The sequence below is a fragment of the Onychostruthus taczanowskii genome, unplaced genomic scaffold (assembly GCF_017590055.1).
Source record: "Onychostruthus taczanowskii isolate IOZ18803 unplaced genomic scaffold, ASM1759005v1 scaffold5, whole genome shotgun sequence".
Lineage (NCBI taxonomy): Eukaryota > Metazoa > Chordata > Aves > Passeriformes > Passeridae > Onychostruthus > Onychostruthus taczanowskii.
The window spans coordinates 14,314,710-14,457,926 of NW_024502568.1; the positions used below are offsets into that span (position 1 = coordinate 14,314,710).

Consider the following 143,217-nt stretch of genomic DNA (forward strand, 5'->3'; position numbering starts at 1 on the left):
CATGTATAACACTTCAGCACTTGGCAACTTCAGCTGTTCTTTGGGTGTCATTTGGTGCTTGGCCTCCACAGTATTCACAGTCATGCAAAAATAAAAGTAATGCAAAAATATAAAGTTATTTATGCAAAAATTGAATATATATATATTCAATTGAATATATATATAATATATATATGCACATATATATAGTTACTTTTGCTGTTTTACTGTCTAATCTATGGGTACATCTTGTGGAAGAAGCTAAATTCAGTAGACATCAGTAACATTACAAAGATGAGGATGTTTTTTGTTTCTATAATATTCAAATAGAAAAAAAACCCCTAGGGAAATTAAAGCAACTTCCAAGAAAGCTAATTGCAAAATTAATTAAAATTGGTTAAATGATATTGGAACAAAAAACCTTTTAATTTTTTTTTCCTAAAAGACAAATTCCAGTGGTCCTAAAATTTTACTTTTTACCCTTTCTAAAGGCAGAATTTTTCTTTTTGTAATGTGAGCTATTTTGCTCTTTAGAAAAACCCCAATCAAAATTAAAAGTAAAAAAAGGGAGGTAAGTTATTCCAAAGGGTAATAAAACCATTAACTTCTTCAGACTGAGGAAAAGAGTGTAGAATCTGTTTTGAATGAGATGCAAATTGGATTACAGTGGCCATGAAGAACAGCCTGCTGTTTACTTTGGAAAAAATATGAATTAAATGTCGCTCTGGTATAATATAAACTATATTTTAACTGAGGAAGGCAGCCCAACAACACAGTAAGGAATCTTTTTATGTGCACCAGTTTGGTAGTTGGCAAAGTGCAATTTGCAATTCCGGAATAAAACAATTGTAGGCAGTCAAAACATTCTCATTTATTTTTGAAAATGGTCCCATTGATTTGCTCTTAAGAGCCAGTGCACCAGAGGGAAATCAATGCCGTGTCCATAAGCCATAGAGTGTATTGCAGATATTAACCACATACACATTGCTTTGAAGGAAGAAGGTTGTTCTCTTCCCAGTGCTCACTGAAATAGAAATATTCCCATGGCAAGTAAGACATTTTCATGGTGAAGGAGGAAATACCAGAGTTCCTCTTCCTTTAGAGATAACTACAGCTGCCACAAAAAGCTTCTTCAGTGAAAAGAAAGCTAAAAATAAATTCAGGCAAAAATTCTTATGCAGAACTGCTTTCCCTGGCTTTTGAGAGTTTTCATTTTCTTGCCAAAAATCTAATGTTCATGCCAGTAGTTTTGTATTTTTCTGTTGTAAAACACAACACAAAACCATTTTTCAGTAGTGCATTCACAGGCACTTCAGAAAATGTTCTAGTGCCAAACAAACCTCTTTTATCCACTATGTTGCCTGCCAGGAGACCCTCCTGTGTTACTCTTGTTCTGAGGAGGTTCCTTCTCAAAGCAGACTCTTCAGTCTTGCTTTAATGCATAGCAGGCCCTCTCTAAAAAGCACACAAAAGCTTTCTCAAAAACATATTTCAGAAGAGGAAAGGAACCTCACCAAGAGAACCTCCCTAATCTCCAAAGGAACACAGAAGCACATGGAAGTGGGTAGGGAATGCCAGGAAGGAATATTGAGGTGTTGCCTTGGACACAAAATAATGAAAACAGAAAGGACAAAGCACAGCTGGGTTAAAAACTAGCAAGGAATACGAAGGGTACCAAGAAAGGCTTCTGTAGTTACTTTGGCATCATCAAAAAAGATGAACCAAGATTTTTCTAATGTTTCTCTGGAAGCTGCCAGGAGCATTGAGGCCAAACAACCAAAAAAAATTTGTTTCACGACTTTTTAATGACCAACATTTAGAAATAAAGTTCCTCCCACTGTCTACAGTGCCATTTCTAAATCTGGTACCCTTCCCCTCAGGAAGAGTGATGTATTTGTCCAGTCTATCCAGCCAATTGTACTTCCAAGTGTGGAGTGTTACTAAATCACATCCTTTTCCGTTAACCAACATTTAAACTTGAACTCAAGCTGCTGGCAATCAGGTAATACCAAGAGTGCATGACTAATTGTCAGCCTACGCATTTCCTTACCATCAGCTAGTGACAATGAATTGCAAAAATGCAAAATTAATCTTTCAGGTTTTTTCCCTTATGCTAACTAAAGCTGAAAGGCTCATAAAACCAGCACCCAGCTGTGAATCTATGGATTCACACTGAATGCAAACAGAAAACTACCCACAGGGGGGGAAAAAAAACCTCAGATCAAAGCATGAAAAAGGGCAAAACAAAAGTCTGTCCTTGAAATCCCTGCAAGCATTTTAATGGTGACCCCATGCATTGTGCTACAACACTGAACTACTTGGGAAACGCAAGCAGAATAGAGATGATATTGCAAGAGAGAAATATTTAGTGAATGATAGTGCAGGCTAAAGACACGGGAGCAAAAATAATGTTTTGACCCTCTGAGAAGCTCAGTTCCTAGTCCCAAAGCAGAAAAGTTCTGAAGTACATGCTTGTCTTAAAAGATGTTAATGTTCAATTAAAGCTATTTAAATTATACATCTAAAGTCATGCCTGCACTTAAATTCTTTTTTAGACTGGCTGCTCAGTACCTCCCAAAATCAAGCTCTTCCCTGGCTCTTGAATGTTCACATTTAATAATGAGATTTCTCATTTCTTAATGTCCTTTAGTCACTTAGTGTTTTGCAGCATCACTAATATACATCAATGGAGAAAAATAGTATGAGAGAAAGCAATCTTTTCAAAGAGTGGTTTGAAAGTAGTGTTTTCCTCCTACTGTAGGTGGCTGAACAATAATTGGTAAATGTTTTAATTTGCGAATTGAAGCAGCCAGCAGCCCTTCACTGGGATGCCATGTGCCCACCAGAGCTGCTCCATCACTCCCCTGGCTGCATGCAGGACAGGATGCTTTCTGTCTGTGTGCAGCTCTTCCTCACTTTCACAGCGAGTGAGACTTAAACTTCTGTATTCAAACAAAAGCTCTACAATCTTGTGGACAAGCCCTCAGTAAGTCTGGGAAGGGTCTGTAGCAGCGACAAGCTTGCAGGTACATCTTCCTGTGTTGCCTGCAGAAGATACAGAGGGAATGGTCTGCCCTTTCATCAGGAGGCGCTGCCTTTAGAATAAATATTTAAAATAACGATGAGCCCTGCGCTGTGGTCCTGAGATTTCCCTTCACCACGAGTTAAACCGTGTATCACCTTCTGAGGGCTGAGGGCAGCGGAACTGAGGGGAGCGGGGATGAGAAGGGAGCGGGGATGAGGAGAGAATGAAGGGAAAGGCGCTGAGGAGAGCGGGGATGAAGCGAGCAGGGATGAGGGGAGTGGGGATGAGGAGAGCTGATCTGAGGGGAGGCGGGCTGAGGGGAGCTGATCTAAGGGGAGCGGGCTGAGGGGAGCTGATCTAAAGGAAGCCGGGGCTGAGGGCAGCTGATCTAAGGGGAGCCGAGCTGAGAAGGGGCTGAGGGGAAGGGGCTGAGGGCAATGGACCGAACGACCCCCGGGACCGTCGGGCAGGGTCGGCAGCCCCGCCCTTTGCAAGCCCCGCCCCTGCTCTGCCCCTTTAAGCGCGCGCGGGGCGGGGCCGGGCGCTGTCACGTGCGGCGGCGGGAGCGGAACCCGAGCTCGCGCCCGCTCCGCCCGCTCGCGCTCCGGCTCCGGGGCAGCGCCCGCGGGGCTGCTCGGGAGCGCGCGCCTCCGCGCCGGCCATTCCCCCTTCCGCCCCGGGGCCGCGCGCGGCGGCGGCGGGAGCGTCCCTTCCTCCCTCGCCGCCCTCCGTCCCTCTGTGCCCGGCGGCTCCCGGCGTGCCAGCATGGAGCTGTTCCAAGCCAAGGACCACTACATCCTGCAGAGCGGGGAGCGGGCGCTGTGGTGCAGCCGGAGGGACGGCAGCCTGCAGCTGCGAGCCGGTGAGACCCCCGCGGCCGCGCCCGCCGCCTGCGCGGGGAAGGGCGGGCTGGGACCCACCCGAGCGCCGGGGGCGGGCGGAGGTTGGCGCGGTGACCCCGGCGGTCCCGCGGCGGTTCGGTAGCGCTGCCCCGCGGGTCGCAGGAGCAGCCCCGGTTCCCCCGGGCCGGGCAGGTCACGCGTGTCCCGGTGTCCCGGCTGGCGCCTCTCCGTGCGGTTGTTTCCCCTCAGGTGAAGCAGCGCTGCCCCCGCCCGCGGCTCCGCGGCCGGTGTGAGCCGGAGAGGTGCCGCTGACGGAAGGCAGCCGGTCATCCCCGGGAGCATCCCCGGGAGCACCGCTGGGGCGAGGGGCCGTGCGGGGCTGGTGTCAGCCTTACATAAGGGATGCTCCCGGGGCACGGGCGCCGCGTCTTTGGGCGGATGGGTCCCGTGGTGGCCTCGTCCAGGAGGAGCTGAACAGGTGGCTGCAGTGGATAGGGACTGGGTATCTGTAAGGTGCATTCCATTCCTTTGAGGTTCTGTGATTCTGTGGCTTCTAAAGTGCTTCTAAATTTTTCAGGGATTACAGGCTGCGTAAGTGACAATTTCACAGGGCTCCACTGTGTATTGATATGAGACTGAAGGGAAGGCAGCGCGAACAAAAACTGAGCTGGAGTTGTGTAAAAGGGGATTTTGAAACAATGGTAATTATCCTGTCCTACCTAGGTGGTTACTCAGTAAAGGTGTCTATAAAATAAAATGCCGCCCCTGGGAGTTACCTTGCTTTGTGTAATGTGTGCTCTCTGCCATGGCAGGAGGTTGGGACAAGATGGTTTTTAAGGTCCCTTCCAAGCCAAACCATTCCATGAGTTTTCATTGTTTTCTGTGATTCTAATATGTAGGTTTGATGTCAAGGACCATGCTGACCCTGCTTGTATGAGAAAGAAACTCTCATAAGCAGTGTGTTTCACCAAACATGTGGCAGGCTGCATAGGTGTTACTTACAGCTTTCTAAAACTGGGATCTGTGTTATGCCAAAAAAGGTGCCTAAATGTGTATATGACCAGGCTGGCTATCCGAGTACAGTAGACTTTATGAGCTTCTGTGAAAGGCTGGACAAACTTTAAACATAAACATTAAATACCGTTGTTATCTGTGTTTTTTCAAAGAACTGTTTTTCATACTGCACTTTCTTGTGTTATGTTTTCATCCTTGAGCTGTCTTCTCAGCGCAGTTTGTTTGCATCTCTTAGATAAAACTGCAAACTATGTCAAGTTAGCATGACTGATTGTTGTCCATCAACTTCACTAATCCAGCAATACCTTGATTTGCAAGCGACCTTACAAAATAACTGGTGTTAAGCTAGCAGACAGTACTGCTAGTCAGTGAAATGTGTGCTTTCACAGGGGAGCAAACCCCTCAGGTTTAGGTTTGTGATGGTTACAGCCATCTGCATGGGCTGAAAGCTCTTCCTTGGCCCACAGTAATTAAAACAACTAATGATCTGTAGTTCTGGAGATTAGCATTTGATAACTTTAACTTTTAAAAGCATCAGTGCCTTGCTTTCACGCAGCTATTGCTGTGTTTTATTTTTTTCTTGGTGTCCTTTAGCCTCCTGGAGGCTTTGCCAGTGCCCAGCAGTTTGTCTGCCTGCTGTTCCAGCAGCATTTTGTCCTTTGCCTGCCTCTGCATTTCCAGGCAGTTTCCATGTGATCCCTATTGTGTGTGACCTGCAGATTCATGAAAGGTAATGTGATATTGAAGTCCCCTGGCCTGCTTGAAACTCTCAGTTGTTAGCAGTGCTTTCCCATTTCCATGTGTTTGCAGCTTTGTTTCTCCGGCCCTCTCTGTGGATCATCTTCTTGACAGTGGACTCCAGGTCTGTGAAATGAAATACCTTAGCAGGCTGAAAGTAAGCCCAAGAAAGAAACAGTTCTCTCACAGGAAGTGTTTCTCGGATCAATAGCTCTTTCTTGGATTAAGACAAAACTGCATATCCTCAAGTTTGCAATTTTATTACATTTGACCATTTATTATTGAGGCCAATTTCATGCCCGGAAATGAGTAAATGGATTTCTGTGTGATGAGTCACTGCCGTGTTAAAAAAAAAACAACAAAGTCATAACTTGTGTTCATTGACATGTTTAATAATCTGTCAAAAGGCTGTGATCTAGCTCTGTGTCTCTGCTTGGTTTCAGAGGTCTGGGTTTTAAAAATTCTGTCTCACAGAGGTTGCTCTGAATTAGTCTTTGCACATTCATGGGTTGAAATTGATAATACTAGTAAACCTTGCAAATCATTACTTGAGAGGGTAGGTCTGAATCTAAAAAGCTGATGCTAAGATTTAAAGTACTCTCCTTCCTCAACTTCAGAAATTTGCCAATATTGAGAGCTGTATTTCTGACCTCTTTGAATCATGAAGATAACAGCTTGAATAAAAAAAAAAGGCAAATAATCTTGGTAAATATTTGCCATAAGCAAAGTCTGAGGTTGGCTCTCGTTTGAAGGATGTCAGCCTGTGTTTACAAGATGTTTCTGGTTTTTTTTTTATTCTCTAAAGTGAAAGCACTAATGAGTCACCTGCAGGAAATTCATGAATCACTTTGGCATCATAGACTTTTTTTTTTTTTAATAATTTGGCTGTTGAGAGTGTGCATTTTTCAGTGTAGTGAAAAAGCATGTGCTGTTCAGCCATGCCTTAAATGCCTTGCATCAGGTCTTGGTCAGGGTTTCACTTTTGGGTTACTCTGTTTATGCTCTGTGTGGCTGGTTTTAACTGGTAATTCTACACTGATTAGAAATATTTTTTTTGATGATGTTTGTATAAATTGTGTTTATATTTGCATATGTATGCATATATATGTGTGTGTAAAGGCTGAAAAGTGTTGAAGACACAGAATTCTTCTCACCGTTTTTTAACAGCACTAGAAGGAATGAGACTGTTATGGTGCAAAACTTCTATTATCATTGTGCTGGCCTTCATAATACTCCAGGAAGTAATGTCAAATTAGATTGGGAATAGTTGTTACTAAAACTATTTATTCTAATTGTGCTGATTCCCATTGCTCTGGAGAAGAAAACTTACCAAATATTTTGAGGGATACTTAGATTGCAATTAATCTAACCCAGCTTTTGGGGATGTCATTCTCAAAGGCTCAGTTGCCTCTGCCTGAAAGAGTAAGATGGGTTAAGCTGTGTTTTACCTCTGGTACTGTAAAGTAGAGGCAGATGAGCATTTGTTTGTTTCAAACAAACACTTTAGGAATTTATTGTTACAGTATTAATTTTCATCTGTTGAAAATGGTTGTGAGTCAGCAACTGAAGCAATGCACTTTAAATACTTTCAGTGAGGGATGTGTTACCAACAGTATTTTCAGAGTAGCAGGGGGCACATTTCAGGTCAGGTGTCTTAGTCTGATAGTGTGAAATCATCTCTGAATCACAAATCATAAAGTCATTTAATATTCCAGCTGTGTGCTTGCCTTACTCCTCCAAGGCATTGCAGGAGTCATATAGAAATGACTTGTCAGAATTCCTGAGCTGCTCTTCATGGCCTGGAGGAGGAAGAGCAGTTCCTTTGTGGAAGCCTGGAAGTGCTCAAGTGAAGGCTTTGAGCTAATGAATGGTGTAAGGAGTGATGCCACTACCACCAAAAGGTTATTGCTAAGTTTGAGTCTGCAGAGCAGTCCTAGACGTGGCTCTGAGGGGTGACAGCCTGAGTGTGAAGTCATGCTGCTGAATTATTCCATACAAAACTGCCTTCCTGAATTTCAGTAGTATGTCTTGGAAACTGCCTGTCTATTCTGGGAAATGAATTCCACAGGAGGCTGGAGCTTTAGTATTTCAAGTTACTTCAGAAGGAACCTCAAGCTGTTTTCTGACACCTTTTTAGCTGCAGTGGGTACTGCACTGTTTCTCACCCTTGCTTGCTCATTCTGTTCCTGTGTTCCCTCCTCTCTCTTGGTTGTCAGCACCACGTCCTTGTGGTGTGTGACAAACCAGATGTCAGACCTGATCTGCTTTAGCTGCAGCCCAGCGAGAATGTGGGCTGAAAAAATCAGCAGCACTTGGGTCCCTGTTGCTGCTTTTGCCTTCTTGTGAGGGAGAACAGAGGGGACCAGGGGAGTGGGCTGGGCTGCTCTGTATCCTTCCTCTGATTAAATACTGCATGCTTTAGTCACTCTATGCAATATTTAGTCACTGTTGCAGCTTCTGACTCTGAGGTGAGATCTTCCTATATATTTATAAGAGAGAAATGATTTTCTGCCTTTTATAAGTAAAATCTTCTTTGTAATCCATACATGGTTCTTTCTATAGACCATAGTAAACCTAAAACTGAGGCTTAAGTGGGTTGGTAGTGTGTTAAATCCTAGCCTGGTGGGCCTGGTGAGAACCTTGAGGTGAGGTGCTTTTTTACTTTCCTGTGGAGTGTTAGCAGGTGATGAGTTGAATATGACAAGGGTGTTCCCCTCTCTTTTTTTCTCTTTTTCTTTCTATGAAGAGTTCTGAAAATGCCAAACATGTCCCAACTCAGATGTGTAGATTTCTTGGAATTCCTGTCCATGCTGAAATGACCTGAGGTTTTAAATACAGGAAAAACTCCTAATGCTTCGTATCTTGATATTCTGGTGTTGCTGGTTCTTTTTTTTTTTTCCTTTTTTTTTCTTTTATTTTTACCTTCCCCTGGAATGAAAATTAATCTAATTAAGTGGATTTCTTTGGCTTGTATTTTGCTGGCAGAGGTGACTCATCTTTGATCTCATGAATCAGTATTAACTAAATATTGAGTAGGAAATTGCAGCCTAACTGCAGCTAAAATATTTAGAACAGAGGACACTGATTTCAATTAAGAAAGGTCTGCATCTGCACCAAGGGCTTGTGGTTTTTTCATGAGAACACTGCTCTTCTTGTTAGGTTGTGTCACAGTTTAATGGTGGGGGTGATATTTCATCTGTATGTGTAGGGAAACGTGAAAGCTTTTGTGATTCCAAGTTTTGAACTCTGAACTGCAGGACAAGGCAGCCACTTGTTTGATATGCTGCTTGTGTTCTTTCAAAACAACTGTTGCAGATTGGAATGGGATAGAAAATAAAGTAATGGGAGTGGAGTATCGAGGAGAAATTACTGGTTGTGTGTCTAGAGGGAGAATTTGGAGATAGTGCAGAAACTGTTTTTTATTAAAGCTTGGCTTTAGTAAACAGGAATGTTAATACTTAATCACCAGTTGTATTTTCTTGCTCCAAACATCTTCCCCAATAAAAACTGGGAGAGGACTTTTTCCCTGAAAAGCTGAACCCAAATGAATGAAATAGCTCTTGAACACTGAGGTTTTCCTTTTAAGGGAGAAAACTACTTGAATAGAGCCCTGGAGCAGTGTTTGCTGAGTCTCTGAAAACTGAAAACAAGGCCCTCCAACATCCTTGGAACTGGAAACCAGAATTCTGAGCCAAATTTAAAAGTAAATGGCCTTGCCCAAGAGGTAATTGCAAGATGTAAATGGCAAATATGCTGGTCTGTCATTAATTGTTAGCTCAGTTTTTTTCCTTGTCTGTTTCTCAGTTAATGAAAAACAGCAACTTTTGCACATAGGGGTGATGGTTAAGTTTTTCCCTATATTTGCATGCCCTCCAGTAACATTTAAATAATATGTTGCTGCTTGTTAATTGGGTAGTCAAATTGTCCCCAACAATTAAAAGAAAAATAAAGGGAGGAATATTGGGGGGGGGCTATAGTGTCTTGAAATCCTCTCTGTTCCTCAAACACATGGCAAAGTTTTGAGTATAACTCCCATATTTAGTGTTAGAAATGGTTGTTTCCAATCCATAAGTCTTCTTGTGCTTTGAGACTGGTTAGTTGGACAGTCAGAGAGGAAAGTTAATTATGGCATCAGAAGAACAGGTGACAGTCAGGGAAAACTTTACCTTGCTTCAACTTGGCTCACACTGTAATTCTCCCATGGCTCTTAAGGAACATTAGCAAAGTCAGCTCTGTGATTAGTAAAACAAACTAATTTCCATAATTGTGAAATCCTTCTAGTAATTCTCTCATGGCTCTTAAGGAGCATTAGCAAGAACAAACTAATTTCCATAATTGTGAAATCCTTCTGCTCAGTAAATGTTTATATTTTAATTTTTTGAGCACAGAATAGCTTTCTTGTACTCTTTTTTTCAGTGTAGCTGTAGCTGAGCAAACTTTTAATAGAGAGTCTTCAGAATGAGTGAACATAGTGTTTAAGCTGTCAGTTTTGTAAGTAGGTTTGAATAAAATCTTTCTCCTTCCTGATTGATGGTTTCCTTCTTGCAGAGTAAATAGGATTTTAAAAAATGCAGACAACCTACTGCTTTCTTAGCTTTAAGGGTATATCCTCAAACAACTTGAGCTTTGTTGAAATACCAGCTAAAAATGGGGATAAATGTGTGTTGGTGTGGAATAATATTAATTAGTGCAGAGTTGTTGCTTTTGGAAGGATAAAAGATATTTTTTCCTTTTCTGTTTTACTTCTGAGAAAATGTGTTTGCTGACAGAGTTCAGCGATGTGAAGAATAAAGGGAAGCTCTAAAGTTAAAAAGAAAAAAAAAAGCCAAACCAACCAAGCAAAAAACCAACCCTCTGAGCTCCAGTGGCTTGGCACTTATTTGCATTTTAAGAGTCCCTGCTGGGCGGTTTTCGGAGTGGTATTTACAGGTTTGTGGAAGGGATGGGAGGAACTGATTCTTATCTCCAAGGGTTGAGATGCACATAACAGCTTGCTGAATCTATTAGCCATCCGTGGTCTCTGAAGTGGGGTGCACACAGCTTGTGGGTGCTCAAGGCAGTGCACTGGGCGTGTGGGAAGGAAATGCTTTGTACCATTAATAAAAATAAACACTGCTTTCAAATAATGTTTATTTCGCCCATTAAAAACCTCTTCTCCTTTGTATGTTTTATAATACATATAAATTATTTATGTGTTCTACTGGACAAATAAATATACATATTTGGGATACGTGCTAATTTTGTTTTTCTTGGTGTGGCGTTTGATTAAAAAAGTTTGGAGGCCACTGATGCACAGGGTCAGACTGTGTTTGGAGCAAACACTGGTGACAGCAGTTTGTTTGCACTTCCAGCACAGGGGTTCCTTGTGCAATTCCATGTAACTCTGGACACTCTCCAGACAACTGAACATTTCCCGTATGTTTGCCAGTTTCCCAAGCAATGCCTGGTGACTCAAGGGATTTTCTGGCTGCACCAGAATACAAAGAAGTGTTTCTTTATCAAGATGAGTAGTAGGGACTCATTTTTGTTAGTTGCTTTTTCCTGCTTTGGCAGCAGCACTATAAATGTATTATTGTGTGCTGCCATCCCCACTGCTTTAAATCTGTCACTAAATTGTACTTGACTTGTTTGTGTTCATCTCTTTTAATGCTGAGATGTCGAAGTGTCCCAATAAAGCAGGTGATTATCTGAAGGGATAACTTGTTTAAAGTTAGGAGAAGAACAGGCAAATAAATAAAGTTAGCACTTCACAACAATTAAGAGCTTGTAATACTGAATGCCTTAATGCTTCATCTTTCTGCAAGTGGCTTAAAGACAGTTTTATAAATCTGTGCTGAAAGGAAAACTCAATTAGCCGAAGTTTTATTTGCATAAGTAGTACTTTATTTCCTCCAGGAGAAAGATGTTCAACTTTATATTCTTAAATCTTCCCAGTTAATTTGTAATCTCTTACTCCTGGCTAAAATTCCAGAACACTATTCAAAGATGAACTGGAACTCAGAAGCACTTTCTTTTGAAAAGCCACAGGAGGTCATAAAGGTCAAATATTGCTAATAATAAAGTCTTGCAGTTGTTTTTGAGCTAAAACAGACACAATTTGGAGAAAAAAAAACCTCCTGAAATCTATTTAAAATATTGAATCTTCTTCCTGAATATTAACACTTCTGGTGTTAAAATTTACATTAGCAGAGCTGCATGATTTATTTTGGCTGTACATAGTGAGTCATTCTGCTTTTATTTTTTCTATATAAATATCTATGTCTTGTGTTAGATGGTGAAAATGATGGAGAATTAGTGCTCTGTCAGACTCCAGGAAGACTTCTTGAGAATTGCCACATGAATGTCCATGCTTATACACTTAGGTGTAACCTGAAGGAAATCCAGTGATGATGTGTATGTTTTATATTGAATTCACTGTCAGGAAACACTTCCTAGCTGAGGTTCATTCCCAAATGCCAACAACAAAGGAGATGAGAGGTGTGTGTGTGCCGTCTGAACTACAGCAGGATTGGAAGAGAAACAATTACAGCTGCTCAATGGATTGAACCAGGCAGTATGGGCTGGATTCAAATGATAACAAATTAAATCATCTTTTCTTCCTGCCTTCTCCAGATGAAGCTGCCAGCCTTGCCTCCAGCCATTCTGTGTGGTTTATCCCAAAGCAGTGGTTTGTTTTCTAGTCAGAGTTTGTGCCTGACCTTGGATCATCTCAGCTGGTGGTAGACTGCAGAAAGAACCAGAAAGCAGTTTTGGGTTTTGATGCTCTTCCAAGTTGCTTTTGTATCACCTTTATCAGGGTTATGTTTGTGTAAACACAAAGAATTAGAGAGGCTTTATCTGGTGCTGCACGGCTCTGTGTGCTGCTGGTGAGCTCTGAGGGTGGTGCTGGAAGTCAATCACATCAAAGCTGGTTTTGTTCTGAATTTGTGACAGAACTTCTGTTGTGCTGCAACTGAATGCTGATACAATCACTGTGAATGGTAAATGCATTGCAGTGGTCATTTATCTCTGACGGGAATCAGCAAAAAACCCCAACATTTGTTTGGGTAGCTTGAATTTATTTAGTAGGATGAGGGAAAGAATGAGCAATTTTATACTTCAGGGTGGATGCTTGGTGAGCAAGTGTATACATCAGAGTGTTAAGGCCTGTCAAACACTGGCAGTTCTCTCAAATTTAAACACATTGAGGACAGCAGAGAATTCCTCAAGTCAGGGAAGATCTTCCACGGGACTCATCTCACTGCTCACAGTGATTCTTTCTGGACTTTCTGCTTTCATTGACAATGACTGTTTTGACACTGCTCTTTTATCATCAGCACGATACTGTAAGAAGTCTGTTTCAACATCCCTGTGTTGCAGTTTAAAGTTGATAAGTCTTTATTCCTGGCTCTGTGAGGTCTAAAGGAGGACTAGTATGACATTTATAAGAGGTTAAGTTTGTGTGAGGAAACAAGAGTAACTATTGATAAGTTGTATTTCACATTATATGTCAAAATATTATTGGTTTTGTCTGTAAGGAAAATTCAGAGTTTCCTTTTGATAGAGCCTTGTGGTGGTTAATTCTTGCTGGTAGGCATTTCTTTAAAAAAGAAAAAAGAATCAAGCTTGTCATGAGTCCTTTCAGCATTCAGCAGTCAAATGGCCAGGTCTCATGTATACTGTCTGCAACTTTGAACTGAACATTTTCAGTTTTGTTTTGTATGGTTATTTTTATGACTTTAAAAGGATGTGGATACCTTCTGTGGCATGTATCACTGTCTACCATCCTAGGCTGCCTCTTAAATTCTGCAATATATAATACAGTTAAATACTTACATCCTGCAGGTTTGCAGTTAACATTCTTGGATCTCTGAATCTTTGCTTATGTAATGATTTTAAATATAGAGTGGTTATAATTTTCAAAGATACAAGATAGAGACTGGAGATTCCTTGCAGCCATTTGGTAAAACTGGCAGCAGCAAACAGTCTTGATCAACTTTAGTGTTAGACAAAAGTTGGAGGCAACTTCTTCCTATACAGAGTGAATAGGAGCACACTCAGCATGAAAGCCCATCTTTGGGGATGGCTGGGGAAATTATATTTAAGTCTTTATTTTGTTTGGTTCATCCATCTCTTATTTCCAGAGTGCACTTTTCAGGAGCAAGAGGTTCATATTGGTATTTACTGTAGTGATATTTATTCAGCATGATTGGGTGTTGGCTCTGAGCTATGGCTGCCACACAGGAAACTGAATTCTAACCAATAACAAAGTTCTAATCAGGTTGGAACCAGATATGCTTTATTTAGTTAAAAAAAAAACAAAAAAACAACCCTGCCTTGCCTCTGTGCTGTCACACATACTTTCTTATAGAAAGTTCTCTAGAAATAGTGTAAGAAAAACAAATTTAGTGATGCTGTCACCAAAAGGAAGTCAGTGTGATTCCACAATTGGTGTTTTTAACAGCCTACAAGCATTTTTCCTGTGAGGCTTCTTTGCATTTTGGTTTTCTTGGACACTGAAAAAAACATGGTAATCCCCTTATATATTGCTGAATATGTCTTTTTTCCCCCTATGCCCTGCCTTCCCCATGGAAAATTTTCTTCAGTCAGCCTTTACCATTGGTAGCTTGATAATCTCACTGACCTGAGAGCCAGTGCTGCCCAGCTGGTGGATCCATATTTGCTGCATTTAAACTCTGAAAGTAGAATATTTGATTCCCAATACTTTTGCTTCTTTCCCAAAGCTTGTCTGTACGTAAAGTTTAGAGCCATTTCTCATTGTGTCTCTGCTGCTCTGCTGCTGGGGTAGTAGGATTCCTGTAGAAGGCTTGGAATTTTGGTGCTGCCTCTGTCAGAGGAACCCACAAGAGTAATAAAACATCTGTGTAAGATATCCGATTTTCTTATGTTCTTTTACAGGCAGGTCTAAAATTTTGTCTCCTTATTCCTCTAATTAAAACAAAATCTTGTTTCCTCATTTTTTTATCTCTTGTAAACTCCTAGAGGAAGGCTCTGGATAGCAAGTGGGGTTTTCTTGCTAATACTTTGTCACAGCAGGGTATCAGAGTTTTAGAAAGACATAGACTGTTTTCTAGATCACCAGGCTTATGGTAGCCATGGTAAACCCTCACTGATTTGGTTCTTTAAATTCCTCCTGTGTCTGGCTTTGTTTGCTGCTTGGTATCACTGGCTGGTGGAAATATGAACATTAGGCTAATTACAAAGATAGCAATAAGTAGATGAAGTGTGAGACAATGCAGCTGTAGCAGAGTCCCAGGGTTTAGACAAAACTGGGAAAGAAGGTGGAAGGTTTGGGAATGAGGAAAGCTGCCTGCATCCCTCTTTGCTGCCAGTGCAGATTTCCCACTCAGCACAGAGGTTCTCCTGTGTGTTTTTTGGAGTGAAACTGGAGCTCAGGCTGTTCTAGGACTTGTTTTGTACGAGCACAAATCTGCCAGGAGGATACAAGATGTGTTCAGGTGCTTCAGCAGGGATTGAGGGCACATCAAAGCTGTCACACCCACAGTCACTGATTTCCTGCTGCTCAGCTGTGATAGTCTCCCCAGGAAGTTCATTTTATTCTGCCATGATTCACACGAGGTTCTGTGCAGCTCAAGTCACTGTCCAGAGGAAGGAAGAGACAGGAATTTGGTCCAACATGGTTACAGACATTAATTTGCAGTCCTGCATGCTGCAGCAAACATTGCTTTAAATTCTGCTGCTGTGGGCTTTTAGTTCTTGTTGTCTGTATCCAGGCACGTGTGATCCATCCCAATTAATACGTTTATTCCAGACCTACCCTGACTGCAACTGTTTCTACTGTAGCTCGTGGAAATGCTTGTATTTAATGAGGAAAATAGCTGAATCTTGTACTATTAAATGTTGTGCTGGAAGCTGGGAAAACAATGTGTGTTCTGGAACTATCAAGGCCTCAATTACAAATGTTTTGAGGAGGATTCGTGTTCTAAAACAGCTGTGAAAAAAAAATCATACTATCAGTTGTCACCTGCAGATCTCAGATTTACAAGAAGAAATGAAGATATTGCAGATAGTGTTTATGTAGATGATTTGTACTCTTTTGTGAATTTATTCTTTCAAATGTTCATCTACTTACACCAATAGCTAAGATATTCAATTTGTCTGGATGTTAAAACTGGAGAAGCTCTTTTTCCTTGGAACAAGAGTGTTTTGGTAAATAATAACAAGCTTGCCCTTCATGATATAGAGAAACTTTTTCTTCTTTGAGATTTTTTTCTCCTACACAGATACTTGCTTTTAAGTATTTGTTTTCACTTTAAAGATTTGAGTTAGGAATTTCCTTCTTTCCCCCACTCTCAAATCCTTGAACAGGTACTGAACTCCTTTTCTTCCTGCTTTCTCTTCTACTTCCTATGTGGTTCACTGGAATTTGTTAAGAGTAGGAGAACTAGAAACCTAAACCTTAACTTTGTGTGCTTTGATATTCCATGTACTTGTGGAGAGTGTTTTAACAGAAGGGGAAGTGTCTGTGGACCTTGTGTGCTTTGATATTCCATGTACTTGTGGAGAGTGTTTTAACAGAAGGGGAAGTGTCTGTGTGTGTGTGTGTTTATAGAAAGAGGATGTGAAAGTAATAGTAATTGGATACAAATGGGAGGGAGCTGGGGGTGAAAGTCAACATCTGCTGGGTTTTGAAGCTGTGCTGGTGACTCAGTGACCTCTATTCAGTTTCACTACAGCCATGTAAAATTTTGCTTACGTGAAAAATTCTAGTGGATATGAGAAGAATTAAGCCTCCATTAAATTTAATTACTGCTGCCTAAAGCTACTTTTCCCCCTCAAAAATATGGAAAATATCTGTGGTAGGAGTTTATGTTGGAAACTTAGTCATTTTTTCATAGCTGCTTGGTAGCAAGAAAAAATGGATGTGTATAGCAACTTATTATTGCTGGAATTATTTTACATTTTCTACCCTCTAAGGTGGGGAAAGTGGAGAGGGTGACTGCTCAGTTTAATTGTCCTGTTTGGTTTAGGTTTACTGTTTAAAAGCTTTGTTCTTTTTTTTTGCAGCCACTGATCTTCTTTTGGCTTGGAATCCCATTTGTCTGGGCCTGGTAGAGGGAGTCATTGGGAAAGTCCAGCTTCACACAGGTATGTGCTTTGTTCTCTTCTGATGGGGTTTTATTTGTTTACTGCTGAAGCTCTGTGATATTACAAATGATACTGCTTAGCTCCAGTGGAACAGTGTAGTGTTCTTTGCTGTGGAGGAGCACTCCCCAAATGGACTTGTCAAGGTGATTGTGGCTGCACATGTTAATTCAGTCTGCTCTCCAGTGAATGTATTGTGATTTGGCACTGTCTTGTAAAAATAGACCTGCATTCACAAATAGTAGAAACTTGCATTGGAGTTCTGTCTGAATCTCCACGTGAGATTTATAAAATTCTTAAATCTTTTGGAATAACCCTTTCAAGGAGATTCCTGTTGTTCTCCTATGGTACAGTGCAAAAACTAATAAAAGAAGCTTTCACAACAGTATAAGGCCTGAATTCTCAATGCTATATAAAAACCTGGAGAATAATTGCTGCCTTGGTAGATGAATTTTTGAAAGCAAGAGGAACACTTAAACTTGTTTGCAGTTAAATGACAGAGCTGTAAAACTCAAGCAGGTGTAGAATTCATTGTTATGTTAATGATAAGCTTGTCTCTAACTGATAGTAGTAATGTTTTCCTGTAAAATAAACTCAGTACTCCTTTTGCTTTATCAGCTGCAAATTCTTGTAGCCATAATAAGTATTTATTTTGATGTATACCAGCTTTGTCCAGCAAGATACCTCTGCCAGTAGATCTCTGGCTGTTTACTGTCAGGTAGGAAAGGTGGCCATAAACCCTTGCTGTGTGCCATTGTTTTTGTGAGTGCCTACACCCTGCATTTAAAATAGTGCCTGGCAATATGATCAATACAGGTAAAGTTTCAAGTGTGTTCCAGGAGGGCAGGATGGATTAAGTGCTGAAATGGATCAGATGTTTGTGCTCCCTTGAATAGAAACAGATTGCTCAGGGTGGCAATAATGGGATGGAGAGCAGGGACTGGGACACCCTGGCATGAGTGTAGGGCAGATAAATCCTAGGAATTATCGTGGCTCCACAGGTACTGTGACCCCTGGTCCTGTTTCTGGGAGTAAGAGTTGAGAGCCCACCTCTCCATGAAGTTCCTGGTCATGTCCTCCTTCTGGTCACATCACTTTGTCTTTGAGTTCACCTGATATTTCTGTCTGTCCTCATTCTCCAGATTTATTCAGCTGCCCTTTTTCAGATCTGGTGCTATGAAATGGTTCAGACTCTGCCATCTCACTTTCTCTTCTCTTCATCCAGGTTGTCTGTGCTGGTCAGCATGTGCTGTCCATGATGAATGATGGCTAAACTGCAGTAATGCCCTTTTTCTGCTGTGGGAAAGTGCTCAGTGATTGGGTTTGACACATGTTTTTTGTGTATATTTGGGGTGTGGTGTTTTGAAACCAGTCACTTGGGTACACAAAAGCCTTTCCCCCCTTCTCTCTAGGGAATCTAGTTACAAAAGCCTTTGAAAACGGAGACTTCAAATGCTTTCTGGAAGGTTTTTTAGTGTGTTGTGGCAGCTGAAGATCTTTGCATGTGTGTTTATTGTGAGCTGCTTCCTCTGCTTATGAAATCCGAGTTGAAACTTTCCTCTGAGTGTGGCACTTCAACAGGTGTCATCTTGCTGTTGTCAGGTAAATTAAGATTATCAGGTAATAAGCCTGATATCTCTTCTTTCCATGAGTCCTGTAGAGCTACTGAATCAATTAAACTCATCCAGGTATTCCACTCAGCTGCTGCTTAGGTCAGTGGAAGTGTTTCCTTTTGTGTCTGCCTTGTTCAGCTGCTGTCATCACAAACTGTTCATCCTTTTTCTTGTAGATATTCTGGTATTTAGTGATGCAACTGTCCTATAAATGGTGTTTTGTTTTCTATTATTAAATGTCTAAAGAAAGACAGCCTCCAGGTGTTTATCCTTACTTTTCTTTTGAGAACTCCTTGAATTTGCTGCCATTTCCTGATGAGTGTCATCCATCAGGATGCAGTGGCAAGGAGAGGGCTGACTGAGGTGTCTCACACAGCTCTCCTCAAACCTGCTACTTTCAATTAATTCCTACTTGATCATATTCCAGTGTGACTAGATGTTATCCTCAGGCTGAATCATCTAGCAGTCTGTAACAGTAACCTGTCTTCATTATTTATTCTTGTATCAATCTTTGTCACCTGGAAACTTTATCAGCAGAAGTTGTATAAATATTTAACATTGCTGGATGGTTCTGTCCAGGCTCAGCAGGAGAACTGTGCTGCAGGAGCTGGGTGAAATGCCTGACCTGCAACAGGAGGACTTGCTGCTCTGATTTCTTCTCCCGTGCCCCCAGGTTATCAGGATCAGAAAAATTAGTTTGAAGCTTATTTGGTGAATTTGGGCTTGTCCTGCTCAGAGCCTTGTTATCATCTATTGTTGAAAAGAGGTTTTAAAATCCTTGACACACGCAAAGACTGAGAGCCTCAAATGCCTTTTTAAGTATTGGAGTTGCTACCAGTGCACTCTAGAGCTGTGACAAAACCTGTATACACTTGAATATCTTGGACATAGATCCTCATGTGTTCGTGAAAGATTTGTTTATTGCAGGAATGCTGGAATTGTCTAAGATGACCTTAAAACGTCCCTGTAATCAGTCATGGGCTGTCTGTAATTCAGCATTGGAATATCCTTGCAAATGAACTGTAACTAGGGATGGGTTTTAATTTACTATTAATCTTGCTTGCAAGTTTATTGCTTGCCTCATACAGGAGAATTTGTAGGAAAGCTGCTGTGACATGGAAGCTGTCTCATAGAAACCAGTTGGCCAATATTACATGGTTTAATTTTTAATTCTTCAAAGAATTTTTGACATGAGGGAGCAAGTTGTACCTCTGAACATAATTGTACACTTATATTTGAGATTCAAATCTATTTAAAGCAATATTTTGTGGTTCCCCAAAGTGAATTTTCTTAAACATTCAGATACTTTATTTCTTTGTGTGCGTAGGGAACTCAAACCCAAACAATAAAACAGTTGAACATCAGAATGTAAGAATGTAATTGCTTTCCCCTTTTTGGCCCATCCCAAAGCAACTTGTAAGAAAATGCAGAGTAATAATGGCAGTAAAAGGAAAAGGGTTTTAGGATGTATTGTGGAGATTTTACTGCAACAGATCATTGCACATTTTCTTGGTAAGATGCACAGTTAAAATTGTATTTGCATAATCTTCCCATATGGAGGCAAGCACATCTCTTACATAAAGGATCTCCTTTACAGAATTTAATTTTGTTGTCCAGTGTATCTGACTATAACCAAAGCTGGATTTCCTAACCAGATCCAGTAATTGCCTCTTAACACAATAATTTCTGCCACAGGTTCTTGTGTTTCTTGGTCAGAGCACATCCCTGTGCAGTGCAGTGTCTGTACTTGGATTCATTTGGAGTGTTCCAGTGCTGGTTAATTAAGACCCAGGTTAAATGCTGCTGGCAAGAGTCCACAGACTCTGTAAACAGGAGGGAAATGGAGTTCTTCCTTCCTTATCCCCAGCTTTTTTTTTGTTTGCATGTCTCTGGATCTTGATAGAAACTACAGGCCGTTCTGAAATCTCCTCATTGAGATATAACTGAATTTCATACAGTCAACAACCCAAAGCATTCTTTTTGCATGCAGCCAATTTTTAAGCTGTTCAAGTAACAAAAAGTATGAAACTGGTGGCGTAGAATTTCTTTGCTAAAATCAAAATCCTTGCAGAAAGCAGCATTTGTAATAAACTCATGTACAGTTTATGAAAAGTTAGTGCAAAAGCATTTGGGAGAGAGTAAATGCTAGATTGTTGGGGAAGCCTTAGAGAAAAACAGCAGTGTTGTGCTGACAGTGTTGAAACAACAGAGGAGTAAATTTCCATTTTAGTGAGGAATGAGAGGTAATAGCTTCCTTTGGATGCAATACTTCAAGCTAGTTGTCACCATCTGCTCTGCCTTAGTTCATAAAACACTGAAAATGAACATTACATCCTGAGAGATGACTTGAAAAGTGCACTTTTCTGGGGTGGCATGCAGCTGCCCTGTTCTGCAGTGCACACCATACCTCACACACTGAGCAGCAGTCACTAATCTGTGGAACTGCTTTTTTCCTCCTGCACATTCTCTGTATTTAGAGATTCAGTTATTTAGGTATTGCTGGCTATTATAATGTGCTGCTTTTATGGCTATTGTTGAAGTTTTTACTTCAGGGCATACTTTATCTGCATAATTACTTCCTGACTGTTTACTTTTGATCTGCTAGTGAATTCCTGTTTTCTTTTAATGTTCTGTGGCTCTGGCTATAATACAAAGAGTTTTGCAGTGTACACCAAGATGACATTTCAGTGCATTTTTAAAAATGACAAAAGGGTATTCAACTCACTTGTCTGTATAAAGCTCTTAAGTTCTTGTTTACAGCTAACAGGATTTGTTAGTATAGGTAGGGGGAAGATTGGGCAAGGATTTTTCCTTTTTCAGTTTTTTACTGTGGCATACATACTCAGAAATGCCTTTACCTTGTACTGTTCTTCAATAGAACCCTACTGATTAATTCACTGGAAATCTGGATGGTTGCCTTTGTTAGAAAGTGTTTTGTTTGTTGACATACACTGGTGATCTCCTAGGATTAAATTGTGTGGCCAGCCTTCTGCAGGTGGGAATAAATGAGATTATAGGACTGCCCAGCAGGAATACCTGCCTGCACACCCTGTTGTAAAAGCTTGGATTGCCCTGGCTTTTCAGACACTGCTGGGTTTGCCTACTAGAAATCAGCATAAAAAGGGTAGACATTTTCAGATGAACTGATAGGCATCTTTATGTGCTGCTGGTGCGTTTGGCAGCATTTCAATTTCTTCTTTGCAAAAGGATTTTTTTAACCTATTCATTGGTCTTCTCTCTGTTGCATAAAACCTGTCATTTTCCTCAGCTTCCCTTTCCCCGTGGCTGCTGGGTGGGGTGCTGGGGCAAAGGCAGGTGTTCTCCAAGGCAAATTCCTACAGCTGCACAGAGGAGCTGCTCCAGCCCCTGCTGGCCCAGCGCTGGGGATCACCGAGTGGCATTGCTGTCACTCTCCTCTCCTGGTCTGGTGTCCTTTGACCCATTTTAGGAGATTGTGCTCGTGTGACAGCTTGGATTGTTCTTGTGACAGCCTTCTGCAGCCTCAGGGCTGACTCTGCTCCATCAGGGTGACACCCTGAGCTCCCTCCTGACCTGAGGTGTCTGATCCTGCAGGGATTAGGATCCTGCTGCAGTGTTCAGGAGCAGCGCAGGGCTCCCTTTACAGGACCATGCATATTAAAGAAGTTGTGCCTGTCTTCATTCCCCTTCCCCTCCTGCCTTTTTGGGAGGCACCCTCTGGCTCTCACAGCCTGTCTGTAGTTATGAAATTTTTAAAGGCTTCTTAATACCTAACACAAATATATATCTCTTTTTTAAAGGCAGTAATGCAGAATCCAAGGGAGGATGCAGTGTCACAGCACACAGTTGTCTGTTGGCAGTGACTATTCCTGTTGAGATAAAAGGAACTGCTGGGGTTTTCTGTGTTTTTCTTAAGCATTCAGAGGATAAAATACTGTTTAGAATTTACTGAGCAAGGAGAACAGGGTTTGCATTTGCTATAGAGCTGCTAAATAGACTTTTCAAAAGCTGTGTATCATATTCAGAGGCACAATACATGACACATTCTGCCATCCCAGGTGTGGGAGCATATTTAATTCTATCACAGCAGGCTTTTTATGTCTTTGTGTCACCTTTTCAGCTGAACTCAGTTGCTTCTCAGCTGGGAGAAGTGGTGAATGTGTATGTTTCTCTCTAGGACTTCCTCTGCCTTTTCCATCTTCCTTAACAGAACTTCTGCTTTGACTCCTGAAGGCCCAGCACACAACTCCTGCTGTAGCCAAGGGATTGAAATCTGGGAATATGCAGGCACTCCTCAGCAGTCAGTGGGAATATTTGCTGTGTTTCCTGTCTCATTAAAGTGTGGGTGCCACAGCTGCTAGTGCTGGAGGCTGGATGTGTGCATGGAATGCATCTGTCACCAATATCTTCATTAATTTTTATCTCACTAATTTCTCCACCTCTTTATGCTCTTCCTGAGCCTTTAAACACATGTAAACTCCTTTATGTGGTGCAGTCCATGTTTGCTTCACTCATGAATCTTGTAATCAGGTGTTACCTGTGTCTGTCTTGTTGTTTGATACATGACAGGAGGTACAAAGGGAAATTCTTACCTTGCTGTTTGAGTTCCAGCTGTTCTCAAATTCTGCTGCCATCAGTGGGAATGTATCAGCCTAGAGATTATTCATTGCTATAGGTGAAGCAGGGGTAACTTTAATGTAAATCTGTGAAATACTTAATCTCCTTATTATATTAGAGACTGAATAAATATTTTAAAGTCTTTTTAAAATTCTATCGCAATGCATAATAACAAAACACAACAATAACAAATCATCATTCACTGGGTTCTTCTAGTCAAATGGTTTCTGTCACACTAATCAAAATAAATTCCTGACAAGACAAATAAAAGCATCTACTGGTCTCTTTTTTCCCAGATTTGCCATGGTGGCTGCTTTTAATTCGTCAGAAAGCATTGATTGGCAAACTTCCAGGAGATCATGAGGTGTGCAAAATAACCAAGATTGCAGTGATTCCACTTTCTGAGACAGAACCTCAGGATCTGGAACTGGAGGTATGGCCATCCTCAAGGAACACTGACTGTCCCCCTCCTGCTTCAGTGAAAGAAAAGTTAAATGCCTCTTGTCTCTTTCTCCTGGTTTAAGCAAACACCTTGAATATTTTGTGCTTTTTTAAATACATTTTTTTGATTAAAATATTTTTTGAAACAGAAATCACAAGTTCTGTTGGGGAGGGGAATTTCAACAAAATAATACCTAAATTTCATAAAGATCATTGGGAATACTACACAAGAATAAGATTTACTGAACCAGGAGCAAGTGGGTTTTTTTAATGGATTGTCTTGCTTTTATCCCGTTTTGGAATCTTAATTTTATAACTTGGCTTGAAGGGAAATCCTTACTTAAAATGTTGCATTTTTTTTCCCCAAAAGAGAATGGATAAAGGAACAAAAATAAAAAAGAAAAATAAAAATGAGTAGTGCTAATTTAATTTGGGTGGGAAGTTGGGGTGGGTCTGGGTACTCAAGCCATGTCAAATTGAGGCAGAGAGTCTCACAGTCACAGGAGAAAATGCCTTTTATAGAAGAGTGAGAATTAGGCTATGGATGGAAACCTGCATGTACCCCCTCTATTTCAGTGTCTCCCCTAGGTTTGTGGACATCAGGATCTTGCTTTTGTAGACTTTCAAAAAAGTATTTAAATGTCCTAAAGAGTATTTAAATGTTGGCTTTAATTCCATGTCGTTATTTTAGCTTTGTAAAAAGCACCATTTTGGGATAAACAAGCCAGAGAAGATAACACAGTCCCCAGATGACACAAAATTCCTGCTGAAGACTCTTACTCAAATCAAATCTAATGTGTCTGCTCCAAATAAAAAGAAGGTAAAGTTTTCTACTGTGTCCTTCTTTGTTCCAAAATGTTGAGTTTATAATTCAAAGGTTTTGATGGATGATCAAATGGAATACAAAGACCTTTAAAAAATTGCAGAATGTGGAGGTACTGTCTTGATGCCCAGCTTAATTTCTTTGATTATTTAGCTGTGGCTCTTCTGTGCATTTTTTTTTCATTTTGTAATGACATAATTTTGGCAGAATTGCTGATAGAGTTCTTTTTTACTAGGATTAGCTTCTAGTGAGGTTCTAAAAGTCTAGAAATTGCTTTGCATAAGTATTTCTTATAATATAGAGTTGGACACAAAATTTGGTTTCTCAGAGAACACCATACAATCTCATCTAACTGCTTTTAACCAATAATGGATTGGATTAGGAAGTCAAAACAATGGTTATTAAAATTAGAATTATGTTTCTCAGGCTGCTGTCTCTTGTGTTTATTTTTGCTGGGAATTTTAAGGTCCTGCTCCTCACTGGGAAAGTGTTTGTCCTCCAAGGCTAGAAATGGAAGATATGACTGGAGTCTTTTTCACTCACAGAGAAAGACATGAGAGCCATTATTTTCTTTCAGATTAGAGAAAGCAAAGAGAAAGAGAGACTGGAGAAGAGATTATTGGAGGAGTTGTTCAAAATGTTCATGGATTCAGACTCCTTTTACTACAGCCTGAGCTATGACCTGACAAATTCTGTGCAGAGGCAGAGCGCGTGTGAGAAAACCAACCTACCCCTGTGGCGAAAAGTGAGTGCTTGTCTTTGTTTGCTTGTGATTGTTTCTTCCACCTGGGGCATGAGCTTCCAATAATGGTCATGGTACAAATCTGGCTGCTCACATTTTACAGCAGCTGAACATCTTGTCCTGTAGCCAGCTCAGGTGCAAGGGAGCAAAAGTCTGCAGCAGCAAGACCTGACCTGAAGTGTTTTATTTAAAGCTCTGGCTTGTCTGTGCAGGTGTGGGGAATAAACTGATGGACACTGGTGTCCTTCCCACAGGTACTGCCAAACCTAACTTGTAATACTGCAAAAACTGCCCTTTTGTCTTCTGAACAGGTGGATGACAGATTCTTTTGGAACAAGCACATGATTGAAGATCTCATCAGCATTGATGTGAGTCGTATTTCTAAGGTGTATTATGGGAACAATTCTTTAGTTCTTTTTAGCTGTTTGCTTAAGGCCTTGCAGGGGTTTGGTTACAAACCTGCTTGGCAGACAGGCCAGGATCAGGGCTGTGCCTTCTGTAGCTGAGCAGCTGGCACTGCCTTCTTCCCCAGCCAGCCTGTGGTCATTGCAAAGGAGTGAACTTCAGCTGAAATAAAACATAGAAACAATAAAGCAGTGTAGAATAACTTGGTGTCATGTGTTTGTGCTGATTTCTGAAGGTAAAGTTGAGTTGTGTTTTTATGTGAAATGGATTATCCCTGAAGAGAGCTGAACTTGATAATGAGGAGGAGCCAGGAAGGAAATAACCTCTGAATGCCAGTGTCCCTGAGATAAGATTTTGGTCCTCCGCACTGGAGGATGGTGTTTTGTCTCTTTGAGCACAGTAGCTATCAGTGTAAAAACAGTGTAGAACAAGTTGTTCTCAACATCTGTCCAGAGTAAATAAAACATTTTTCTGGCAAATGAGCACATAAAGAAGCAGCAAACCACCACTCTTTCTTCAATATATGACCTTCTATCATTTTAAATTAACCTCATAGAGCAAGGACTAAGTTGCTAACTTCTGTATACCAGTTTAGGCCAAGTCTAATTTTCCTTAGGGGTGAGAGCAGACACCTTGCCTTATGCCCTGCTCCTCTTTCATGGATAATTATACATAAACAAATGGTTATGGAGTCACAGCAGGGTGACTCCATAAAAAGGTCAAAAAGGTGCTTTCTTCCTTCCTCCTGATTTAAAAGCCCTGTGACTGATGGAGGAAAAATGCTGCTATTTCTTACAGAAATAAGATATGGCAAAAATTAAAGCATGAAAAGCTTGTGAAGCAACTGCTTTATTAAAATGAGAAATGGCAGAAATAATTGCAGGTAATGTTGGACCAACAGGAAAGTAAATGTTTCTTGTACCCTTCAGAGTGCTGAAGTGGACTTCTGGATTATCCCCATCATTCAAGGATTTGTGCAAATCGAAGAACTTGTAGTAAACTATAATGAATCTTCTGATGATGATAAGAGCAGCCCTGAAACTCCTCCTCAGGAATCCTCTTGTGTAGATGACATCCACCCAACCTTTCTGGTGGCACTCATCTCCCGCCGGAGTCGGCACAGAGCTGGTAGGCAAACACAGCCCAGGGGCTGGGGGGTTCTGAGCACTGCAGGGGGATGCAGCTGGTCACAGTGGGCACTGCTGAGCTGTGCAATCTTTGCTTCTTTTTTCTGCCAAGGCCAGGATTAAATGTGTGAGATGGTATTTCTTGTTCAGACTCAGATGTTTGTTAGTTCTGATCTCTGTTACAGTCTCACAAACCCTGAGTTCTACAGCACTTCACTCTAACAAACTAAAAATGGAGCCCCATCTCACTCTCTACAAGGCCTTTTAAGGATAAACTGTCCAATTAAGAAATGACACCTAAATTATTTTCACTCTTAACCCAATAACCAACCACCCATGCCCGCAATGTGGACTTTTTTATCCAATTACACAAAACCACCCAAACCCAAGGAGAAGAAGGAGAAGAAGAAGGACCAGCCTCTGCCCTAAAACCTCCATCTTGCTTTATACATATTACTATATTCTAAACCCTTAAACTCTTAAGTTTTCCACCATGTGACATTACACACTTCTATCCAAACCCCACATCCACAATCCCAGTTCTTTAATTCCATTTTGGAAGCCTTCTCTGTGGCCTCAGGTCAATGCAGTGTTCTCTTGGGAGTCAGTGCCTGGCAGCACAGAAATTCTCAGCATCCAGGCTTCCAGCACTGAGTTACTCAGCAGATGGCCAGCCCCTGTCAGTCTGCACTGCAGCTTGCCCTGCTGGGAGGAGGGAGAGGAGAGGCTGCAGTGCCTCCAGCACTGTACACTGTCACTTGGGCTGGCTGCTGAGTGAGCTTCACTGGTCTGCTCAGGAGCACTGAAGGCATCCTTGGAGGTCACATTCCTGAGGGTAGGGTTCCATTTTTGCAGAGATCCCCATGATTAGGACCTTGCTTATAACTCTGTGCTGATATATTTTGGTAGACTTGGATGGGAGTTAAATTTTCAAAGGTCTTTGAGGGCTTTGGCAGCAGCTGGAGAGGCTTGAAAAGCCACATGTGTGCATGCCTGTGTCCTAGGAGATGTTCATTAATGGCAAGGTGTGAAATGTGACCATGCTTTGGTCTTGTACCTTATTTGCCTTAGAGTAGCGAGGCAAACAAATTATTCCCTGTCCTTAGGATCTCAGAAAGAAAGATTGAATCACTTTACAGCTTCATAAATCCTGTTCAGCTCCAGGCCTTTCAGTCTGTCTGATTTTTATGAAGACACACTCTAATCTTTCCAACTCCTTTCTTATACAGATGGGTTTTTAACATACTAAAAAAACCCAGGAAAAAAAATCTGTTGAGCTTGCCCTGCTATAGAACTGTAGCTTTGTACCACAGCTCACTTGGGTGCATTTAATTCTGTTCCAAGGAAAATGGTTTGTCAGAACAACTTGGAGTAAATACTTGAGGGTTTCAGAGTAGTACCTAGTTTGTAGTCTGCCTTTTCCATACTAAATTGTTGCACAGATACAGCAACTGAATTCTAGCAGGAAAATTTCATATTGATTCCTTCTTACTATGAATATCATTTTGTTTATCTGATTTCTAGTCCAGAGCATAAACTGTGTATAATTTTCTCCCTGTGTGATTAAAGGCTGTAATGCTGCTTTGACAGTTTCTCTATATAGATTCCTACTATAGGTATTTTACATTCCTTCCCTGCTTTTAACCTCTTCCTGTCTGTGCTGTCAAGGTTCAGCTCAAAAATTTGGTTCAGTGCTACATCCAGACATGGAACTGAATTTCCATGACCTTGAATATTTTTCCAGCTCATCCTCCTTCCCTGTCCTTTGCTACCACCTGCATCCTTTCTGAAATAATGATGTGCTCTCCTTTGAGTCAAGGATATGCAAACACATTTCTGTTTAATGAGCAGTTCAGAGCTGGGTAGGCATAAAACTGTAGTCAGAGGAGCCTTGTCTCTTCTTAATGTGCAGAATTAGTTACACAAGTTAAAACAAGGAGGGGAAGGCTTCTGCTTTGTGGAACATGCAAATCCTCTTGGGCTGCTTGTGGGATCTCTGTGAGAAGTGGAGCCTCTGCCAGTAAAAGTGGCCTTTAGGTTCATGGAAAATATTGAGCACTAAAGTAAAGCTTGGTGCTAAACATGACAGAACAGGAAGAAAAGTGTCTTTTAAGATGGACCAGAGGTATTTGTGACTTTAATTTGCCTCATCCTGTCAGCTTACATTCTGCTGCTCATAGTGTACCAGTAAAGAAACTTCATCCATATAGTCAAAGTAACTTTTGAGGAATAAACTAGGATAGGAGTGACTTCTGCTATTGATCATGGATTTAGGATACTCGTATTTTGGGTTAGCATTGTCAAAATCAGTGACATAAATTACTAATGTTTAAGGCAAATACTTTAAAGAGACTTGGCCGCTCTCGTTCCCCCAGGAATGCGGTACAAGCGGAGAGGTGTTGATAAAAATGGAAACGTGGCAAATTATGTTGAGACAGAGCAGCTGATCCATGTCCATAACCACACCCTTTCCTACATCCAAACACGAGGCTCTGTGCCTGTTTTCTGGAGCCAAGTTGGATACAGATACAATCCACGGCCCCGGCTGGACAAGAGTAAGTGTTTGGGAGAAAAATATAAAAATCAGGGTTCCCTGGAACTCTTCATTTAGAAGAGATGTTTATGTGGGAATGGTGAATATGTAGAAGGATGAAGCAGGCTTTTTAAAAGTTAAAGTTTTGTCCCATCTCTGCACAAAAACTAAAATGCAGCAAAATTCAAGAATGTGTTTTCTTATAACAGCAATGTTAAAGCTGAGCAAATTAATGAAAGACCTTTAAAAGTAATTTTGTACTACGTGTTATTATCTTTAAGCTAAGGTATCTTGGTTTTTTAGAGTACAAATTTGGCCATGATTTAATACATCAAACAGGATTTATTGCTGAACAGGCTGTTTCTGTCTAACACTGCTCTGCCTTGTAGGTGAAAATGAAACCGTGTCCTGTTTCCGTGCACACTTTGAAGAACAGCTGAAACATTACAAAAAGCAGGTGAGTGCTACATAGCACAATAGTATTCTCATGAAGATGCAGGGGTTGAAAGTTAATGTATTTAGGTTGTTTTTCTTGGTGATCTATTGTGGGTTTTTTTCGAAGCTTGTTGACAATGGGAAGATTGATGCATAAATAGAATTTTACTTTAGGTTTTTCAAATATCCTTGTAAATAACCAGTAAAACTTAGGAATAACTTATTGCAATGTTTAAACCCTATTTCTGTGAACCTGTCCTATGCATTTAAATTTGTGTAGGCAGGGGTCTGTTGGAGCTTATTTGTCTTAGGTACAATTTATCAAAGGTTGTAACTTCAGCAAGATTGCTATGAATTTTTAACTCTTGAGCTATTTGTTATTGCATGGTGTAAATCTAAGCAAGTTGTGTAGCAGATGATGAGTGTTAAATAATTAAACTTTTGAACAGGTTATTATTAACTTGGTGGATCAGACAGGCAGAGAGAAGATTATTGGAGATGCTTACCTTAAACAAGTTCTTCTGTACAACAATGCAAATCTGACTTATGTTTCATTTGACTTCCATGAGCACTGGTAAGAAACCTTTTAGAAATGTTACTTTGCATCTTTTTTATTGGCATGAAAGGCAAGTATAAATGAGGAGAAGAGTCATTACTTCTACTTCTGCATGAAACACTGTTTTTTTAGACAATACAGTTTTTAAACTAAAGCACTATAAAACTTAAAGCTTGGGTAAACAAGCACTGCTGTTTGTGATGTTGTGTCCCTGACCTGTTAAATATGCAGTGACTTGTTGGGCAAAGCTTAATTGTCACACTTTTTAAGTTTCCTTAAGCATGCCATGAGTGTAAAGCTGTGGCTGACCTGCTTTTTCAAGCTATGTAGCATTTTGCTTTTAATTCTCTATTTCTGTTTCTCTTGCTTGTTCCTATAAAACCACAGTGGGTTCTTTCAGGACCCTGATGCTGTTATTTCAGTATAAAATACATGGATTTTATCTTAATCCTGTGTGAGTAATTGCAGTTTTCATGACTGCTCTCTGATGCTGCTGTGCAGTGCTCACATGCCCAACGTGTCATCTCTCACAGGGACGTATTTCCCCTGCTCCCCTCAAGCAGGCTGCATTTGTCTGGGGTCTCAACTGGTTTAATCTCCACTTCCAAACTTAATCTAGGGGTTGCAGCTGGCCCGGGAGAGCATTAGTGGCTGGCTGAGTATGGCATTAGTAGATACTGTCAGAGGGGGTGGTGGGAAGGGAAATCCCTCTCAGAACAGTATTGGCCTTTGAGAGTTCTGTAGGACTGTTGGCACCCTGGATTGATTTGATAATTAATCTTTTGTTTAGAGGAATTTTCATTTTCCTTCATTCACTTTTTTTCTACAAACAGCTGTAGTGACCAGGACTGTTTCTGCACTGTGAGCAGGAGTGAATTGAAAACGATTCTGAAAAATAAGCAGATGGGGTAGGGGCAGGAGGGGGTGATGTGTCTGCAGGTGGTTTTCTCTGTACAATCACTGGCAGAGCAGGACTCACCATCCCAGTTCCAAATCTACAGTAGCAACTCTTCTTGAGACTAAAATGAGAACAGAATGTTGCACGTGCCTGAATAGCTGCACACTTACTCTTCCTAATGGAAGCAGCATTAAAAAATGCAGAGTCCTGAGAATGTAATGATCTTTTAACCTCTTGCCTTGGATTTGGACGTTGAACTGTACTGCAAAATAGCTCTGAATCTTGGCTCCTGTTTAAAGCTCATTGCGGGAGGGAATGCTTGTCTCTCTCATTTGGCCAAAACATCGTATTTGTTAACAGTACAAATAAGTTGTTAAGTAAAGTCACTGCTCTAGTTCAAACTAACTTTTGTGAAATTCTGTGTTTCAGCCGAGGAATGAAGTTTGAAAATGTTCAAACACTGACTGATGCCATTCATGATATTATTCTTGACATGAAGTGGTGCTGGTAGGTACTCAACTGTTTTGAGACTAGTTGGGAACATTTGTGGAGGAAAACACCAACAAAGAGTAGATATTCAGAGGCCTTAATTTTCTCCAAACCAATATGTTTTATATTTCTCTTTTGGTATCCAGCTTGTTTGTCAGAGTTTTTGTCTTCTGAAGTGTTGGTGTTCTACCCATGTGACAGCAGAAATTCTCAGGTGCTGTTTCCTGCCCAGGGTTTACTGCATTTCTGCATTTCACACTTTTAGGGTCGCTCACATTTCATGTGAAACACTCTGTATTTGACCCACAAGCTCTAGAATGACAGCCTTACTCTTGACAGCAAGCAGACATTAGTTTGAACTGGTTAAAGTTCATCCATTTGGGTAACACGTGTGGCTGCAGCCTCAATCAGTTGTTTTGTGTTGCTGTCATTATAATTGGCTTCTCTGTTTTTGAAATTAAATGCCTTTGCTCTTGAAAGCTTGTATTATGTATGCATGAGTTGAATTCAGCATCTGATTGCATCTCAAGTTTGTGGCCTCAGTAGGATTTATGTCTGATAAATCCAGCCTAGATTAAAGAGGAGGAGAAGTCGGAACAAGAGGAGATAATTCAGTGTGGGGTGTGACTGGGGTGTGAGTGCATCCATAAACAGTGCTCCATGTGTAAAATGTTCTACTGTTTGTAGAAGCTGATGTATTACACTGGATTTTCAGTGTCTCAGTGTGCTTTTGTTCTCTTCCTGTTGACAGGGTTGACCAAGCTGGGGTGATCTGTAAGCAGGAGGGGATTTTCCGGGTTAACTGCATGGACTGCCTGGATCGGACCAACGTGGTGCAGGCTGCTATTGCCAGGGTGGTCATGGAGCAGCAGGCACGTCACACTGAGGGGCTCTGCCAAGTGCTGAGTGCCTCTCACCTTCATTGTTGTTCACAGAGAAATCTGTGTGTTTGAAAAATGCTAAACTGACCTCTACGAAAAAATCTTTGCAAAATACTTGGAGTGCCATGAAGCTGAGAGGAATAATATATACAAATGCAAAATTCTAAATAATTACAGAACAGTGATGCCTCCTTCTGTCCTCCTTCAGAAAGGACTGACTGCCCACAGCTTGGAGAGGATTGTCTTGTTTGGATTTAGTAATTTCAGTTTAAGTTACGTAGGAATACAGAGTTTAGAAACAAGACACCTTCTCCCCCAAGTGCCTCACTGAAATGATATTAAAGAACTAAAATCTAACAAGTTGGGTGCTATTTTAGGAGCTTTGAAGTGAAATACTGGGATGCAGCAAGTAGGGAGATGAGTTGTCCCTTCTGTGTGTGGAGAAATTAATTCATGATGTAAATAGCCCTGATGGCTGTGGAATAGTTCTCCTTGTACAGAGGAGGGATTTCCAAGCAGACTGAGAGTACTTTCCTTTAGTTTTCCTCTTTCCTCTGGCCCTCACTTGTTTTCTAGAAGCTCAGTGGTGACTCTGTTCCTTTGTGAAGACTTCCCTGACACACTACTGCTACAGACCTAATGCAGACCTAATGTCCTGTAACTGCAACATCAAAGCCCCAGTCACAGCCCAAAATGAGCAAATCTGATTTTAGTTAAAGTGAAGGAGAAAGGCTGAACTGGGCCCTTCATTAGGGTGAAAAGTGATCTGGCAGTTCCTCTTTGTGATCTGCTATTATGAGCTCCTGACACAGGAGTGCTGAGGACCAGGGGAGGGATCAGCAATCCCACAGTCATTGTTTTAGAACAGGGTTTCTATCCAGGGTAACTCTCGAGTTCCAAGGCAATTCTTTCAAAAACAAGGGTGTTACAGGTTGTTGTGAAGAGGCTTAATCATTGCTGAAGTGTGAGCCTGTGATGTGCTGCATCATTCTCATCCTGGAGCTGAAGCACTTGGGGACCAGTTAATGACTGAGAAATGCCCTGAGCACTGCAGGGTCAGTGGCATGAAGGGCTGAGGGTTCCTTGTACCTCACACTTCTCTTCCTTGGAACCACTGCTTTCTCTCATCTGGGATCTCGAGAGGGCTTTCAGAGTTAATGAGCAGCTCTGTGTTAATTTTCATCTGACTTGCAAAGAGTGCTTGAGCAGTTGTAAATGGAAGTTTTCCTATGATTTATTCCAAGTTATCCCTGTCATTTAGTGACTGCATTGCAGTTGTATGTGCCGCTCTACCCTCTCAGTGTGTGTACAAAGCCTGATGTTGGTGTTGTACCCACGGCTTATCTGGGGAAAACTGAAGGACTGGGTGTTCTAAGAGGGAGATATCTTACTCTAGTATCAGTGACAAACAGTTAACTGTCCAAAATGTGCGAGCACTCATAATAAACCAACACAATAAGTTATTTTTATTTGTTTTCAGACCCTTGAGGTCATGAATGCCTTTGCATCAGAAGACATATTAACATGTTTATTTTAAAATTGTGATGCCTGTTTTTTGATGATTCTCTATTGAAAATTTTCATCTATCTTGAAAATCTACAGTAACTTGTTTTCCTTCAGCTAATTTTTTTGATGATTGACTTAACATCCATAATTAATGTTACTGCTGCCTCCAGTGATGTGATGTTTAGCAATAAACCACCAATTCATTAATCTAATCTGACAAATCAGCACAATGTCTTCCTCCCCCCGTCATACCAAATCTAACAATTAAACACTTGGCCAGCATTTCCATTTACTTCACCAAGCTCTGATACAGAGGATGACTTTTACTTTGGGCACTGAATTAATACGTATGTCCAATTCCAGCTCAAAAAACTGGGTGTGATGCCACCAGAGCAGCCTCTGCCAGTGAAATGCAACAGGATCTACCAGATCATGTGGGCCAACAACGGCGATGCCATAAGCCGGCAGTACGCGGGCACGGCAGCCTTGAAGGTAAGGGGGGAGCCTCACCTGCCCCCAGGAGTGCCTGGGGGTACAGGGCTCATGTGCACTGCAAAACACTGGGATACTGTCTTGGTTTGGAAAGGTTTCCTGCTAAGGAAGGCAGGAGCCTCCTTTGAAACAGAGAATGTAAACCCCTTCCCTCCGAATTGTTATGATTTTGAAATTAAGGAGCTGACAGGCAAAGATATGGGAATAGGAGTAACAGTTCTTTAATAGGAAAATTAAAAATACAAATGCAAGAGTATGAACAACCCACTGGCAGAGTCAGAACATGCCCTGACCCCCTGTGGGTCAGGGTGGTGGCACAGTCCCATCCCATGGGGGCTCAGCCCTCCTGCAGTGCCAGCTGTGCTTCTGCTGGAGCAGGGATCCTGCACAAGGCTGCAGTTTTCATCTGAAGCTCCAGGGCTGCTGGAGATGGGCCTGCTCTTCCTCTGGGAATGCAGGGCAGGAGAAAGCTGCTCCTCTGGGAATGCAGGGCAGGAGAAAGCTGCTCCTCTGGGAATGCAGTGGGCAAAGGCTGCTGTGCTGTTCCAGGCTCAGATTGTATCCAGGTAGGAATGCTTGGCTCCTCCCCTGGGCGGAGCATCTCCCCATTGGATGATGGAATTTGATCAGCCATGCAGGGACATTCACTGGCCATAACAGAAGATAATTGATAATTAATGGCCCATGAGCAGAAGAGATCTCGTGGAGGGAGGATTGGCTGTGGGAAAGATAAAGAAAACTGCCCCATGGACAGCGGAGAACTGCCCCAGCTCTGACAGATAGGGATAGAATACACACCCCTGCCACATCTTGCATTCCAAACTGAGACAGATATTTAAAAGTTCATTAAGTTCTCTGTGTGGTTTTGTTCTGGAGAGATGAGGGTTTGCAATGGAATAATGTCTTGTGTCGTGCTTGATGTGAATCAGAGAAGAGCTGAGTGCTCCCTGCACTTCACCTGCATTCTGTTCTCTTCAGCAAAAACCACAGCAGGCATAAGAGTTTGAGAGATATATTAATTATTACATCCATTTATATTTTATCGTGGTTATAGTACTTCTAAGCAGTTACAATACTTAAAAAATACTCTACAGTTCTGGAGATCAGGTTATGTAGGTAGTAGGGTGGTATTAATTAGCTATATTTTCTAAAGACTCTTTTTAATTAGCTGTAATACACTCTGTCTACCAAGATCAAGCATGAAACTCTTTGCTCTGTAGTTCTGCTGTTTTGAAAAGTCATGGAATTTGAGATATTTGCTCTGTGTAACTGGGGGAACAAATTTTAGTACTATTTGCATTTGGCATAAGAAAAAATCATGGTGGAAATGCTTAACACTTAAATCTCTCTTTAAATATCTCTACTGAGCTTTGGTTAGTTGACTGCACTATTATATAAAAAGAATACGAAGTACAGCCTGACATACTTGTTTTCATTGTGTATATTAAGCTTTAAATCAGAAGTGCAAACCTTAATTTACAGATCTAAATTTTCAGGCCTTCTCCTGGAAGATTTCTCCACTCACTGTTGAGGCTCATGGATTAAATTAATTAATTTTAATTGTGGTATTTCTTTTAGTTTGAAAGTGAAACATACTTGAAATATTCTTCATAGGAGTTGATGTTGCTTTTAGAAATCCTCTGTGCCAGTGTGTCTCTGAAAATGGAATCCTCTAATGAAGTGTAACTACAAAAACAACTTTTTATTCAAATTCTAAGCCTTCCGTGGCCTAGAAAATTCCTTTTGTTTCTGAGGTTGTGAGGATATGTGCTGCTTTCCCCCAGTATGTTATGTTTGTCTTGTTTTGGTAGCAAAAGCAGTGAGATGAAAACCACTTTACAGTAAGCTTCAGCCTTCTCTGCTGTTCCAGTAGTGTTCCTTTTACATTAAAGGCCAAAAAATAAAGGGATGTTTTCTTTCAGAGGTATTGAAGCATCACAGTGATTGATGTGTTGAAAGTCCTGCTTCAATGTTAGCTGGCTTATAAGTCCAGATTTGTCTTGTGTTGGAATTTCCTACTGAAACTATTAAGTCTGTCAAAACCACAGGATTCTCTGCAGAGTCAATGCCAGAAGCTGCTCTTTGAAAAAAATCAATATTTTCAACTTCTATATGAAATAGTTACTTGAAGATAATTCCTGAGTTGCCATCTATTCAGTTCTGAGATTCAGAGTGCCAAATCCTTTGAGCTGAGGCTGCTGCTCCAAATTTTGGTGTAAAGATTTGCATGTTGTGTGTGACAGGGTGACTTCACAAGGACTGGTGAAAGAAAGCTGGCAGGGGTGATGAAGGATGGAGTGAACTCTGCAAACAGATACTACCTGAACCGTTTCAGGGACGCTTACAGGCAAGCAGTCATAGGTAAGAGCACAGTTTCAACCCAGCTGAGCTGTGGTGTTTAGAAAAGATTATTAAATCATACTGGTTTTGTCCTTCTGACTGATTTTTTTCCCCCTGTTGCTTAAAAGCATTGTGAGTGGATACATGTCTGTACTGGACTCCACAAGGAACAGTCTCACTCACTTTGGAATTTAAGCAACACTGAATTCAGAGGGATTGCATGCCGTGTGACTCATTGGAGACTTTGCCCCAGCTTCATTTTAGCATTAAATGTCTTGTAGCATCTCTTTTTTTAAGACAAAATTAAATTTATGTAGCAAGTATCTCTTAAAATCACGAGGAACTCTTGTTTTTCACTGAAAGTAGGGTTATACCTTCTGAGTTTTCAGTTACAGGCAACATTCTCTTCAGAAAGACTCCCAAGAGCATCATTAAAATGCAGCATTTGGAAGGAATTTACAAACTCTTGCCATATATCACTTTTAACTGTGTCTTGCTTGATATTTCCTGGGGTTTATTTAGATTTGATGCAGGGTATCCCTGTGACAGAGGACCTGTACTCCATATTTACAAAAGAGAAGGAGCATGAAGCCCTGCACAAGGAGAACCTGAGGAGCCACCAGGAACTGATCAGCCAGCTGCTGCAGAGCTACATGAAACTGCTCTTGCCAGATGATGAAAAATTCCATGGAGGTTGGGCACTCATTGACTGTGACCCAAGGTTGGTTGAAAAAAAGTTAAAATTGACAGCTCTGTTAATCACTTCTGATGTTAAAAGGTTTTGATAGCTGGTGTGTGACAGTTCTGTAGAAGGACAAGAGTGTTGAAGGGTTTGAATACTTGTTGTTGTAAAGGGAAAAGTCCTCTAAACATGTGCTTTTCCCAAAGTGCCATAAAAATGGTGCATGCTGGAATAATGACCTTTGAGACATCATTTGGAAATGGGTGGATGTGGTTACTATTGCCAAAATGTGGCAGGTACCATGAAGACAAATTGTGGAACTAAGGGTGGTTAAAAGGGAGTGCTTGAGGAGCTGTTGTTTCTTTCTGTTTTATAAGGAAAGTGTAACTTAACTGATCAGATTGAATCCTTGGGGAATGAGTCAGCAGTTGGACAGTCTGGATTTCTGTTCATGGAAAGCAATGGGCAAACCTGAACGTCACATCAGGTTCAAAGTTCAGGAGCTGGCAGGAGAAAAATAGTGGTTAGATCTCCTGCAGGTTAAACTTCAGCATCTGAAAATAGCAGAGCAGGTTGTTATGGCAGCTGTTCAATTCAGGGCACAGGCTCATCACCCTCACTGAGTCTGAGGTATTTTTCCATTTCTCTGGTAGCATTTTTAATAGCTTCTGGGCTTTCTATTTATTTTTGGACCTTCTGCTGACGTATTTGAGCTGTTAGGTAACTTCAGGTTTGAGACAGACTGTTGCTTACATGGATTTGATAGCACACTGTGATTGAAACTTCTTGTAACTTGTGTTCAGCTCCTAAAGAGTGTTCCCAAAACACATTGGGCACGGGTTACAGCTCTGCAAATAAAACCTTCTACCCTGTATTTATTTTCCTTCCCTTCAGTCTCATCGATGCCACTCATAAGGATGTGGATGTGCTGCTTTTACTTTCAAATTCTGCCTATTATGTGGCCTAGTAAGTTACCACTTCCTTACTATGTGTAGTTTATTTTAGTAGCTTTGCTTTAGATTAGTAGGAAGCACTAAATTCTGTTTCTTTTTTCTAGTTACGATGATGAAGTCGACAAAGTGAATCAGTACCAAAGGTTAAGTCTTGAAGCTCTGGAAAAAATAGAAATAGGTAAGAAAACAGTCACTCTGTCCTTTTTTGAATGCTCTTGCCAATGGCTTGAGCACTTAGCAAAGCATCCTACAAATGTATTGAAGCAGCAGTCCTTGAAGAGTGGCTCATACCCTGGGCAGCCCACCCAGAAATGGCCCCTCTGGCTGGTAACAGATGCAGGCTCTTCCTGCTGCTGGAAATGGAAGCTTTGATCACTGGAAAGGTTCTAAATTTTCCCTCTTTCAAACTCCTGAAAGAGCCACGGAGTCATCCAAACAGATTTCATTATTTATCAAATGGCAGTAACAATTTTGCCAACTTGTGTAATGAGTCACGGGTTTGTGCATTCAGGGCTCTCTTCCTTTGATCCAAACACAGCAACTGGCTCTGAGTTGTACTTTATATCTGTTTCACAGCTTTGTCAAACTTCTTTCTCAAGGGCTGATAACAAACATGCTATTACAAAAGCACCTTGTTATGCTGATTTAATTTATTTGCTGTAGAATGTAACACCTGCAGGTTAAATCCAGCATTTTCTGCTGGAAGCATGAAAGATGTGATGTCTTTGAATCATGAAAAAGGTGATCCAGCTGGGGAGAAGGGAGTGTGTGGCCTCCTGATGGAGTTCAATCCTCCATTGCACAACACAGAGTGATTTCATCATCTCCTGACTAACTTTCACTGCCTGTGCAATTTCTGAGCATTCAGGGGAAAGGTCTCCCTCACTTGTGTACTGTGGAGATTTGTATCCTGAGGCACAGAACAGAGTCCAGCATCTACATCCACACCTCATTTAATGCTAGAGATTATGCAGTGCACTGAAGAGTTGAAGTACTGCTCTAAATCTTGAAATTTCAATTACATTCCCTTGATAAAAATATTAGCTTTCCCTTTAATCCTTGCAGGAGCATTCCATAAAAAAACCACAGGATGTAAAAAATGTAAAACTTTTTTTTTTCCTTCTATTTGAAAGGGTGACCTGCAATAAACAATGAGGCTGGATTGTAATAGACATACAGAGAGTCTAATTGCTTTTTGTAAGTTATTGATTGTTTAGTTAATGTGAAAATATTTCATTTAAAGTGTCAGTCCTGCTCTTATGAAACATGAAGCATTTTAGGTTGAAAAAGACTGTCAGCACTTACATAGCCTTAGGTGCAGGTTCTGCAGTATCTCTTTCAGTGTTTTCTAAAGGTTTCTAAAGGTTTCTCCTGGTTTCTCTCTCAGGGCCTGAGCCTACTCTCTTTGGCAAACCCAAATTCTCTTGCATGAGGCTGCATTACAAATACAAAGAAATGAGTGGATATTTTCACACTCTCAGGGCTGTGGCCCGCAGCCCAGAAGAAGATGGAAAAGGTTTGTATCCTATGTAGAAGTTTTAGACATAGAAGTGTATCCAGTGTTTTGGTGTTTCTCTAAAAAACACTTGTTCCATTGCTCTTAAAATTTAATCCTTCTTCAGAAATCACTCCAGTAAAATCCTCTTGTGTGAAGTGGGAAAGCAATTTAAAAAAAACACTCAGATGTTACTGTTCTAATAGAAAGAAAAATAAGTTTCAGATACAGCTTTAAAGTAAAACATCTCTCTAGAACTAGAGTAATTTCCCTGTCCAGGTCTTTACTGCTCCGAAAACTTAAACAATGATGTTAAAATTAACTCCTAAAGAGGTAAAGAAATCGATTTCTTTGGTAAAATCAGTGTCTGGAAATGTTCTTGCTTGTTGTTTAACTAGATTAAACGGACAGTAACAAGGGAAAAAATATCACTTCATACCTGGAGCACTGGGTTTTGTCAGCAATGATTAGAATAAATAAAATTGCTTCTCTTCCTTCCCCAAATGAGCAGTGTGGCAGTGATTTGCTTCATGCTGAGTATTTAGGGCTGAAGGAGAGTTTATTCTTTAGGTTTGTTTTGTAAGCTTTAAATTAGAATTGCAGCTTGAAGGGCAAAACTGCTCTGCAGGGTAAAAGAAAAAAAAAAGCAATAGAACCAAATAAAATTATGTTAAAATTAGACCTATTTCTTTGTAGATTGTGAAATATGGGCTTTTAAGGGTGTTTTTAAGGTTCTGACAGGCTGCTGCTTGGATTTCAGACACTCTTCAGTGCATTGCAGAAATGCTGAGAATCACAAAGCAAGCAATGGGAATGGATGTGCCCATTATTGAGAAGAAGCTGGAGAGGTGAGTACCTCAGTGGTGTGACCCTTCTGTTTCCCACCTTTGCTCTCAACTCAGCTTCTCCCTGACTAGAAAGTGTAGCAAAAAAAACTTGTTCTTTTTTCAGGTATTGCAGACTGAATATTTGCTAAATCTGGCTACTGAGTGTACGCAAATCAGGGTTAAAAAAGTGGAGAATGCAAATCCTTTTTCATCAAAAACTAAAGTGCCTGCAGAAACTGCCTGTTCCCCTTGTTTGGCTACTGTTCAGTATCAACCCTCCTTTGCTGGTTTGAGCTTGATTAGCTTATATGGGTACAATATTATTATGTAAAAAAAGGGATTAAGTTTATTATTTATGTAAGGAAAGGTTAACTTAGGAACTGAAATGTCCATTTCTGTTACAGAAATAGACTGGAGGACAGTGTATACTTGGTGCTTTGATTGTACATTTAAGATCTTCTTCCTCTTCTAGGAGGAGCAGCAAACCTCATGAAGACATCATTGGCATTCGGTCTCAGAACAGAGGGTCCCTGGCCCAAGGCAAGAATTATTTACTGAGCAAGTTCTCCTCCCTCAATCAAAAAGTGAAACAAACCAAATCCAATGTAAACATCAGCAACCTTCGGAAGCTGGGCAGCTTTGCCAAACCCGAAATGAAAGTCAATTTCTTAAAGCCAAATTTGAAAGTGAATCTGTGGAAGTCAGACAGCAGCCTTGAAACCCTGGAGAACGCAGGGGTAGATCCGAAAGCCCCTAGCGAATCTGACACGGAAGGCTCAGACAACGACTCCTTCCACTCCGATGACTTCCTGAGCAACTCCAAGTCGGACGAGGAGGCGCAGCTGGCGGGCTCCCTGGAGAGCCTCGGCCCCACGGACTACGTGCTGCCCAGCTGCGGCATCATCGCCTCGGCGCCGCGCCTGGGCAGCCGCTCGCAGTCCCTCAGCGGCGCGGACGCGAGCGTCGGCAGCGCCGCGCCGGCCGAGGGCCGGGACGCCGCCGTGCCCGCTGCCGGCGGCACGGAGCTGCAGTTTGCCAAGCCCGTGGATGTGTACTGCCAGAGGTTCGTGCGGGACGCCCAGAGCAAGGGCTGCCGTGTGGTGGAGCCTGAGGCCGGTCCTCCGGAGCCCCGTCACGCGCCGACCCAAACCGGCGGGAGCGCGGCCAAGAAGGCGGAACCCGAGGCTGAAGCTGTTGCGGACGTTCCTTCCAGGCCATCGAAGCTGGACGTTCGGTCTTCTGAGCCAAATCCTCAGCTCTTGGCTGTCGGTGGGCCTGACTTGAGTAAATCCCACAGGAGCCCGGGCTCTGGGAACCAGGAGCCGGGACTCCACACCACTCCTTCCCCCGCCGACGGCAGCAGCAGCAGGGCCGTGTCTCCCTTCGCTAAAATCCGCAGCTCCATGGTCCAGGTTGCCAACATCACCCAGGCAGGATTGACTCAAGGGATTAATTTTGCTGTGGCAAAGGTCCAAAAGAGCCCTGCAGAACCAGAAGCTTTAAATGAAATCAAACAAAAAGAACTGAGAGAAATGTTTACGCAATGCCAGACACGAATAATTCAGATCTAGTTGCTCATTTGGGAAGTGTTCTTCTAGCTGTGGCTTCTAATAAAATAACACAATGACATCAGGACTATTGTGGCATGAACTGCTACTGGATACTGGGATTGATAACATTGTTTACAAGCAGTGAGAGATGCAAATGAATTTGGTTCTGACCAAGCTTCAGAATTCCCTCAGGCAGGTGAGACAGAACCTGTATAAACCATATTTAAACAGGTAGCTTAGACACTGGGATTCAATAAGCATGCTGTCTATCTTAGATGTGTTGCACAGTTATTTTTTTGAGACTAATTTTGTAGCTCCTCTGAATTATGTAGAAAGTATTTATACTCAAAGGATGATACTGCACTTCTCTGACCTTACTTACCTTGCACTACACCAGCAAAATAAAGTACCGGTAAATTACATTTTATTTATTTTTGGACTAGTATTTCTACTTGTTTTCAATGAAGTTCTAGATGCAGCTCTCTATGAATTGTGCCTCTACAATGGGAACCGATGTGTTTTTGTTGAATTTAAGTATGTTAACCAGAAAGTAAGATTTCTTTGCTATCCTTTTCTTTCCAGACATCCTGGGACACTTTCATTACAGATAAAGCTTAGAGACCCAATCAGAAATACCCACAATCCTGCAGTGCAAATTTCTTCTGTAGATTGGCTTTTTTCCTCACTTGAGATGAGGGGAAATGAAGCAAATGTCTTTGAATTGTCTTGCCCATGTTAAAGCAATTCCTTTTTTTTTTTTTTTTTAATTTCAAACTCTGCTGATTTGCTCTAATTTTTTGATGCTTGCCCATCAGGCACTGTGTCCCTCTGTGCTAGGATTTTCTTCAAGTATGAAAAATTATGCAAAATCCCAACTAACATCTAAAGCAGAAGGCCAGTGCACTGCTTTGTAAGATCAGGGTTGCATTAGAGCATAGCTGCCAGCATCTATTCAAGACCAAATTCCTGACCAGCTCCAGCTGTGCACCTCACAGGGTGAAGCATCTGCTCATGCTGGGAACTGGATAAAAAATCCCCTTTGCTCTGTGTGTCAAAGGATCACACCTATTAAATCCTCCTTCCCAGGAATGCCTTGCGCCATGCCATTCCAGTCTAGGACATTGTCCAGAAGCTGCTGTGAAGCAGGACCTTCCTGTGCTGTGGTTTGTGACTGTAAGCACCCTGACAGACCCAGTGCCTCTGTCCTCGTCCCTGTACTGTAGATAGGCTGCACGTGGTGTCCCCACAACGTCGTGTCCTGGGCTAGGGTAGCTCTGTGTCTTAGGACTTGTACTGTGTCCGAAATCATTTAGCACCTGAAACTTTGATAACCAGATTTGGTTTATTTATTTTATTAAAGTGATGTGGGTTTGGGTTTTTGTTCTTTTTTTTTGAGTGTCTATACTTGTGGCTATATTTAAAATTAAACTACTGCTGTATTTTGATGTGAGCAATATACATGAGATATTTTAATAAAAAAAGTGGAATCAAAAGATGGGCTTGATATGTGATGTTAAGGGATGTGGGAGTGCAGGGCTTTGGGGGTTTCTTTCAAAGTTACTGGCACAATCCCATGGTAGTCAAGGGACACAGCCATGACTTCAGTTCTTTATCCCCTTAGAAGTGCTGCTTTTCTGGGCAGCTTGTGCCAGGGCCTCACCACCCTCCCAGGAAGAACTTCATATTTGATCTAAATCTATCCCCTGCTGGTTTGAAGTCATCACCCCTTGTCCTGTCCCTCTCCAGTTCAATGTCCTTCCAGCTTGGGAACCGTCCCATTCCTGGCTATGAAATACTGGAGATGGCAATGGGCACAAAATGATCCCGAGGCAATCTTAGAGCCCAACCTGCATTCCAGCCCAGCTGCCTTTTCAAAAGTGTTAATTTCCTTCCTCATTTGTTCAATTGCTTCACAGTAATGCAGCACAAGTCAGATGAAACCATGAATATTCATTATTAGTGAAAAAAAAGAATAAGAAAAGAAATAAGCTCTGTGTAATTTGAAACAGCACCAAACTTGGCTCAAGTTTAGGATACACAAAAAATGTTTCTCATAATAAGTACTCATTATTGGTGTGAAGAGACAAAATACCCAGATTGGCTGTACAGCCAAAGCCCTCATGTTTGGAACAGGAAAATGCCATAAAAAAGGGGGTTCCATCCCTGTGATTTCAATCAGCAGAAAGCACTAAGTAAACCATTTAAACACCCTGCAGTACTGCCAAGGAAGAAAGTAAAGATGTGTTTTGTGTGAGCACAGAAGTATCACCCATTGTCCAGTCAACGTGGGTTTTTTTAACAAGCTCAGGATAAAGCTCATTGGAGAAATTTGAGAAGTCATGCTCTGCTCTAAGCACAAGGCAAATATTTTTCATACCTGAGTTGGTCAAATCACTGCTTGGTACCACAGTGTGATATCATCACAAGGCTGCTGCTGCTCTGAGTGTGACCTGCCCCAGCTCACAGAACAGCACAGAGAGTGAGGTCAGCACCTCCTCCAGCTGCAGCTGCTGGCCAGCTGAGAGCTCTGATCCTCACAACTCAGCCAAGCAGAAATTAGAGCACGAATGGCCTCCAGAACAGAGCTTACCACTGCTATGTATGAAGGGCTCTGGCTTAAACTCTTATTTAAGGGAGTAAGTTTACACAACCTCAGTATTAAAGTTTAATATCAAACAATTTGCTCAATGTTACCAATTTTCAATTACAAAACAGGGTCCAAAAAAATTCCATAAAATATGTTTAGGTGGCTGAACAGAGTTAAGCGTGTTCAGACCGCAAGGGTAAATATCCATAACTTTTTGGTATAAATTACCTACAAAAACTGGTATAAACAATATTCCAATCTTAGTATGGGTTCCACCTAGGATTAGAGACATCTTCAGGGTGACATCCAGCAGGTGTTACAGTTCATTGCCATTGACACATTTCTGCTGCTGCAGCCTGGCCTTGCGCAGTGCCTCCAGCTGCTTTGCTCTCAGCCACCTCTCCCTGGACAGCGTCGTCTGCCCCGCGCTGAGCGACAGGAACCTGGGGAGCACAAAGAGCCAGTCAGGAACAGCCCTGCAGCTGCTGCAGCCCAGCACAGCTCAAACCCAGCTGTCTTCCAGGAGTAAGAAAGCATGGGATGAAAGTAGGGAGGGAATGTTTTGCCCAGCTGAGAGGAGCAAGGCAGAGGAGATTCCATCTGGCTGGTCTGACACAGTTCAGCTGCAGGCCGTGTGCTGGCTCACACTGCAGCTTGCTGGGAAGCCCTGAGTGGTGACAAGAGCACCACACCCACCTGGCCACCAGCAGCATTTTGTGCAGGTCATCGGCCGTGACGCTCTCGGGGTTGTTCTTGCGCATTTCCACAAAGTCTTCTTCCACTGCCTGGAAAAACACAGCGTGGAATTATGGAGCAAACCAGATCTCCACGAGGAGATAAGCTTTTGAGGACCTGAACACTCTAACAACCTTTAGATTTCAACATTTCAACTCACTGCTGCCCAGAAGTGAACCTGAGAAAAACCAAGTTACTTCTCATCTTTGAAAAGAACCCATTTAGATTTCAACGAACCCTTTGGATTTCAAGGTTTCAACTCCTTGCTATCCAGAAGTGAGCCTGAGAAAAACCAGGCTACTTCTCATCTTTGAAAAGAACCCGTTTTCAAAATGAGCGTTAGAAAGCAGGTTACATGTGCTGTTCCTTACCTGTAATAAATTCAGTATATTCTTTACAAACCCTTGAAGGCACAGTCAGGATGTGAAAACGCTTCCGTTTGTGTTTTGTTATACTTAAAGAAGAATCACTGACAGGGCAAGTACAGCAACTGTCTACTGAGGTGCTTTCTATCCAAACAGACCATCGAAAACATATGAGGGAAGTGTCCCTACCTTGGTCACCTCATCAGATATACTGTAGTCCAGCAGCCTCAACAAACTCAGGTAAATTCGGAATTTGTTCAGCACGGAGGGTAGCACTGCAGTGAGGAGGCTGCTCATGTACTCTTCCATGTTGGGGGGAATTATCTGCGGCTGTAAGTGGACTTGGCAATCTGACTGAAAGAGAAAATCACATTTCATCTCTTTTCACATCCCACTGTTGTCTATTCCAAGACTAATTTAGTCTCAAAAGCAGCAGAAGTCACTGTTTCCCAGAACTAAGGTAAGGCAATTCTTGAAACATTGTCCAGTTCATATTTTGAACAGCTCCTGATTCAAGCAGGAGAGCCAAGGCTCAGCAGACAAGGCTGGCGTGTCAGAGAGCAGATGTTTGCAAGCTCAGGCTACTGCAGGGGCAATGCCACATCTGTGCCCATCACCTCAGAGCCCACCATGCCCGAGGGAGGCTTGGAGAGCTTTACCCATCCCTGGCTCCTTCACCACCTCACCAGCCCTGTTCAGAAAGGAGGAGGGAAGCTCCATCTCTGTGTTTTCTGGCCACGAGGGAGAAGGCAGCAGCTACTGCCAGTGTCACACCCTCCCTGGTCACAAGACACGTTTCCTGTCCCCACTTGTCCCTGGCAGGGCCTGCTGTGGCAGCAGCTGCCAGCTGCAGCTCCCCAGCAGAACCTGGAAGCCCTTCCCATACCGGCAGGAGCGAGCGGCCCTCGGAAGTGATCAGAACATTAATGTTGCATGGGAATTCCATCCGGTGGTAATTGAAGTCATAATCCACCTTCTGCCAAGTGATCAGGTTACCCAGGGCTGTCACATTATGGACACCTGCAAGAGCAACAACAAATTCCCTGAGCACAGACCAAAACAAATGTCAGCCCTGATTTTTGTTTGCCGTCGGTCTTTGAGGAGCAGCAAACAGAAGGATTATTCCTGCAATCATCCTGTTCCTTCTCGTGTTTGAGGTGTCTTCCAGACAGAGATAACCACTTCCTAATGTGAATCAAAATTAAGAATTCTTGATTTCAGGCCTAAACTTTGTCTGGCTTAGTACATGAGTCTTCATGTACTCATGTCTTCATTGGCCCTACAAAGCCAGGTATCTATTCAGAGAGAAAAAACAAAAAAGCCATCTCTCCCCAAAAGAAAAAAAATGCTACCAATTTAATGTTGCCAAATTTTTTAATAGTACTCACTTGCCTTACCTGGAATTAAATTATTTAAAATATAAAATGTTAAAATTGACATATTAACTGGTTGACTCTTGGAATTCTCTCTTTGAAATACCAACATTTCTGACAAACTGAATTTCTCTTCAGCAGTTACTGCATCAAATGACAAAACTGTTGTTATGGTTTTGCCTTTAAATACTTAGTAACAATTTAGTACATTGTAAATAAAGGCAAGGTTAGCAAATAAAGGCAAATGTAATATTGGGGTTGACTTCTGGGACATTTTTCCATTTGAAATTTCTAAGCTGTAGCTTGCAGGAGTTCCAAACCAACTACTACATCTGAAGACACTCTTCTCTAGGATTAAATTTTGTTCCCAGCAATGCTGTATGAAATGAAAAATTTTTACTCTAAATTCAGTAGAAAACAGTATCACATCAGGAAAAAAAAAAAAAAAAAAGTTACCAAGCCTTTTTTATCTGCAACTTTTAATATGTAAAATACTATTTTTTCACTAAATGCTGAGTATTTTTAGACATTACAGACAGACATTTTAGAAAACCTATAAACCAGCACAGCAAGAGTTCTCTCTAAATGGGAGTTGATAATATTTTAACTGGTTTTTTTGGAAACAGACAATACAGAGCTTGTTACTCATTTTACTATTTCATCAAAATTTTGTAGCTTTACTAAAGCTGAGTAGCAAAAAATACTGAAAACTCAAAAGCAATTGAATAACTTCAATTAGCAACTTTTAAGAGCAGTAATTAAAAAAACCAAAGCAGCTTTATCAAGACCGCATTTTTATTTTAAAATTAAGTTACTTGCAGTGATTTCCTGTTGTTGTTTCATAGAATCTCCTGAGTTGGAAGGGACCCATAAGGATCTTTGGGCTCCAGCTGCTGGCCCTGCACAGGACAGCCCCAGGACTCAAAGACATCTGTACTGTGCATTCTCCAGGTACTGAGCTTTTAATGCAACTCAGCTCTTTTATGGGAGTTATAACTAAATTAATTTCTAAAGCTCTGCTGAAAGCATGCTACACAGTGCTACGTCAGCTTGTAAGATAGAATCCCCACTATTTTTAACACAGTAATAGCAATCTTTTTTCTCCAGTTTTTAGCTGTGTTCTCAGAGACGGTTTCCAGATATACAGTAAAAATATAGAGCATAAGGCATCAGCATATGCTTTGCCCACTTCATGCACTATCACAGGAAACTGAAAGGCCACTCCAATGAATCAGAGTTATTTTGGTAATAAAGAATTCTCCCAATTTGTCTTAAGTTAGCTGAGAAGGCTGCAGGAAGCTGCTTCAAAGCAGTGAAATAGGATGCAGAAACCACAAACAGTTTAGCAATAGACCCCTTATCAGCAGGACACGATTATCACCACTGTCTTAAAACACAGCAGCTTTCAACCTGCCAGCTGAGACTGCAGACACCAGAAGCTGTGTACCTGCTGTGTCCAGCTGTCCCTGCTCCAGCTGGGTCTCATCTATGAGCAGGGAGGTGTTGCTGGCCAGCTGCAGCAGCCCGCTGACCAGGCGATTGGCCGCGTAGTCCTTGTGAGGGATGAAGCGCGAGTGGTTCATGCTCTCGATGCTCATCCGGAGGTGGTAGGACTGCAAAAGAAAAGCCATCAGCACCTGGCTGTCCTCCAGCCTCCCCAGGGAACGCTGGGAACCTGCACAGCGGAGCAAAACTTGTCACTGCAACACTTCATCCCAAATATCCAAATGCTGCGTATTTCAAAATTTCCCAAAGGAAACTATTGCTATTAGGAATTCCTATCACTGTTCTGCACATCTGGATGAGCACAGTAATAAATTATTTGTTGCAGCAATACCGTTAAGTGTGACCCCAAATTGAATTACTATGGCTTTTCTGCAGAGCAGTATCCACAAACTTCATTAAACCCTAATGACACCACCATTAAATGACCCAAATGTCTAAATGTATCAATCCAGAAGGACCAAATAAAGCATGCAGCATCAGCCTATCAGTTCAACACCTCTGAGGAGAGACTTTCATTCCACATTCATCCTAGATGATGAGGCACACAGATTTCACCACGCAGGCCAGCCTCATCTCTACTGTTACCTGCTCTCTACATGGGGAGCAGGAGAGCATTTCAGCCTGCCTTGGCCAGGCTGCATCAGTGAGAACAGCCCCCAGCCCTGCCCAGGCAATGCTTACTGCTGGCACCAGCTGCTGGATGAGGCGGTACAGGTGCTCCGTGAAGGCGCTGTGCCGGGGACAGCCGCTCAGGTTGACGGTGAATTTTCCCAGAGGAAGCACATCCCGTCTGCCATAGCTGCACCAAAAGCAGCACAGGTTAGGCAAACACCTGGCTAACACTGGGTACAGGTGGCATTCAGCTGGAGCATTGTGTGGTGTCTCTGACAGCCAGCAGGATTTCAGAACACACATACACACACACCAACATCAGCCAGCTCCTCTGCTTTCCTTCTGCAGTGCCCAAGGAGCTGAGCCAGGCTGCAGCTGCTCCTCGCAGCACCACACAAAAGCAGTAATTTGGCACCCTGCAATGGCCTTCCAGACATTCTGCTCTCCCTGTACTCTGTTGTTATTCAGTGAACACATTTCATTCTTTTCCTTTCTGCTGCTCAATCTCAGCTTCCCTCCTTATCACACTTGTTCGTCTCCTTTACCTGCCCTCAGCTTTCCTCTCCCTCTTCTCACTGTGTATCTTCTCCCCCCTTCTTGACAACTCTCAACTTTTTTGTGATACCAGCTAAGAGAGAAAATACATTCTAGGCTAAGTGTTGGAACATTCACAGTCCCACTAAAAAGAATAAAAACAACTAATTTTGATTTTGAAGACTAAAATGACTAAATTTGGGCCTGACAACTATGATGTCTGAAGTTTCACACTTAAGATTTTAATGAGTCAAAGGATGCTGTTCTTTCACCCAGAGACAGTTTAAATCAACATAAGAATAAATTTCTATCCCATGCTAAATAGGTCACTTGAACTTACCATTAAACAGGTTTACATTTAATTAAATAAATTCCCAGAATGTACCTAAGCAATAATTCCTGCAGTCAGGAAATGCTGTCTTTGGGAAGTCAGTGGCATGTCCTACTCATTAGAAGAAGCCAGAGGCAGAAAGATGTTTTCATACCTCTGTTTAAAAGTGTCTTGGAGATTTTGTCAGCTCTCAAAGCAGCACTGAAAGTATACACTGCCATAAAGCTGGTCTTTTATTAATATTAACTGTTATTTCAGACACTGAAATCTGCCTTTGTGTGTATTGTGACAGGACAACTCTACCTGGACAAAGTACTACTGAAATAAGCATTATTTAAGCTATTTCTGCCATTTATTTGCAGACTGGTGAAGAATCCCATAGAAGGAGATTTCCTTTAAATGATAAATACATAAATTTTCAGCACACATGTAAATACTTACACTGTAGAAATGAGATGCAGTATCAGGTATTCAGCAGCCAAACTGTCTCCCAAGAGGGCATGGGTGAGGAATCCCAGCAACTCTGCTCTCACTGGTGACAGCTCAGACATGAAATTAGAAACAACTGGCAAAAGAGCAGAGGACAAATGTCAGAAAATGTTCTTGTTTCTCACCCTCTTCCCTCTATATAAATTTGACTTTCTGTTACAGTTTGATGAAGAAAAAAGTTTATTCCAAAGCAGTCTAGGAAAAATAAACAAATGCTCATTGGTTTTTTTCAGCTGGTTTTGGATAACCTGAATCACTCAACATTTCCTTGGAAATTATTTTTTAAAAATATTAGATATTGTGTAATGCATTTGCAGCAGGGTATAAAATGTAGAGCCAAATTTCTAAAATCCATAGCTGCTCCATTTTATATTAAAGGCAGAAAAACCTCTTACATATTGCTCAGAACAAGCAATACAAGGCACTCAGGGAAAAAAGTTATAAATATCAGAGGTCTGCATGCAGTAATTCAGTGAAAAAAATAACAGTCAACAAGGAATAGCACAGTTGCTTAAAAGCAGTATTGCCTTATTTTGTGCACAGTATTAGGAGTCTCTATATTATCAGTATGTTTTTTATTTCCAGTATCACACTAAATTGGAAATCTAATTTTCCAGCAATTCACAACTCCATCTGAAAACAAATCAAATCTTATGGCTGAACAACTTGGTAAAATCCTTGGGCACGTAGAATGCAAAACCAAATTCCACAGAAATCACTTTTATTTCAGCCAAATAAAAACGCAAACATCACATAAACCCAAACATCTGCATCCTGTGCAGCACTGCACGGTTTTTCCATGTAACAAGATTTAAATTCAAACCCTGCTGCTGGGTTGAGGCCTGTGCCTCCCAGTGAGGCAGTATGTGCTCAGATGTCCTGGAAAGTGCCCACACACTCACAGGTTTTGCTCTCCTCTTCCTTAAGGCAGGCAGGCAGCAAGGGGTTAATGTGTTGCAACTTGTGTGCCAAAATCACGTGGATCCTGGGCACTAAGGAGGCCGGGGGGCTGTGCACTCTCTGCTCCTCGGCCGTGTCCATGCACTCCATGGGATCCAGGGTGGAGCTGTCCCTGGGGAGAGGGCACAGCACAGCTGGACTCAGAAACATCCCAGGGGAATTTCTCTCCCTCTGAGCCACAGCAGCTGGAACCAGGCCAAGAACAGAGGAACAAACAACATCTCCTGGTAACTCCTCCCACACTCAAACCACCTTCTTCAGGATCTTTATAAACGCCACAAATACTGAATCACAATTACAAAATTACATATTAACACCAAGGCAGGCTTGACCCAAAATATCTGGATTCTATTATTTTCAGAAAATAATCTAGCCATATTTTTCTGAAGAAGAAAACAATCAACCCAACAAAAAACCCTCAAAACCAAACCCCACAAACAAAATGACATTTATTATTTGCTGCTCTATTTAATAGGCTTCATGTAGCTTCAAGTAAAATATTCCACACTGTTCTGTCCAGCCTGTACTGAAGTCTAAACAGCAGCTTTTAAAAAAATAAGGTAATTTATTACATTTGTCTCTGCAAGCACGTGTGGGATTTTCATATCCCACCAGGTTCTGGAGCCTGACAAGATCCTCTAGGCAGTCACATCACATCTCTATCACTGGCTGAGTAAAAGAACTGTGAATAAATAAATCCTAACGTACCTCTGCTGGAACCTGGAGGTATTACCTCTTAAATTAAGAGCTCAGGTACACAAGCTTTGCTCTCCCCGAAGAGGTCTTACAAAATTTCTTCCAGGTGTTTGTCATTTTCCATTTTCATTTTTAGAAAGTAAAATCCCTAAAGTGACTCTATCAGATGACAGTAAAGCTTAGCACAAATTTCATCTTCTTGTACTGGTTTTAAAAACTGTCAGGCTTTATTACTTCAAAGCCACTTAAGCAGTTCATCCACACACTATCCACTCTTTCCACTACAAGAGATTTCTTTTGTTTGTATTCAAAACGTTGATAAATGCCACCATTTTGTCTTCTTGTTACAGAATGACACAGGAAAAAACCCACAAGCACCTGTGACAGAGCAACTGAAACTGAGCTGTCTGTCTGGGATTAGCTGTCACACAGATGATAAAAAGCAGCTGACCAGGCTGAGGTAATTTTTAAGAAGTTGGCACTATAAAGGATTCACATTGCATTCTGGGTATCCTAGTTGCCAGACAGATGAACAAATTCACCAAGAGAAATGATTCAGAGTGCAATGGTTCAAGACATTAGCAGTATTTATGTCAGATTTTGGTCAAGAGTTTTATTTTCAAAATTGACTTCTTGCATCCTAAATGATTTTGTATTTCGTCAGGCAAGGAATTGCAGAACAGCAGGTGAAATGGGAAGTTTCTATCAGTGGATTAAGAAGATGAAATACCTTAATTAATGAAAAATCAAGCCATTTTTTACTCATTTTGGGCACTATCACTCTACATGCAAACTTTTTTTTAGATTCTTCAGAAATGTTTACATTTCTGGTAACAACTTCCATGGACTTAGAAATCACCTCAAAAGGACATTTATAATTTTAAAGCTTCCTTGAAAGCTTTGTTCACTATTCACTCATTCACTGAAAGTTTAGTAGACATGAAAGAGTACAAAACATTTAGCTATAGAAGCATTTTCTGCTTTACAGACTGTACAACAACCTAAAAAAAGATGCACTGGGTATCCAAGGATATGGATGTACCAGAGCACACTGGACTTCAGTTCCCAGGATGCTGGATGTAACACTTTCCTCATCAAGCTATCTTAAAGCAACAAAATTCACTTCTTAAGCATAATTATCATGTACTTACACATTTCTTGTCTGCTCACTGCAATAAAAACCTGCTTTTCAGGGCAGCCTTACCTCTCTTCACTGTTCACTATACTCAGCACTGGGTCCACAGACAGAACACCAAACACCTCCAGCACATCATTGACTTTGAAGCTCTCCCAGCCCTCATAGACCTGCCCCAAAGAGAAAATAAAACATGAAATGCTGAGGCAGATGGGCCAAATGCAGGACAGCAGAAAAACTGTCAGACAAAGGAAACTCAGGAGCCTCAACTGTGGCCTGAGAACAGCCTGAGGGAAGAGGTCTCCCCTTGCCCTCAGTGTCAGTAAGCTTACACTGGAAAAGGGAGTTGTCAGGGTGTTGACAGGAAATTTATGATTTTTCTATTGGCATTCTTGGCCACATAGGTGTAAACAATTGTATTTTTTGTTTGTATATTTTGTATACAAAAATACAAACAATTGTATCCATCAAGATTTGCTGAATAACAGAGAAGTCAATTCAGCAACAGCAGAGAAATTTTGTGTAAAGTTTCATAGTAATATAACATAGCAGTGAATCCAGGACTATTTCTAATTCAATACACAAATGTGTAGTTTATTGTTTTTTCAGCTTGGTTTTTCACAGCTGTTCTTCAATTAGAGGAAATATCCTCAAAGAAAAATACCAGGGCTCAATACCAGCTGCACCCTCAAGCATCTAATACTGAAATCTTTTTTTTAAGTAAGTGGGGTGAGAAGGTGCAAGCTCTAATAAATGCTGCTGAAGGATTCCAGCAATTCAAATGCAGCACTCAAGAAGAGAAACACTGTGTTTGTGAAGAGAAAGAATGTAAATATCTCTAGAAACAAAACTCTGGAGTTGAGAAACATTTCTGTGCCTACAAACCAGCACAAGGCTGATTCTGTCTGGCTCACAGAGAGCACAGCCCTGCTCGTCACCTCTCCATCTCTCACCTTTACAAGACATGCTGGTCCCTTCTCTCCTGGCAAGGGGAAATTTAGGTCAAGTGGAGGGGAGCAGTTGGGAGAAATGACATGATGGCCTGCAGAAGCTTCTGTTTCTAATCTCTTTGGCTCCACACATCCATGGATATCACCTCCACTGCCTGAAAAAACAGGATTTGCAGGCTTTTTAAACAGAAATGCAAAACTGAACAACTTTCTTCAGTGAGCAACACAGAATAAAACTAATTTAACAAGACATCTGAGACAAGAATATTTAATAATGCAATATACTTGACAGAATATACTCTTAATATGAGAAGTCTCAGAAGTACATACTTTATGTAATCAAGTTAAGTGTGAGAGAGTACTGGCAAAGATCTACGTGTCTTGGAAATCCAAACATGGCCAGAAATCTATTTTGAAAATGCAATGTTTAAACCAGGGGAATGATTTTTTTTTCCCCTACAGTCCATAGAATTGCAGAAGTAATAGTTTCCTGCACTTCATGTTCAAAAAAACCAGGTCAGAATAAGCATAAAACCCAGTTTATATTAAAAATTTCTGTAGATTGTCAGCAAGTCATACAACACACATATCATGCTATAGGCTCTCCCACACTCCTTCACACCAAACCCCTGACTTCAACAAAGCCTCCAAATCCTAAAGGCTGCAACAACAAGAACAATGAAATCAGCTGCCAATATTTCAGTTTTTAGCAATGAATTTTTGCCAAATCCTGGAAAGATATCAGAACAACCATTCACCACCAGCAGCTCTTACCCATGTGCTGCTCCTTCTGCTTGGAGGGATGCAGATCCATGTCCTCATCCTCCTCATAGCTCCTCTTGTGGCGACTGGGGGTGTAGGAGGTGGAGGGGCTCACTCGGGCCTGGCTGGCACTGATGTAGGCGTGGGATCAAGGGCTAAGGAAGGCACACACTGAGCAGGGAAAACTCAACCACACTAAGCTTTAGCTGTTGGTTTTTTTAAACAAAATCCTAATCTTAACCTGTGCAGCTTCATGTGTTTTATAGGAGAGGCTCACTGTGTAAGTGTCCTGCTGTAGAAAATGCCAGTGGCTCAACTGAAGTTTCTCTTTTCCTAAGCATTTGCAACTAGAAATTAACAGAAATTTTCAAGACTCTCCCAAGCAAAAATGCCCACTAAATCAAAACAAATGCACCTAAATTAATTTGCATTCTCTTTGTGCATATTGCACACCATCAACTTTTTTTTTCCTCTTTCTACACCTGTCACCTCTTCAGATTCACTAAAAGAAAAAAAAAGTTATCTCCTTAAATCTAATTAATTAGCTGGTGACCACTGATTGTATAACAAAACACTGGCTCAGTCAAAAAAGATATTTCCTTCACCCATGCTGATTCACCAGGCACTGGAACACAGTAGAAAGTCTGTCTCTCCAAGGTGACTGTTTGTGTGGAGTTCAAATCAATTTCCTGCTGAGGCTGGAATCCCAAGAGAAATTTTGTTAAAAAACTGATTACAGTTTGTTTTCTTTTTTTAAACTAACCCCACAGATTCAGTTACTCAGCCAGAAGTTACAATTAACATGTAAGACTACATAACTCAGGAAAAAGTGGATATATAATGTTTTGATTCAAACTGCACTGCACTACTAAAAGTAACTGTTTTCCATAGCAGACAGTTTCAAGGTCATGAGCATTCCCCCCTCCACTCAACCAAAACAAATTTTAAATACAACAGAAACAGCTGGAAGCCTGCTGAAATTAGAATGCCAGTGAGCAGTTATGAATACTCTGCTTTCCAAACCAAAGATTAACTTTGCATTTAGAGTAGTATTTTCAGGAATCCATTTCCAAGTACCAAAGAAGCTCTGTCACACAAAACTACAACTTTCCATCCCAATATTTCTTCTCTAAGTTCATATAATTTATATAACTTACCCCACATTCTGCCACATCTCTGTATTTACCAAAATGCAAAACCTGTCAAGAGGAAAAAGGCAATGCAATCATTCTGGTTTTGAAAGCATCCTTAACACGAATCCCACCAAAATCACTGAAGCCCAAAGTCCCTCACAGACATCCTGCCAAACCATTCATCATTTCAACATTTTCTATTCCTCCACAGAAATGTAACAGGTTATGTTTTACTGATGCCACTTGAGCTGAACACAGTTACTATCAGTGTCCACACTTCATAGGTTTAACTCACAAACTAGACAAATACAAGGACCAGAACGAGTAAAATGACAAACATTTGCTAAAACAGTAACTCTGTATTTCACTTACGCGTGCATTTGTGTTTGGGTCAACTGTTTCATACACTCCCACGTAAAACTCAGGATCAAACATATCTTGAACCATGCAGCGAAATTTCACTAAGCTGTTGGGTTTTAGGTAATGTACAGGAACATCATTCAGTGATGGGACCTGTGAAAAAGGAGATGGTTCTACACAACTGATATATATTGAGCAGTGGCCTGAAGTGAGCCAAAAGCAGCACAAAAACTTAATTCTCTGACCATCCAGTATATCCTCCTCCTCAAACCCCTACAGCACACTCAATATTTCCTGAGTGCATCTCCCATCCTAATTTAAGCAGTAACAAAGTGTATCTAACCCAACACCTTCCCGCCATGGCTGTTACAGATAATTGTTACAATTCTCAGGCACTTAACAGTTCCCAAATTCTTCCAGTCCCAAACACTGGACTATGAAAGAAGTGGTTATAGGTCACTGGAACTGCATGAAAACTGTACAACATTTGAAACCAACTTTTAAATTTAGAATTATTGCAGCTGTAGGATTAAACAGAATTTATTGTTTATCTTATTTCTTAACAGCACTTCCACCATGTGCTATATACCAGCAGTACTAAAGCAATTTGCATGCACAATTCTTATAACAAAAGGTCCTGAAAAACCTGTGTGTTAATTTCCAAGTCAACACTGGGGAAGTCTTTTCCACACAGTTTTACATGACAATGGGAAAATAGAAAGAAAAAAAAAAATCAATGCCTAAGCACATGGTATAACTTCAAAGAACTTGCAATATGAATAGGGTTTTCTAAATCTGAAGAGAAAATATTTGTTGAAAAAGCCCACATCCAACATTAAAATGCAACAAAAAACGTAAGTGGCCTTATAGGAACTGGCATTTTAACAAAAGTGTATCCCCTCCTGGTTTTTTTGAGTGAGAAAATATCATTTCAATTCCTTCTGATGTTGTAAATTTGACTCAATTTTGCCATTAATGCTTTGATTTAGGCAACCATTTAATACCAAATACAGAATACTTTCACAGACAGAGAAAGAAAAAGAATTTTCACCTGTTTTTAGTGACAGGTAGAACAGATTTGATCTGCAAGTTTCTAATCCCCTTATCAGTCCCATTATGTCATTTCTGCTACAGCCTTTTAGAAAAGCATCAGCTTTTGAACTCAACCGTGCACACTTTATTTTTAAAACCTAAAGCACAGCTTCCCTGCTAAACTGCACAAACCAGGCCTGACCCAGCTCAGTTTTAGTAGGAAAAGTGTTTTTTCCTTAAAACCTGAAGGTCCAGGCAACTATTTATTCAACCCACACAAGTTTGCAACATTGTGATAAAAGCCCCTGGGAGAAGAGGTTTATAACCAGCAGCCTGTGGTGCACAGTGAGGACTCACACTTCCCCAAAAATGACAATATTTGTAATCTCCTGCCATCTACTGACTGTGCTACAGAGTGGCAGCAGCCAGCAGCGATGGCCTGAGGGAAGGAGGGTGGACGGGCTGGGATTTTACATCCTGGCTTTGCACTCAGGTTAAGGCAGCCGAGGTGCAAATTCCACATCCCAAAGCCTGGGACTGAAATTCAGCTGCACGCTTATCATGAAAAGGCAGGACTTATCAAAAGCAAGCCACTGCAATAAAGTGTAAAAAATAACAGAGCTTAAGAAAAAGTGTAACTCGAAAAGAATAAAATATTCTTACCCAGTTAGTAGCATTGTTTTCTTTTAATTTCTCCTTGAAGTATTCGGTTACCTTCTTCTCCCAGTCAGAGTTGGGAGCATTTTGGGCTACAAAAAACAACATATCGATGTGCCCATTACCACCACATACGAGACTTTTACCCAGCATTCTCCCAGCACATCAAACAAACCCAACTTTCACTTCTATCTTAGGGAAGTAAGTGCACCTCAGACTAATTTATTCCCCTTGCAGTTCACTGACTTCCCATTTCAAACCCTTCCAGGCCAATGAAGAAGCACAGAGCCATTCCTGGGAGCGAGGGAAAGCTCCGCAACAGCCCAGTGGGGAAGGGCAGGAGCCGAGGCACCGCTTTCCCCGCCGTGTCGGCAATTTTAATGTCGGTATTCTTTTAGCTGAGCTCAAGCCCAGCACGGAAGCAGCCGCGGCTGATAGCGCTGCTAACACCAGCAGCGCGGGCAGACAGCACGCGTTACTGCCGGAAGACCCCAGAGACGCACAAAACACACGCTGTACACGAGACATATAAGATATAAAAGAGATATATAAGACACGGAGGCGGCCTCCCCGCTCCCCCGCCACCACCCCATGAGGGAAGCGCCGTCCGGTTCCGGGCGCCCCCGCGGCGCTCCCGCAGCCGCCCGGGGACGCGGGCCCCGCCTCACCGAAGATGCCCTGCACGATGCTCAGGGGGCTGTTCAGCCAGTCGCCCACGCACGGCATGGCGGCGTCGCGCCTCGCCGCGGGACTGCCGGCACCCTGCGGCCGCCGAGTCCCGCTCGCTAGCCCAGCGCGGGGATCACCGCCGCTTCCTCCTCCTCCTCCTCTCTGCCCTCCTCCGCCTCTTCCTGCGGGAATGGCGGCCGGGCCCGCCTCCCGCCCCTCACGGCTGCGCGCGGCCGCCGCCGCCATCTTGGGTGAGGGCGGAAGGGGCCGGGACAGGGACGTGGCCGGGGCGCGGCTATGGCGGCGGCGAAGCCCGGGGGAGGCGCCGGCACCAACCTGCTCTTCTCGTCCTCCGCCACCGAGTTCAGCTTCAACGTGCCCTTCATCCCCGTCGGCCAAGCTCCGGCCGCGCCGCCCGGCCCCGCGCTGCTGCCCGCCGGTACGGAGAGAGGGAGACCGGGAGGGAGGGCAGCCGGGAGCGCAGGGGATGTGAGGGGTCCCGCCGGGTGCCGCCACCGCCGGGAAGGGGCGGTGGGGCCGGGGGAGTCCCCAGAGCCGAACCGGGGCTCCAAGGGGGGCTGCGGGCCGGGGGAGTCCCCAGAGCCGAACCGGGGCTCCAAGGGGGGCTGCGGGCCGGGGGAGTCCCCAGAGCCGAACCGGGGCTCCAAGGGGGGCTGCGGGCCGGGGGGGCCCGGTCCGTGTGGGCTGGACCCGGCGCTGGGGCTCCCCGAGTGTCCCTGGCGGTGCCTCAGGAGAGGCGCTGCTCGGGATTACATTTTCCGCTTTCCGGCACTTAATTTCTTCTACTTCCCCCTGCTTAATGCTTGTGCGTGCGGGTTTTAGCGCTGGGTCTGAGGACGGGTCTGATCGTCGCGCTTCCAGCTCAGGGACGCGGCAGTGCTTCCATTCAGTGCGTACTGAATGTTTTCGCTTTTTTAAAGCCCCTATCTCATGTTATCTTCTGGGTTCCCCGTTTGAAAATAGCACGTTAAGCAGCCACTTTAAATATCCTTGCTAATTTAATCCTGGTTCTAATATCCTTTTCTCCTAAAGCCTCAATGGTGTTCCCAACACTTGTGCGTGTAATTTAAAATCTGGTGTTCAGGCAGCTTCAGATAAAGGAATGGAATTTTTTGGGAATGTGTTCAGTCAGAGGTTAAAGCTCGAAACATTAGAAATGCATCTAGAAACCAGATATTTCTAACATTACTGTATTGTACATGTTGGGATTGGACTAATGACCTTTGAAGGTCCCTTTTAACCCAAACTGATTTATGCTGAGTCTTCAAGACTTCATTTCAGCACTTACTTAGCTAAAGTAAGTATTAATATGGCTGGAAATCAGAGCAGTACTTCTCTGTAGATTTAATAAAATATTTGCCACGTATGGCTTTGGAATAGTTTTTTAGATCAACTACATTTTTTGGATAGGAGGGATAAAAGCATTAAAATATTACTTCTGCTTACTTGAGGTGTCTAGATAGTTGATACGCTTACTAATTCCTTTGTGCAATCCTCATAGTTTTTCTTTCATGCAAATATCCATTATTTTTTCATTAAGAAAGTAAAACAGTTTTTAAGTGCTGATCTGGCTAGTAGCTTTACACAAATGGCTGTCCTGGCAATTTCCTGAACACTGAGGATAAAATCTGATGGGATTTGATTAATGTGGTGATCTTATTCTCTCCATATGACTTAAAATTTGATCATGTGAGGATTCATGGCCTTGCAGCTGGAGGAATTTTCAGTGTCAGAGGTTGTGCCCCATTCTGTGTCAGTCCAAGTAAGGCCCATGTCCTGCAAAATGTTTTGTTTCCACAGCCAAGTGAACTCACCATCTGTCCAGCCAGGTGTTGTTAGGATCTTCTTGCTGAGTGGAATATTTTGTACTTGTAATCATAATTTTAAATTATGTAAAATGTAATAAGAATCAATCCAGGGATTTGTTTGACACCTGACAGCCACAATTAGGGAGCTGTGTGCAGTCATTCATTTGTTTACCTGTCTCCAAGAGTGATTAGTTAGTGGTTTGAGCAATGCAGTTTGACAATAAGATGTATTCTCTGGCTCAGGTGTGGGTGATGTAACCAATATATTCACTGTAAGGTGGGAGGAGTGTTCCCAGTGAGAACGGGGACTGATGTCACTTGTGGTTGTCTGGTGACAGTCTGTGAATGACAAAGCTCTGCCCCGTGTGGGGAGGGGTGTACAGGAGCTTGACACAGTCACAGGTGAACAAAGACTGTTCTGTGTGTGGGGAGAACACACATCAAAGCTGTACACTCATTTTTTTACATTTGTATGTCGTGCTTGTTTTTACAACATAGTTTTTTGCAAAAATTAGGAAAAGTCAAGATAAACAATAATGTTTTGTGTTGAAAAACTGCATGTGTGTACATATATAGCTATAGGGTTTTTTTTAGGCAGAACTCTTGTCGCCCTCATTTTGCAAGGAAAGCCACACTTAGGCTTAAATCCCCAAAACCTGTTTGAAACTGGAGAATTGTAGGTGTTTTGTGAACATTCATTTGCTGAAGGCCCTGAGATCTCTCACCACTGCTGCATGTTTGTGGTGGCCTGACGGGGTGAGGTGAAACCTGCTCTGCTGCCAATTGTTTGGGAAAGCTGAGAGTTGGTAGTGTGGTTTGCAGTGTGCTTCTCTCTGTCCCACACTGTTAATGAAATGCAAAAGGAAGGTGGATTTTATTGTTTAGAAGCTGAGACCTTTTATTTAATAGAAATGGCTGCTGCTTGCAGCTGGGAGATGATCCCCAGGTGTGGTCATTGGGTCAGAGTGATTTCAGCATTCTCCACACAGAGATTTTGGCTTTGTTCCTCAAAGTGGGATCAAGTGCTGTAAGGGAAAGCAGGAGGAATTTGAGGCAGATGATGCCTCAAATTGGCACCGTGTGCACAGACTAAATAAAAGATGGTTAAAATAGTTCTTCTTAATCTTGGCAGCTGCCTCTTTGATGATTAATTAATTAGAACAGCAGCTTCCTAGGGAGACTGCTCTGTGGATTCCCCTGTACTCCCTTGGTGCTCCCTATTACAGTTGTGTTGGCTGTGGATAAAGGCATTTGTTGTTGGCTGCTCACAGCTGCAGGGACTCTGCCTGGGGACTGAGCAGCAGAGATGCTCTGTGGCGTCTTCCCCACAGCCTGGGCTCATTTGATTGTCAATGTTTCACTGCTGCTTTCTGCAGGTGGCACTGACTCCTTTCCCTCAGTGCTGCTCAGGCCAGCACAGCCTGACGTGAGCTTATGGTGAGACCTCAAATCATGACAAACCTTCTCTTTTCCCACTTGTTCCTAGAAAACAAAGTAGAAAACTGTGATTGATCAGGACCTCTTTTATTTATTTTCTCCATGTGAAAGGGCATTCATGGCCTTGCATCTTTTTAAATCCTCTCCTGCACTTATGCAGAATGGGGACTGATTTTTCTGCATCAGGCTTTTATGCAAGTCTCGAGTACGGAGAACTGGACCAAGTCCTGCTCATTAAGTGGCTTGGGATCATGAGTTATAGCCAGCTTGCAAGTCAGATGAGAAACCTTGAGAGGGCTCTGCTGAAGGAGCAGGCAAGAATGGATGGTTTAACCTGTAAGTTTGGCCTGTTTAGGAATGTTTTTAAGCTCTGTCCTAAAAGGAGCATGGGAGCATAAAGGAGCATAGGAGCATAAAGTCCTATGCTTAGTAGATGTTTTCATGGTGAAAAGATATGAGCCAAGGTTGTTCTTGCATTTGAGGGATGAGTGAAATTGGAAGGGATTTTAGTGCCTGCCAGATTGCCCTGGGAAGGTCCTGACTCCAGTTATATTTTGGGTTCTTATTTAATATTTGTTGCTTTTTCTGTGTACACTGAGTGACTTTCATGACTTTTTAAAAATGTTCTTGAAGACTTGATATCTTTTGTTTCATTTTATGATGTGCTGAATGAAGGATGTGTAAGCTTTTTGAGGGCCAACAGTTTTGGCCCTAGCTGATGGTATTACAGAAAGTTTTGATCCCATGCAGTGGTTTGAAGCTCTCACAAGATCTCTGGTGATCCATTTGTTTTTGCAGATGATTCTGCAGACGTTGGGGAAGAGGACAGCTTCTTGGGTCAGACATCAGCCAGCCCCAACCCACCACAGACTTTCAGCTACTTCTCTCAAGTTCCCAGCAGCAGTGATCCCTTTGGGAGTATTGGGCAGCCACCCTTAACAACTGTTTCAACACCTGTCGGAGCACCAGCCTTCTCCAGACCTCCCGCTTCACTTCCACTCGTGTCTGGCTCCCAGGATGGGCAAAACGCCTTTTCACCACATATTCCCAAATCCCAGTCTTACGGTGCCCCACCCGCTTCCCAGGTGGGAATGGCGCCGTACCAGCCCCCTCAGCAGAGCTGTCCCCCACCTGCCAGCACTGCCCTGCCCGTGGGCACCCCACAGCAGCAGGGCTACAACCCCTACAGGCACACCACCCTGAGCAGCAGGGCCAACCCTTACCTCACCCCACCCCAGCTGCAGCAGAGCCACCCCCCTGCCACAGCGTCCCCCGTGCCACCCGTGCAGATGTACCAGACCCCCCCGGGGCCGCTGACACAGGTATGTGACTCCTTCTGGCTGCCACAGCAAATCAAGTCACTTCCCTCTTTCAGCGGTGTGTTTTATCTTTTGAAGATTTTTCTTCTCTGCAAAAAACCCCGGAAGAAGTCTTGAACCCTTGATAGCAGCAAAAGCTTTTCACTTTTCACAGTTCCAAGTAGCTTGGAACTGTTGTTCCAGGAAAACTTCCTGGTCTTTGAAGTGAGTGTACCCTCAGAGGCTGTAGCTCTGTGAGCCTCTGGGCATTGGAAACAAAATCAGGTTGTGAAGTTCTGTTGCTCTTTTCTGTGGGTTTCTGAGCTTGCTGAGTTTCAGCTGTGCTGCTGCATTTTTTGTGCCTCAGCTTTAAATCAGGTCATTCAGCCATTTCAAAGAGAAGGGCTAAAATCTCTTTTTAAGCTGGTTTTGTTGGTGAAGCCAGAATTTTTTGAAATTAAGTCACATAAAATTGTCAGCAAATTCTTTAAAACAAATTGGTTGAGAATTTTGGGTGATATAAAGCAATAATCTTCATTGTTTTCTACCTGCACAAAAGCATTATTAAAGTAATGCCAATGGGTTAATAAAACCTGGCACGTTTGCCTTGAAAATAGCAAAAACTGTTTTTATTTTTGCTTGAGCTATTGTTATATTTATGTTATCATGAATAAAGAATGTGAAGGTTATATAAAACATAGCAAAGGCAATAGAACCTAAACAGTCTGGAGTTTTAGACTGTATAATTTCAGAACTTCTGTTTATTGGATTTTATATATTGTACAATATTTTGGTGCTCTTTTTTTCCCTTTAAATGTATCATCAGCCAAGGCATTTGCTACTGCTGATGTCAGCTGCTTTTAGTTGTACTGACTGGGTTTTTTGTAAAATTTGTATGAAATCATCTTTATGAAGCCTGTAGACCCTTTCAAAATCAGTTCCTTTTCTTGTACCACTGATGCTGCCTGTTCTAGTCACTTTGCAGTAAAAGAGCTATTGCTGACGTGGCCACTTGTTAAAATCAGGAGTCTTTATGCAAAAGCATAATTATATGTAAATGAACAATGCGAAAAATATGTTTTTATTTTCATGTCAAATTTTGTGGTTGTAAGAAACAAGTTCACCGCAAGTTTTGAAAATTTAAGAGAATATTTGAAATCTCACTGATTTTAGATAATGATGATGCTAAACCATGGCAGTTTTTAACAGTGTTTGTGGTAATGAAATTCACATTCTTTCTCAGTTTGAGAAGGTGTAAGTTCTCAAACACATGATGAAGTGTACAATATTTTTAGAATGGAAGGTAATGTTCTTGGGGAGGAAAACAAGTTAGAAATAAAGGTTCAGAGTATTCCCTATAGCAAAGTATAGAAGAGTTCTGCAAAAACCCTGTGAGACTGAGGTGCTGAGCCCATCTCTTTTCAGTTCCCACCGTCCCAGTCCCAGCTCCAGCCTGCCAGGCCTGCAGGGCCCCTGGTCCCAGCCCCTCCTGTGCTGCTGCAGAACCAGTACGAGCCAGTTCAGCCCCACTGGTTCTACTGTAAGGAGGTGGAGGACAAGCAAATATGGATGCCATTCAGCATTCTGGATTCTGCAAGACTAGAGGAGGTCTATAATTCTGGTAAGTTCTGTCTTATCCAGAGGTGAGCAGAAGGACTGAAGGAAGGTGTTGGGGTAATGCCACTCATGTATGTGGCAGTAATAAGTAATGTTTGGAAGATGAGTTTTGTGCCACTTAATTTATTTCACTGACATCATCACTGCTTGATGCTGTTAGAGTTGAGATTATTTGGGTATATATAAATATATATACCCAAGTAGATATCATATTTTCATATAGAACTCCTCGTTACTTGTGTCTTGGCTTGCCTTTTTGTTAAACTATGAGTTCTGGAATGAGTATTCATATTTAGAAGTTTTTCCAAGTGTTTTGTTGTGTACAGAGCATATAGAAGCATTCTAGAAGCATCACAGTGTTACAAAGCTTCTCTGCCATGGTGTGACTGTCAGTCCTAATGGCCTAATATTGATCACAGGAGTGGCTGGGGCTGGGCTGAGAGAGCAGAGCAGTGTCAGTGTGGTAGGCACGTGTGGCTGTGTGTCCCAGTCCAGCCTGACCCTGAGAGCGTGGTGCTGAGCACAGAGCAGTGTCAGTGTGGTAGGCACGTGTGGCTGTGTGTCCCAGTGCAGCCTGACCCCGAGAGCGTGGTGCTGAGCACAGAGCAGTGTCAGTGTGGTGAGCAGGTGTGGCTGTGTGTCCCAGTCCAGCCTGACCCTGAGAGCGTGGTGCTGAGCACACAGCAGTGTCAGTGTGGTGAGCAGGTGTGGCTGTGTGTCCCAGTCCAGCCTGACCCCGAGAGCGTGGTGCTGAGCACAGAGCAGTGTCCGTGTGGTGAGCAGGTGTGGCTGTGTGTCCCAGTGCAGCCTGACCCCGAGAGCGTGGTGCTGAGCACAGAGCAGTGTCAGTGTGGTGAGCAGGTGTGGCTGTGTGTCCCAGTCCAGCCTGACCCTGAGAGCGTGGTGCTGAGCACAGAGCAGAGATGTGTCCGTGTGGTGAGCAGGTGTGGCTGTGTGTCCCAGTCCAGCCTGACCCTGAGAGCGTGGTGCTGAGCACGGACGGCGGCCGCTACGACGTGTTCCTGTACGAGCGCGTGAGGAAAGCCGTGTACTGGGACGAGGAGCCCTCGGAAGTGCGGCGCTGCCTGTGGTTCTACAAGGGAGACAAGGACAGCCGCTTCATCCCTTACACTGAGGACTTCAGTGACAAGTTGGAGGTTAGTGAGTGGCAGAGACCTTGTTAGTTCATTGTGTTAATCACCTTAGAAACAATTCTTTCTGTTTCATGAAGATGATTTGCAGAGTGTGCTTTCTGGCACATAAGCAAATCCTGGAAAGAGGAGTGTCTAGAAGGCCACATTGCTCCTGCATTCAGTCCTGCACTGCTGTGATCTAAAATCTGCTTGTCTAGTTCTACATGTGACATTTTTATATAAAGAAAGTTATGTAAATTTTAACTGTAGCATTACATGAGGCCACCAAATACTGAGAAGGTTGCCATGCTGATTTTGTGTAACTTGTTTTCTGTTTCAGGCAGAATATAAAAGGGCTGTAACTACCAATCAGTGGCATCGGCGACTGGAATTTCCAAATGGGGAGACAATTGTTATGCATAATCCCAAGGTAATAGATTTTGGCAATTGTGTCTTGCAGGATTCATTAAGGGGGAGTGAGCAAATGGATGGAAGCATAAATTGAATGTGCTCTTAATCTTGCATGAAACATACCAGTTGTTTGTTCTAGGTGTGTGTGCATTAAAGATGATCAAGTTTACAGAACACTGAACTTGTGCTTGCTTCAATGTGCTGTCATGTGGTTAAAAGACAGTGCTTTCTGAAATCTGAAACGAATAAGGGTTTGCATAGTAAATATTTTGGCTAAGGATAACTGGCAGCAAATGGTCAGCAATTTGAATTAGTTTAACCTTAGTCTATACCAAAGAGCTTTCATGTAGAGAAGAGCATTAATCTAGCTATAAGGTAATTAGTTGCTTTAAGGCCTGAGAAGGTTTCTGCTTATTTTCAGGCTATGAGAAAGTATAGCAGGACAAGCTTTAAAAGTTATTCTAAATACTCTGTGAACAGTCTCGTGATTAAAACATAGACTTCAGCCTTATTGATCAATACTGTTAACTGTTCACTTATCACAGATGCAGTAATTAATACACAGAACTATCCAAGGGACAGAATCGTGGTTGCTCCTGCTTGAAGTGTTTAATAATCCTGGTTAGGGAATTCTGTTCAGTAAAAATCTAGAGAAGGAGCATTTAAATCCCTTCATGTCATAAATACGAGCTCAGACTGTAAGGCCTACACTTACTATAGTTAAGCTGTACTACTCAATTACTCACTTCTTAGAGTTTCTGGACTACTTCAGATGCTGTTGTCTTTCCCTGAAAAGCACTGCACTTTTTTGTTTCCATTTTCTCCTTGTGATAGAGTTATTGTAAATCAGGTAGCATTCAATTTCTTCACATTAGCAATAACCTGCTAAGAGTGGATACTGGAGACTAGGAAGGAGGAGCTTGAATTATGCTTGGCTTGGGAGTTAAAATGGTTCAGAATCACTGAGCAGGCCCAGCTTCTTCACCTAGAGCTTACTTTGAGTCATCAGTTTGCTTTTCACACTAATGAGGATTTTGTGGAAGAAAACATTTGATTTTCAGTTTAAAGGCAAAGCAATCAAAAAGTATGTTGAACTATGCAGTGCTTTCACACTAACAGTATGAGTCATGAGGGTTTTCTTGGTTGGAATTGGATGCTGTATTTGTTACAGGTCATAGTTCAGTTCCAGCCTTCTACCACACCAGACGAATGGGGCACCACTCAAGATGGGCAGGCAAGGCCAAGGGTAGTGAAACGTGGAATTGATGATGACCATGATGAGATTCCTGATGGTAGGTGATGAGATTCCTGGTGCACTTGGGTCTGCACTGGGAGCAGTCAGTTTGGATCTGTGCAGAAGCTGGACAATGGTGGGTGGAGTGGCTGTGTGCTGTTCGTGCCTGGAGTCTAAAGATTAAAGTTATTCCTTCATCTCAGCTGTTTGCTGAGGTTATCTGGTTTTGGGTTGTTTTAATCAAAGGAGTCCTGTGAGCTCTGTTATGTCCTGAACCATGTTATGTGATAGGCTTTATTCAACAAGTGTGTATTACACTTGCTAGGCTCTGAACTTCACTCCTGCTGTACATACTGGTACTCTGAATGTTTTCCTTTTTGTTTTTTTTCTACAGGAGAAATGTCCCAAATTGACCATCTGGTATTTATGGTTCATGGCATAGGTCCTGTATGTGACTTGAGGTTTAGAAGCATTGTTGAATGTGGTAAGTTTGGGCTTGTGTAATGAGCAGTTGTATTCTTGCTGTTTAAATGTGGCTCTCTCTAGCTCATATTCAGATAAGCATGTCTTTTTTTTTTTTTTTTTAAAGAAAAGTCTCTAATGTTAAGAAGTTCAATTTTTTCATGATTATTTTCCAAAGTCAGAATCTGTGTTCTGTCAAAATTGAAGCTTTAGCTGTTATTACTAGTTCTCAATATCTCACTTGCAGGGTGATTTGAGTTTTGGGATGTGTGGTGAAGGGGCTTTTTTAGTTGATCAGTTTTTTTTCTTGTGGTGTGAGTGGATGTGTTTGCTTTGTGTGGCTTGTGTGTTTGCTTTTATTTTATTTTTTAAATACACTCTGGTACAACTGAGTAAATTAAAAAAGCCCTGTCTGGTTATGGAGTGTACAGGCAGTCATTATGAGACATTTTTTAGCAAGCTTCTATCGAAGCTTGCTAAAAAATCCACTAAAATGAGTACTTTCTTATTGTTAGAATTGTAATACTTGGAAAGATTTTTCCTCTTTCAGTCATTTGTTTTCTGACTATCTGTGAAATTAAGGGGAAGGAGGGATTACTTATTTGTTACTTGAGTACTGCAGCTATCAGATTTTCATTATTCTTTTTCTTCACAGTTGATGATTTTAGGACTGTTTCTCTGAAGTTGTTGCAGACTCACTTTAAGAAGTGTTTGGAGGAACGCAAAGTGAGCAGGGTGGAATTCCTTCCAGTTCACTGGCACAGTTCTCTGCATGGAGATGCAACTGGTGTAGACAGGTGAGGGTGTTGTTTAATGTTGAAAACATCTTAAAAGCTGCTGTTCAATGGGTTATGGAAAATGGAGAAAAAGAGAACTGCTCTGCAGGTTGCATGGCAAATGTATGACTGGATTAGAGAATTGCAGATTTTTTTAAATTAACATTTTGACAAGGAGTATTTGGAAAGCTAGAAGGGTGTGAGGAGTATTTCTCGTGTTCATTTTCTTGCACACAACTTTTCAGTACTGGATTTGCATGAGAGTGGCCAATGCATGATACTTGATGAGTGAGTGTGTGGAGATTGTGGTCACAAGGATGAGGTGGTGAACCTGGAGATGTTCTGTCCATGAGGTGTGCACAGTTTAGAGTGCAGAGTTGTCTATTCTTTACTTTCCTGCAGTCTGATTCAGTTTCACCCTAGCAGTTATTTCTGAGGAAGGCACTGAGCCCTCTGTCCAGTCCTAGAGGAGTGCCTGAATTATGATTAGGCACTTGAGCTAAGGGGTTCTTTTTTAAAGCAAAGTATCTGTATTTGGGTAAGACTGTTACAGCATTTAAAATCTGTTTTAAAATCCCTTTTCTGGGCCTACCCCTTTGCTATGACTTCACATTTCAAGCTGTTTCCCTTGCTCAAAGCTGGGGAAGTGAAAATTGTGAGAGTGGCAACCTGTGCCTCTTAAAGTGATGCTGATGTTCTCCAGACTGTTTTAGCTCAGTCAAATCACACTGCTTTCCTCCAGCCTTGGTGTTTTATTTGCATTTGGGCACTGCATGAGGAGGGATCCTTGTTCTGTTAATCAAACCAGGCAGTCTGAAGTCTATAGCAATTCCAGTGCAGCTGTCTTGACTCCAGACAGGCAGATGGTGATGCCAAGCTTCTTCTTCAAAAAGAGAGTATTACCATTCTGTGATTCTAATTTTATATGCAAGTTCCTTTTTCTCTTCCACTTCAATCTGCTCACCAAACTTCCATGGTACTTTATGAGAGCAGTGTTGGAATAAAGAAGAGGTTATTTCATGTACCCCTTCTGCCTGGAGAGAAAAAAAAGGAGCTGTATCTTTCTCAAATATTACAATCAGCAGGTAGCATTAATGTGTGAATATGCAACGAGGCCAGAAGGCTGGGTTGTGAGTTTTTAAAATCTCTTTTAGAGACCCTCTCTGTAGCATTTACATTGCATTAATTTCAAAAGCTAACAAGGTTCTCGCGAGCATTTCTTAAAAGCCTTTCATGCTTTTAACGATTCTGTGTTACCAGGAACATAAAGAAAATCACTTTGCCGAGCATTGGTCGCCTGAGGCACTTCACCAACGAAACGCTGCTGGACATCCTGTTCTACAACAGCCCCACCTACTGCCAGACCATCGTGGATAAAGTGGGCATGGAAATGAACCGCCTGTACGCGCTCTTCATGAGCCGCAACCCCGACTTCAAAGGGGGAGTCTCTGTGGCTGGGCACAGCTTAGGTGATTGTCTGAGGAATGCTGCTTTTATCCCAAATCAGTTCCTCTTAAAAGGAAAATGGCCCCTTTGTTATGCATGAAACTCAAATTAGCTGTTCGGGCATGGCTGTCTTTCAGAAAACAGCTGACAAGCTCCTCTCAACAGCTGAGTTTATCTGGCTTTGAGAGAAAGTTAGTACTTCGCTTCGTGAAAACTTAGTGTCTAATGTGTGTTTAAAAGTTAACAGGTTATCTGGTTAGGTAGGTGATGTCTGTCAGAGCCCCCACTTAGTAAAAATACAATAATTTTTTTGGAATATAGAATAAGTGTTAGAGCAGAATATTGACATACTGGTTTGGACTGGAACTTTTCCTCCAGTTCATCAGTCTTAGGAGTTTAAGGAAAAATAGTTTAGTTATGGCAACTACATAAAGCATGAACAGGGAAGAAAAGGGGTTGCTTTTAGCTTTTTATGTTCAAGTTAACATGTGAGTATTTTCATTCAGCCATCTCTTGATCAAACTATACTGTGACATTATTGTTGCATATAAATCTTGCTCAAGATTTAGGGACAGGAAAACCTGATATTTTTCCCACATCGACTCTTAATTCCTGTTTGCAGGTTCCTTAATTCTATTTGACATATTGTCTAACCAGAAGGACTTGGCTTCATCAGTAAATTCTGGACCATTCTCTGGTGTTAATGGGAGTGTGAAGGACGTTCATGATAAACAGGTAATTTGCATGCTGGTCTTTCCAGGCCTGTACTCTGATATTTTCAATCTTTTTTTTCTTAATTTTTTAGAATTTGTTAGCTGAACCAAGTTTGTGGGTTTTGGTGATACTTTTAAACATGTTAATGGAAAGATGCTGTTTTGTAAATATTGTCATTTCTCAGGAGAAATTAATTAGCTCTCTCTTAAGTTTCAAGTAGGCCAGTAATGAGATTTGGTGGTGAACATCAGCTTTGACACTTGTGAACATGTAACTTGGTCTAGCAGTAAATGATGGGGCAGATGTATGAAAGGGAAAGAATCTGTGTTTAGACTAGAAATGGTGACCAGTTGTTTGAGGAATAAGAGGAAGCATTTTTGGGTGTTTTATCTCTCACAGTAATTTTTAAATATTTATTTTGCAGGTCTATTTTAGTGGCACATCTGTATCCTGCTTCACTAAAAATGGATATATATTTACAGAGCTTGCCTGATAATGTTTTTAAGAGAAAGTAGTTAAACTTGGTTTTGCTTGCTGCTTACTGGTTTTCCACTGTTAGAGGGTGTGATTCTGTTTGTGTGCTGTTTTGTTGAGATGACTGAAGATACCAGTTCCTTGGGCTCCTCCATTGCTACTTCTGCTGATGACCTTTGTGAGGCTGAAGCAGAGGAAGATGTTCCCACTCTGCAGAGGACTCTGGAAATGCTCAGTTTGTCAGAGTACGTGAGCACCTTCGAAAAGGAGCGGATCGACATGGAGTCTCTGGTACTGAAATCTTCACTGGGCCTGTAGGGGCTGCCCAGGGACTGGAGGTTTATGTTTGGGTTTTCTTCTTGTCTTGTTTTTCCTCTCAGTGGCCATGAGAGCAGTTGCAAAGATAAGATAATCAATGCATGGCTTGAAGACTGAGTGTTCTGCAGCTTTTTTTTTTCTTGATGTGGTGCATCCACCCAGTTATGTTAGGCACTTTGTGTCATGTCTTGTTAATTTTTTGTATTTTCTGTAGCTTTATAAATTGACTTAACAAATTCATAGATCATTGCCAGTATGAAATTATTTATTTTACTAGAAAAGTTATAAGTACTTTTTCTACTAGAAAAATAATTTTTATGTGTGTGTTTGGTGTTTGTTTCTTTAGCTCATGTGTACAGTTGATGACCTGAAGGAGATGGGGATACCTCTTGGACCAAGAAAGAAAATAGCTAATTTTGTAAAAGACAGAGCAGCCAAGCAGGTAATTACATATTTCAGGATGGAAATTAAAAGTTGTTAAGCAAATGCTAGCTGTGGACTAGCTTCTATTCTTGAACACTCTTGTTAACATCCTGAATGTATTAAAGGAATTTTGACAGCTGTGAAATTAACCTTTTTTCTCCCTAACTTTAAAACTTTTCTCAAAAGGAACAGAAGAAAGCAGTAGCAGAAAAGAAAGCAGTGCTGGCTGCCACGCTCCAGACTCAAGAAGATGCCCAGAAATCAAAAGAGACAGTTTCTTCTGTCTCACCTTCAGAGTCTGGTCAGATGCACACAAAGAGGAAGCTCCCAGTTGGTGCATCTGTGTCTTCTGTGAACATTGACTATGAGTATTTTGAAGTTGGAACTGGCCAGGTGAGACTGTGCAGATCTAAATGATTTGAACAATTTAAAGGATTTGATCAATCCTCTCGTTTCACTGAAGTTCTTTTTAATGTTGATGACATTTTGCTATTTCCTTTGAAGCTGACAGTTCTGAGAGATGATGTGTCTGATTTCTGCCTGGTAGGTTTCTGTGGTTTACAGTGCACTGGACTTTGAACCAGATATTTTCTTTGCTCTTGGTTCCCCTATTGGTGTGTTCCTTACTGTGAGGGGTGTGGAGAAGATTGATGAAAACTACAGGCTCCCTACCTGCAAGGGGTTCTTCAATATCTATCACCCAGTGAGTAGCAGTGCTTTTGATATTTGATTTTAGTTGATGTAGATGACAAAAAAGGCAGAATACTAAGTTCTACCATCTGAGCATTACACCTCTTGTTCCCCTGTGTACATTTCCTAAAACACTTCCAGGCATGGGTTGTTTTCATAATATTTGCCTTGTTTCTTTTCAGAATTAAGGAAGTTTTTTTTTTGGTTGGGGGGAGTTGTTTGGGCTTTTTTCATTAATTTGAGGCCACTCTTGTAGACTTTTATGGAATATTTGTATTTTTACATGCAGTGTTTGCTCTCCTCTGTCTCATTTTGTTTAACAATTTAATGTTGATAGAGATTGAGTGCAAGGAAATCTTGCTGTTGTGTTACCTCATTAGAATCTCTTTCTGTAGGAGAACAAGACCAAAGTAGTTCATGAACCTGCTTAATATGTCATGAACTGAATTTCTGTAAATTCAGATAGTGCAGAATTCAAAAATGGTTGTCTATAATCCATAAATAGGGATTTTTTTTCACTGAAATGTGATAATTTTAAAGATAATTAAATGTCAATGTGTTGTCTCTCAACAGCTTGATCCAGTAGCTTACAGGTTAGAACCAATGATCATTGAAGACATGGATTTAAAACCAGTTCTCATTCCACATCATAAAGGCAGAAAAAGACTTCATCTGGGTAAAAAGAAAACTTGCTTCATATGGATCCTATTCATTATTTCCCATTTGATGCATTAGAATATTGTAAGCTTTTAAGAGACTAATTAATATTCCTGGATATCTGACTCCATATTTTTCCAGACATCAGAGGTGATTCCACCCAGCCCCATTAGTTCAGCATTCACAATTCCATTCAAAAGTAATAATCACGTTTCCTCCAGATTTAACCTTCTCATTACCAAAGTTCCATTAAAGCACTGCTGTACATTGCTTGATCACCTTCATTTCTAAGAAGCTGTGCAACAGAAACTAAATTTATTTGTGTCCCTAATGACCACCATGATGTGTTTAACCAGAGTCTGTTCAGTGTTGGGAGCCCTGAGGGAAAAGCAGGTTCTGTGGCCATCGGAGGGCAGGGACTGGCTTTGTTGCTCATGGGTGCATGTCAGACCAAGGTGCTCCACTTAAATTTTGCACATCTAATAGGGAAAGTCAGTTTTGTTGTTGTGCAAGTTCACAGAGCCCTCCTGAAAGCCTCTGTTCAGGCACTTGGAGAGATTCTGTAGCATCTGTCCTTTGGAATTGTCCATTAGAGTGAGTCTGCTTTGCTAGACTACACAAGATACTTGTTTCAGGTTACAACTCTCCAAAAGTGTGTATAGTAAAGGAGAAAAATATGGTCTGGTACTCCTTATTGTTTTGACTTTGATCTAGGTGGATTCATTGATCCATTCAGTATGAAGTCAATTGTGTATTAATTGCATTTCACCTAGCAGGCTTGTTTCCCCTGGTAATTGTGATGTTTATTGAACAGAACTTCATCATTCTGCTTGTAGTTGGTAATTTTAAATCCTTCTGAATTAAATTTTTGGTGTGTTTTTTTTTTCTTTCTCAGAGCTGAAAGACTCTCTGTCTCGTATGGGATCTGATCTGAAGCAGGGCTTTATTAGCTCTTTGAAGAGTGCGTGGCAGACCCTTAATGAGTTTGCACGTGCTCATACATCTTCAACCCAGCTGCAAGCAGAGCTGGAGAAAGTAGCTAACCAAATTAAAGAGGAGGAAGAAAAGCAAGTGGTGGAAGGTACATGGACACATTATTGGTTTTTCTGTAGCTTACTTGTCTCAAATAAGTTGACACTTGAGTGTCTCAGTGACTGTTTGCTATTGATTTTCCTGACCCTGTTAAAGAGGTTTCTGCTGAATGTCAGGTTCCCACCAAAGCTGCTCTGTCACTCTCCTCCTCAGCTGGGTATGGGAGAGAAATTACAATGAAAGCTTTGTGGGTTGGAGTGAGTTCAGGGGGAAATCACTCAGCAGTTACTTGTTAAGAAAACTGTTTAAACTGTTAGGAGAGAAGTAAGCCTATAGTTCAGTACCCTTTCTGGACCATGCTGGGCAGTTCAGGTTATTATTGTCTTATCACAAACACTTGGAAATTACAGCAGAAAAAATGGATAATATTTCTTAATTATAGTCAAGCAGGCTGTGCTTGAAAATAGTTCAAATGTGAAACTCTTTGATTTTAGCTGAGAAGATCACTGAAAGTCCAGACCCTCCAAAAGACGAAGATGTTTCAGTGAAGGTTGGGATGCTGAATGGAGGGCGTCGCATTGATTATGTTCTACAAGAGAAACCAATAGAAAGCTTCAATGAGTACCTGTTTGCTTTGCAGAGCCACCTGTGCTACTGGTAAGGGGAGATAGCTGTGATTCCAGAAATTGTGCTTAAGGAACACAGTATATGTGATTGTCCAGGAGTGTCAGACTCGGGATGTAGTGCTTGCATGTCACTATTTGATAATCCTATTTCAAAGGAAAATCTGTGTTAGCACACAGTGAACAAATCTGCAATAATAATATTGGCAATAATATTGCAAATTTGCAATATTATATATGATAATATTTGCAATAATATTGCAAATTTGCAGTAAAGACATTGCACACCCTTCTCTCAACCTTTGACACTCCAAACACACATTTTTAGCTACTGTCATTTTCAAAACGATGAGAACTCTGGAAGCATTTTCACAATTGTACCTCTTCAAATAAAAGTGTTCAAGAAGGATTTTTATTAGACTACAGTAAGTGGTAAAACTTTATTGCTTCTTCTGGCAGAGGAAAGGATGTGTGAACTATATTTATCAGCACATCTTGGTATGTAATAGCTAACCTTGGGTGTCAGCTGTGAGCTGTGCAAAGTGATGTTGGTGAGGGAGGAGTGGCTGGTCTCTCATTTTGAGTTCAGCAGGTGCTGGACAAAGAGTGCTCTGTGCTCTTTCTGAAGGTTTTGATTATCAGTAGGTAATTTTAGCAGCAGGCATTTTTTCCAGAGGTTAAAACACAGCTCTGAAGGCGTTACCTGAAGGGTCTCATTAGTGCCATCATCACTTGAATGATGAAGCTCAGCACCTGCCAGAGGAGGGTTCCCGGGGCTGCTGTGAGCCCTGGGCTCTGTCAGGGTGACCCGGTGGTGGCAGTGCCGTTCCACAGGCAGCGCTGAAGGGACCGGAATTCCTGCCACAGGGTGGCAGCCCATCACTGCCAGGATTTTAAAAGCTTCGTACCTGTGCCTGCTTTTGTCATTCGGGTGAGGAAGATAAGCACAGTGATTAATGACCCAAATAGGAGAGCATTTTTTTCCTGAGGAATGGTGGGAAAAGCTTTAAATGAAATGCTGTGAGTGTTGGAGAGACTGGAGATTCTGTGTTGAACCTTCTGCTTGCTTGTTTGCTGCTCATTTAATGCAGAGGTTGTCAATAAATGTCTGTGCTCAATTTGGAATATACATGTATTCCCTTAGCTTGCATGTTTAATTCTGTACTGGTGTTCTGCAAATTATGTTCCTCACATCCTTTGGAGGATCACAGTTCTGACCATCTAAATCTCTCTTACTGGCTCCCTAGATATTTTATTTTAAAAAGCACAGGAGGCTGCCCTCATCTCACAGCTCCTGCAGCTCTGGAACTTTGTTAAAATTTGCCTGTTTAACATTGGGGTTTTTTATGTTAGTATTGTTTATGTGTTAGTATTGTTTAAATAGCATTTTATAGATGAAGAAGAAAATTAAGCATCTTCATGTTAACTTTAGATTCAGACAGCTTGAAGCTTTGATTTTTGAAAGGAGGAGATAAAACATCCACTTGGAAATGTGGCACTTGAATGATACTAATCTTTAAATTATTAGAAAGGTATCTAACATTTTAGTGGTAAGCAAGAGAGGAAGACTATGGGTGTTTAACACAGTCTGCTTACAATTAAGGGCCTGCCAGTTAGAGAAGAATTAGAATATTGCTGCTGGAACTGGGCTAATTAATGGAGTGGGATAAAATTAGTAGAATGAAGTGTGGAATATATTCAGGATAAAAAGTGATGCATTATTTGAGGAGATGAAGATGAGGAAGTAACATCAAAGAAGAGGATAGAGGAGGGGGTTTGGAGTTGCAGCATAGGAAGTTAGGGAGGACAGGAGGAGGAAATGCACTAGAAAGAAGGTAAAAGCATAGGCTAGGGCTGATAGCAGAACTTGTGTAGAATTACACCTTGAAGGAAGCTGGTGGAGGTAAGGCCATGTTCATGTAAAATAAATACTGGGCCAAGAGGTTGTGCAAACTCTTTGGAAAGCTGAAATAGGATGGAATGTGACTTAGGAAAATCAGAAGGTGGACCATACTGAACTAACTTTTTACTTTTTTTTTCCTTCCCTTTTTTGCTTTTGTTTTATTTATTTCATTCTTTGTAGGGGATCAGAAGACACTGCCTTGCTGTTTCTCAAAGAGATATACAGGACCATGAATATCAATCCTGAGCAGCCACAGCATTGATGTATAAAAACATGAATTTGTAAGTGTGCTCTAATGTAACTTCTGTGCTCATATCAAATTCAGCTACAGCTCAGATGTCTTTACTTTCCCTTTCTCCTCTGAAGTTTGAATTATGAAGCAGACAGCCATTAAATGTCATTTTGATTGCAAAAACAATTTCTGAACTTGAATGCAGAGGAAGCCTTTTTCTTCTTCATTTCATTTCCAGAAGATATATGATGTTAGTGCTTTTGGTACTGGATAATAATTGCCACTACAAATACAACCAAAGTGTGATCTCTTTCTTATGCTTCTCCTTCAGTTCTGTTGTTCAGTGAATGTTCAAGAATAGGAAAATTTGGTCAAATTGGATATGATGAAACTTTATGTACAGTGCAGTAGATTAAGGAACCCCAAAAGTGTTTCACTGGTGTACTTTAAATACAGGATTGGTTGAACAATGGTGCACATTTGCCAGCAAAAAGCTGTTTATCTCCTAAGAAGGTGATAAACATTGCTATTGGTAATTGATGCTGTTGATAAAAAACCAACAAAAAACCCCCCCTGCTATTGATATTGCCCTTATATAGGTCAGTATTTTATTATCTTTGTATAGATTACGAATTTCTGTAGAACAAGTGAAAAGACACAGCATGGAAATTTGCTTTGAAAAGAAATTAAATACATATTAAAATTGAATATCTTAGATCTGAAATATTCTTGCAGTTATTTTTATTTTAAGATACAGGTTTCCAAACTAAGGATCTGTATTGTACCAGTTTGCATCACTGGTTGTTACAGAAAAGAAAATACTTTTGAGAGGCAGTGAAGAAATAATATGCACCTTGCCTTTTTGGAATCATACAAGATAGTTTCTGATGTATTTCTCCATTTTCAGAAGAGCTGATAATGTCAAGGTACATAAATACCCAGCATGAAGAGAAATGCTTGACATTTCAGAGGAATATTTTAGGTGTCTTTCATTGATACCATACAGTTTTAGTACTCTTTTGTAACAAAATGCTTCTGATGGTCAGTTGATAGCAGCTTTTCTAAAAAAAATAAAATGTCAAGGCTGATCAAATGCATTTCTTTAAAGCATGGAGAAGTAAAAGGAAAAGGCACCAGCTGGCTGCACAGCTCTGACAGTGGTGTATCAGTCATCACAATGGCTTTTGCACAGTCTCAAGTCACAGCTGCAGAATTTTTTCTCAACTTCTATTGCTTTATGATGGCTCTGGTTGAAATCATAGGAATCTCATTGCAAAGGGAATGCCTTTCAGCCTCATTGCAGGGGGGAATGGGATGTGCTGATTTATCAGTGCAGAGCTCAGAGGAGTTTGCTGCTCAGCAGCCAGCAGACACTGGGATAATTGTGGTTTTTTCTTTGAGAACTCCACTGTTGGGGGACAGTTTAGCGGGATGTCACACAGCAAAGCTCAGGGAAGTCTGTAAATCCATCAGGAGTTGCTCAGAATATCCCCCACCACTGGCTTGACTGGACAGTGTTTGAGACTGGGATTCAGATACCAGAGGGAGGTATCTTAATGCTTAAATGCTTAAATGGGAGGGCAGAATGCACTGAAGTGGTGTCTTGGGAAGGCTGCACACCACAAGACCAGATCTTTTCCACATGACAAGAAATGTCTTTACATGTGCTGTGTTAAATATTATCACATCACAAGGAATCTGGAAGTACTGAAGTGGAAAATTCTCCCCCAGTGTTAGCAGTCATGTGGTTTTTTCTCTTTTTTTTCTGTTCTTTTAAGACCTTCACATGTGAAAGGTGGCAGTATGAAGGTAATTATTACCAGTGGTGCTTCTGACAGCAGCATCCATTTTATTTTGCATGAGTAACTTGATTTAGCTCTTCTAGAAGCTGCTCTTGGTGAAATAGTAGTGTAAGGTTTCATATAAACAATGGAAAGAAGTGCACCAGCAGATTAAACCTTGGACATAAAAACTGTCACCATCCTCACTAGGATAATTTATTATCAAAAGCTAAAGAATCTAACAGCTGGTTAAAGTGTATAATGAATGACACCCTATTAGCAGCTGTAAGCTTTTTCTGTTTGCAATTGTAATTGCCAATTTGTGTCCACAGAAAGTACATTTCAGAGGCTTACTGTATGAAAAGTTTGATTAAAAACATGTACAGATTTTTAGATCCTTTTGAGCCCTCTTGAAATTGAATAGTGGCATATTTGATTTGATCAGTACTACTGCAGGAATAGAAAACCTGATAGATTTCCTATTTCCAATATGTCCACGTTCTGTTCTCTCTGCACAGCCATACCCGTTGCTCCAGCAGACCTGGTGAAAAACCCTCTGAAGAACATCTGGTATTTTCAGAGTTGCACATGAGAGGATAAACATCAGAGGCTTTTTTCCTGCCAGTCCAGAACTTGCTTGGATTCTACCTTCTTGTGTCACTTCAAGCAAACTTAAGTTATGAGACGATCAGGACTGTCATTCAGGAGATGGATGGAATGACACAGTTTTGATCTTAAATCAGCTCAGTTGTACCATTGCCAAATACAAGGTGATTGAAGAAAGGTTTTTTGGCATGCAAATCATAACTTCTCTCCTTCAGCTCTCCTGTCTCAGCTGGCTGCCAGACATGCTTTGCCTACCAAGGCAGCATGTCCTTAGTAAAAAGGACTTGATGAGAAACAGCAATAATCTACTTTTCTTGACACATTTGTTCATTCCCCTTTAAGAAATGAAATGTGAACTGAAGTTATAACCATCTTTAATACAGATTACACAAACCAGTTCATATTTACTAAAAACTAGCAACCAGAATCATTTTCTTACTATTGTAAGTGTGATGGAGATTATTTTATAAAGACCTTTTTAAGCCTCTGTTAAGAGTTTTATTGTGGCTTTTTTTTAAGTAAAAATGAACTTTTGACTTTGAAAATATTAGAAATTTGTTACAGCTAGTTCAGTGTTCACATATCCTGAAATGAGGAATGATTTAAAGTGACATTTTGATCTGGTAATTATAGAATCACAGACTATTCTAAGTTAATTAAGGCAATTTTAGTGAAAATAGGCTGCAGTTATGAGAACTAAAACAGTTACCTTGACCTTGCAGTTTAACATCTCAGAACTGTTACTGTAAATAGGAACCTGAAGCTTATGGGTGCTGGATAATGATCTAGATCCAGCCCTGCAATCCAGACTCCATTTTCTTGTAATGAGGTTGAGGTGAGTTAGGTATTGTGAAACCCTTGGAATTAATGTCTCTGAGTACTGAGCTTCTGTAGCTTTCCTCTGGCTTCAATTTACACACACATTGTGGCTTTCCTTAATATTAGTGACTTATACTTATTCCTAACTATTTGCCTCTGTTGTTGCAGTAAACAAATTTTGAAATGCAGTATGGTTTTTTTTTTTTCCTTGATATATGTAAAATACACATTATTGTGTATATAAATTGATGGCTGTAATTAAAATTACCTTATTTCCAGTGGGTCTTTTCAACAAGGTTTTGTATTTAATCACAAAAAATAGCTTGGAGGGTTGCTTAGTCCAACTTCCCTGCTTCAAAGCTGGAGATTCTTTGCCTCTCTGGCCCTGTTGTAATGTTTGACTACTAGGATTGCAATTTTTTTCCTGATACACAGTTGAAATTTTCTGGGTGGGGCTCATATCTGTGGCCTTGTTCGTTCTCTGCATCTTCAAGAATAACATCTCTGTCTTCTCTTGTACTCTCACATTTGATAGCTGAGGACAGTATCTGTTCATTCTCTGCATCTTCAAGAATAACATCTGTCTTCTCTTGTACTCTCACATTTGATAGCTGAGGACAACAAGATTTTCCTGTTTGCCTTCTCAAGACCCAGCACTTCCCGTGGCATCTCTTGCCTGCCATGGGCTGTGGCCCTCTAGTGAGTCTTGGGGCTTCCCACAGAACTGGCTTTCCAAAATCCTTCTTGCTCTGGGGAGAAACTTGGCAAGTTTGGATAAAAAGGAAACCTTTTATCCAAAACAGACAAATAAATGTCTTTGTGTCTTTATAAATTAACCTGTCAGACAGAACTTTGTAGGCTTTACAATGTCCTTTGTTAGTTAAAATACAAATTTTTTTAATATATATATATATGTAACACCAACACCATGACCACTGGCCTCATTTCCATATTAAATATCAGAGTGGAGGGTTATATACATTTGTGTTTATCAACTCTCACATGAGCAATCTGATGAGTTTGCTTAGATAGCATTTTTAAGAAGGTGCTGGACAGTGACACATCCCCTTGGGAGGGGACAGCAGCACCAAGGAGCAGTCAGATTTTATGGGTGTGGGAGAGGAGTTGCTGCAGGGGGACCTGGCAGGCAAGGAGCTGCCTTGCAATGGAAGAGGGGGAGCAGGAGAATTCTGCAGGAATGAGGAGCATGTGGAGTGCAGAAATTGGTTGGGGAATATGGCATAAAAATGAGTTCTAGTTATAGAAACAAAAAATGGGCTGCAACTACAGTAATGAGCCATTCTTACACCTTAAAAGCAAATGGAAGTTTAGACATAAAGGAAAGAAAAATGAGTGTAACCTATAGTTATATAAAACAAATAAAATGAGTTTATAGAGTGATTTTAAATCTGCTACAAATGAATACTTTGCTTCCTCAGCAGAAATCTTCTTTGTGTGCTGCAACACACACCATACACAGCACAGCTCCCAGTATATCCAGTAAATTTTCGTGGTTTTTTTGTATGTATTATAATGCATAATTAAACAGATAAGGCTAATTGCACTTTAATTAGTCAATCCACATACAAAAATTTAGTTTTCCCTGCTATATTTTCATCTGTGCTGAAGTTATTGTGAGCATTAAAAAAAAAAAAAAAAAGTCTAGAAGATGGAATCTAAATATCTATGGAACAGGGTGAAGATTTTTATGAATTAATTCCAAGCAAAAAAATCAGAGCCTCTGTAAGAAATCCATTACCTTCCCAAAAAAATCCCCATTTGGACAGAAGTGAATTTTTTATTGAAAACTTTTTTTCTTTTGGAAAACTTCCACTATCCACTGCTTCTTTTCCTCTGTTGCAGGACTCCCTGCTTCTGCCAGTAGGAATATTCCTGTCCCTTGGGAACACCTCCTCTCACAGCTGTTCATAAAAGCAGCACAGTCAAATAATTCCTCCTTGTGCTGGGAGATGCCTTGCATGACACAGAAAATTTCCAGTAACTGTGCTGGAGTTGTCCTGGTCCATTCCTAATGAATGTTAAATTAATATTTATAACTTTGTCTCTGCAATATGACAAATGTTTTACAAACTCTGTCTGAAATGCTATTTCCATAATAATATTCTCCCTGATTCCTTCCTGTATGTGATTTTTTTTTTAAACATGTGATGAATAATAAAATCTAACATTTCATATTTCCTACAAAATGATCAGTGCCAGGGTGCTGCTGGTGGAGACTGGGTGTCCAAATAGGAGCAGGGATTGGGGCAGAGCTGTATTAATGGACTATTATTTTTAATCAACCCTTTGAATTAGGGTGTGTTCCCCAGAGCTGAAATAAAAAATCCCATTAATTTCTGTTTAATAATGGGAAATATTATTTCACATGCCTGTTCCCATTTCAGTGCTCTTGGCAAACCTGTGCTTAATCCAAATGGTGGAATCACTGGCAACTACTTGGATTTAATAGGAGCAGTCTGGGGTTTTTTTTCCCCCTCTTCTAACAGCAACCCTTGAACTCTGAGCTTGGCTCTAGACTTGATTTTCAAAACTGTAAATCAGGATTAACTTCCCAAAGGCTGATGGAAGCACTCCAGGGTAACATGATTACAGGCAGCCTGCAGGGCATTTGCACAGAGCCACTGAGGGGGGATTCATTTCCTTCAGGTGCAGATTTACCAGGGATGTCCCATTTTCCCTTGGGGGCAGGAATGGGGTGAAGGGAAGCAGGAGATGGGCTCTGGGTGCCACACAGCTCCTGGGGGTCTGCCAGGAGGGAGGCTCAGGGAAAAATGGCCATTGCAGCAGTGAGCTGGGACCTGCTGCACCCACACGGGGCCCTTGGGGCAGCCTTGGCCCTGCATGTGGGGCGTGAGCAGAAAAGTTGGGAATATGGGATCCCTGTGTGCTGCTCTGTGATGCAAGCAGGGAGGAAAAGCAGGGATGTAGATGTTACCCACAGTCACCAGGACCCAGGGCTGTCCCTGCAGAGCTGCTTTCCTGCTGAGGTCCCCCTGACCTGTGTGACAGCACAACCATCACCCAGCACTTCCTTTTAGGGTTTATTCCTTACTGCAAAGCCACCTATGGACAGAAAACCACAAACTGCTCTGCCCTCTGTTGCAGATCCCAAAGACCAAAGTATTTGTCTTTTTTCCACAGTGGAAACTTTCAGTGACCTGAGCAGAGGTGGCCATGAATACAGGGTTTGCTCCTGGCACTCAGCAGAGCTGTTTGGAGAGCAGAGAACCCCACCTAATGCACCCCCTTGAAGGTAAAATGCAGTTCCCCAAAGTGCAGGAGGAGTCATGCTTTCAGCTTGATGGCTCATAAATGAAGGACTCTCAGGCTTCCTTTACATATGGAGGCTGTAAAAGAAACATCTTTTGTATGTCTATAAACCAGCTTCAGATCCATATAAAGCCAGGCAATCAAAAGTGAAGTGTGTCTATGTAAGAGATGGTTATAGAGAACAAAGGCCTGAGAGGAGAACAAATGAAGCAGTTGACCTTGTAGCTCACTTTCTGCCAAAAACCAGTCCAAATAACTTTTAATGTCATCTTGTTAAAATGGCCTCATGAATAAAACCAAAGCAATGCTTATGCTTGAGACTGCTGAGTGCATGAGTAGCACAGGGCTTATTCAGAAACAAGGAGCTCACTTGAGTGTAGTGAGAAGTCAAGTTTTCCCAAGCTGAGGTTTGTTATGTGTGTTGTGGAACATTTGGTTCTTCATCTGCTGGTAGCTTAGGGGGTTCATGGTGTTCCCTGCATTGCAGGATGTTCAGGTATGATTGTTCTGTTCCCACTTTTCTGTCTGCACAAAGCACTGAGAAAATACAGCTCTGAATATTTAAATAATCAGCTCTAGCAGCCACCAGGGATGGTCTAAGGTGGTGTGTGGAAGGGAGCTGGAGAAGGGATCTGAGGGAGAATCAGGTCTCAGATTTCTGCCCATGTAAAATAGCCAGGAAAAGGGGAGCTCAGCTTTGTCATGGCAAATACTTCCCCTGGTTTTCCCCCTTTGCTTCTCAAGTGGAAGCTGCATGTGGAGAAAATACTGAGAGTGAAAACCAGGAGTTGTAGCTGGAGAGCAGAAATAAATCACCTCCGAAAGTCCTTCATGAAGGTGGCAGCATTTCTGCAAAATATCTTGGCTAAATGATTTGTTAAGGGACTATTCTTTCACAGAGCTGAGCTCTGTCAATAAACAAGATTAGTTTTGCTTTTCAGGCCATCCTTTGTACAAATAAATGTGGTTTCAGCCACTGGAAGCCTCTTTGTTAATAGGGTCATGATACAAGTTTATTGATTGAGGTGTGGCGACATCTCATATTGAGTGATTTGTGAAATCCTCTCAGGAGATAACACTTAGAACACAGTGGTGCCTGACAGCAGCATCAAAAGAGCTATTACCAGAAACTACAAACTGAGATAGAATTAACAATTAGGTACAAATGCATATGTACATATCATGTGTTTATGTAATGAGGCACCTGTTTGAAAAGTCCTGAGGACAGAAGAGGGATTTCTCCTGTATCACCAGTGCTTGATTGGCAAAGGGGCTGAGAGCCTCTGCCCTGTAACCTGTGAAGCAGGAGCTCGCTGCAGCCTCAGTGCCTGGGCACAGAGAACTGCCTGAGCAGGAGCTGCAATAAACTGGGTTTGGCTCCCAAGTCCTCCTGAGCTCAGCCATCTGTGCAAAACTGCTCTGTGCACCCAGATGTTTTACTACTCATAAACTGGAAGAGGAAATAAGTGCCAAAAGTGCCAAATACATGTGCAGAATATGGGCAGCTTCTTCAGCCTTTTGTCCTTTGCTTTGATAATAGATCTCAAGCTTAACCCTTCCTCCAAGAGAAATTATACAAGTTATAAACCCTCAAAGGTGTATTGAACTGAAGTCCACTTGAGTGATTTTATCATGTCCCCAATTTATTTTCAATATGACCTTGATGTGGTACCTTTCTTTTAAATGACATTAAGTTCAAAATGCCAGCTGCAGCAGACCTCTGACACAGCAGATTCAAGGCAGAGATGGAAATGTATCTGTGCTGTGCTCAAAGGGCTCATGCCAGGCTCCTTTTACTCTAATGTGAACTTAGTAATTAGTTCTGCAATCACTCAGGTGGTGTTTTGACATATTTGGAGTAGTCACATCACCCTACAAGGCTCTTGCCCTATTTTGATCACTCAGTTGCCAGCTTGGATGTGTCTGTGCAGCTGGGGAGCTGCTTGGTGACCTGGACTCAGGTTAAAAGTAGTTCAGAAAGGAAAAAAAAATGCTTTTTCCTCTGGATCAGCTCCTGGTTCAGGAGGAACCAAAGAACTTCTCAGCCACAGCAGAGGTGACAGCTTGGGGCTGTGGAACTTAGGCCAGCAACACTGCTGGAAGCAAATGCTTGTCAAGCTCTTCCCTGGCAGGTTTATGTGGCAACAATGATTTTTTTAAATTTATTATTTGAGGTGAAAACATGTAACAGACTTACTGTCTGCAACAGCAGCTCCTCAGGTGCCATTTGGTATCTGTGCAGGCTGGATTACTTAACAAATATCTTCTGCACTCTTTAATCTGAGTCATTGTTATAATGTACAAAGGATTTTTGCTCACTAATGTCCATGGGAGGTTTTTAGCCAGGCAATCTCCTGTTGACTACAAGCAAATATCCTTAGCAAAAAAATCTAATGTACCATTAGCACAGGAGTAAAAACCCTTGGACAGTCTGTGTGTGCTGAACTCACAGTGTGCCTAATTTGCTGATAAATGTACCTTGTTAGGTATTATTTTCTCCAGATATGCATTGACCTTTCCTTGGATTTCAGCAGGAGGTTCATAGTTAAAGTACAAGATAATTAATGGCCTAGCTAATCATATCAGATGTTGTACTGGAAGCACTGGGAGTAAAGCAATTAGGGATTAGTTCAGTAGAAGTTAATATAATCTGAAGGCTAAAAAAATTGTGGGTTTGGGCTTGGCCAGCAGTGAAACTTTGGAAGTTTGTAGAAAGACAAACTCTTTCAGAACAGGCATAAATTAAATGATCTTAACACTGGTCCTTTATCATCCACAGCCCTAAGGAAAGCTTGAGGCATCCTGTGCTTTCACTAGCAGAGGTCAGGATTTTGAAGATCACCAAATTTATTTAAAATTGAAGCTGATGGTAGGATGGGGAAGGAAAGGGAAAATTTTTGCAACCTTAATTGTTGGGAATTGTTAAGAAAAACAGTGTGAAGAATGGATTTGGGAGCAAAGTAGAAAAACCTTTTGCAGGGAACTTGTCTGTGCTGGCAGCTGGACCCTCCTGTGGCTGAGTAGCTCCTGGTCTTTACCTGGCACAGTATCTGGGATGCCCCTGATTTGCCTTCTGCTGGACTTCTTATCCCCTCATCCTGCCCAAGGAAAATGCCTCATTCCAAAACCCCTTCTTTGCCTGCTGCATTGAGTCCAGGTTCATTTCTTCTGGTCACACAGTCAGCTGTGAGGGCTCAGAGCCTGCAGGAGGGCTCAGCTCTGCCCACACAATGAATCTGCAGAGAAATGAAATAATATTTTCCCTTTATTGCTCTTCATTCCAGGTGTCTCTGTGTGTGACTCTCCAATGCACCCTTGCTAATCAAAGCAATATTCTGCAGCATGGTTTTGTTACACTTCCCACATTTATTATCATAGAATATCCACTGGGAGAGAGCAGCCAGGGCAGCAGAATGGTACCTGTAAATAATCCTGGATCTGGGTGAAGCAAGCAGGAGTCCACAATGTGGGCTTGGTGATGTGATAATATACCATATTAAATGCAAATAACAGAGCAGTAACGGAGCAAGACGTCAGTGCTAGAAGAAGAAATTCCTACCAGCAAAGGGCAATGTCAAAAATATTCACTGCCTGGCTTAAACTAGATTTGATCATTACAAACCTACAATTTACAGCCCAAATTAGGCTTTTGAGTTGAAAACATGATTTCTGCCTTAGCTTATGGATGTGGAAGCAGAGAAAACACCAGAAGTAGGGACAGATGGCTTGTCATCTTTGTAAGCAGTTCCCTTAGGAATGTACCAACTTTCAAAAACAGAGAATATGTGCCACTTGCCAAGGTTTGTCACAGAGCTCCACAATCCCTTGACTCCAGAGCTGCACAGAAGAGGTCTGTGTGAAGAGCACAACTCTCTGGATAAATTGTCTTTTTAGGTACCCAAGAGAGTGATCAGAAAATCCCACTGGAATATAGAGGGAAAGGAGTCTGTTCTAGATGCCTGACAAACCACAATAGTCACACACAGCACATCTGAGGACAAACAAGAGTAGTGCAATTTCTTTTGTGTCCCCTGCAGTTTTTTGGTGGTATCTGACCTTGTCTGGCTCCAAAATATGCTGCCAACATTTTAACAAGGGCTTGCTATGGATAGAAAGTATTCCTGCCCTACCTTGCCCATTATCCAGTGGTAAACTTCACGTGCCAGTGGCAACCTGCAATGCAAAGGTAATAAATGTCTCATTTCTTCCTCTCTTGAGGGCACTTTAAAATGACAATGAACTCCACAATCTTTACCTTTCCATGCTGAGTTTCAAGAAAGAATTCCTTCAGGAGAGGAAGGAATTTCTTAAATTCTCTTTAGTAAGGGAATTTCAGCACAGATTGTTAAAGTTTTCACCTTCAGCACAGTGAGTTAAGGTCTTGGGGCTGAGCTTTGTGCTGATATATTTTGCAGAATTCCAGCTCTAACAAAGGAGCTCCTGCAATGCCTGCCAGCAATAAAAGCAAACCTTGAGTTTATCTTGGCAACACTCTCACTTGCATTCTATCCAAAACTATAAAATACTACTATCAGCCCTGAATCCATTGCTTCTGAGCAACGAGCTTCAGGATTCAATTAGTGTATCATTATTCACATACACCAGAGAATGACTCTGAGTACCTTTCTCAGAGATAATGACAATGCCTTTACTCAGGCAGGGATGGTGCCCATGAGATAACCTGCACTGCAAACCTTGATGCTCTATGTCCATGGTGTGCTCATGTCCTGCAAAAGCAGCAGCTGGTTTAACTGTGTATTCTCAAAACCAGACCAGGCTCTCTGCCTGATATTTCCCTCTGCAGGGGAATTATGGCTTTTAGGAGCTCTGTTAGTACTGACCATTATATATTAATAAATACACTGCTGAACTGGTTTTAATTTTATCTTTTTGAGGCTGCTTTAGCGGAACCTAAGTAGCTATTTTCATGCCTGGTACCAAATGTGGGAAGTACTATATAAAATGAGGATTAATCATATCAGAAATGGAAAGGCAGTTGAGAGAGAATGGAGAGAGAGTTTGTTAGTGCTTCAGTGGGATTTAGATGTGGCTTGGCATGTTTTTGGAGGGCAAGTCCTGCTGACAACCTCCTGCCCTTCCCTCCATGGCCAGCTCAGTCCACACCTCTGCAAAGGCAGTTCACAAAAATGTGCAGCACAATCAAAAGTCCTATCTGAATGTGAAAATACCCTTTTAAGATCCAAGATGTGAAGGGGAATATAAGTGTTTATTTGCATTAAATAGTGAGATACAGGAGTAAAGGAGGTCAAATAAAAAGTTAATACCTTTATTTTGCTCTGAGACAATAATTTGTCTTGCAGCATCAATTATGCTCATACAGACTTTTCCTGTGCACTTTTCAGAGGGGAGTCTTCATTCACATTTTTATTCAGGAACAGGGAAACAAAACCATGGAAATAAATTAAAATTTCTTCTTTGATGTGGGAAGGAAAGACCAGCAGCAATAATTTTTCCAGAGAAGAATGAACAGGTGTGAGAGACTCCTGTTTGTACCAGTCCTACAGCCAGCAGCACCCTCCTGTCCAGAAAGATTCCTTCACAGGGAAACTTCACCTGGCACAAGCTGGTTTTGGGAAGCACAACCTCCCAATGGATCTATCCTGCTTTTCCTGCAGATTGCTTCTCTTATTTCTCTGCTTCTTGGGAAAAAACAAAGGAAGGAGCCATGTGGAAATTCAATCCATTCATCCTTCTTGTCATCCCTGTGCAATCAAACTCTCTCATATTTCTTGAGGAGACTCAAGGGCCATTTAATCTCTTGGAAGGAAGAGCTGATGAGCCAGAAAATGAATGAATTATCAGCAAGTGCAGACAATCCATGGGAGAACAATACAAGCAATGCTGACCTTGTGTAAGAGAATTTGTGTGCAAGGCATGAAACCAAACGCTGGTGATTTTTTCCTTCCTTTAGTTTTGACTCTAAGCAGTAAGGAAAGAATTACAGGCTGAAATTCTACAAACCTGGATGGCCTGTGTTAGTTATTCTGTCATGTTGGTCTTGAATACCAAATTTCAGAAGTTTTCTCTCTCAGGCACTTCAGTTGTATCTATTAATGTTGTCAGATAACCTGTGTTTTGTGAGAAGGCAAAATTTATTCTGTGGGATCAAATATGATTAAATTATTTTCTTGTATTTTCAGTTTGTTGAAATGAAAGGAATGGTTTTAACTACAAACCTCTCTGAGCATTTCCCATGTTACAAACCCCTGTTAAAATGTGACAATCCAGAAAGCAAAATAATGACAGATGTTTTTATTGCCCAAGACATCTTATGTGTGAGTGGTAAATTACTGAAGAGGAAATCAGATTTCAAAAAATTCTTTCAGATTTAATAATATGGAATACTATCAGCAGCACAGGTTTGGCTTGGTTTTAATAAGATTTTTCAGCTGTCAATTTAAAAAATCCCCCAAATCAATACTTTATAGGCAGGACAGCTGCCACAAAATATGATGCCAAGAAAAACAAAGCCCTGTTTAACATGAGAATGGCTTTCCATTTTCTTCATTTCTGTGCTTAGCAGCATTTAATTCCTGGAACTGTTCTGGTCCTGATTACAATTTACAACTAATCACAAAATGACTCCCTTTGGAAGCTCTGTCTTTTGGCATGTTGTGTAACTAACATTATTCATGGGGATCCTAGCTCAGTTATATGCCCATCAATCACAGCTTCGTTTGGATTGGGCTTTTTTAGTGTTTTTTTACCTTCTTTTTTCTCTTGGTTTATTGGTTTCTTGTCAGAAATGGAATATTGCATGACAGCTCCATTTATATCTAATACAGAACATGAAATTATGACATTTCTATTATCTCATAAGAAATAAAGTTTACAATGTGTTCTTGCAGAAAGTATAAAACTACAACCAAAACATTTATATAAAATAGATGGAAGTGATCTAATTAACAGAGCAAACTCAACATGCATTAAAAATTGAACTTCATTCAAAATGTCTTATCAAAATATAACAAAATAATTAGAATAAAATCCTTAAACTGTTTAGAAAAAAAATTACATTTACACTGAGACAAGCACAGCTTCTACTATTACCAGTCAGCACAAGATGATGTTTTCTGTCCAGTCCAGCTGCATCATAAAATTATAAACTCATCTATACATGTGGCAGGACTGACAACCTAAACTATTAAAGGCAATCTTTGTACCTAAGGAAGAATAAGGTCATTTTACAGCACCTTCAGGGTCCTTTATAAATAAAGCTCTGAAAGAAAGTTCAGCCAAAACCTCTTTTTGAGTTTCCTGGCTCTACAGGAGCAGCAGCTCTGCTTTCAAACAGCAACGTGGCACTTGCAGGCAAGTCAGGAGGAGCCTGGTCACTCCTGGTGACCTGATCTGCTGGGGAGTTTTCTGTCCAGGTACCTGTGGCTGTGCAAAAGGGGATGGAATTGTGCCAACAACCACCACCCTCTTTCTCTACATTACTCTGCTAAAATTTGAGCTATTCTAATGCAGCATAGGATCAATTTTCCTGCAAGCTCAGTAGCCAAACAAGACAGTAAGTAAAATTGCTGGGGGTGGTCTTTGCAAAATCATTAACTATGTCTTTGCTACCAGCAGCCACTGGTGTTTTTTTTTAAATTTTCTTTGCTGTTAACACCATGAGGAAGCAATGGGCGGAAAATGATGCCCAGGAAGTTCCACCTGAAGATGAGGAAGAACTTCCCTGTGCAGTGACTGAGCACTGGAATACAGACCAGAGATGTGGGGGGTCTCCCTCCCTGGGGATGTTCCAGAACCCTTTGGGCACAATCCTGTGCCCTGTGTTCTGGGATGGCCCTGCTTGAGCAGGGAGGTGGGACCAGGTGAGCCACTGTGCCCCCCAAAATCCTCTGATTCTGCGAAAAATCATGCAGCACTGTACTGTATTTCATCATGCTATGAAATTTTTAGAGCTAACGAAGATTTTTTTTCTTAACCAATCTTAAGAGGTAAGAAAGGGATTTCCTTTTTCCTTTTCCTGGCACTGTTTATCATTATTTCTCCACATCATGAACCATTAGCAAAGCTACCATGGGTCTTCAGGGGGAACAACATCTCATCTGGGACCTTTATAGGCTGCAGCTGTGACTCACTGATGTGAACGCAGAAAGATCAAAAAATATAACCCAGATCAGCTTCACTTCTCTCTTTGGATTGCTCTTTCCCTTTCTGTAACATGTGAGTGCATTCCTGATGCTCCCTGACACCTGCAGACACCTTGCTGGGGACATGCAGAGCCTGTCCCAGCCCCTTCTCCCTTCCCTCTGCCTTTCACCTCCTGCAAGGAGCAGATTGAGGCAACGGAGGGTAATTAAAAATGCTGGAGCCTGCGTCACTCCTAAACAATGCTGGGGCTGGTTTGCACCACCCAAGGGCCTGGCACAGCTCTGTCACCATTCTGAGGGCACTAAAAAGCCTTGAACATCTTCACCTGAGACCTCTGCCCCCAGCCCTGGGCTCAGGAATTCTATTGAAGCTCAGCTTAGGTGTAAAGAATACTGTGAATGCAAAAGGAGAATTCCTAACTCAGGAACAATTTGGGGCAGCTCTCTTATCCCACTGAGCTGTGACTTTCAGTTAAATTTTAAGTACTGAAGAGAGCACTGTATTGCCCCAAACCCCAGACAACATCACAGAAAACGTTCAAATGAAGCAGTGGCAGCACAGTAACTTGGGTAATTAAGCTGAAATAATACCCCCCCTGTCTTTAAAGCCTGGGGGGAGGCTTTTAGGGAGCTGGTGGATTGCTGTGGTGAATGTTTGTGACACTCAGAGCAATGCACTGGCCACTTGTGAGAGCTCATTCTAGTTCAGTCTCCAAAATCCCCTCTAAACTCATCACACACTGCACATTCTGCTGCTGACATCCCCAGCAGGGCAGCACAGCGGTGAAGCCAGGCTGGGGACAGGTTTGCAGCACTGCATTCACAGGTGCAGGGGGTTTAGGACATGGAACCCATGCCCTGCTGCTTCCCCAGCCTGCACTCACAGCTGACTTTGGCACTTTGCAGAGCAGCAGCCAGGGCTTGGGGTTCAGCTGGAGAATTATGGAGTGGTGGATCCTTTCCAAATCCATTTTGTGTTGCTGTTTTTCTGCTGCCTGCTTTGCTGGAACTGCAGGGGTTATTAGAGGAACAGCACTTGATTAAAGCAGGCAGGGCCAGGGTCCCACCAGGAATGTGCCCTCAGCTTATCCTGCTGAGGTCAGAGCAGCAAACTGATCACACACCAGCTCCTCTTTCTTAAAAAAAAAAGAAAAATTAACTCAAAAATCTGTCTAATTAGTCTTGGCATGATTCAGATAAAAATATATTCTAGAAGACTGGTTTAATATAGTTTTTTGTTTTATCTAGGCTCATCCTGTTGTGTAATATTTCCCAGGTTCAGTGTCTTTTGTTAACATCAGTAGAACTCCACTGTGCTAAATGCTGATGTGTTTGTTGTGTGGCTTTGGTCTCAGTCTGATGTAGCTCAGTGGGAATGATTGCTTTCCTCTTGATGTACTCTGGAATGAAGCAAAAGGATCACTCTCCCCTTTTTTGTTCTAAACAGATACCATATCAGTACCATTTTTTGCAAATTCTGTCTTCTGAATGTACACAGAGAAAAAATTCCTCCAGAAAAAGAACTTGATGAATAGTTCCTGTGAGGCTTTGTTGAAATTAAAAATAATGCCAAATACAGGGATTAGAGCCCCGTCACCAGCTTTATTTATTTATTTTTCAAATGTTTTTTCTCGAACACTGTTTTCCTTGTACCAGCTAATGGTAATAAATGAGCTGCCAGTAGCAATCCCACCACCTGTTGAGTTTCATTTCTCAAACCCTCCCAGGAGCAGATCCCCACAGCTCCAGCAGGCAGCTGAGGGCAGGAAGAAAGGGAAGCAAGGCTGCCTCTGAAACCAGAGCCCAGGAGTGCAGGGGCACCAAGGAGCTCTGCACCTCATTTAGCCACAGACCCCGAATATTCAGGCAAGAAGTGACCTTGAAATGCAACTGAGGTGAACATTTCCCAGCAGCGCAGGTACATGGGACAGCACTCAGCTGTTTGATGGCAGCTTTTCATTCCAAACATCAGCATTTCCCTTCAGGAATGCAGAGAATCCACTTCACCAGAGCATCAGGCTATTGGAGCTGGCTTTACATCTTACCCAGGAAAATGATTTCTGTTCTCAGAGTGGAAAATGCCCATCTGGAGTATTTAGCTGTTAAAAGGAGGAATTGTTATTACCTGAAGCTACAATTTGGCTTATTTTTCAATGGAAGGTACATTTCATTCACAGGAAATCCTGGTCATTGCTTTTCTAGGACATGTGACTAAGGGCCAAAAAATACAAATATGTGTAAGGTCACTTTTCTTATATCTGTATATAAAAAAATCAGTCTCTAAGATGGTACAGTATATGTAGCTTATAGAAAAAAAGATAAAAGTAAGTGGAACAATCTGAAGCATTGATATATATATCACTGTGGCATCACTATATCAAAAAAGGTTAGATGTTCAAGTCCTAAATACTGCCTTTAATGAGTTCACCTTGAAAAATACAGTATTTTCTTTTCTGTTTCCCTCTAAAGGATAAAAAGCCTTGTTTTGTACAGTTATAAAAATGCATAGTTCCAAAGCTGTATACTTTTTTATTTCCAAGCAATCAAGATTTTTTCCTTTAAGGAAATCAGTCAAAAATCCAATTTCTTTTGTTATTTTCAAATGGCACAGGAAGAACTGCAGCTTTATTATTGCTGCCTGCTGCCTGTCACTGCTATGATTTGAGACTCTTTCAAGGCCAGAATATGAACATTTTGGAATATGGGAGTTACTGTAGGCATTGGGAGGCTCCACATCGTGGTGAGTGTCTGGATCTGATCACAGTGCAATCATCTTTTTGTAAGTCAATGTCTTCATCCAAAATCTGCTCCCATTTCTCTGTCAAGACAATGAACCAAAATGAACAAATAATCTGCTTTTAGAGTAGGTTTAGGTGGGATATTGGGCAGGAATTGTTCCCTGGCAGGGTGGGCAGGCCCTGGCACAGGGTGCCCAGAGCAGCTGTGGCTGCCCCAGGATCCCTGGAGTGTCCAAGGCCAGGCTGGACACTGGGGCTGGGAGCACCTGGGACAGTGGAAGGTGTCCCTGCCATGGCACTGGATGGGATTTAGGGTTCCTTCTTTTTGGTTCTTTGATTTGAACCTTTTCAGTTTCTGGCCACATCCAGAAACTGAAAATTTGTTTGGTGTTGAGAGCTTCATTAAGGTTTACAGGATTTGAAGGGAGGAAAGGAGGTTGTTATATATGTAGCACTTAATTCAGAGCCCAGTAAAGAATTCAGGAATAAAAAAAGTTCACCTGAGGGAACACAGACATGATTAAACTTGAGCAGAACTTTCCTGCTAAGTTAATAGATAATACAGGGATTAAACCCAGAGGATCATTACTAGAGCTCAGCAATGTAACTTGTACTTATTAAGGAAAAGCAGAATCAAACTGAAACTCCTTTTTCTGAACCTGGTTGTTTCTTCAGGGATTTCATCCAGCACATGGATGAGATTCAGAGCCCAACAAAAGAGCCTAGAATTAAGGATTTGTACTTTAGGTAGAGTTTGCTTCAAATTCCTACATCTGACACTGACTTTCAAAACAAGAGTGAATTCTGTCCTTCTGATGGATGCTGGCCTCTATAAATGTTTGACCACAGGGATGAGAGGACATGTATGGCCTCTGTATGGAAAAGGCTGAAGGTTCCAATTACAGAAAAACACTGCTTTGGCTCTTCTCTTGATACTTGCCTCTGCCCAGGTTAGAAACAAGCATACAGACTTGTCCCTTTGGCCTTAAACTGTGTCCTCCTGGGGCTCCTGGTTAGAATTGGATGACTGATATTGAATGGTTCCAAGGTGCCCATTAACTGTGAAAACCATCTGTTCTTTGATATACTTTAAACAGAGACCTAATTAAAGTTCTGAAAGAGAGTGATGCTCACAGAGGCTTTGTTTCATTTAAAAAAGCCTTTACAGAGCCTGGGCTTTTGTAATTCCTGTGTTTTGAACCCTTCTTGTTTGCTTACATCCTTTAAGACACTGATTAAAGTGGCCTGGGAGTTATTTTGAAAACTGTAAGATAATCTTTCATACTTCTGAGTGAAGAAAACTCAGCACTGTAAATGAGGGGGAGGAAAAGAATCAAGTTCCTTCCAATCTGCACATTGACTGATTTATGTTGTACCTCTTTGCATTGGCAGCTTGCAATACAAATACTTTTTAGTGCACTAGTTGGCCAAAAATTAGAACTAATTTATACCAAATATAGCACTAATCATAGAAACAGTGCAGCCCTGAATAAATAACAAAGAGTAAAATTCCAACAATTCTTTCTGAAATGGAAACCACTCTTTTTTTTTTTATTTTTTTTTTTTATTTGCATGTAACTGGTTTTTATTGCATCCTTCTATCATGGGTTATACCACTACCTTCTAACTTTTGCCCTGCTACTGGACTAAGAGGAACAAGAAAGGAAAAAAATCACAGACTGGTAAAAGAAAAATACTTATGAGAAGCCCTGAAGGCAGGTGAAGCATCAGCTCACTGTGGTAGAGCCCAGGAATGGTCAGCTGGAGGAGGAAAGAAGAAAAACTTATTAAAGAGGAAAAAAACTCTGTTCATTGCAGCCTTCTGCAGGCACTGGCCTTTCATGGTTAAGGGTGACCCAGAATTAAGGGCAGCCTGTGTAAAAGTGGTTTGTATTCTGGATTCCAGCTTTTTCTGTTGCCATGGTAATATTTCACTTTTTTCCACCCTTACTGGGAGGCTGTGAATATTAGTTTAGGATTTTAAGGAGTGATGCTCCCTTTGCAGCAACAGCAGCTCCGAAATACCTGGTTGGGTAAGATAGAGAAATGGGATCATCAATTTTCAGTCTTCTGTGACAGCAATTTCTTTGAAGTCAAACAGTTCCTAAAAGCTGATGTTATCTTTTTGAGCATCCTCAGAGCTTTGGAGGCCACTACTATGATCAAAAACATTTCCTTCAACTCGTTTTATCTTCTGCTGAGCTAGTGTTGGCCTCTGCTTCTGGGTTAGAAATTCCAGAGTAGAAGTTCCTTGGTATTTATGGCATGGATGAGCTTAAATTATTAAAGCTTATTTCACTATCTAACTTTGAAAAAGCACTTCCATATTCTTGTGTCACTTTTCTTCCAAAATAATCAGAAACTAGTGTTTTGAGCTCCTCAGAAATCATTTGACACACCCTGTCAAACCCTGCTTACTCTGTGCCAGGTTTTTAGAAGCCATCCAGTGCTATCCCACCAGCTTCAAACTCACTTTAGTCACCTTCTGCACGCTAAAAAAAACCCCAGAATTTTCATTCTGCTACTCAAGACTTCAAGGTTTTAATTGCTTCTGCAATACCTGTCACTAAACTCGGCAAGCAGTGCCCCATTAGGATTGTTCTTCAGCCTTTTGGGTCTGCAAAAACATGCAAGTAAGAAATCTTTTTGATACTAAAGGAGTTAAAAGTCATATTCAAAATTTTTAAAACACAGGATTTCAAGGGATCATTTTTAGCCCATTAAAATGAATGGCAATCCACCCAAAGGGTTTGGGGAACATCAGGTCAGGCTGGTGACTCCCAGGCACTTCCTGACACAGTAAACAAAAACTAATGAGCTGTAATTAAAATCACATTGTTTGCTATGGATTACTTGGCAGAGGTGATTTTTGCTTTCAGGTTAAAGTATGGTTCTGTTCTGGAAAGTCACTCTGAGAGTGGCAGAGGGAAATGGCACATTTATTTGTCACTTTAGTCTTCCCAGGTGAGCTTGCTCAGTTCATAAGCAAAAAAAGGCATTTCTTCTGCCTTGTTGCTCGCCCTGTAAATGACATTTTGAAAGGGAATTTCAGCCATGTCCTTCACTGTTTATGATTCATCACCACTGAACATGATAAAGCCCAGAGAGATCAGAGCTGAGATAAAAAATGCAAATGAAAGATACCTGTTGTAAGCCTGAATTAAAGATATATCAGTGATTTGGAACACAGATTTCTACATTGACTCCAATTACTTTTCCATCTGGTGTTTGGAAGCTAATTCTGAAAGTGTTTATACATCTACTTAATCCTGATGCTGAAAAAAAAAATCACCGTCAGCAAGTGGAAGCCCCATTTATTCTGATTATGCCAGCTTTTTAATTTTCCACTGGCTGTAAACTTGAGCTGTAGAACGGATGTTGTGTGGGGAAAAATAAGAAAAAATAAAAGAAAAATTTCTTCTTATTCTGACATTTTCTGTGTCTCAGGCCCAGGTCCTGAAGCTGCTGTGTGTACAAGCACCCACATGAACTGTCTGAGCTCCAACCTCAGAGTTTCTGCTAAAATCTGACAAAAAGGTCACAAAGCATGACCAGGAGCAAGGGCATGTCACCAAAACGCATTTTCATTGTGTCCTGTGGGTCTTTAATCAACAGAAATGAAAACAAAGTCAGCAGAGCCTGGCCCGGGGGCCGTGCAGCGCGAGGGGGTCACACAGAGCCTGTGTTGGCTCTGGGACAGTGACCACAGGGTGGAAATAAAGCTGTAAATGGAAAATTGGAACCAGAATCAGGGAGTTTGTGGGTGCTCAGGAGGTGCTGAGCTCAGGTGGGCTCTACCAGGCACCATTGCTGCCCTCCCCGGCTTCTCCATCACCTCTTTCCACCTGCAGACACAGAACAAAACTGGGGGGCACTGAGGAGTGAAAAATGGGTTAATCACTGTGAAATAAGTTGTGCTTAAAGCAGATCCATTCCCAGTCAGCCTCAGGCTTTCCCTGCACTGCTGGGAGTGCTGCTGTGCCTCAGTGTCCTGCCAGGCAAGGGGGGAGGAGGAAGGAGCTGGAAATGAAGAAACCAACACCTGGTTTGGGAGAAATTCCTGAGCCACAACAATCTGTGTGTCTGTTTTGTGAATGACTATTCTGCAGCAGAAGTCTTCCTGTTGGATATGGACATGTTAAACCCTGGGGAAAACACCTTTTTTTGGATATAAATCAGATTTTTCTTCAAGTTCTGTCCCAACCAGATTTTATTTATGCAGTGAAATGCTGCACTCCCTTTTGCAGGGAGCAGGTGTGCCTCTTTAAAACTTGCGTTTTCTTTTTCTGAGGTAGGAAAGCAAAGCAACCCCTTGGAATGGCAGCAGAGAGCTTGGGGAAGAGCTGGAGATATCTGCGAGGCATCATCTGTTCTCTGGCAATGGAAATAGGAAAAAGTGCAGGAGGAAAAGCAGCTCTACAGTCGTATTTCCTGATCTGGAGGGACAGGTGGGTGTGGGAAGTAATGACAGCCTGTAATAGCCTTGGCTGGCCATCTGCTAGGGGCTTTATTTGCTCTGTAAAATAGCGTGAATTTAATACTCAGTTTAGGAAAAAAATGGTGCCGTCTGAAAATTCAGTCAGCAAAACAGGAAGAGAGAGAATTTCTCTCATGCCAAAACCGCTTGTCGGTGTGGAGGTTCTGTAAATACATATATGTATATATAGATTTTTTACATGGACACACAGAGATATCTATGTAAATTCTTCAGAGAATTATCAGAGATCTCTAGCGTAGTTGGGCTCTAAAGAACTAGTCACAGAAAAATAGGAAAAGTTTGAATTTTACACGCTGAATAAATTGAAAGACATCGGCAGGAGCTTAAACAGTCTTCAGTCAACAGTTTTAGAATAACACTTGAAGAGCTGTGAAATCAAACAGCCAAAGTTTCAGACGTGGTGAAGAAACAAAATTGGCATTTCTAACACAGTGAAATTTGGTTCATCTGCAACTTTGGATGTGTTTTCTTGGAGGCCGAGCTGCAGGAGGTTCATTCCTTCAGCAATACTTACTGCTTGAGGTCTCCACTAACCTGCAGCTGTGTCATTGCAGCTCAAAACTTCTTCAGGGAATCTTCATGGAGCTGCTTTCACTGGGAAGGGAAATATCCAGCACATTATGATCCTGTGGTTTGCTGTGCAAAGCAACAACCCAAGGGCTGCCGGCTCTCTCATCGTATTTCATGATGCAATCTTTGAACCAGGACTGAAAAACAGATTCTGGTGTGTCAGAGTGAGGATAGCTAATTCTGAGAGTGAGACATAATTCACAGAGTGAGACAGATAATTCATAATTGTAGAATGGTTTGTCTTGGAAAGGACCTTGAAGATCATCTCATTCCAAGCCCCTGCTGTGGACGCAGGTCAGTCTTATCCTCAAAGCCTGAGCAAAAACTCTGGAGTCACATCTTCAAAGGTGAAACATAAAAAACCCCCTCCAAAAACCAACCAAACAACAACAACAACAACAACAAAAAATACCATCCCAAAGATTAAGGCAGTGCTCAGGTTTCATAGCAATTCAGTATTTACTGTCCTAATTGCAAAGCTAACCTCTGACTGTAAGGAATTTATTATTTGAAAGAAAAAATCCTCATATGAAGAGCAGGCAGCAAAATTCCCACATGCACTGCAAATCATCTTGGCATGGTGACTGAACTAAAATATTAACTTGAGCTCAGTGAGGATCCTGGGTGTTGACATTAGCTGGAGGTACTGACTGCCTCCCGAAATGTGAAATACTCAAGGATGCAGAGACAGGATTCATTTATCCTGCAGGAAGCACCCACATTCCTTAATTCAGTGTTTTCATATCTCAGTGTAACTACTTTGCCAAAAGATTTTCTCGTTGTATTTGGGGTTTTAAACCCATTTTTTTCAGTAACTGCTAGAAGCTCAAGCAACTTTTTATTTGTTATTGTACTGCCTAAACAGTTTTCTTTATCCAGATGGAAGAGGACCAGAAAAAACATTTCTGTTTGATCTCCTTTGAATAAAAAGCAGCAGGTGACCAAATGCAGAAAAATTACACAAATTTGAATTTTATATCAAAGCAGTTCTAAGTATGTTCAGACCACAAGGAGCATCCAAGATGCTTAATAGCAGATACCATTTTCAATACATTTTTTAATAATTTAAAACATCAATGCTAATGTTGGTCCTTTTTCTTCTGGTAACAGGGGTATTATACTAGAATCCATCTTTCTGCTCATTAACACTCCAAGAGAGTAAATAAAAACAGGCATCAAGCAACAAATGTGCTTTCTAAGTTTTGATGTTTATGGCACAGAACCTCATAAACTCAGCCTTAAAGTGTTTTGTCAGTGTTAGACACTATAAAGATTTGGCTTATCTACTTTATTTCACAGCCTATCATTTGCCCATTACAGGCTTGTTTTTACTGAATTCCCACTGCATTTCATTTCTTTTTAAAAACATTTGCTTATATACTCATCTGAAATGTCTTTATGTCTGCATGCTGGGAACTTCCCTATCTCAGCTCTCTTTGATGATGTTCTCTGTTTAATTTGGCTCCTTTTCATATTTGGTGCACTAATTGGCTCTTCACAGCCTGGCTTTTCAACTCTGCATGATAGATCTTTGTGCATTAAACCCATTTTTACCTTTGTTTCCTCTCCCGTTCTCCAGCTTCCCCCCCTCCCCTTTTATTAGTTCTGCATTGTTGTCTTTCCTGTCAGCAATGTGTAATCACATCAATCAAAATTGCTTCAAATTAACTTTTTGCCCAACTCTTTCCTCACTCTGTGAAAGCTTATTTAAGGCAGACTGACTGAAGCTACGGGATAAAATCTGGAGTCTGAACAGGAGGTGAGGAGTCAAACAATAAATATATATATTTTAAAAACTATTTGTGCCAAATAAAACAGCCTTCCTGCCTCATCTTTACTTGCAAAGGGAGAATTCCCTTGCCTCTGTTTTGATCTTCCCATCAAATGTCTTATTTGACATAAAAGCTTAAAAAAAAAACCCCAAACAACTGAAATACACCCCAAAATGTTTAATCTCTCATCCAAAAAGGGATAAATTCCCAAAACTAGATCACATTTACATTAACTCTTTTATCAGCATTAAGCTTGATGATATCTTCTAAGGAAAAAATCTCATATATAAGTTCAGGGAATTGACATGAAGTGGTGGAAGACTGAAGTAATCCTTCCAGCCATCCCCAAAGGAATGTCAGTGGAGTGTCACCCATTCCCTGAGGGGTGTCAAAACCAAACAACTTCAATATTTTTCCTCACTTTTAAAACTTGTTCCAGCTTATGATGTTGGCTGACAGCAAAGCAGGGACTCAGGGATTGTGGATGGGACAAGAAAAAGGAAATCCCCTTGTCCATAACTCACTGTTCCTTACTTGGGAATTTAGATATTTCTGAGACAATGCAGCAATGACATCAATTCAGCCACATGCCATGGCAAAATTACCTATATGCTCATAAAATGAGACCCTGGTGGAAATGAAGTGTTCAAAATCCTATGGCTGAATTGGAATATATTTAATCTCTCAATATGAATGCTGATTTCCTTCCAATGCCTTACTCTCTTTTTTTCAGTGTGCTAAAATTATTTCCAATACAAGCAGCAGAGCCTGGAATTTACAGGGGAAGAAGACTTGGCAGCCTGTATCTGTTTCCTTATAAAACATTTTGTAAAGTGCATACAGTGAATTAATTAGGAAATAGAATAGAGAAATACAAAGCTTTGCTCTTTATTAGGCTTACTAGGCAGACTAATTAATATTGCTAGATACCATACCAGCTTTGGTGACTAAGTGGCCAATTCCAGCTCATTGGGGAAAAAAAGTAAAGCAACTGGAGCCTAAATCACTCTGATGGGATGAGGAGCCAGCTGCATTGAAATGGAAAAACTGGAGATTTTTGGGTCATGGCATTGAATTTTCTGTATGAATATCCACATCACAGCTCTGGAAAGGTTCCTCATGCACTGGGCAGAGAAGGGGCCAAATGCAGGCTCTGGACATAGCACCGGCACCAGCCATGCTCCTGCTCCTGTTTCAGCACCAGCTTGGAAGCTTCGCTTGGAGCTTAGAAGACAAAAATAGGCGACAGAAAGAGAAATTATTTGCAAAGCAGGGAGGATTGGCTTTATGCCTCATTTGAAAACCTCGGAAGCCTGTGGAGGAAGAACAAAGAACTTGTTGCTGGGGAAAATCTGGAAAAATGAGGAAAAATGATGCTCGGAGGGCTGAGGAACCTCTCCTGGGAGCAGAGGCTGGGGTGTCCAGCCTGGAGAAGAGGAGGCTCCAGGCAGACCTTAGAGACCCTCCCATTGCCTAAAGGGGCTCCAGGAGAGCTGGAGAGGGACCTGGGACAAGGGATAGAGTGATGGGACAAAGGGGGATGAGTTCAAATTTAAGGAGGCAGATTTAGATCAGGTATTAGGAAGGAATTCCTCCCTGTGAGGGTGGTGGGGCCCAGGCACAGGGTGCCCAGAGCAGTTGTGGCTGCCCCTGGATCCCTGGCAGTGCCCAAGGCCAGGCTGGACAGTGTCACCATGATATTTTTTTAAAAATCCTTTGCCAGGATTTTCTGCTGAGAAGCCTCAGAAAAGAAATGTAAACAACTGTCAGAAGGCTGTGTGTTCAAATCACATCGGGATCACCAAATGTGGTTGTGTTCGAGGGTGTCAGAAGGCTGCCTGTTCAAATCACATCGGGATCACCAAATGTGGTTGTGTTGAGGGTCCCCAGGACAAGGGATGAGAATCTTGACTCCATGTTTCAGAAAGCTGATTTATTATACCATGATATTATATTAAAATGTTATACTAAAACTTTACTAAAAAGAACAAAGAGAAAGGATCCATCAGAAGGCTAGAAAGGAAAGGAATGGAATGAATAACAAAAAACCGTGACAGCCAGAGAGTCCGACACAGCTGGACCCTGACTGGCCATCAAGCAAAAACAATCCACATGGACCAATGAAGGATGCACCTGGTGGTAAACAATGTTCAGACCACATTCCACAGCCATCAGACAGTTATTGTTTACATTTCTTTTCTGAGGCTTCTCAGCAGAAAATCCTGGCAAAGGATTTTTCAGAAAATATCATGGTGACGGGCCAGGGCGTTGAGCATCCTGGGATGGTGGAAGGTGTCCCTGCCATGGCAGGGGTGGAAGGAGGTGGCCTTAAGGTCCCTTCCAGCCCATTCCATGTTTCCGAGATCTTTCTCAGGTACCCTCACAGCTTCTCCAAACCAAGCACTGCCCTCAGCTCCCTGCTGGACCCTCCTACCCCAAACCTGCATCCTCTTGGTCCCAAATCCTTCCTGTCCCCCAGGGCACCATGCAGAGCATTCCTGCTGCTTTCAGGTGCTGGTCACCTGCTGGGAAAAGACTTTTGTTTCAGCTGCTGCTCCTGAGAGCAGGGTTTTCAGCTGGGGGAGAGGCCCTGGGAAGCAGTGGTGTTTGTGTCAGGAATGAAATCCCAGCACATCCCAGGCTGTGCCAGCCCAGGGAGCTGCTGCCCTGGCCCTGGCTGGTTCCAGGCTGCTCCTTCAGCAGGGCTAATGGGATTAAAGGCAGCTTTCCCCACTGAGGTAAACAGAAATGACAGGCTCAATAACATGTAGCTTTTAAAGTTGCATAGATAGTTCAGCAGACATAAGTTTTGCCCTGTTTGTGTCTCAAGTCGGAATATTTTCCACTTAAATTAAAATAACTGCTGATTTATGCAATCAAGGCAAAAGTTGGAATAAGCTACATGGTCTTTTAAGGTAATCATGTAAAAATATCTAGCATAAATGGAACTGCTGGCTTAAAATAGACAAAAATATCTTATTCAGAAAAAGAACTCCTTCAGATATAACCATCAGTATTCAAGTACAAAGCAAGCTGTGCTTTCCATCATCATCCATTTATTCAAATGCAATACGAGATATCAAACACTTTTAGGAATGTTTTTTTTTCCACAATGTTTATTTGGTTTTCTCTTACTTATTTATGACAGCACAGGATACAATTATTGTTGGAGACTCTTGGACACCTTTGCACCTTGCATTCTTTGATTTTTTTTTCCAATATTGGAGTCAAAGGGATCTGAATGACAAATATAAGCATTCAAAATCAGTTGGGAAACTTGTCTTTAATACTTAATTGGATTTTGCCAGGCACTGTGCCCAGCCAAGAAAACACTTAAAGTATCCCTGTCTGAAAGTGTAATAATTTTACACAGGGAAATGTCTGTGTGCCAAACGTATCACCAAATAATTGAAACACAAAACTGCCAGAATTTTCTTTTCAGTAATGACAAGAAATTAAGTAATTGTTAAATATGAATTCTAGAAAAAGCCCTCAGGTCCATTACATTATATGAATAGGGTCACAGTATTAAAGGGTTACAGTAATGATCTTGGATTTCAAAGCCAAATAAGTAAAAAAAAAATATCATACAAGTTTTCTGGATGTCAAGGCTGATGGTTTTGTGGTTTAATTCCTTTAATGTGTCATTCTAAAGAATTTTGTACAGAAATTATTTTTTCTTCTGCTGTTCAACAAAATTGCTAAAAGTTATTTCTAAACAAGACAAGAATTATAAAGCTGTTTAGTGCCAAAATTTCAGTTCAAAAAGCAATTTTCTCTTCCAAGAAGCAGGAATTGGGATCCGCTTTGATCAGCTGAATAAAAAGGCAGAGCCTAGTGGAAGACTTCAGCTTTTTCATTGTTTTTTCTATTACTGCAGAAGTGCTTCAAAAGCCATAATGGACCTTTTAACTGGGAATAATTTCCCCCCAGTGCTGTTTGCTCCAGGACAGACACTGCCCTCTCTTGCACCTTGCTCTGTGTGCTCTGGGCTTGCAGTGAAATTGTTTCCAGTGATTCCAATTCCCAGTGACTGGCTCTTGCAAAGGCTCACAGCGTGACAGAAGAAATTGAAACCTAAACACCACTTTTGTTAGAAGTTTTGATTCAAGACAGCACCATCCATTTCATGCCTGCTCCATTTTTTAACAGACTCGTTTGTGTGGTTGTCAAAACCAAATTAAAGGCACTGTGTGTCTGCCATCCCAAATACAGGAACTCTTTCAAAACTTGCTTTTCCAGCAATGATGATATTCTTTCTCTTCTCTTCTTTTTTTTTTTTTTTCAGGAAATGCTTGGGTTAGAAGGCAATGACTTGGTGAATAGTTATTGTTTTAAGCAATATTCTCCTATTTATTGGTCAAAATAGAGAAAAACATTAGAATTTCATGAAGTGAAAAAGTGGAGGTGCTGCCTCAGTACTGTCACCCTTCAGTTTGTGGCATCAGAGTTTAGGACTTTAATTTCCACTGTAAAGGCCAGTATTTCTGAGAGGAAATAGCATGAAAAATGTGATAAACTTGATTCAAACATACAGAACCTGTAACTTTAAGGGATGAGGTATCTGGCATAAGAGGACCTTCCAGCCCTGAAAACAAAGGCCAAATCACATTAATACAAAAAACATGCAAACTATGAGACAGAACACAGTCCCCTCCCAGCTGGTGCTTACCTGGTGTGCTTGATCTGCTGGCCAGGTGAAACTTAGAAATCAGTAATTATCCCTGACCCCCAACAGCTGATATAAAAGTCTTTTAGACAAGGAAAGGGAGGAGTGTATGCTTGGAAAGAGAAATGGCTCAGCTCAGGTCAGTGGTCATCTTATCTGCTAATTTTCTCAATTTTATGAAAAAAGATTAATTTTGAAGTGCTTTGAGGAAGTTGGTGGAGTGTTTTCTGCCTTGTTGGTGCTGTCAGAGCATTTGCTGGGCTGCTGCTGACCAGCCCCTGGGACAGGCTGGGTGGCTGTACCTGGGCATGTAACTCTGTACAATAAATTGTATATAAATATTTCACACTTTTCTGCTGTTTTTGGAAAGTGGGAATAACTCTGCAGTTCTCTTTCTTGATGGCAAGGCCAGGCAGGGATGGGTCTGGAGCCAGAGTTCAGGTGTAGTTTGGGTTTCCATGGATTTTGCTGTGCCGTTTTTTCCACTGTTTCTTTGCTTTTCTTTTTCCCTGTGAACTGAGCTGCTTTAGAAAACATAGCCTCATAGCTTGCTTCCCTTTGTGAGGGTTTTGAGAAGCTATAAACAAATTAAAGACTGAAGTAAAAAGCTCATTTTCTATTTGTGGCCAGGGCGATAAACCAGGTGGAATGATGAGTTCCCAGGGGCTGGGATGCCCCATGTGCCACAGGTCAGGGACAGGGAGGGAAGGAGCTGCTCTTCAGGAGGTGCCTGTGGCTTTCTAGGAGCCTCTAATCACCTCTGAGCCCCTGGTTTTTCTGCCCTTTTCTCTGTTCTGTACACCCTGCTGTCCTCTGGGGCACCTGGCACTGTGGAAGGTGTTGGTGCAGCAGGGCACAGGGTGAGCTCCTGGGATGGGCTGATGGATTCCAGCTGCTCCAGCTTCTGTTCCCACCACAGGCATCTCCAGCCTGCAGCTGCTGAGCCTTTGCCCCTGGCTGCACCCTGGCAGTGAAGTGTTGGACGTTTGTCAAGTTGTACAGTCCATGAGAAATACTACCTGCTTCCCCAGGCTGACAGGGCTTGAAAGGGAGCATTTGTTAAAACAATTCCTTGGTTTCTCTACTTTCCTTGGTCTTCTTTATGCGTTGCATTAAGGGAAAAAAAGGTGGCATGAGATGGGAGGGTGATGAATTTCTTTAATTGGGGGGGTTCTGTATTAACTTCCCCGAGGGGCTGTCACACACACCAGGCAGAGCTCCTCTGGGCTTCTATCCCCAGCACTTCTCCTGGCAATGAAACCTCTCATCTGAAGCTGTGCTGGTGCTTTGCAAGCATCCCTTATGTGTCTTGGTGCTCAAGAGAGCACAGTGATTGTGTCCTATCTGGTTATAACCTGTGCAGAAGAAAATAAGGCACAGGTGTGCAGGGGCAAGGTGGTGCTGACACAGGCGTGGGTGGTGCTGGGGCTGTGCAGCCACTGCTGTCACCAAAGCAGCTTGGAAACCATCTGTTCCCTCCCATTGCTGCCCATTCCTCCCCTCTTACAGACTCAGAATGGTTTGTGTTGGAAGGGTCCTTAAAGATCACATAGTTCTGCCTCGGTGCCATGTGGTTGATAAGAAAAATCTCATTCTAGGCCCTTTTTCTTTTGGGGTATAGCAAACACTGGTCTTTTGATGAGCTGTTCATCCTTAGATTGCCCTTTTTAATTTGGTGTGCTCATGGTTTTGAGGAATATTGCTCGTGCCAGTGCAGCTTTCCATAGTACCCAGCACCAGCAAGCCAAGAGAAAATTCAGATGTGATTTTTACATTGTGCACAGAAATAAGGTAATTGCATAACACCTCACGGAAGTGGGTGAAAAGAGGAACCTAATACACCTGGCTTGCCCTTTTGTTTGAGCTTTTGAGAAGCTGTTTGGTGTTTTTTGCTGTGTTTTCTGTGTGGCACAGTGAGAGGTGCTGCTGCAGACCAGGAGCAGTCGGATCAGTCTCGGTCCCTGCATCCCCAGTGGTCACAGGGGCTCACAAGTGCAGCTGGGTCAGCCCTGCCTGTGCTCACAGCAGAGATCAAAGTGAGCTCAGAGCTGTTGGAGCTCCCGGGATGCTGCAGAGGGTGGCTGAGACAAGCTTGGAAATGAGTGAATGAGGTCTGGCATTTGCCACAGTGAATAAATATGATTAAAGATTAAAAAAAAAATGATTGAAGAGGAAAAGGATTGCTGGTGAAATCAGTCTGCTATAATGCAAACAGTATTGCTGGGATGTGCTTTGGCTGTGGCTCTGTGTCATGTTCCATGTTTGGGGTGGAAATGGGATGGCTCTGAGGGAATTGGGGAGGATTCTGTGCTCTGTAGGGGCAGCTTTCACACAAACTGGCAGCTCCTGTGCACCATGGAGCACTGCAAGACAAATCTGCCTGGTCTGGCACACCTGGAACAGCATTTATGGCACTTTTGAACTAATATCTTTTCTATTTCTGAACAATTGCGTCTATCTCTGCTTACCTTTCTTTAGTTTTGCCTAAAAAATACCCCAAACAAAACTACAGTTGTGGTTTCTGGAACCTAAACTACTCATAAATGGATGGTGAAGATGATTGCTCAGTAATTGCTGTGTTTAAGTGTCTGTGACTGTAATGTTGTGTGATTATATCTGTAGGAAGTGAAAAATAAAAGTAACTTATCAGAATTGCCACAGGTTTAATCCTGTTCTTCTGGAGTTCTTGGAAATATTGCCTCTGATTCAGCCTGCCACAAGACTGTGGCTTTCAGAGTTGTTCTTTAGGTTGCTCTGGTTTTGTACAAGAGTCTCAGTAGTGAGCCATGTATTTACTTTTTTCTTTTCCAATCACCTGGGAGTTTTTAGGCATATTTCATAGTGTTAATTTGAAATAAAACTAGCCTTGCTAGTATTTAGATCTCAGTGTATTTCCTCAAAAAGGCCCATACAATCCCATGAGTCAGTCCGAACTATAAATTAGATTTGAGGGCAGAAATATGTTAAATTAGAAGTTTGGTTTTTTTTTTTTTTCAGGCAGCCTCATAAAGGGTTGGGAGAGTTTTCTTCATTTAATTCAATCTGGAAAAGCAAACAATAGTCTGCAAGTATCCTTTTTCCTACCCAAATGGCTCTCCTGCCTTTGCAAGGTAATGTTCTTATGGCTTTAGGGAGATTTAAGCCTGGAGTTCTGCTAGGAGAGTATCCAACATTTCACATTTCAGCATTCTCTCTTCTATTGAGAACCAGATCTAATTATTTTTGCTTACAGATGTTCTTCCTCCTTATGGGAGGCACTGCAAGGTGAATTGTGCAGTTGGTAGATTGTTTTAATTCTCACACCTATCCACTATTAAATGACTCTTTATTAAATGCTTTTGAAAGCCTTTTAGTAATGTTATCTCAATTCTTGTAGCTCACCAGTGAAGAATATGAGGCAATTCCCAATAAAATTGTTTTTTTTTCAAGCTGTATCCATATGAAAATAATTTAATAAGGGACTAATCCTGGGAAGTTTGCTATAATGAACAAGTTTAGCTTCATTAAGAGGAAAATAAATTATGGCAGAATAATGACCGAAATCCTTTAGGGAGTTTGTAGTGATGCATTTCTGTGCAGGCAACTTGACTGGCTCTAGTCCAGGTTGTCCTGGGTTTTATAGCAACTGATAGATAATTAATTGCCCACAATTAGTTGTACTTTAAGATTGGATAGTTATTAGTAAATATGTTTCTGGAGGTTTGGAACAAAACTTCCCAGAGGAATATCATCCTCCATGGGAGTTCCAAGTAAGACACAAACAAATCAGTTTGGACACTGGTTCAGACAGGGCTTAGTGCTAGAAGCTGGGGTGCACTTGGAAATGATCAAATGTTCCCAGGCAGATTCACCAATTCCATTGCAGAGTCTAATGAATTTGCTGAAATTTTAGTCCCTGGAAAACAGTGATGTGAGGAGCTGCTTATGTAACTAAGATCAGCATCTGTGCTTACATTAGTTAGAAGAAATTAGGAAGGTTATTAATGCTTCAAATCACTGACTGAAATTAAAAGGAGAAAAAAAAATAGCCCATAATGGCACATCCATGCTGTGGTGTAATTATGTGCATCACCCTTTCTCTGATTAAATGAAATTCAAGCTTCTGTTAATAACAAATAAAGAAAAAAAATAATAGAAAATTACAAACTTCCCTAAACCCCTACACCTGTTCCTGGTTTATCAACTGCTCCAACCACAATCCTACAGACTTTTAGAGCAAAGAGCATCCCCAAATATGCAATATATCCATGCTTTATTTGGGGCACTGGTAACTGCAGCATTACACTCACAGGTATAAATGGGTTTCAAGGCCTCTTTGTGATCTCCAAGGCAGCTTTGTGATCTCGTTGTGTTTCTGGAAATGGGAGCAGCTGGTTCATGCTCCCTTCAGGGGTCTGTATCCTCTGTATCTGCAGCCCATGTGTGATAAGAGATGTGGGGGTGATGGTTTTGCTCTTCTCTGGACCTTGCTTTGTGCCCAGCTCTGCATTAGAACCCCTTCCTAATGTGGACAAAAACTGAATTATCTCCTTTTTCCACAGCAAAGCCAGTGATCAGAAATTGAAGCTCTTGCCCAGTGGGTGGTGTGTGTTTGGTGTTTAAGTTAACAGCCTTGCATTTTTATATCAATATACTCAATATAATTATTACTTTGTCTGTAGTCCTTCAAGTTGCCACTAAATTGAAGAATGCCAGTTTTCTGAACATGGGACAAATCTACTTTATCTCTTAAATTAGCAGGAGACTGTGTAAACACTAGAAATAATTTAATAAAGGAGGACTCCAGATGGCTGAAGGTAGACTCAGGCATTCAGAGCATTCCACATCCTGATTGCAATACCATGCACAGCCAGACGTCCTGATGCTTTGGGGAATTTACAGATGAGCTGCACTGCAATCTGCTGGGAGGCAGAATAGTCACAGGGCTTCATTGTCACAGAGAAAACATAATGTCTATTGAAGAAAACTAATTGCTGACAGTTTGAGCTGGCTTCAGTGCACGATGCATTTGTTCTGCCCTGTAGATCCTTGTTTCAAAAAATAAAGTCCACACATGCAAATAGAAACATATTGCTCCAATCTCCATGGCATTTATGTGCAATTTCCCTCCAAGGGCCCCGAACTCCCTTTGTCTGTACAGGTGTTTAGCTGGGGGATTTTTCCAGAGGTTCCCTTTCACTGCAGCTCTGCTGAGAGACCCTGCATTGCACAGCTCAGGTCCTGAATAACAAACTAGTGTGAGAGGCTTGAAATTATGTGCTTCAGCACATCTTTCTCTCCTTTCAGGAGGCAGGAAGAGCACACAGTGGTCCAGTTTCTCCTTGGGGATGCTCTGGGATGCTGCTCTCATTTGAGAGCAAAGAAAGAGCTGTAATTCAGGATTCTGACCCAGAAACATCTGCAAAAGAGAAGGGAATCCCCCAAACATCTGTTTCTGATCTCCAGTGGCCACTGTAGCATTTGTTCAGTGTTTTTCTCCTTTTGTCCTTCTTGTTGAGGATAATCCAGCAGGCACTGAGTGTCAATATGACCCTCAAGAGTTCCAATATCCACTGCTAACTGACTGAAAGCCAAATTACAGCCTGGCTGCAGAGGGCTCACCTGTATATTTAAAAGGAGGAGTGTGATAATTCACTTCTGGAGAATTTTGGAAGGAATTTTGAATGAGTTAGAGAGGGGACCTCTGAGTTGTTTTGATGGTGTCATTTATTTTCTTCTAGATAGACAGGAAGGGTGAGTTTGGCTCACATCTTTACCACATGGTTTGGAAGGTCACAAGACCCTTAGTTGAAAGATCTTTTAAGGATTTCTTGACCAATAAAACACTCCAACAAGGATATTTGTTTTTACCCAATCCTTAAATATTTCTTCTTATGGACCCATGCTACAGTGTAAGGTTTTTTAGTTAATTATGTTATGACACACAAACCCACAATGCTGCATTCTAAACGCCATGTTTACCTCCGGAACTATTTTTTTCTATATCTTAAACTCTAAAACTCTAAACTTTACTTAGCTTAACGTGTCTCTGCTTTAAACTATAAATCCACATTCTAACTTCCAGCACCTAAGTTTGGAAGCCTTTTCCAAGGTCTCAGATCAAATCCTGTGTTTAATTCTAAGCTTTGGCTTACAGGCCCAAATCTCTGAGAGTTCCTTGCATTTTGGATTTCAACAAAGGAGGGTTTATGCCACAGAACAGTTTCCAGAATTAAGGCACCCCCATGCAGAGATATGCAGAGTAATTACTCACTGCAAACTCAATATTAGCAATGTATTCTTACTTGGTCACTTACAGGTGTAGAAAAGTTTGTGCTGCAGTTCAGTGGCTTTTCCAGAAGCAAGGGGATCTGTAGCTTCTGTAAGGTGCTTTTTGGGGCTGTGCTTTATTTTTTCCCCCCCTTTGAACCCTCATTATTCATCCCCTGCCCAGTGAAAAGCCATTTATCAGTATTTCAATGCCAATCTTGGAGCAGTGGAGAGTTCCTGCTGAAGGAAGGGCACCTCATGTGTCACAGAAACTGGAAGGGCATCAGTCTTGGAAGGATTGTGCATGGGCATTGAGGTTGTATGAGAGAGTTCAGCACTCAAACAAAGAAAATGTGTTTGCAGTGCTTAATTAGCTTTGCCTGCTGTTGGGTTTTGCTGATGAAATTTGCTCCTCTGATTTGATTGCCTTGGCTTGGGCACCCAAGGAAGTCGTGGTTGCCACTGGGATACCTTTGTCAGTGTGGAATACACAATTTATATCTGAAATAGGAGTGGTTGTGCATGGATTGATTGAAATGGAGCCTCCTGGGATCTTCAGCCATGCCTGGGCTTAGAAGAGAATAAATTTTGTCCCAACAGGGTTGTGAGAGTCTGAGAGCATTCAAAGCTGGGAGACCACACGTGTGAAATGACCAGAGGTATCAGGAGTGTCTCCAGCTCACTGAGTTAGAATCACAAAATAGTTTGACTTGAAGGGACCTTTAAAGGTCACCTCATCCAGCCCCTTGCAAAGAGCAGGGAGATCTCCAACTCAACCAGGCTCCTCAGGGTCCTGTCTGACCTGACCTCAGACCCTCCCAGGGCATCCACCAGCTCTCTGGGCACCCTGTGCCAGAGGTTCATGAAGTGATCCCGGCAGAGTCACAGTTTATACCTTCTCCTCTAAGTAAAATAAAACAAAAATTGCAATAACAAGAAGTTTAGACTTTGTAGAAATGATTTCTTTGCAATATTAATGTAGAGGCTGGATAATGTAGCAGGGGAGTGCTGCCAACATAAATTTGACAAAAGAATGAGTGTGGATTATAGGAATAAAACTATTCAACCTCCTCTTGGCATCTGCTATAATCCATCAGACCTCTGGGAAATTCAAATGTATAAGCAACTCCTGGAACAAAACAATCACTATTGCTTTCCTATTTTAAAATTTCATGTGCCTAGTCATGAGGGAGGAAAAAACAAAAGAACTGAAAATGGTTACAGATCTATCCACTACCTTATTTAGGCAGCTCACGTCTGAGATGGGAGCATTTTAGTGCTGGAAATTGATTTCTGGACAAAATGGGGATCAAAGAGGTAAAAATTGGAACTCAAACCATGTTTTCATCAGCAGCCAGACTTCAGACAGCTGCATGGTGGGAAGGCTTAGCAGCAGCTGAGCTGTGCCTTGATGATAGGATAAACCTGGCTTTCCAATCAGGGATGGAGCATCAGAAATTCTGTGGCTGCCTGCCACAAAGCTCAGATCAGAGAGAACTTGCTTGGAGGGTTGAAGTTTTGTTTAAAGGAATGTTTATGGATTAACTTTGGAATGGGAAGGCTTTGTGCCATGTCTGGAGCAGTGTCGGTGGGCATAGATTTAACAGAAAGGAGCGTGAAATTCAGGCTGTGCTCTCTGACTAACCAGAAGTGAGTTGGTGACTCAGGAGTGTTTTTATTTTTTTAAAAAATAAAGATATTTGCTATTTTTAAAAAGAAAGGTGCTTATTTTTAGGGGGATGTTTTTTCAAAGATGTTAGAGAAAGCTGAAGCTGTCCAGAGAAGGGTGATGGAGCTGGGAGAGGGTCTAGAAAACACATGAGGAACAGCTGAGGGTGTTTAGTCTCTGTTAAATGACACAGGATTTCCAGAGAGATGGCACAAGAGCCTTGTGAAAACTTCACAATGTATTGCATAGAATCTATGACACAAGATTGTCAAAGAAGTTAATTTTATAACAGAATTCAGTGCAAGCTATAGACATATATTTATGTACATTGACTGTGCTCTTACATTTACAAATTTTCAAGATCCAGGGATGTGGTCCAGTCACAGGCAGGAAAAATCTTTTGCAATGATGATAATCAAAGTTGCCTTCCCAAAGCAACTTTTTTCTGTAGAAAAACCTACTGGTTACAGAAGGAAACAAAATGCTGATGGTCTGAAGATTCCTAATCTCAGTTATTAAATAAATACCTTATTCAGCTGATCAAAACCTTTACTGTAAGAATAGTGAGATGTATTTTTTTTTTTAATTACAAGGTATGTAATTATTTTTTAAGTAGGTGAATGAAATCTGTGGGTGGTGAAAAATAACCCCATACAGAAGGACTACCAGGTGTGATACTTATTTCTCTCTGTCTCCTGTAAATCAAGAAGTCTATCTCAAATGAATCAGATTCTGGTAAAAGCACTCCTGAAATGACAGAACCTTTCATCTCTAGTTCTTGTAGCTGAGGGAATGTTTCTCCCATCCTCTGTGTGAAAAAAATCCTGACTTATCCTCAACATCATCAATTCCTTTGCTCGCTTTTATTTTGTCTGTATCCAGTTCCTGTTTCCTCAACTGACTGTATTAAAACAAAATGTTAATTGCACAGAGGCTGACCTCTGAGCTTGGATGCCTTTAATTTCCTCTACTCTATTTATGAAATCTTCTTTATAAAATGCCTGGAAAAACACAAACTCTGGAGTCTGAGATGGAAGGAGCCTGCTCAGAGGCAGAGGTGTCCTGAGAGCCCCTGGGTTACCCAGAGCTCTGCCCTGACTGATGGCACAGCTAGAGGGGCTGCCCCTCTGGGAAGCTGGAGTAAGGAAGAATTTAGAGCTCAGCTCAATGCCAGCTGCATTTTTGGGGGGTTTCCCACAGCCTGAAGTGTCTGAGGATCTGCCTCTTAAGCCAAGCCCCTAAAATCACGGCCAAACAGCAGAGCTGCAGCTGCCTCTCCCCAGACCTTGGGTGTGTGGAGCCAGCAGTGCTCCTCAAAGTTATCCTGGTGTCAGCAGTTTCCTGGTTTTCCTCTTTTACCTGCCCAGACCTCACTTCTGCCCCTGGGCTTTGCCCTGCACAGCTAGGGATGGCCTGTGAGAGAGAATGGACTGCTTGGAACTGGAGTTTAATGTGCTGAGAGGGAGCCCCTGCAGCCACAAAGTGACTATTGCTCAGTGTTCTTGCCTCCACTTTTTATACATCTCCAAGAATACAATCTTTGGGAAGTGGGGGGAAAAGATGTGCTGCTCAGGGTTGCTCAGGGAAGCTATGGAAGAGCAAGCACAACAGCCACAATTGGGCTTGCTGAGCCTTTCTGGTTCTTTTTTGAGAATATTGCAATTTTTTCCTTGCCCTATGACCTTGAAAGTAATTTAACATAATGTGTGTAGAGGAATAAACCATGTGAAACTCCATTTTCTTCATGCAGGAAAAAGCCCATTCTTTATTCACATATACAGTTTTTATACAGTTTTACAGACCTGGTGTGTGACTCTAATTAGTTAGCAGCTTTTTTGCAAATTACTTTATTGGTCAGTTAAAGATATTTTAATTGTCCATCACCTCTCTCTATTCTTAAATTGTTTACATATTTTCTTCAGTGGTTTTCATGGGATAGATTTCATGTTTGTGCAGGTGCTAGTTGTTTTTCACCCAGGAATAGATTGCTGTGTTAACAAACTGTTCACACCAGGATTGCTTCCACATGGCAACTTGCAGAGTGCTGCCTTGACAGGCCAGCCACTGATCTCACAGAGCAGGCCTGCTTTCATGAGACCTTTCTTTTATAGTTTTTCTACCTTACTGCAAAGTGTGTGAAATTTATCTGTTGGTGAATTGTCTTGTTCAGAACACACAGGATTGTTGTATGAAGCTCCAATTTTTGCTGAGTGAACTTGCCAGGTTGTGGTGGGTCTGGTTGCAGCTTAAAAAAATGGGAATGTGTTGTTAGAAACTGGAGATTAAATTCCACCAGGGTAACAGAAAGATATTTCTGCCTTTATGGATAGGTTAAGTGCCCTATCTCCTTGATTAAATTAGAGCTGGCAAGGATGTGATGAGGCTCTTTGGGGGAGAAAAATAATTCCTGTAAGAAATACTGTCCATTCTTTTAAAGAGAAGATATTGAAAGGATTTTGAACTTGAAAGTAATCTAACTGTGGTAAAAGTGGTGTAAACTAAACTCAGTTGTCTGCTGAAACAACAGGAACCACAACTCAGTTTTTTGCTGTGGTTTTGTACAAGTTTTGTACAATTACCAAATAACTGGGTGGGAAGCATAATTACCACACTTTGGAACAAGATGCTGAGTTATCAGGGAGATGTTTCAGCTCCCACTGCGGGACTGGGGGAGCCTAATGGGATGAGCAGACTGAGTTAGTTACATGTTTTATTGGGGAATTTCCAGCAAAACAGTTGGTTACTCGATCCCTGACTGGTTTATCAATGTCTTTTTACATTGTTGAACCAGCCAGATTGTTCCCATACTCAGCACTTGTCTGATGCACCCAGCATCTTAAGGAGAAAGAGTAGAAACTGTTTTCTGTCTAGGGAATCCTTCTAAATAAAGCGAATTTAGGAAATAATTTGTGCCTTTAAACAGTCTGCTGTGTTCAACCACCACTTGTGCCTTGTTCTGGCTAATGTGATCAAGTCATCTGCTGTGCCTGTTACATCCACTGTGGAAAACCTATATAACCTATAAATATCCAACAAATTCCAGAGGTCTGTAACTTAACTCACATGCAGTTTTAACAGTAGCACTCTAGGCCAAGGAGGTACAAATGCAAGTAAAAAAAAAAATATTTATTGTGAAACGCTACTTGCAATGCTATTTTTTCACTTGTCAGCCCAGTCTTATTGTTGCTCATGGATTTATAGCAATATTAATTTTGCCCTGTATTTTGTTTTGCAAAGGTGAGCAGAAATATTGTTCCTTGTTATTGCAAATTTTATAGTAGAGAAACAATAGGTAACTCACCTGATTTCACCTAAAGATATCTCCAAGCAGTTAAGGGAAAATGATGTATTTCTGCCAAGGCATTAAGAGAATACTTTGTTAAAAAGTCACTCTTGCCCAAGTCTTGTTTTTATGGAGCAATTCTAATTAGTTAGGACTGCTCCAAGTGTCAACCAGGAGTCAGGCTGCTTCAGGGAAATAAGTCCAACAAGTTTATTGCTTCCCACTTTGGAGTGATGGCCTCCCTCAGCAACCTGCAGCATGCCAAATAGCTTCTGATGGGATGAAAACTCAAATTTTATTACTTCTGAAGGTCACAGCATATTAAATATATCACAAATACACAAAAACAGCCGTAAAATGCAAATTTACTTCCTCTGTGAAGCAAAATCTCCTCTAATATATTTCTAGTTGGTTTCTTTTACTTGGCTCCTGCTGAAATCGGGTCTGTAAGATTTATTTATGGAGTGGCTGAGTTGGTGTCCATTGCTTTCTTTATTTTTTTGTTTATTTTAAAAAGCTCAGTTTACATCACTGAACTTCCCAGTTCCTTAGTTATTTATATCAGATAGTGGATTTTTCCCCTTTATTGAGGAATAATCTTTTTAATACAACCTTCATCCTTTTTAATTGAAATCTACTTTGTCATGAGGGGTGGCTAAATATTAAATTGTTGCAGCAGCATGACATGAGGGGCTATTTTCATTCCTAGATTAGGGGTTCAGCTCTGCCTGTGGCAAAGAGAAGATGCTCCAATGTGTTGGTGCTGCCCAAATTAACAGGTTGTGACTGATGGCCTTTAATGGACTGGAAGGACCCAGTGCAGGATAAGTTTTTTCCTCAAGAGTGTTTTGTCTTTCACATTTGCTGACTTAAATCTTTAGGAGTGCTCTCCTAGGAGATTACCTATAACCTTAATGGTGTTTTTTTACTGACAATAAAGGAAATTTTTGTCTTCCAAAAACCCAGTGCTTTCCCAACATATATTTTTCTCTTTCACTGAAAGAGGTCTGAAAATAAGAATTGCAGAGGTCCTTGGAGAGAAAAAAAGTGTAATCATAACTTATGACTGACTTTTTTTGTCGGAAGATGTGTGATATGTTTTCTGAGTATTTTATCTTTCAATAAGACTGTTTTCAGCTACCTGAAAGCAGCTGAACAAAAGAAGAACACAAGAAGTGGCAGCAAAATATTTTTTAGTTTGATACTTAGATTTTTGAATACTTCTGGTTGACAGGATTATTCATGAAGGCCATTTGAAGCTTTTCTGAAAATGGCTTTGCCATTATTCACTAGGGTGAATTAGAATGAAAAACACTAGAGTTTGAGTTTGCCTTAAAATAATTTGTGTTTCATTTATTTGTGTTTTATACTAATGTTTTCTTTGGCTTGCTATAAAAATATCAATTAGTCTTTATCCTTTGTTTTTGAAAGAACCCCCACAACCTGCAAACAGAACTGGAAACTCCAATAAGAATCTTCTTGTCTGTCTAAACCATGATTTATTTCTTTGTTTTTTGTAAGTCCCAAACTTGGGGTTGAAGTTAACAATCTTTTCTTTCCCTTCCATTAATGAGAGAAGGCTGTGAAGCTTTCAGGCAGGTTTGGTTTTGTGTTTGAAGCCAGCTAGAGAAATTTGCTCATTCAGAACAATTTGCTACATTGCACATCTTCCTGTCTCTAAAAAAATTGTGCAGGCTGTCTTTTGCAAGAGTTAATGAATGTAAATTTATAAAAAGCCAGGAGAAAGAGCTGCTTCAGATGCTCCTGGTGGAACAGGGGACAGGAGGGCACCTCAGCTCCCCTGCTCCATCAGTGCTGAGGAGGTGAGTGCTGATGTTTATTTAAGTTCTGTAGTGTGAATTCCACCCAAGTGTTTTACCCATTTAAGGTTTCAATGAAGTTAGCATTTGAAGGAAACTTCTCTGCCTGAAACACCAGTTCCAAAATCTGGTTTCTGATGTGAGGCATCTCTGTAGTCAGTGGAGAAAGCCTGACCCTTGAGCAGTCAGCTCATCAGGTGGGGGAAACGTCACCTGGCTGTGCCTCTCCCCCTGGTTTATTTTTGGGGGCTGTGGAAGGAAGGGGGTGACAGAAGAGCACTGGGTTAGTGTCTGCAGGCAGTGGAACTTAGAACAAGAACAATTCAGCCCTAAAAAAGCAGTTGCACCTTGACTTTAGTGCGATTTCTGCTGTAGCCATCGCTCATGAGCCCGGTGTACAGGGCAGATCTGATACTAAATATGCAGTTACTGGCACCATAATGTTTTTTTTCCTGGTTTTCTACTGCAGCTGTTATCAAATTACTGAATTTTCTACCTCTGTCTGACTGCTGTCAAGGGGAACAGTCTGCCTGCAGTGATTGATGGCAGCTTTTCCCATCACTGCTGCCTTCTGATTTCATTTTCCAGGCATATCTACATTAAATTTTATTATGAAAGATTCCTGCTTTGTAATTTCATTATACAGAGAGAAGGAAGAATTAAAAACATAAACACTTTTATAATAAAGCAATATGTAGATTTCCAGATTCATGTTCTAAAATGTTCACTGACTTCAAACAAAAACACAGTGCTTGAGGCAGAAAAAGGCAGCCCTGGAATTATGAGTTTAGGCTCTGGAGAATCCAGCTGAGGCCTCTGCCAGTACAAACAGGCAATTAGAAAAATATCTGCCCCAAAGGGCCTCAGGATTATAGACAGCACAGGCAAGCTGTGCATTAGGAAAAAGTCTGAGGGGATGTGACAGAGCCAGAAATTGGTGGCACTTGAACCTTTGTGTGACTTGTGGTGGCCCCAGGTCCAGGCAGGCAGCACGTGGGGTGTCCCAAAGCCTCTGCTTCTCCCAGAGAAGGAAAATGGAGAGCCTGGAGCAACAGGACAGCTCTGGGACATCCCTGTGTGCTGTGAATTCACCCAGCTGAGCCCAGAGGGAGCTGAGCTGTGATCAGACATGACCAGTGTGGGAAATGGGTTTACAGAAAACTCTCAGAGCCTGGCAGAAGGCTCACACAGAGTGCATCTGCATGTAAACCTTGAGACAAGAAGTGCTGACTTAGAAATGCCAGGGAATAGGACAGACATTGCTGAGAGTGAAATGCAGCTAGAAACAAGTTTCAAAGGGTGGCCTTGCAAATAAGACTAAATCCTTTGGAGAAATAGAGCTATGAAAGATGCATTGGAGTACGACCCACAAGGGGAAATTGTAGGTGATTGGCTTTAAGGCATTTACAGCATGGTGTGGCAAAAGCTGATAGGCCAAGAAACAATTATAGTGTTTTGTAATTAGGAAATATTTGGCTTCTGATTGTGATGGTGTGAATTATAACATCTGTATTGTCTCACCCTTCTCATGAGACTGAAAATGGAACAGAAGCTTCTAAAACACCTCTCTGGGTCAGAAAAGGGCTTAGTCTGACACAGAGGATCTCATGTCAATTTGTCCAACCTGCCTCCCCTTGGGGCAGGAGCCCCCAGCCCCTGCCCAGCAGCTTTGACCACTCACCCTCCAGAGCTCCACTCACTCCAGGCAGCTTTTCCTCAAGCCCCCTGCAGCTGCATCAGAAATTCCAGGAAAGGATGGACTCAAGCAACAGAAAATAGAGCACAGTTCTGGAAATAAAGTCAAATAACATATAGCCTGGGATTTCTAAGGAGATTTGAAGTATAAACTTGGCCAGCTTTCCATGAAATGTGAGATTTAGAGCTTCAGCTCCTTGAAGCTGTTTTTTTTGGAAGTTTTAAGCTAAGAGAAAAGAACAAAAAAATTTTAGAAGGCAAGTGGTAAGAGTTGTGTGGCCCAAGGCAGAATGGGAAAATCTGACCCTGTTGAGGATCTCTGGCCTCTTCTGGGGGGTGTGGGAGGGCTGGGGCTCATGATATTCACACTGGCCTGTGATAAACAGTGAGCCCAAAGCAGAGCCAGGAGTGCTGTCAGTGCCAGGCTGTGCCCAGCACTTTGGGTTCTGCCTTCTATCATGTGTCCAGTTCTGAACTGAGAATTATAACAATCCAATAGGTTTGAGTTTTGAAGGATTGTCATGGGGGGGTTTGGGGTGGTGAAAGGGTTAAAAATGGGGAGACTTTCTATACCATAGGAAACAGTATTGATGACTTGGATATATGCACTGCCAACATGTTAGTCCCAGCTCATTTGCTGTCAGTAAATTGCCTCCTTGTTGAAGAGGAATGATGATGACTCAAATTATAGTTGATGTTGCATAGCAAATAACAAATATCATAGAGGAGCTTTGGCTATGATGTTGGATGTTCTTTCTCTGATCTTTTAAGTGTAATCACTTAATGATGGTGATATGTGAATAAGTCAAGGGGAAATTTTATAATGGTACAAAGGAATAAGCTACAAGCACAGATCAGTTTTAATACTGGAGGAATGAGTTATTTTACCTATGAAACTGCCTCAGACCTGCCAAGTACCTCAGCTAAGCTGCCTTTTATGTGGTGTGTGATGGAAATTTTGCTAACCTGAGCCAAACAACAACAACAACAATTTATGCAGTTCAATATATATTTCTTGTATTTATTTATTATATTTTTGTTGTATTAAAAATCCCTGATTTTTTTCCTACCTAACCAGATCTTCTATTTGAATTTCTCTTTGCACTTTCATGAGCATAACAACTTGAATTAATCCAGTTCTTTATGATGGTTGATCATCAGGAAGAGCTGGGATAGGAGTACTGCACTTATGTTTTAAGAAGTATCTTGTACAAAACTGCATGGAACAGTCTTGTGCCAATAGAGTAAAAAAACCCCAAACTTTAAAGGCAAATAAGTGAGTATTATGTCTGTAAATCCCATGCCTCTGGGTGATGCTGAGAGGTGACACAGGACTCACAGGAGGGGTGGTGGAGTGTTAATGTGTGATCCTGGAAGATGATTTCATCTTGTAAGGAGCACAACCTCTCAAGCAAGCTGTTCTTGAGAGTCCCAAGACTGAAACTTTAATTCCTTAAACAAAATGAAGATTCTTACAGATCAGTCTGAAATCCTTAAACAAAATGAAGATTCTTACAGATCAGTCTGGTTTGAGCAGCTGAGGATTTTAATACACAAAATTTGTTCCTTAGTCTTGTGATGCAGCTATCATGGTATTTAGAAATGAGCCTTTAATGACACATTGTGCCTCAACACTCCTAAATATTGAGTTGGAAGGGCATCAATGCACTGATCTGACTGTCAGACACCTCTGACTAAATGCATCCTCAAGTTAGGTGACCTCATACATTAGCAAGGTTTATTTCTGCAGCTGAATTCACAGCTCATTTGTTTACCACTCAAAGAAAAGGGAAGAAAAAAAATAAAATCTAGCTTTTCTTTTGTTATTTTAAAGAAATCCTGGCTTGTTGACCAAGTTGTGTATGTATTTCTTCCTAAATAACAGGATTTAGTCACTGAGGTGGGACTGACAGAATAATATCATTCATCTGAAAAAAACACTTGAATTCATTTTGTTTTATGGTGATAAAATACCCATATTCACTTGGTTGTTTTCAATTTCTATGAGATAATGTCTCTCTTCCAATGCCAATCAGCAAAGCATGCAAATAATATCAGTGCATGGAATTAGCCCTGACCAAGAGGGAACAGTGTGTGGTCTGTTGTACAAATAGACTGATTCCTTCCTTCCTATTTTTTTTTTCCCCAGCTCCCTTTAAGATGAAATTCTGTGGAGTATTAAACACACAGGGCTTATTCACTTGTGTTGGGGGAGTGAATTCAGGGCTTGTGGGAGATGCCAGATGGGCTCTGGCAGAGACAGAAAGTCTCTGTGTCCCCACCAAGCAGCAGCAGTGTGTGTTTCCCAAATTGTGCTGCCAAGTGCCTCAAACCTGACCCACAGGTAAGAGGCTCATTTTGACACCCCTTCCATCCATATTTAACAGATGAATATTAATGTTCTGAATACTCCATTTCTTCCTGGGTGCTGCTGCTCAGCGTGGAGGTTTAGATGCTGCTCTTCTTCAACCCTCCTTTGAGACAATCATCCCCTGCCCTCCAGAAAAGACACAGCAGTGATTACACTGCTTGGGCTGCTAAAAAAATAATAAGTCCCCAAACAAAAACATATCCAGAAGGAAATAGCCCCATAATTAATTTCCTTTTCAATCCTGAGTCGTTGAAAACAACATGCATAAAACTTTGAGTTTGATAGCTTTTCCTCTTTCATATTGCTGTTGTTGGTAAGTAAAGAGATTAGCTTAATAAATTTATTCTGTTGTAGCCTGGTGCAGTGGGAAAACAGAAGACTGTATCAATTTAAGACTGAAATTTCTTCTTAGGTTAGTAAAAACTTTCCAAACCACAATATTCTGAACTAGAGAGTTCTTTGTGGACTGTACAGGGTCAGGGTGCTGGCTGGTTTCAGTTTAAGCCATAGTTTAGTTTAATTTGTTCTCCAGTTGTCATCAGTTGAAAAAGCTTAATGAATGTGGGTGAAATTACGAGCTACACAGCATTTTCCTGAAGAATACATGTATAAATATTTGCAGTGATTCTGGTTTGTTGCTGCAGGTTTTGTGCAGCCCATTTCACAAAGCTTAGGAGAGTGGATTTGGTTTTCACTTTGTGACTTGTTAAATTTATCTTGAGAATGAAATGCCAACAGGAAAATTTCTCAGGTTCTGTTTTTCAGTGATTTTCATAATGTTTTTTAAGTTGGAAGGAAGATGATTAATTTGGATATTTGGGCAGAAAACAAAAGCTGCAAGGGAAACATTGGATTATATGAGGGGGATTGGAGGGAAGCTTTATTGCAGACGAAACAGAAATTGTAATTATGTGTTGTTTTAGCTGTTCCATGGATAGGACTTTCTGAATAATCACAGCAGGACATCAATCATGGCAGCTATTACAACCCAAACCAGACTTAGCAGTTTTCTTTCTGGAATATAACTTAGTCAATCCTTATAAAAACCAACTCTAGGATGCCTACTAGAATTCCAAAAGGATTGGTATGTGAGTGTGTGTAGTAAGTCAGCTGAGTTTGCAGCAAATTCTTTAATACATAGATTTTATTTTTTTTTTTTTTTTACTCTGGTTAGTCAGAATACGTTGTTCTTCACCTGAGATCAGTCATAGAGCCAGAGATTGGTTTGGGTTTGAAGGAACCTTAAAGATCCTTAAAGTTCTAACCCTCCTGCCCTGAATTTGGAAGGGGTTAATCCTTTGCAGCCCACTGTGAATATTTTAGACTTAATTTTTTCCCCCTGTCTTTAGTGCACAAGCTCATATGAAATTACAGCAGCAAAGCAATATATTGACTTCCCTCTGAGTACCGAGCTTTGAAATAAGCTTTTGCACCCAGGTGGCTCAGCCAGCACAATTCAAACAATAGAGACTTCTTGGGCTACTAGATCAATGTCTCACACTAATGAAGCTTCTATTTGAAATACTATGAGGATGAATCCTAAAAATCAATCTGTTTGTCTTTAGGCTAGAAAAAGGTAGTGTTAAACATTCATCCTTCCTGCCTCTTTTGGTGTTTAGTTCTTTTTGTTAATTATAGTTTCAGTCTTGTTAGTTATTATTTCAGTCTTACAAGGTCCTGAAGCTGCTGTAGGGTTGGTTGCACAGTGGAAAAGAAGAGAGGGAAAGAATCAGCCCTGAGATGCTCTTTCCCTGCTGTCCCCAGAGCAGAGAAAATTGAAGAATTAAAGGCTGTGGAGGAATGAAAGTGAATCAGGAGGAAAGGGGAAATGAGGGAGCACTGACTGTGTCCTGAGGGAACCTGCTCAGAATTCTTCTGACAAGAATTCAAAGCCAAATTTCAGCCCCAAATGCCTGTTTGAATTTGAAATGTTTTTGTTTTGAGGCACTGTCATCTCAAATAAAGCTTCAAATCCAGGGCAGGGCTCTGCTTCCCAGACAAAAGTCTTGACAAACTTTGAGAGAGGCTTGGTGCTTATCTCATTATCTCATCCTGGGGATCTGGATGGGGTTTTGGCTGAACAGAACAGATTGGGTCTGACTGAGAGGAGTTAATTTTCCCCTCTGCAGCCCTCCCAGTGCTGTGCTGGGAGCTGGGAAGGTGCTGAGAGCACGCCAGTGTTTGGGAGCACAATGTTCTCTCCAGCATTCATCACCTGGGGGTGGACAAAATCCTGGGAGGGGACACAGGCAGGACAGCTGGCCCAAACTGACCTGATCTACCTTATCACAGGATATCTGCTCAGCAGTGGCAGCTAGGAGAAGGGGAGGGTGTGTGTTCATTATTACAACATTTGTCTTCTGGAGCGATTGCAAGGGTACTGCAGCCCTCCTTCCTGGGAATTGGCTAGACATTGCCTGCTGCTGGGGAGGGGAGGATAAATCTTCTGTTTTCCTTTGCTCCTCTGCACTGGTTTTGCTTTATTAAACTGCCTTTGTCTTGACTCATGAGGGTTTTCTTTTTTTTTTTTTTTTTCATCTTATTTTCTCCGTCTTGCTGAGGAGGGGAGTGACAAAGCAGCTTGATGGGCAACCAGCAGCCAGCCAAGGTCAGCCCACCACACAGAAGAGCTGAAAAGAAGGGGGAAAATAACCATTTTAACTTGTGTTGTAATGAGACTTTAACCCCCTTGAAACCTCAAGTTAGAGGCAAGCCTGCTCCTCCTGCCTGACCTTGTCACCTCAAAGCCTACATCTTTAGTGCTCTGTTCTCCAAGTGGAGATGCCATGCCCTGGAAAGGAAGGCTCAAGGAATGTGCTTCTGACAGAGCCCTGCAGGGCTGTGTGTGCGTGTTCCTGCCCTGTCCCCATGAGAGCACAGAGCAGGGGATGCTGTGCTGCCCCAGCTGCCAGGGCATGGGCTCTGGGCTTTGGAGCCAGGCATTGAACTGAGCAGCTTGCAAACCTTGCACAGCTTGCCCAAGGACACACACAAATGATCCCTGCTACAAATAGGAGCAGGGATCAAGGACTTGCTGCTTTAAAAGGAGCAGGGGCAAGACCCTACAGCCTGCCATGGGTGTGGAACTGTGGAGGTCGATGTGGTATGAGCTCTGATCCCAAACTAGAGTCTGCATTTCTGCTGGCACTGAAGAAAAAGCCGTAAAAAACCTCAGACACACCTTCTTATATTTTCCAGGCAGTCCATGTGCACACAAACCACGTGTAATCACCCTGCAGGTCAATACCCATGGATTCTGAAGGCTCTGGTAGGAAGCTGCAGCCCAGCTGCACCTTGGGCAGGCTCTGTGTTCCTGTGGCAAATATTCCATCTCCTCCCTGGCTGCCAGTCTGAGCCAGGAGCAGGGACGATGAAACACTGCCTCAGGGGCTCTCAGAGGTGGGGATGTAACTCTTGTCTGGCTTACACAGCGTGGCTGCTCCTGTTGGTGCAGATTTATGGGGTGTGTCAGGCAGTTTTCCCTGGCAATATGCATGAGAACCTGTAGAATCATCTGGGGATGGAGTCTTCCCTCGGGTGCAGCCTGTGGTGTGTGCTGGCGGCTGGGAAGGGCTGTGCCATGAAGAAGGGGATTATGACTTGTAGGAATGACACTGATGTAGGATGACATTATAGCATGGCCCCTCTGGTGTGAATGGAGCCAGCACTGGGTCAGCTAGCAGGTGAGCATGTGGGAAAAAATCCCTTTATTTCTTGGAGGTGGAGTGCTGACCATAAGGAAGTTTGCTCACAGGAGCTCTGCCAGCATTGACTGCTTTAATGTGCATCGAGGGTTTGGAGATGGAAATGTCTGCATAAATCCTGAGGTTGTTGGTGGTGACAATCCTGGTTTAGAACCTGGGTGGAATTAGGGACTTTTTTCTTGGGATAATGCACTCCTTTTGCTTTATTGCTGACAGGCTTTACCCTTTGGAGTCGCTGCGCTGTAGCTCATAACTAGAATTACAACATCCACAGCAGTAACTATTATTTCCTCAGTTCCCACTGAATAAAGTCTGTGTAATGGCCTCTGAGGATAATGTTTCTCCCAAAACCTATGTGTTACCAGTTTGCACAAAATTCGGTCTAAACACTGTGGGTTTTTTGAGTTGAAACACAAATCCTTTTGAAAGCAATGAGATGGGAATTCAATGGCAGAAATCTTCAACTTTTCAGCTTTTTATACAGTATTGTCTTAGCTGGGGCAAGGCCAAATCTATCTATATGTATTTAACACAGCCTATTAAAATTTAGTTGCTTTTGCTGGACCTTAGACATGTCCTAGTTTGAAATCCTGACATCTCTCCAAAATCTGTAAATCAAGAATGATAAAACAGAATGCCAAAAATCACTCTTCCATGCAAAAATGGATTGAAAGGAAAGGCGTAGAGGGAGAAGATGTTAACTGCTGTTAGTTAGAGATGACAAGCCCATGAGCTGTGTTCCCCTGGGTGCTGCTGGCAGGGGAGCAGAGCTTGAGGGCAGGCAAGCCCATGAACTGTGTTCCCCTGGGTGCTGCTGGCAGGGGAGCAGAGCTTGAGGGCAGCTCCTGGGAAAAACTAATGTGCATCTGAGTGCCTTCCTAGGGGGGAAAGGATGGGTTATCACAAAAGGAAATGTGTGAGCAAATTGTGCACCTGAGTGCCTTCCTAGGGGGGGAAAGGATGGGTTATCACAAAAGGTATTTGGCTTCATCTTAGTTTACTTCACCTCAAAGACAACACAGAGTTTTGAATTGTTCTTTTGAATAAGCTGTAAAACCACACAGGGGCCCTTTTGACTTCCACAAATGCTGTTTGTATTTGTGTGACAGTTGGTATTTGGGGTTTTTTTGCTATTTTCGTGTTTTTTGTTTGTTTGTTGAACATCCCTGTGACTTTTGACAATATACTTGAATTATCTACATCTCCCTTCTTTGATCTACTTTATTAGGACACACAAACTTTAGTGAGTACTTGATGCTGTGCTAATGAAATCATAACATTTCCTCATGTGCATTTAACTAGACTTTTTTTTTTTTCTCCAAAAGTTGATGCAAAACCAATTAAAGCATGCTATTGCTAATTAGCAATCCTACTAAGTATCCCATCATTGTGTAAAGTAGATAAAAAAATTCCATTCTACTCCACCAGAATTCTTTGTATTTTAATTTACTGGAACATTACAGCATATATAATAGTTTTTAGATTCTGAGGAAATCAGAGAAATTCTCAGACCTCCACACTTCAACACACATCACTCAAGTCAAGTGAGAGTGACAGCTGTGCATTTTTATATTGGGAAATATATTTTAAGCATTTGGGGAATAGCTTACAGAGGTTTCTAAAGCCATTTATTTATTTATTTATTTCTGGGCTCAGCAAAATTCCAGGTTTTCTAGTAGGGCATGTTGGTTTGACAGTGACTAACAGTGTACCTAAATTGATTTCTGTCTCTGTTTCACACAGAAATAAAGCATTTCCAGGGCCATCTGTCACCTGCCTTCTTTCTGTTCCCAGAATTCAGTCTTGCCTTCTCTTTTCCCTCTCTTGCATCTCCAGTTGTCCCTGCTGATCCCAGAGGGGTCGTGCCTGGGTCTGAGCACTCTGCAGGCTCAGGGAGATGTGAGATTTGAACTTGGTGTTTCACAGACCCTGGTGAAAGCCAAGCTCTTTCCAGAGTCAATGTTCTGGTGGAAGCTCAGCAACGAGGTTGGTTCTGCAGCCTTGGCCAGGAGCTGCTTTGCTCTGTTTGCTCTCCTTTTGACTTTGATGTGCTCAGAGCATCCCTGACCCACTGCTATCAACAGATTTCCCTCGTTTTGTGCCTCTTCTGGACTTTTTACTTGACATTCTCAAACTGTGCAACAGAGAAGGTGAGAGTTTTAGCACTTGGGGTACTTGTTCCAGGCAATTGCCATGCAGCAGTGTTTATGGGGCTTGAATGTCAAGCATTTTAATAATCTCAGCTTGGCTGACCAAGAGTTAATAATTAAAAACAATGTTGCACAACTGTAAGCCCACCATGTTAATGAAAAAATATTGCTGCTTGTATTTATTACCAGTTCTGCTTAGCATTCCAGGGCTTAAAGGCCAGTGAAGAGTCTGATCTCATTAGATCTGTAATAAAATTTTAAGGCAATAAGTATTCCCTGTCATGTAGTCTAAGGGAAGGTGCCTTGTGCCATGTTCTCAGTTGTTGTTACACACAACCAAAATACTGATGTCTGTTATTGCAATGCCAGACCTCCATTTGTTAGTATCTCAGACATGTCTGGTTTATAAACATGTTAATTTGGCTGGATAAGCTTTTTTTACAGCTCTGGAGTTGTTTGTGTGAGCCAACAGAGCACTTGGGCGAGGCACCTCTACCCAGGACATGCAGAGATGCTGATCAGGATCCACCATCCAGCCTAAATTGATTTATTTATGGCTTCTCTTGTAACTGTGGCAGGGAACATGCTAGAACAGCAAAATTCAGCAAAGCAAGGACATCCTCAAAGGGGAGCTTTGCTGAGATCAGTGGCAGGAAAAGTATTCCATGGATTAAATCAACAATTTGCCAAAAGCCTTGCCATGGATTGTGCACAAGTTCCTCACTTGTTCCCAGCACCAGCTCCATGTGAACAGTTTTCCTCATGAGACCAGGCTAGTGCAGCTCCTAGGAAGAAATCTCTTCCAACTACTTTTTGCACTTAATAAATGTGAAAATGCAAGGATGAGATGGTTGATGCAGGAAGAACAGAGTGTGCCACAATATTATAAATGGTCATTTCTACAGAGTAGTTCACTGTGGCACATTTATTTGTGTTGTTTTCCAGAGGCTGCCCATAGCTGAAATCATATCTTGGGGACAAAGCTTTGCACATTGCCAGCCACATATGGCTCATTGTGGGAACAAACAGCAGTTGAGTTCAAAAAGACATTTTTTTCTCGCAGCCACTGATGCCTCAAACCATGGAAATATATTATATTTTCAGTAATTATTCTCTGCAGTTCGTAATTACCCAACATATGCAGGGTGGTGGGAGTTTCCAGCAGAAGAAACTCAACTGTTCAGCACCGACAGGAGAGATGAAAACCAGACATGACTCCTTCCTTGTGATATTGGCCTGCTCTGTGTTGGACTTGAACCCAAAATTCTGGGACTCCGAGAATTATACATCCACAGGGACTATGTAACACATCTAAGGGAAAATAAGTTTTAAAGTTATTATCACTCCGTGCCCCCACTGGAACAGAGAATACAACTTTCAAATTATTTTGTGTAATAAAACACTGAGTGTCTGTTCCAGAGGCATTGATCAGCTCAACTTCTCATCTCCTGCTGCCCTTGGGCTTAAAAGAGATGGGTTTTTTCCCCCCTGGTTTATCAAACACAGATTTTTACCAAATCTCCAATGCTCAAATCAAAAGAAAACCCAATATTTGAGTAAAGGGAGGAGTGGAAGACGGATGGCACTGCTTAAAACTACCTTAACAATACAATTGCCACTCCTGTGCTCTTCAGCCACCTTGAGATATTTTCATCTGCTTTTCACCTATATCTTACTTGGGTATCTAAGTATTTCGTATGAAAAAATTGAAGTGAAATATTCTTGTGTCAAATCAAAGGAAGATTATTGCCCTGTAGGATGTGCCTCCTCCTGCTAACACTTGTTTTTCCATGGGGACAATGCTGGTGTGAGGAGTCCCTTATTTGAGGGGCAGCTCAAAAAATAGAGGTGGAGTTTTGTGCTGTGATATTGAACTGTGTTTTGAAGTCACTGCAGAAAATCCAGGTAATCCCTGAAGAGAAGGGTGATGAGACAACAAAATAAATTTTCATACACACCCAAGGTAGTACTAAACAGGATGGGAATTCCCCTATGGAAAGAAGAGCAGAAAGTTGAACAAAATCACTTTTTTAAGCAGTTAAAGTGGCTAAAGACAACCACTGGCTTGTACCATGAATGTCTGGGTAAAATATTTCAAACTGTTTTTCCTTCAGTATGACATTAGGTTCTCTGCCCAGGCTGTAGTTTCAGCCTCAATCATCTGCATTTTACAGGCTCAGACAAATATCTTTTTTCAATAAAAAAAGCATATTTCATGCTTTCATAATTTTTCAGTGACCTTGTAAATGACTTCACTTACTTTATTGTGCTTTTTAAAACCTCTCTCTAAATCTCTTCTTTGTGGTATTGTCTCTTTTTTTTTATAAACTCATAGAATTTAGCTTTGAGGCTGAAAGGCAGTGAAATAGAAATGGGACCAAATGACACAGCTGTTGACTGCTTTCCTAGGACTTGCCCTACTTTTGCTTGCAAAAATTTTAAAGTTTCTCTCCAGTGACAACTTTGATTAGAGAAGTGACTAGATTCAGAATGTATCTGTTGAAAACATAATTATAATAGTTTTTTTATGTTAAAAACTTAAACCAATTGATTTGGTTTTTATTTTCACATCTCTTTAGATTTTTTTTTCTCCAGGTTAACTATTTTATTTTAATCTAAATAATCTAGATGTTGATGGTTCTTAGTGGAGGTTCTTAGTGCCTTTCTAGTGTGGCAGGTCCTCAAATGCTGTAACCCAGGGTAGATGTGACAGTGAGGAGCTTAAATGTGAGATGTCATTCATTGTCCCTCTAAAGACAGAAGTTAACTGACAAATATAACCCAGAATTATTCCTGTTGTAGTTTGTTACTTATTTTTCTGTTTACATAAAGATTTTTTCAATGCAGTCATTAATTTTGTATTTGTGGAACAGGGTGTAGAATATGTACAATAAATCCCATGCTGCAGGTGGGAGATCAATGAATAAACCAAAGAACAAAATCACCTTGTAGGAAGATGTAAAATATCCCAAATATTAATTTTTTGTTATTCTTTAGTTTTTTAATATTTTGTTAGCCACAAAAGAAGTTGAGGCTTGACCACAACAAATTGCCTTTTTAGTCAGTCCTTTAAACATTCTGTATTATCATAGTATAGATATTAATATTGAACATTTTAAGCTTGATGTAGTTAATTAGCACTAACCATTTTCAGGGATCTCTAGGAGAAGAATATTTTCTGCCCAAACTGGGGAAAGAGCTCTGAGCTCAGAGGTCCTGTGCTCCTGCACAGGTGACAGTGTAGTGGTTGTATATTATTTTGTTGCTTTAAACTTGTGGTGTTTTATTTTTTATTTATTTTTTTGGTTTTTTGTTGGAGCTGTGGCTCTTTGTATCACTTTTCATGGCTGTCCAGATCTAGTCTGCCCTAGGGCAGCGATTTTCTGGGCTTCAGAGAGCTCTTGTGTAAGTGGAAAGGGAGCATAAATAAACATGCTGGTTACCCAGCCAAGATAAAGTATAGGTCTGCTCCTGCATAACCTCTAGCTCCCTGCATTTATAAAAATAAAGAATCATTTCAGCTTGCTTTAAGTTCCCCAGAGGAAGAAGAGCAATTTCTTTGGGGAGAGGTAAATACTTCAAGAGAAAAATATCCTTTTCTTTCCCTTTATCCAGATCAGTTTCCAGTGGGAACTCTAAGTAAAAAATTGCAGGTGTTTACTCTAAAGGATTCTGTACCTCAGCTGCTTTGACAACGACATGACAACATCATTAGGATTGCTGGTCCTGCCAGAACTTGGGATGAAGTTTTCAAAAGCAGTCAGCCTCCTTGTTCTCCTCTATTTCAGTGCAAATTAGGGTAAAAGCTGAATATCCAGATGGATCTGGATGCTTACAAAGGAGCTGCAGCCCCCAAACCCTTCCAGCAGGTATTTGTCTGTGTGTTTAGCAGCCCTCAGCCGGTGCTGTCCGCCTGTTTCTTGATGTGCAATTTTTAATGTGAACTAAGAGTTTAATGACAAACTGCCTCTTGTGAACCTTAATTTGGTGTCCCCAGTTCTCATACTGAAGAGACTGTGCACAAACAGCCCCATTCTCTTTGGAATTCTCGTTTTTGCCTCCTTTTCTTGCATCCTTTTGCTCTATCTGCCTTGAGCATCTCTACCCCAGGGTTACAATTCCAAGCCTGCTTAGCTTGGCTGCTTCCAAGCCGTTCTAGACCTCAGCTGATGTTTGTTTTTTCTCCTTTGTGACTTTTTACATTTCTCTTATTAATAGGGAGATGCAGAAAGATGTAGACTTTTCTCTGAGATTAACAAATAGGCAAATTTTTCTGGAGGATCTTTCTCCTTCTGCTCATTCTTAGAGGTTCCTGCTACATTTTATGCTGTCAGATTCTTGTCAGGCTTATGTTTGCACCTCCCTGCTAATTACTGAATAATAATTTATCTACATATTAACTACCACAGTCTTCTTGTCTGATTACAATGGCTTTATTGCCACTTCTGTTTTATGGATGACTCTTCATTAGGATCTGGGTAGAGATATCACTGTAGGGCACTTTGGAGTGCTCTATTTCCAAAAATAAAACTGAACCATTTCAAACAGTGCTGGAACTTGAGGGTGTGTGTGAAAATCTGGAAAAGCAGAAAGCCATTTAAAAAATGCAAAGTGTTTTTAGTACTTTAGCAAAGTATTTATCACATTTCAGGTGTGGGTAGGTGGTGCATGTACAGGGTGTAGTCTTCTCAGCTCCTGAAAACTACTGGTTATAGATCACTGTAACCCTTTAAATTGTATTTTCATTAACAAAAGAGAAAAATCAAAAGTGTTTTCCATGGAATTTGTGAAAGAGCTTTTTACTTGTAAATTTTTGGAACAGACATGTTTTTGGTTTGAGTGTATTGTTTTTTTTTTTTTTGGTCGCATTCTTCCCCTTTCAGTTTTGTTACTGGGAAAAAAAAGCTCCCAGAAATGAGAAGGGAGCAGGGGTTGTGTGATATTACATAAATTTTTTTACCTCTTTTTTAATGAAGAATTTATTGTGATTTTGTTAAAAGCAGCCTGCTTTTCAGCGAGATATTCCAACGAGCTTTTGCTTGTATTTAATACAGAACTAAAAAATATTGCAATCAGCCGTTGAATGTCCAGGCTGACCAGGCACTGTGATTTTGGGAAGCTCAGGGGGACTGAAGGACGTGCCTGAGAGTGAACACTTGAGGTGTGTCTAATTCCAGCCCCTCTGGAGGGCTCTCCAAGGAGCTGCAGTGTGATTTCTGGCACTCTTTTCATGTGGTTCTCAGCAATTGTTCCTGCTTTTTTCCTGATAATGCTCACAGGGATCAGTGGGGTGTCCTGGGACCTGCTGTGGGGCAGATGCTGAATTTTAGCCACTGGCTCTGCCAACAATCAGCCCCTTTCACTGTCCCTTACTTTGAAGTGTCAGGCAGGGCACTGCAGGTTGAATTGTACAATTTGTGCTTCTGAAATGCATAAATGTGCTTCTTTTCCTCCTTTTCATCTTTGTCCTTTAGGACTTGCTTTTAAAAAAGAGTGGTCAGGTTAAGGCAAGATTATGGCACTGAAACTACTCCTTTTGGGGTGTTCAGTTCCAAATTAACTAATTAGGACCACTGATTCTTCACTGTGAAAAGTTTTTATGGCAATATGTTACTTTTGGCTAAACTTTGGATACAGGTATCCCTGGTCTAGAATGACCAGATTTTGGGTATGTCCACAGCAATAAATGTATTTTTATTTACCAGGAAAGCAAAGGGAGGATCTCCTCAGTTTCTTGTATCTTCTATTGAACTTGAATAGGTTAATTTTGAAGGGAATTGGAGCTATGAGAAGCAGAAGTTTGGTAATATCAGAGCCATGGAATGGTTCGGGTTGGGAGGAACCCTAAAGATCATATCCTTCCAACCCCCTGCCAGGGGCAGGGACACTTTCCACTGTCCCAGGTTCCTCCAAGGCCTGCCCAACCTGGCCTTGAACGCTTCCAGGGATGGGACAGAACATATTTAAACATATTGTCACATATTTTAAACGTATTTCCATGAAATATTTCTTCTGAAATTAGAGGAAGAAACAGAATTTTATGCAGCAGGCTTGCTGTCAGGCTGTTTCCAGCTCAGCATACATTGAACCTCTTTATTTTGCAGAACAGTTTGGTGGATTGTGCAGTGAGTAGGCAAGTGCTGGGTTTTGGAGCACTTCTTGTTCACAAAACTCTTTTTTTTCTGTTGTGATCTGGGTAAGAGCCTGTTCCCACATTTAATAAATGACTGACCAGGTACCAGGCACAAGGAAAGGACTGATCCCCCTTTTTTGAGACACATTGCCTGGTGTTACATGGGTTGACTGCTGCTCACACTCCCTGTCCTGGAAGATTTAAACCCTGTTTGCAGGACTGTAAACCCAGAAGAAAGCAAACATGAGGGATGGAGTGAGAGAGCTAAAATCACCTTGAATAATGGTGCTTCATTGCCTTCACAGCTGGCTTTGCTCTTATGGTAATGGAGCTGCTTGCAGGGGTTGGGCTGTAATGAAGTTTTGTGCTGTAGACAAGGGAATCTGATGTAATCAGATTGATGGAACAAAATCAGATATTCAAAGGAGAGGCAATTAATCCTTTGTTTAAAGGCATTCAGATCAGCAAGACTTCTCCTGTTAAGGACATAAATAAGTCTTTAATGTGGACTTCATGATAGGTAACTCCTGCAGAGGCATCTATCAACTGTGTATAATGGTAATTTGCAACTCCCTGAGGAGTTTGAGACAAGAGCTGACAATTTCTCAAGGTTTTTTTGCTGCTAGCATTCTCAGCAGGGTTAGCCTCTTGCTCAAGAAGTGGGCCTGGCCCTTTAGAAGATTGGTATTACTCTAATTTTCTACTCTTCAGAGGAAGATAAAAGGTTGGCCTGAAGACAGTAAAAGGTTGGCTCTAAGGAATGATATATTGGTAAACTCCAAGCTTATGAAAAATTGTCCATCAAGCTCGTGGTCCAACTGTGCAAATAAAAAAAGGGCTGGTCTGTCATTAGAGTTGCTTAATCAGAATAAAAACACTGCTCATCAGGACCTCATTCAGAGTACTCATGCTTTGAGACAGATCTTAAATAATTCCTTGACAAACACAGTTTCTTGCAATATGTTTCCCTATTGAAACATGTGTGAGCAGTTTTATTCTTTTGTGGAAGTTCTCTATGTTTTCTTAGTTTTACTGATCTTGGAATCGCCAATTTAACCAATCATTACAAAGCTTTTGTAGATACAGGAATAAAAATCATTACTTTGAAGAGCAAACTGCCACCAGTTGGCTCAGTCTAGTGGGTGCTCAGCCCATCTTGATGTGTCCAGGGAAAAGTGAGTTTGGCACAGTCCACCCAATCATTGTCTCATTGTCTCTTAGGCAGCCTGTGGGAATTTAAGATTTCCTAATTTACTTTTTCTTAAGATTTCTTCATTTTCTTTCTTGCCCTTTCTGTGCCAGCACCACAGATTGGTTGGTGATTAGTCAAGATGTACTAGATTCCCTTTCAAGCAGCCTCAACAGTAAAATACAAAAAGAAAAAAGGCAAAAGTGAGTTTTTATTGACATGCTGCAAGTGTGCAGGATCAGGCATTCTGAAGAATCTGTGCCAGGAGTTTCCAAGGAGCTCTGGAGGTGTTTTAGGGCTGTGTTACCCTCAGAGGTGAGAAAGTGAGCTGGAGCAGCTGCACAGAGAATCCACAGAGCAGAGCAGCCTCATGCAAAGGTTTTATAAACTATCACTGGAGCAGTTCCATCCTGAATGCAGAATATTGACCTCCTCAATAGAGGTGAGAGAATAAAGCCTGTAAATAGAAATGCTCACCCCAACCCTTTCTTCATGTAAGTTAAGAGAAGTCAGGTCAGAAGGGGAATTTTGCCTACAGTATGTTACCAAACCAAGCCTTTGTGGCAAGTTAAATTAAACGTTTAACATAATTGTTTTATTTATCATTACATAGACCTTCATAACTACTGACGTTGGTTAATTTTTATACCTGTGCAGCCTCTCCCTGGCTTTATTTTCCAATCAGATCCAAGTCATGCATCCAACCTCCTTAGAAAAATCAGTTAATGTATTCTACAGAAAAATAAAACTTCTGAGTGGGAGTGAAAGTGATGCCTCATGTAAAAGGACAAAAAAAGGAGGCACTCTTACTATGGGACAATCTCTTTCTAGTTTTTCTATTCCTGCACAGTGAGACCTCCTACTTTTGTTGGTGGCTCTCCATATTAATGAAAGATAGAGACAATCAAAATTTGAAGAAAGGAATTTACTTTTTTGATGGACTAGGCATGTTCTGTGCTGTTATTCTTTTAAAAAACAATCAGAAAAAAGTTTTCTGTGCTTTCAAACAAATGCCCCTTCATCATAAATATGGGAAGTAAATTGCCCTGGTTTCCTTTACAGTATGATTTAACACACTCAAGAACTTTATGATGTCTCCCTTAGCCTTTTCAACTCTAGATTAAACAGCCACAGTTCCTGAATTATTTGTTTCACTGCAAAGGGATATGCAATAAGTATATGGTGTAATGATACTCACAGAATGGTGTTCATATATAATATATATATGTTTATAATATATCCTAAAGATATATTCATATATGTGTTTGAGAAACTATCAGACATGACAGAGCATCTGAATAAGAAAATAAGCATTAAATGGAGGAGGAGAAATACTAAGAATTACAGAGTAGGGCATGAAATAATGTATTTGCCAATACTGATTAGAAAAAACAGCAAAAAATCGCAAAAAAGAGGGAGCTGCTTGCAGCTGTATCCCAGTCAGCTGTGAAGGAATGGGATTTGTGGTGTTCAGGGAGGTCAAGATAATTCCACACACATCACCATTCCCAAGGATCACCCATAGATTTATAAAGAGAGACACTTTGCCTGAGAGATGAAGACAATTCAATGTTGAAGAAACCGAGCAAATAAACATTAAAATACTTAACAGCAATCTGACCAAAGAAGTGTTAAATGGGAAGTACCAGTGAGCTAATGGAAGGAGCTGGCATGGAATTTGGAAATACATTAAATTAATGAAATTAGGGAAAATCCTGAATTGTCTGGGAGCAGAGGTTGATTAACAGCAACCTGACCAAAGAAGTGTTAAATGGGAAGTACCAGTGAGCTAATGGAAGGAGCTGGCATGGAATTTGGAAATAAAAACAGACTCTAGGAGGAATAATCCTGGAGGAGGGAATTCCTCCGTGGCAGGGCTCCTAAATGAACATTTTCAGTGGAAGCACCATGGAGTGCTTTGCTCTGATTTGCCTCCTGAGGCAGTTGTGTAGGCAGGAAGGTGTTCATTCCATAGGGGTGAAAAGGTATGGGACTGCTCTGGTAGCTAATTAAGAACGGGATGTAATGATGATTCTGTAGTTTTGTCTTAACTCAATGAAGAAGGAAAATGGACTGAGTGAATGTGGGGCCAAAAGAAACCCAATAAATCAAGTATTGGGTTAATAAAAGATGATAATAAATAAGAGAAATAATATAAAATATTATAATAAAATATAAAGATAATAAAAGTTAAACCTGGTGTAGGCCCCCCCCCCCCACAAAAAAAAAAGCTGATTATAACATAACAAGAAAGTACAATTGCATCTGCTTGTTATTAATAAAAGATTTCAATTTCCTAGGGATCAGATAAGTCAGGCATCAAAGATAGCATCATGAGATTTCTTTTTATTTTTAATTTTTCATGTGACATTTTCATTGGACACATCAGAGAAAGCAGCAGGCAGGCTGTTTTGGCTTTAAATTTTGGAAATAGAAGTTGTAGATAATTCAGATTCAAACAGATGTAAGATCAGCATAAAAGATGCTGTTTTGGGAAAACCAGTGACATTATCTAATCAAGAAACCCCACATTTCTCTTTAACTGCTTTTCTTTGCTAGGTCTCTTGAGGCTGCCAGCAGCAATCACTTTGTTAACCAGAAAACAAAATGGTAATTGAGAATTCACTTAAAAATGCAACTTTCTGAATAAATCCAGGTCCAGAACAAAAAATTATGCAAGCCTAATGGATTGTGTTAAAAAGGAAGACCTAGAGGGTGAGATTAATCACAGTGAAAAGTGCTGAGGGAGTTTCATTGAATGTTTCAGGAATGAAGAATGTGAATTATTAGCAAAAAACCCCACAAACCAAAATAAAAACAAACCTAAAACTGGAGCAGGAACCTGAAAGCTTTAAAATGGAAAGAAATGGAGCAAAGTCCTGTCCTGGAACTGATGCTGAGACCCCTAAATCTGGAATTGCTCATGTGTGATGCTGAGAAGAGGCAAAGGAGGGAACTGAAATCCCCCACAGCTGTCTCTGCTGTGTTTGTGTCCTTCAGAAATCAGTGAAATAATTAAACATAGGTTTAATAAGAGGTGTTTAACCCAGACCAAAGTCAAAGCATGAACTTCCTGCAGCACCTCTGCCCTCAGAAACGTTTCCATCAATGTTTCCTTTGCTTGGAGTTGTCTTTGAAGCTGAATCTTTCATGTGAAGTCTTAAAGTCTTGTTCTTCCTCGTGTTTATCTTTTGGAAAAGAGAAGTCACATCTGATGTGGGGGGAGACCTTTACAGCCTTCCCCAGCACCTGAGTGGGACAGTGTGCAGGACAGAGAGGTGACAGTGGTGACACTGTGGTGACACTGCCCATACACTCGTGTGTGATGTGAGTATCACAGCCAGGCTGAGCTGCTGAAGGAAAAATTGTATTTCCAGTTTTCTAAGGAGGAAAGAGAAGCTTACAAATATAATCAAATAGATTAGAGACAGATCTGGTGACTTTGTGCTGTCCTAAAGCAGGTTAGTGTTTCAAATTGTTATGGAGGTGGGAAAATTCTCCTAATCTTTACATAATCTAATTCTTTGTTTTATTTTTAAGAGTTAATTCTAATTTAGGTCCCTAGCTTAGTTTTCTAGGGCATGCACAAGACTGCCTATATCTGTTGTATTAAAGGAGGTGCAAACCTCTTGCTTTCTACACTGCATCAGAGCAGGATTGTGTGGATGGTCTCCATCTCCCCAGGCTTCAGTCCTAAGGTGGCATTTAGCTCCATTTGCCTCCTGAGATTTTAATGGGATATTCTAAATTGATTCTCCTTGTCCTTTGGGCTCATCTGTGTGTTGGCTTGAGGGGCAAAGGGCTGTGGGGTTGATATTGCAGGGCTGGATCCATTGATGCCAAAGTTCAGTCACACAGCAGGATCATTTTTCTTCCCTTCCTTCAGATGTCTGCTTTGGCCCAGAGATGTTCTGCCCCAGAGAGCCCCTGGTTCCTGAGAACCTCTCCTGACAGATTCACATTCCAGAATAGGAAAGGATAACCCATCCATTTACAGCTGTGATGTTGGCAGAGTCCCCAAGAAGTAAATTCCCCTGATGTGCTCTCAGAGTCTGAATGCTGAGTAACTCATCCCATTTTCAGAGTAGATTTTAATTCTGTTCATTAATTTGTAAAGCAATTACATACTCATGTCAAGTCGGCATGCTTCAAAGAAACAACTGAAAAACCAAAAGGATTGAAAAATAGCTACAAGGCACAAGTATGTTAAATTTCCAGTTTTTAAAACTAAGCTTACAAATGCATAAATGTTCTGTTAAATCATACAAATCATAAAAGAAAATAGTTATGTTAAACCCATCATCCTTGTTTCTTTGCAGAGTTTACATAAAGTAAATTAAATTACTGTTTCTACAAACTGAAAGTGGCTTTTTTATATAGATTAGTGGACTCAGTTCTTTGTTCACACTGTGTTTGCTGTTCTAATCTGTCAGTGGCAGCCTTATTACACCTGATTTATATGTGGCATTGTTCTCTGCTGTGTAGGAGCTGGGCTGTGTGTTGAAGGGGTCAATAGTGAATCGATCCTGATTAACTCTGAACATTTCTCTCGTGGATCTGCTGCTGCTCGAGGTGTCCTTGCTGGGCAGCAGGACAGGGTGCTGCCACTGGCAGACAATCAGCCTCTTCACTTCCCTCTCTTAGTCTTCTGCAGGATCAGAATATTTGGGAACATTTGCAGCAAATGTGAGGTATTTTAATTCCTTTAAACATTAACTGTATTTGCTGCTTGTAATCATTAATTTTAAAATATATATATATCTTTGTGTTATTCATGAGTAAAAATCACACAATTATTTAGGTTGGAAAAGACCTCAAGAACACAGAGTCCAACCTTTAACTGATCACCACCTTGTCAACTCAGATTAGGATTTGATCTGTGGTGTGTTTGTGGGAGCAGTTTCATGGCCTTTGATAGAATTATCCATATGAATAGAAAACCAGAATATAACTTGTGAGGAATTGAGGTCTGCCCTGCACTTTCTCAAAGGGATTTCTTATTTATTTAAATTCTGGCTTTGCTGGAATTGAAAATGGAGAAAATAAGTTCCACAAACATTATGAAGCCATTTCTTCAGTCTTACCAGCATAAAAGTTTATTTCTGAAATTGTATAATCTACTTTAGGCATAATTAGAATAAAGCACTGCTGTTTTCTAGATGTGGCAGGCTTGGCCTTTGCAAACTGGTGTGCAGAAGGCATTTTGTGCTTCAGTAATTTAAATTCATTTTTTCATTGAGGAAAATCACCAGATAATTATGTTTAGTGCATTGCAGATGTATAAAATCAGCTTGTTGCAGGGGCAGCCAGGTTGTGTTGCAGGCAGCTCTGGCTGCTTGAGCTTTGCAATTTGCAGTTATCACTGCACTGGGGCGTGAGGGAGCAGCACTGACAGGCATCCTTAAATTCAGTGTATATGTAGTGTATGGGTGGGATGTTAATGTGGTTGAAGCAGATTTTCCTGCTCTGGTTTTGCCTTTCCAGCTTGGGAAGAATATCTGGCTCTGACCTTGCAGCCCATGGCACCAAAGATGCACTTGTTTACTTATATCCATGTAGATTTAACCTCAGTTTCCCCCCAGCCCCTCTCCCACAGTGTCTGGTTTCATGCAGGTGAATTTTTGGCATGTTCTGAATATTCATCTCCTTTGGGAACCTGCATTTTGGGGATGTGAAGGTTCACAGTTCTCAGGCACTGCAGACCTGGGAGAAGCCTTTGGCTGTGCCCCTGAGCCAAGCTGCTCTCCTCTCCCAGAAGGTCAAAGTGTAATTCTCGAATCAGTGGACTGCAGACCTGGGAGAAGTTTTTGGCTGTGCCCCTGAAGCCAAGCTGCTCTCCTCTCCCAGAAGGTCAAAGTGTAATTCTCGAATCAGTGACATTTTCTGTCTTTTTCTACAAACCTTGTGGCAGATGGTAAAGGCACTGCTCTAGGAGGTGAACACCCTTAGGAATTCACACTGAAGCTTTTCTCCTGACTCTTCCTGAAGGCACAGAGGAATGCTTGCCTCACTCCCTTGCCAATAATCCTGGTTCTGGCAAAGTGCTCCAAAGGTGATGTAGAAATCACAGCAGCTTTGTCTGTTACCTGAAGAGAAATAGAAGTAAGTAAAAAAAAAAAAAAAAAAGACAGTTGTAGACGGAAGTGAGTGATCTGTGGTGATTTTTAGGTGATTCAGAGCCCTTTGCATATTTACTTTCTAATCAAGTAGGAGATGCAGGTGGGGCAAGCACAGTTCAGCTCAAGCTCTTCCAGCACACACAACATGGACTTCTCAGTTTCTCATCCCAGCTGATATCATGGACAAAGATGTTTTGACCCAGGATAGCTGTTTTTGGTGTATTATTTATCGTAGTTATTTCCATTACCAAAAGGTCTGAGGGAAATACACTTTTAAACCCCCAC

At 41.4% G+C, this 143,217-nt stretch overlaps 3 protein-coding genes across 3 annotated transcripts; 2 read left to right on the forward strand and 1 right to left on the reverse strand.

The window, feature by feature from the left end:
* Positions 1-3,646: 3,646 nt before the first annotated feature.
* INPP5F (inositol polyphosphate-5-phosphatase F) lies at positions 3,647-43,575 on the forward strand. The gene is made up of 20 exons (XM_041415959.1): positions 3,647-3,866; positions 16,627-16,707; positions 23,210-23,346; positions 24,046-24,174; positions 24,755-24,922; positions 25,231-25,287; positions 26,254-26,452; positions 28,827-29,006; positions 29,374-29,441; positions 29,869-29,993; positions 31,303-31,380; positions 32,114-32,234; positions 34,113-34,241; positions 36,485-36,602; positions 37,104-37,302; positions 38,158-38,229; positions 38,321-38,394; positions 39,604-39,732; positions 40,472-40,559; positions 41,011-43,575. Exons 1-20 carry the CDS (start codon positions 3,770-3,772, stop codon positions 42,107-42,109), a joined length of 3,348 nt encoding a protein of 1,115 aa, XP_041271893.1. The 5' UTR covers positions 3,647-3,769; the 3' UTR covers positions 42,110-43,575.
* A 1,168-nt stretch (positions 43,576-44,743) lies between these two features.
* On the reverse strand, positions 44,744-59,166 carry LOC121341961 (minichromosome maintenance complex binding protein). Its single transcript, XM_041415962.1, has 16 exons — positions 58,974-59,166; positions 58,312-58,397; positions 56,629-56,769; positions 56,281-56,322; positions 55,720-55,821; positions 55,136-55,265; positions 54,365-54,516; positions 53,481-53,581; positions 51,523-51,692; positions 50,573-50,696; positions 49,336-49,453; positions 48,596-48,761; positions 46,662-46,795; positions 45,965-46,129; positions 45,372-45,460; positions 44,744-45,118 (listed from the first exon to the last, which is right to left on the reverse strand). Exons 1-16 carry the CDS (start codon positions 59,029-59,031, stop codon positions 44,992-44,994), a joined length of 1,905 nt encoding a protein of 634 aa, XP_041271896.1. The 5' UTR covers positions 59,032-59,166; the 3' UTR covers positions 44,744-44,991.
* A 53-nt stretch (positions 59,167-59,219) lies between these two features.
* LOC121341960 (SEC23 interacting protein) lies at positions 59,220-81,167 on the forward strand. The gene is made up of 19 exons (XM_041415961.1): positions 59,220-59,413; positions 63,039-63,562; positions 64,964-65,159; positions 66,119-66,312; positions 66,629-66,718; positions 67,871-67,991; positions 68,328-68,417; positions 69,051-69,192; positions 70,432-70,640; positions 71,240-71,352; positions 71,926-72,096; positions 72,470-72,565; positions 72,733-72,939; positions 73,094-73,249; positions 73,810-73,912; positions 74,789-74,974; positions 75,420-75,582; positions 77,632-77,732; positions 79,983-81,167. Exons 1-18 carry the CDS (start codon positions 59,272-59,274, stop codon positions 77,711-77,713), a joined length of 2,985 nt encoding a protein of 994 aa, XP_041271895.1. The 5' UTR covers positions 59,220-59,271; the 3' UTR covers positions 77,714-77,732; positions 79,983-81,167.
* The last annotated feature ends 62,050 nt before the right edge of the window (positions 81,168-143,217 follow it).

Bases quoted from the DNA above. Each gene is read 5' to 3' on its own strand.
- LOC121341961 (XM_041415962.1), bottom strand. From the start codon at position 59,031: ATGCCGTGCGTGGGCGACTGGCTGAACAGCCCCCTGAGCATCGTGCAG. The intron at 54,517-55,135 runs GTAAGAGCTGCT...CTGTTTTTTCAG, and splicing joins GCAGAAGGAGCAGCACATGG to GCAGTGGAGGTGATATCCAT. The intron at 45,461-45,964 runs GTAGGGACACTT...GTGTTTTTCCAG, and splicing joins TATCTGATGAGGTGACCAAG to GCAGTGGAAGAAGACTTTGT.
- INPP5F (XM_041415959.1), top strand. From the start codon at position 3,770: ATGGAGCTGTTCCAAGCCAAGGACCACTACATCCTGCAGAGCGGGGAG. The intron at 24,175-24,754 runs GTAAAGTTTTCT...ATTTTCTTTCAG, and splicing joins CTGCTCCAAATAAAAAGAAG to ATTAGAGAAAGCAAAGAGAA. The intron at 24,923-25,230 runs GTGAGTGCTTGT...TCTTCTGAACAG, and splicing joins ACCTACCCCTGTGGCGAAAA to GTGGATGACAGATTCTTTTG.
- LOC121341960 (XM_041415961.1), top strand. From the start codon at position 59,272: ATGGCGGCGGCGAAGCCCGGGGGAGGCGCCGGCACCAACCTGCTCTTC. The intron at 71,353-71,925 runs GTAATTTGCATG...TGTTTTGTTGAG, and splicing joins AGGACGTTCATGATAAACAG to ATGACTGAAGATACCAGTTC. The intron at 72,097-72,469 runs GTACTGAAATCT...TTGTTTCTTTAG, and splicing joins GGATCGACATGGAGTCTCTG to CTCATGTGTACAGTTGATGA.